Source organism: Oncorhynchus gorbuscha, linkage group LG21, assembly GCF_021184085.1.
Source record: "Oncorhynchus gorbuscha isolate QuinsamMale2020 ecotype Even-year linkage group LG21, OgorEven_v1.0, whole genome shotgun sequence".
Taxonomy (NCBI): Eukaryota; Metazoa; Chordata; class Actinopteri; order Salmoniformes; family Salmonidae; genus Oncorhynchus; species Oncorhynchus gorbuscha.
The window spans coordinates 39,838,941-39,983,119 of record NC_060193.1 but is presented as its reverse complement, the minus strand read 5'-3'; the positions used below and the strand labels follow the sequence as shown (position 1 = coordinate 39,983,119).

Below are 144,179 nucleotides of genomic sequence, written 5' to 3'. Positions count from 1 at the left end.
CCGAGCCGCTGGAGTCTCCCGTCTGTCCCGAGCCGCTGGAGTCTCCCGTCTGTCCCGAGCTGCTAGAGTCTCCCGTCTGTCCCGAGCTGCTAGAGTCTCCCGTCTGTCCCGAGCTGCTAGAGTCTCCCGTCTGTCCCGAGCTGCTAGAGTCTCCCGTCTGTCCCGAGCTACTAGAGTCTCCCGTCTGTCCCGAGCTGCTGGAGTCTCCCGTCTGTCCCGAGCTGCTGGAGTCTCCCGTCTGTCCCGAGCTGCTAGAGTCTCCCGTCTGTCCCGAGCTGCTAGAGTCTCCCGTCTGTCCCGAGCTGCTAGAGTCTCCCGTCTGTCCCGAGCTGCTAGAGTCTCCCGTCTGTCCCGAGCTGCTAGAGTCTCCCGTCTGTCCCGAGCTGCTAGAGTCTCCCGTCTGTCCCGAGCTGCTAGAGTCTCCCATCTGTCCCGAGCTGCTTGAGTCTCCTGTCTGTCCCGAGCCGTCAGTCTTCCGTCTGTCCCGAGCCGTTGGAACCGCCAGTCAGCCAGGAACCGCCAGTCACCCAGGAGCTGCCAGAGCCGTCAGCCAGCCGGAACCTGCCAGAGCCATCAGTCAGCCGGGACCTGCCAGAGCCGTCAAGTCAGCCGGGACCTGCCAGAGCCGTCAGCCAGCCGGGAGCTGCCAGAGCCATCAGCCAACCGGGAGCTGCCAGAGCCATCAGCCAGCCGGGAGCTGCCAGAGCCGTCAACCAGCCGGGAGCTGCCAGAGCCGTCAGCCAGCCGGGAGCTGCCAGAGCCGTCAGCCAGCCGGGAGCTGCCAGAGCCGTCAGCCAGCCGGGAGCTGCCAGAGCCGTCAGCCAGCCGGGAGCTGCCAGAGCCGTCAGCCAGCCGGGAGCTGCCAGAGCCGTCAGCCAGCCGGGAGCTGCCAGAGCCGTCAGCCAGCCGGGAGCTGCCAGATCCGTCAGCCAGCCGGGAGATACCAGACATGATCCAGGTGGTAGAATCAGGACTTCCCCAGTGCAGCTGTCAAAGCCCCTTACTTTTTTCAATCTTTACTAACGACATGCCACTGACTTTGAGTAAAGCCAGAGTTTCTATGTATGCGGATGACTCAACACTACTACAGCTACTACAGCAGCTACTACAGCGACTGAAATGACTGCAACACTTAACAAAGAGCTGTAGTTAATTTCAGAATGGGTGGCAAGGAAGAAGTTAGTCCTAAAATTTTCAAAAACTAGAAGCATTGTATTTGGGACAAATCATTCACTAAACCATAAACCACAACTAAATCTTGTAACAAATAATGTGGAAATTGAGCAAGTTGAAATGACTAGTAAGTAGGTATATTACTATCTATGATATACATGCCTCTGATAAATGGAGGTGAAATAATAAGACAGGGAGGTGCATGTGTATTCACACCCTTTGCTATGAAGTCCCTAAATAAGATCTGGTGCAACCAATTCACTTCAGAAGTCAAATAATAAGTTAAAAAAGTCCACCTGTGTGCAATCTAAGTGACACACACATGATCTGTCACATGATCTCAGTACATACAGTTGAAGTTGGAAGTTCACATACACTTAGGTTGGAGTCATTCAAATTTGTTTCTCAACCACTCCACGCATTTCTTGTTAACAAACTATGGTTTTGTCAAGTCGGTTAGGACATCTACTTTGTGCATGACACAAGTAATTTTTCCAACAATTGTTTACAGACAGATTATTTCAATTATCATTCACTGTATCACAATTACAGTGGGTCAGAAGTGTACATACAGTAAGTTGACAGTGCCTTTAAAAAGCTTGGAAAATTCCAGAAAATTATGTCATGGCTTTAGGCTAATTGACATAATTTGAGTCAATCGTAGTTGTACCTGTGGCTATATTTTAAGGCCTATCTTCAAACGCAGTGCCTCTTTGCTTGAAATAATGGGAAAATCAAAAGAAATCAGCCAAGACATCAGAAAAAAAATTGTCTGGTTCATCCTTGGGAACAATTTCCAAACGCCTGACGGTACCATGTTCATCTGTGAAAAACAATAGTAAGCAAGTATAAACACCATGGGACCACGCAGCCATCATACCACTCGGGAAGGAGACGTGTTCTGTCTCATAGCGATGAACATACATTGATGCGAAAAGTGCAAATCAATCCCAGAACAACAGAAAAAGATGTGAAGATGCTGGAGGAAACAGGTACAAAAGTATCTATATCCACAGTTAAAAATGAGTCCTATATCGACATAACCTGAAAGACCGCTCAGCAAGGAAGAAGCCGCTGCTCCAAAACAGCATTCAAAAAGCCAGACTACGGTTTGCAACTGCACATGGGGACAAATATCGTACTTTTTGTGGAAATGTCCTCTGGTCTGATGAAACAAAAATAGAACTGTTTGGCCACAGTGACCATTGTTATGTTTGGAGGAAAAAGGGTGAGGCTTGCAAGAACACCATCCATGAAGCACGGGTGTGGCAACATGATTTTGTGGGGGTGTTTTGCTGCCGGAAGGACTGGTGCACTTCACAAAATAGTTGGCATCATGAGGGAGGATAATTATGTGGATATATTGAAGCAACATGTCAAGGCATCAGTCAGGAGGTTAAAGCTTGGTTGTAAATGGGTCTTCCAAATGGACAATGACCCCATGCATACTTCCAAAGTTGTGGAAAATCAGTTTAAGGACAAGAAAGCCATTGTATTGGAATGGCCATTACAAAGCCCTGACCTCATTCCTATAGGAAAATTTGGAGGCCTAAAAACCTGACTCAGTTACACCAGCTCTGTCAAGAGGAATCGGCCAAAATTCACCCAACGTATTGTGGGAAGCTTGTGGAAGGCTACCCGAAACGTTTGACCCAAGTTAAACAATTTAAAGTCAATTCTACCAAATACTAATTGAGTGTATGTTAACTTCTGTCCCACTGGGAATGTGATGAAAGAAATAAAAGCTGAAATAAATCCTTCTCTCTACTATTTTTCTGACATTAGACATTCTTAAAATAAGGTGGTGATCCTAACTGAGCTAAGACCGGGAACTTTTACTCTGATTAAATGTCAGCAATTGTGAAATACTGATTTTAAATGTATTTGGCTAAGTTCTATGTAAACTTCAGACTTCAAATGTATACTCCTGTTCTGAAAGGCCCCATAGTCTTCAACACCACAAAGCAAGGGGCACCATGAAGACCAAGGAGTCTCTCCAAATAGGTCATGAACAATGTTGTGTAGAAGTACAAACCAGGGTTGGGTTCTAAAAAATATATGAAACTTTGAACAGAGCACCATTAAATCAATTATTAACAAATTGAAAGAATATGGCATCACAACAACCCTGCCAAGAGAGGGCCGCCCACCAAAACTCACAGACCATGTGTAACGGATGTGAAACGCTAGCTTAGTTAGTGGTGGTGCACGCTAAATAGTGTTTCAATCGGTGACGTCGCTTGCTCTGAGACCTTGAAGTAGTAGTTCCCCTTGCTCTGCAAGGGCCGCGACTTTTGTGGAGCGATGGGTAACGATGCTTCGTGGGTGACTGTTGTTGATGTGTGCAGAGGGTCCCTGGTTCGCGCCCGGGTATGGGCGAGGGAACGGTCTAAAGTTATACTGTTACACATGCAAGGAGCGCACTATTCAGAGAGGCAACACAGAGACCAAAGATAACCCTGAAGGAGCTGCAAAGTTCCACAGCGGAGATTGGAGTATCTGTCCATAGGACCACTTTAAGCCCACACTCCACAGAGCTCGGCTCTACGGAAGAGTGGTCCGAAAAAAAGCCATTGCTTAAAGAAAGAAATAAGCAAACATGTTTGGTGTTCACCAAAAGACATGTGGGAGACTCCCCAAACATATGGAAGAAGTTACTCTGGTCAGATGAGACTAATATTGAGCTTTTTGGCCGCCCAAGGAAAACGCCATTTCTGGCACAAACCCAACACTTCCCATCACTCCTAGAACACCATGTTTTTCATCATCAGGGACGGTTTAACCGGTAAGAATTGAATGAATGATGAATGGTGCTAAATACAGGGAAGTTTTTGAGGGAAACCTGTTTCAGTCTTCCAGAGATGTGTGACTGGGACAGAGGTTCACCTTCCAGTAGGACATTGACCCTAAGCATACTGCTAAAGCAACACTCAAGTGGTTTAAGGGGAAACATTTAAATGTATTGGAAAAGCCTAGTTAAAGCCCAGACCTCAATCCAATTGAGAATCTGTGATATGACTGATATGACTATTTCTGTACACCAGCTGTCATGCCGGTGATAGAGGACCCAAAAGCGACTTAACAGAAACAGAGTTTATTCAAGTCCAAACAGGGAATAACAGAAATCCTCTAGTCTGTAGAGGGGAATAACAAGAGAAGCGGCCACAGACTGCAGGTCGCTTCGGGTAGGCGCAGGCCGTAGTAGACAGAGACACCTGCTCACACGCAGCATCTGATGAAGGCAAAAAACACGACAGGACAGGGCGAAACACAATCACAGCATGGTGAATACTAAACAAGGAACCGACGGGACAGGAACGGAACACAAAGGAATAAATAGGGACTCCAATCAGGGGAAAGGATCGGGAACAGGTGTGGGAAGACTAAATGATGATTAGGGGAATAGGAACAGCTGGGAGCAGGAACGGAACGATAGAGAGAAGAGAGAGCGAGAGAGTGAGAGAGGGAGGGGGAGAGAGAGGGATAGAAAGAGGGAAAGAACCTAATAAGACCAGCAGAGGGAAACGAATAGAATGGGGAGCACAGGGACAAGACATGATAATAAATGACAAACATGACAGTACCCCCCACTCACCGAGCGCCTCCTGGCGCACTCGAGGAGGAATCCTGGCGGCAACGGAGGAAATCATCGATGAGTGAACGGTCCAGCACGTCCCGAGACGGAACCCAACTCCTCTCCTCAGGACCGTAACCCTCCCAATCCACTAAGTATTGGTGACCCCGTCCCCGAGAACGCATGTCCATGATCTTATGTACCTTGTAAATAGGTGCGCTCTCGACAAGGACGGGAGGGGGAGGGAAGACGAACGGGGTGCGAAGAAAGGGCTTAACACAGGAGACATGGAAGACAGGATGGACGCGACGAAGATGTCGCGGAAGAAGCAGTCGCACAGCGACAGGATTGACGACCTGGGAGACACGGAACGGACCAATGAACCGCGGAGTCAACTTACGAGAAGCTGTCGTAAGAGGAAGGTTGCGAGTGGAAAGCCACACTCTCTGGCCGCAACAATACCTTGGACTCTTAATCCTGCGTTTATTGGCGGCTCTCACCGTCTGTGCCCTGTAACGGCAAAGTGCAGACCTCACCCTCCTCCAGGTGCGCTCACAACGTTGGACAAACGCTTGAGCGGAGGGAACGCTGGACTCGGCAAGCTGGGATGAGAACAGAGGAGGCTGGTAACCCAGACTACTCTGAAACGGAGATAACCCGGTAGCAGACGAAGGAAGCGAATTGTGAGCGTATTCTGCCCAGGGGAGCTGTTCTGCCCAAGACGCAGGGTTTCTGAAAGAAAGGCTGCGTAGTATGCGACCAATCGTCTGATTGGCCCTCTCTGCTTGACCGTTAGACTGGGGATGAAACCCGGAAGAGAGACTGACGGACGCACCAATCAAACGACAGAACTCCCTCCAAAACTGTGACGTGAATTGCGGGCCTCTGTCTGAAACGGCGTCTAACGGGAGGCCATGAATTCTGAATACATTCTCAATAATGATTTGTGCCGTCTCCTTAGCGGAAGGAAGTTTAGCGAGGGGAATGAAATGTGCCGCCTTAGAGAACCTATCGACAACCGTCAGAATCACAGTCTTCCCCGCAGACAAAGGCAGACCGGTAATGAAGTCTAAGGCAATGTGAGACCATGGTCGAGAAGGAATGGGGAGCGGTCTGAGACGACCGGCAGGAGGAGAGTTACCCGACTTAGTCTGCGCGCAGTCCGAACAAGCAGCCACGAAACGGCGCGTGTCACGCTCCTGAGTCGGCCACCAAAAGCGCTGGCGAATAGACGCAAGAGTGCCTCGAACACCGGGATGACCAGCTAACTTGGCAGAGTGAGCCCACTGAAGAACAGCCAGACGAGTGGAAACAGGAACGAAAAGGAGGTTACTAGGACAAGCGCGCGGCGACGCAGTGTGCGTGAGTGCTTGCTTAACCTGTCTTTCAATTCCCCAGACTGTTAACCCGACAACACGCCCATAAGGAAGAATCCCCTCGGGATCAGTAGAAGCCACAGAAGAACTAAACAGACGGGATAAGGCATCAGGCTTGGTGTTCTTGCTACCCGGACGGTAAGAAATCACAAACTCGAAACGAGTGAAAAACAACGCCCAACGAGCTTGACGGGCATTAAGTCGTTTGGCAGAACGGATGTACTCAAGGTTCTTATGGTCTGTCCAAACGACAAAAGGAACGGTCGCCCCCTCCAACCACTGTCGCCATTCGCCTAGGGCTAAGCGGATGGCGAGCAGTTCACGGTTACCAGATACTGTGAGGGTTAAAGGTAGTGTCTCAAATCTGATACTGGGAAGATGACTACCATCTAAGGCGAACATGGGCGTAGGCTTCTCTAACTCTCTGAAAGGAATGTCATGTTTCCGAACCCATGCTTCGTCCATGAAACAACCCTCAGCCCCAGAGTCTATCAAGGCACTGCATGTAGCACCCGAACCGGTCCAGCGTAGATGGACCGACATAGTAGTACAAGATCTAGATGAAGGGACCTGAGTAGTAGCGCTCACCAGTAGCCCTCCGCTTACTGATGGGCTCTGGCCTCTTACTGGACATGAATTAACAAAATGTCCAGCAACTCCGCAATAGAGGCACAGGCGGTTGGTGATCCTCCGTTCCCTCTCCTTAGTCGAGATGCGAATCCCTCCCAGCTGCATGGGCTCAGTCTCAAAGCCAGAGGAGGGAGATGGTTGCGATGCGGAGCAGGGAAACACCGTTGATGCGAGCTCTCTTCCACGAGCCCGGTGACGAAGATCTACCCGTCGTTCTATGCGGATGGCGAGAGCAATCAAAGAGTCCACATCTGATGGAACCTCCCGGGAGAGAATCTCATCCTTAACCACTGCGTGGAGTCCCTCCAGAAAACGAGCGAGCAGCGCCGGCTCGTTCCACTCACTAGAGGCAGCAAGAGTGCGAAACTCAATAGAATAATCCGTTATGGACCGTTCACCTTGGCATAAGGAAGCCAGGGCCCTAGAAGCCTCCCTACCAAAAACTGAACGGTCAAAAACCCGAATCATCTCCTCTTTAAAGTTCTGGAACTTGTTAGAGCAATCAGCCCTTGCCTCCCAGATAGCTGTGCCCCATTCTCGAGCCCGGCCAGTAAGGAGTGAAATGACGTAAGCAACCCGAGCTCTCTCTCTAGAGTATGTGTTGGGTTGAGAGAGAACACAATCTCACACTGCGTGAGAAAGGAGCGGCACTCAGTGGGCTGCCCGGAGTAGCAAGGTGGGTTATTAACCCTAGGTTCTGGAGGCTCGGCAGGCCAGGAAGTAACAGGTGGCACGAGACGTAGACTCTGGAACTGTCCAGAGAGGTCGGAAACCTGAGCGGCCAGGTTCTCCACGGCATGGCGAGCAGCAGACAATTCCTGCTCGTGTCTGCCGAGCATGGCTCCTTGGATCTCGACGGCAGTGTAACGAGCGTCTGAAGTCGCTGGGTCCATTCCTTGGTCGGTTCCTTCTGAGATGCCGGTGATAGAGGACCCAAAAGCGACTTAACAGAAACAGAGTTTATTCAAGTCCAAACAGGGAATAACAGAAATCCTCTAGTCTGTAGAGGGGAATAACAAGAGAAGCGGCCACAGACTGCAGGTCGCTTCGGGTAGGCGCAGGCCGTAGTAGACAGAGACACCTGCTCACACGCAGCATCTGATGAAGGCAAAAAACACGACAGGACAGGGCGAAACACAATCACAGCATGGTGAATACTAAACAAGGAACCGACGGGACAGGAACGGAACACAAAGGAATAAATAGGGACTCCAATCAGGGGAAAGGATCGGGAACAGGTGTGGGAAGACTAAATGATGATTAGGGGAATAGGAACAGCTGGGAGCAGGAACGGAACGATAGAGAGAAGAGAGAGCGAGAGAGTGAGAGAGGGAGGGGGAGAGAGAGGGATAGAAAGAGGGAAAGAACCTAATAAGACCAGCAGAGGGAAACGAATAGAATGGGGAGCACAGGGACAAGACATGATAATAAATGACAAACATGACACCAGCGGGACCCATCCAATTTGAAGGAGCTGGAGTGGTTTTGCCTTGAAGAATGGGCAAAAATCCCAGTAGCTAGATGTGCCAAGTTTATAGGGACATACTCCAATAGACTTGCAGCTGTAACTGCTGCAAAAGGTGGCTCTACAAAGTATTGACTTTGGGGGGGGGTGAATAGTTATGCACACTCAAGTTCTGTTTTTGCATCTTCAAAGTGATAGGCATGTTTTGTAAATCAAATTATTCAACCCCCCAAAAAACTATTATAATTCCAGGTTGTAAGGCAACATAAAGGACAAATGCCAAGGGGGGTGAATACTTTTGCAAGCCACTGTATAGTGTTTGTTTATATTTACATTGTTTACAAACATTGGACTAAGTCAAGCTTATATTTTGTGTTCTGTTGGAGTACAGTTGACAGTTGAACTAAGCTCATGAGGCAATTATAAGGCATGTTCTTTAAAAAATCTATGGATATACAGTGCCTTTGGAAAGTATTCAGACCCCTTGATTTTTTCCACATTTTGTTAGGTTACAGCCTTATTCTAAAATTAATTCAATATTTTTGCTAATTTATTAAAAATAAAGAACTGAAATATCACATTTACATAAATATTCAGACCCTTTACTCAGTTCTTTGTTGAAGCACCTTTGGCAGCGATTACAGCCTCGAGTCTTAGGTATGACGTTACAAGCTTGGCGCACCTTTATTTGGGGAGTTTCTCCCATTATTCTCTGCAGATCCTCTCAAGCTCTGTCAGATTGGATGGGGAGCATCGCTGTACAGTTATTTTCAGGTCTCTCCAGAGATGTTAGATTGGGTTCAAGCACGGGCTCTTACTGGGCCACTCAAGGACATCCAGAGACTTGTCCCGAAGCCACCTCTGCGTTGTCTTGTCTTTGCCTCGATCCTGACTAGTCTCCCAGTCCCGGCCACTGAAAAATATCCTCACAGCATGATGCTTCCACCACCATGCTTCACTGTAGGGATGGTGCCAGGTTTCCTCCAGATGTGACTTGGCATTCAGGCCATCTTGGTTTCAACAGACAAGATAATCTTGTTTCTCATGTTCTGAGAGTCTTTAAGTGCCTTTTGGCAATCTACAAGCGGGCTGTCATCTAGCCTTTTACTGAGGAGTGACTTCCGTCTGGCCATTCTACCAGAAAAGGCCTGATTGGTGAAGTGCTGCAGAGATGGTTGTCTTTCTGGAAGGTTCTCCCATTTCCACAGGGGAACTCTAGAGCTTTGTCAGAGTGACCATTGGGTTCTTGATCACCTCCCTGACCCTTCTCCCCCGATTGCTCAGTTTGGCCGGGCTGCCAGCTCTAGGAAGAGTCTTAATGGTTCCAAACATCTTCCATTTAAGAATGATAGAGGCCACTGTGTTCCTGTGGACCTTCAATGCTGAATAAATGCTTTGGTACCCTTCCCCTGATCTGTGCCTCGACACAATCATGTCTTATAGCTCTATGGACAATTCATTCGACTTCATGGAATGATTTTTGCTATGACATGCACTGTCAACTGCGGGACCTTATTCTTAAGGCTTGGGGGCAGTATCCTGAATTTCCGGCTGACTGACTTGCCCAAAGTAAACTGCCTGGTACTCAAACCCAGAAGCTAGGACATGCATATAATTGGTAGCATTGGATAGAAACCCCTCTGAAGTTTCTAAAACTGTTAAAATAATGTCTGTGAGAATAACAGCACTCATATGGCAGGCGAAAACCAGAGGAAAATCCATCCGGAAATATATTTATTTGGAGGTCACAGGTCTTTTCAATGCAAGCCTATAGGATATACAAAGAAAATGCTTCCAGATTGCAGTTCCTATGGCTTCCACTAGATGCCAACAATCTTTATACAGGGTTTCAGGCTTGTTTCTTGAAAAACGAACAAGTAATTGTAGTTTTTCCAAGGTGTGCTCATCAGGAAAGATAGGCTTTTGGCGCGCGTGAATGATGGCGCGCTCTTCGTTATTTTCCTTTTCTATTGAACATTTCCGTCTGAAATATTATCATTTATTTACATATTAGGGTACCTGAGGATTTGATTAGAAACATTGTTTAACTTGTTTGGACAAAGTTTACCGGTAGCTTTATGGATTCCTTTGTATGCATGTTGAAGGAGTGGATTACTGAAATCAATGGCGCCAACTAAACTGACTTTTTTTGGATACTAAGAATGACTTTATCGAACAAAACAAACATTCATTGTGTAGGTGGGACCCTTGGGATTGCAAACAGAGGAAGATCTTCAAAGGTAAGTGATTTTAATTTATCACTATTTGTGATTTTTGTGAAGCCTATGCTAGTTGAAAAAGTATTTTGATGTGGGGCGCTGTCCTCAGATAATCGCATGGTATGCTTTTTCCGTAACGCCTTTGTTTTTTCCAACGCAGTTGGATTACCAAGATTCTAAGCTAAAGAATCATGTATGACACTTGTATTTTCATGAATATTTAATATTACGATTTTGTATGTAGACAGGTGTGTCCCTTTCCAAATCATGTCCAATCAATTGAATTTACCGCATGTGGACTCCAATTAGGTTGTAGAAACATCTAGAATGATCAATGGAAACAGGATGTACCTGAGCTCAATTTTGGGTGTCATGGCAAAGGGTCTGAATTCTTATGTAAACAAGGTATTTCTGTTTTCTATTTTTAATAAATTTGCACCAATTTCTACAAACCTGTTTTCGCTTTTGTCCTTATGTGTAGATTGCTGAGATAAAAAAAATCAATTTTAGAATAACGTAACAAAATGTGGAAAAACTCAATGGTCTGAATACTTCCCGAAGGCTGGATGCAACTAAGGATTTTTGAAGATGCGCTCCAGCAAACAAAAATTGTTTTCAAACCTCAAGGAGTTGGTCTGATGCTGCCCTCTGATGCCCCCCTTGCTTTCAGGAACAACAGAGGAGAACAGAAGAAGAAAGTCCCCCGCTTGTGCAATGTCATGAGGATACCTGGACCACCTATTGAGATGTGACTTTTGCTAAGTATATCAGGTGATAAATGAGCTGATAAGGAGACTGAAGTGGGACTTTAACAGTAAAAGTAAATCACACATTTCAGTTATCAGGATATTTGGTTCATAGGACTTTCGAAAGAGTTATGTAGCAGGTTTTTAGGTCCACACACTAGTTTTAGATCAGCTAAGACAGAGAGGACTTGAGCTCTAAAATCTCTACAGAGTCAACTGCCCTTCATCAGTGTATGGGTGTGCCTGAAATGGCACCCTATTCCTTATAGTGCCCTTCTTTTCACCAGGTAAAAAAGTTTGGATACACATAGATCCTACTACAGTTATTGGCCCTTTCAGCAAGGTAGCTAGAGACATGTTGTCTGTGCCATCTGTCTTGTTACCATTAACTTCCTATCTTCAGCTCTTGCCAGGGAGGAGACAGCCTCGGGGTCCAGCAAATATGGGTCTGGGACTTGCAGCGCACCTCACGGTCCAAACCCGCCACGGCACCAAAGTTGCGTATAAAACACCTGTAAAAAATGGCAAACCCAAGGAACCGCTGGACCTGCTTGAGTGAGGTGGGATGGGGCCAGTCGGCGACTGCCTCAATCATTACTGGGTCCATTTGGATGCCTTTCGGTAGAGATATTGTGACCCGGGAAGGAAACATGGGATACGTGGAACTCACACTTCTCTATCTTGACATATAGTTGACTCTGCAGGAGGCATCTCAGGACTTGGTTGATGCGCAGTATGTGTTCCGGAAGGGTCTTGGAGAGGATCAAGATGTCATCAAGGTAAACAAAGATGAACCAATTGAACATATCCCTCAGGGTGTCATTGACCAATGCTTGAAAGACTGCCGGTTAGTTTGATAATCCGAAGGGCATATCTAAATGTTAAATCAGGCTTTCACTCATCTCCCTCCCTGAGTCTCAACAGATTGCAAGTGTTGCGGAAGTCCAGTTTGGCGAAAAACTGTGTCCCTTGGACCAACTCCCATGCGGAGGACATCAGGGGTAGGGGGTAATAATTTTTGATTGTAATCTGGTTCAGCCCTCTGTAGTCGATGCAGGGACTCAGGCCTCTATCCTTCTTACCCCAGAAGAAGAAGCCTGCACCAGCAGGGGATGTAAGAGGGGCGAATGAAACCTGCCTCCAGCAACTCCTGGATGTAAATATCCATGACTGCTGCTTTAGGGGTTGAGAGGGTAGGGGTTCTATGGCACAGTCGTAAGGACGATGAGGGGGAAGGGTGGTGACCTGCCTCTTACTGAAGGCCTCCCGGAGGTCGAAGTATTCGGGAGGGAGAGCGGAAAAGTCAATGGTCTTCAAGGGACACCTACAGTGCCTTGCGAAAGTATTCGGCCCCCTTGAACTTTGCGACCTTTTGCCACATTTCAGGCTTCAAACATAAAGATATAAAACTGTGTTTTTTTGTGAAGAATCAACAACAAGTGGGACACAATCATGAAGTGGAACGACATTTATTGGATATTTCAAACTTTTTTAACAGTTCAAAACCTGAAAATTGGGCGTGCAAAATTATTCAGCCCCCTTAAGTTAATACTTTGTAGCACCACCTTTTGCTGCGATTACAGCTGTAAGTCGCTTGGGGTATGTCTCTATCAGTTTTGCACATCGAGAGACTTTTCCCATTCCTCCTTTTCCCATTCCTCCTTGCAAAACAGCTCGAGCTCAGTGAGGTTGGATGGAGAGCATTTGTGAACAGCAGTTTTCAGTTCTTTCCACAGATTCTCGATTGGATTCAGGTCTGGACTTTGACTTGGCCATTCTAACACCTGGATATGTTTATTTTTGAACCATTCCATTGTAGATTTTGCTTTATGTTTTGGATCATTGTCTTGTTGGAAGACAAATCTCCATAAAGGCCAGATTTGTGCAATATACGACTGATTGTTGTCCTATGGACAGAGTCTCCCACCTCAGCTGTAGATCTCTGCAGTTCATCCAGAGTGATCATGGGCCTCTTGGCTGCATCTCTGATCAGTCTTCTCCTTGTATGAGCTGAAAGTTTAGAGGGACGGCCAGGTCTTGGTAGATTTGCAGTGGTCTGATACTCCTTCCATTTCAATATTATCGCTTGCACAGTGCTCCTTGGGATGTTTAAAGCTTGGGAAATCTTTTTGTATCCAAATCCGGCTTTAAACTTCTTCACAACAGTATCTCGGACCTGCCTGGTGTGTTCCTTGTTCTTCATGATGCTCTCTGCGCTTTTAACGGACCTCTGAGACTATCACAGTGCAGGTGCATTTATACGGAGCCTTTATTACACACAGGTGGATTGTATTTATCATCATTAGTCATTTAGGTCAACATTGGATCATTCAGAGATCCTCACTGAACTTCTGGAGAGAGTTTTTATGACGCACATTGGAGTGGGTCACATTTTGGTGTGTACGCCACTCCCTGCAGATTGATAGAAATGACATTGCAGGCCCAGGAAATGTATTATGTTGCTCTTCTGTTTTGAATGTGATGGTCAACATGTGTGCTACAGTCTTTCCAGTATGTGATAGTACAGTAGGGTTTTAGTGCTCCAAAGTCATGGCTATATGGCATGAAAGTGACATGTTGGCTGTAATATTTTTGTGCATGGAAATTATGTAGACTATATATGTTATGCAGGTGAATGAGGACCCAAAAGCGACTTGGCGAAAACAGAGTCTTTAATCCAGTAAAGTAAATATACAATCATAAAGCACAATTCCACTCGTAATGACGAGAACAGACTGGAGACTCGATCATGAACTGCAGGTTGCCTCGGGAAGGCACTTGAACGTAGCAGACTCAGACACCTGCTCACCACGCAGCATCTGAGGGAAACACGACACGACAGGGCGATACACAGACACAGCACGGTGAACAATAGACAAGGATCCGACAGGGCAGAAACGGAAAACAAGGGGAGAAATAGGGACTCTAATCAGGGAAAAAGATAGGGAACAGGTGTGGGAAGACTAAATGATTGATTAGGGGAATAGGAACAGCTGGGAGCAGGAACGGAACGATAGAGAGAAGAGAGAGAGGAAGGGAGAGAGAAAAAGGGGAACGAACCTAAAAAGACCAGCAGGGGGAAAACGAACAGAGGGAAAAGCAAAATGACAAGACAATATAAGACAAAACATGACAATATATTGAATTGAAAGGAAGGAGTGATTTCAATTACATATTTGTTGTACCAATTGGGAGTGGAGTTAAGTCAAAATGAGATTTGTTTTTGTACTGGTTGCTTCATATGGCGGTGTTGGTTTAATGTTGACAGAAAGGGAAAGCAAATGTTTAACCTTTTACTGCAGTGGGCTAAATCAGGGTCACACATTGATTCTAGGTAGTTTTAAACAAATCTACTGTAGTGTCTTAACACTTAGTACTTATTTATGTAATAAGAAAGACTTATACAAGCAATTGAACTGGAGCTTCACATTTACTCAAACAGGTTAGTACCAGAATAACATAGAACAATACTGAGCATGACCAAGGGCGCTTCATCCTTAAAGGGTACCTCAGTAATTAACAGAACATAACATTCCTTCTCTTATACAATCAGAGTTACTTTTACCAAACCACAACTGAAACATTTCCCAGAACTTGTTGTAGTTATTTTGCATCTTTTAATTTGAACTTGAACAGTTAGTTTTTGTTTGTTTGTTTATAAGTCTAGTCTGTCTGGTGGACGGTACCTTCGTTCTGGGTAGCGCCTCAGATTGTCTGGAGGCTCCTGAACATCCTCAGTGTGTGCTTGTTCCATTATAGCGTCTGCTATAGCAGCACCTTCATCAACACGTTCCCTTCTTTCAGCCTGGGGTCTCTCTACTGCCCCACCGTCCTCTACAGTTCCTTGTGTGTCACTCTCGGGAGCTCTCTGTGCCTGTTCTCTCTCGATTGTTGTGCTGTTTTCCGTGGAATGCATTTGGTTAATGTGACGCCGCCACATTATGTCTGGGCTCACTTGAACCTGGTAAGTTCTGGGTCCCGTTTGTGTGTGTACGGTCCCTCTTGTCCTTTTCCCTCCTCTTCTGTAGTCTCGCACCATCACTTCCTGTCCTGTTTGGAGATGGCGCTCCCGGCCACCGGAGAGCATCTTGGCTTGTTTGTTCAGCACTTCATTACGCCTATTTGGCTTCATGATGTCCAGCTGTGTGCGGAGAGGCCTCCCGAACATCAATGCGGCTGGGCTTTCATTTGTTGTGGCATGTGGGGTGTTTCTGTAGGAGGCCAGGAACTTGGCCAGTTTTGTTTGCAAAGTCCCTTCGTCTCGTTTTGCTGCACGGAGTCCTTGCTTTAGAGTTTGCACAAAGCGTTCTGCCAGCCCATTGGTGGCAGGGTGGTACGGAGCTGAAGTTGAGTGTTTGATTCCATTTACTGACATGAATCTTGTAAACTCGTCACTTACAAAAGCTTGCGCATTGTCACTTACCAGCTGCAGTGGCAAACCGAAGCGTGCAAACGTTGTTCTGAGACACTCTATCGTCTGAGCTGAGGTGGAGGAGTCAGTGCAAAACACCTCTGGCCATTTGGAATGGGCATCCACTATAACCAGAAACATGTGCTTTTCAAAAGGACCAGCGTAGTCCACATGAATTCTCTGCCATGGCTCTGCGGGCCATTCCCATGGGTGGACTGGGACAGGAGCAGGCATGTGAAGGGTTTCCAAACATCCACTACAGTTCTTTGCCATATTTTCTATCTGTTGGTCCAGACCTGGCCACCAGAAGTGGCTCCTTGCGAGCAGCTTCATTTTGACAATTCCAACATGACCTTCATGTAGTTGCTGCAAGACTTGATGTTGGCATTTCTGGGGTGTCATGACTCTCATTCCCCACATCAAACATCCCTGGTACGTTGTAATTTCGTTTCTCCGCTGGAAATACGGAGTCAGCTCCTTTCTGCCAGTAGCTGGCCATCCTGACATGGTGTAGGTGTACACTTTTGACAAGGTCACATCTTTCCTTGTCTCATGTTTGATAACTGTGCTTGTGACCGGTAGTGCCTCGAGCTGAGCGGTATGGAACATGTCCACTGCATCCACCCTCCTTTGCCTTTCTCTTGTACATGGCAGTCTGGATAATCCATCTGCATTTGTGTGGAGGGATGATGGCTTAAACTCAATGTCATACATATGACTGGCAAGGAACAGGGCATATCGCTGTAACCTGGCTGCTGTCATTGCCGGAATGCCTTTCTTTGGACTGAAAATGGATAGCAACGGCTGGTGATCTGTAACCAGTGTGAAACGCTTGCCAAATAGGTATGCGTGGAATTTCTTGACGCCCCACACTAGTGCCAGTGCTTCTTTGTCAATTTGTGAGTAGTTTTTCTCTGCATCATTCAATGTTCGTGACGCAAATGCAACTGGCCTCTCTGACCCATCTTTCAGTGTGTGTGAAAGGACTGCCCCTAATCCATAAGGGGACGCATCACAAGCCAACTTCACTGGCATTTCAGGGTCGTAAAATGCATCAGGACCTGTTCAGATGTTATGAGCCGTTTTGCCTCCAGAAATGCATTTTCACATTGCTCTGTCCACCGCCATGTCCTATTCTTTTCCAGGAGCTGATTTAGAGGCTGGAGTACTGCTGAAAGGTTTGGGAGGAATCTTCTGTAGTAATTGATCAGTCCCGTGAAAGATCTCACTTCTGTGATATTTTGTGGTCGTGGTGCCTGTACCACTGCCTCGATTTTGTCCTGTGTTTTGTGCAATCCATTACAGTCAATCTCATGTCCACAGAAGACAATCTTGTCTTTGAAGAACTCACACTTCTTTAAGTTTGCCTGTAGACCATACTCTTTCAGTCTTTTCAGGACCTCTTCCAGGTTAGCCAGGTGCTCTTTGTCGGTGCGTCCTGTTATGATCATGTCATCCAGGATACACTGGGTTCCTGGGATTCCTTGCAAAATCTGGTCAATAGTTCGTTGCCAAATGGCTGGGGCTGATGCAATGCCAAACACCAGGCGGTTATACCTGTATAGCCCTTTGTGTGTGTTTATTGTCAGATACTGTTTGGAACTCTCTTCAACCGGTAGCTGCAGGTAAGCCTGTTTCAGATCGATTTTACTGAAGTGTTTCCCACCAGCTAGTGCAGCAAAGATGTCATCTAGGCGTGGTAGGGGGTATTGGTCCACATGCAACATTGGATTCACAGTTACCTTGAAGTCCCCACACATTCTAACAGACCCGTCTTTCTTCACAATAGGAACTATGGGTGTGGCCCATTCGCTTCTGTCCACTTTCGTCAGGATCCCTGTATCCTGCAAGCGATCGATTTCCGCTTCCACCTTTGGTCTCAGGGAGTATGGAACAGATCTGGCTTTGCAGAATTTTGGGGTTGCATCATCTCTTAGTACAAGTTTTGCTGTGAAGCCTTTTACTGTTCCCATCTGATCACTGAAAACTGTATTGTATTTATTCCGCAAGTGTTCCAGTGTTTGGTCTGTGCCTTTGGACTGGAACGTGTGGAGCATTTTCAAGTCACACCAATTCAGCTTTATTTTTGAAAGCCATTCCCTGCCAAATAATGGGGGGCCAGTTCCAGGCACCACATACAGCTGTAACTGCTGTGTTTGCCCCCCATAATGCACTCTGACCTGCAACGCCCCCATTGGGCTCAATCTCTCTCCTGAGTATGTCTTCAGCAACACATTTGTGTTCTTCAGCTTGATAGCCTTAAAGTGCTCATTGTAGACGGTAGTGGAAATAATAGACACTGCAGATCCTGTGTCCAGCTCCATTTTGAGGGGTTTGCCTTCGATATCTGGTGTCACCCATATTATGCTACTGCTGGGAGAAGTCACTGTGTTTAACTCCATTGTACCAATTAATCGTTCATCTGAATCACTGCCACTGTTCCCTGCTAGTGCATTCACAGACCCTTTAATTTTCTCAGTTTTCCTGTTGTGACTGAATTTGGCTTTGCATGCTCTTTGAATGTGCCCCCTTCTACTGCATTTGTGACAAATTTCGTCTTTGAAACGGCAGTCCTCTGCTCTGTGACCATCTCTGTCACACCTGTTGCATTTTTCGGCCACACGGGGGCGTTGTCGACTGCGTGAAAACTTGTGCAGGGAAATTTGTGACAGGTCGGTACTTCTTTTACTTTGCAACTCAAAAGTATCTTTATTCGCGATTTCCATAGCCACAGCAATTTCAACAGCCTTTGCAAATGTGAGCTCTGATTTTGTGAGCAAACGTTTTTGAATGTGTTCATGTTTCAGTCCACAAACAAATCTATCCCTTAATGTGTCATTTAGGTTCTCTCTCAACTGGCAATGTTCAGACAGTTTCTTCAACACTGCTACATATGTATTAACACCCTCCCCCTCATTCTGATCTCTCTTGCTGAAACGAAAACGTTCCGCGATGAGGAGTGGTTTAGGTGATAGGTGATTTTGCAATATCTCCACAATCTCTGTGAATGTTTTATTTGAGGGCTTCAGAGGGGCAGTCAGATCTCTTAGCAAACTGTATGTTTTTGGGCCAATTAAACTCAACAACGCTGGCACTCTCTTGTTATCAGCAATGTCGTTTGCAATGAAGTACTGTTCCAGTCATTCAATGTAAGTTGCCCAGTTTTCTTGCGTGTCATCAAACACATCTATTTTCCCGATGCTAGCCATTCTCTTTACCTCCGGCTCCACGGGTCTTTGATCTGCCGCCTCGTTCTCGTCAGCTCTCCCCTCGTCCTCACTGCTTGCTAGCTGTTGTGCTAAAGAGTCAAAATCTTCCTCTCTTCCTACGAACTCCATCTGTATTCGTGATGCACACTGCAGGTAATCATCCTCGTCGCCATTGTAGTGTCTTAACACTTAGTACTTATTTATGTAATAAGAAAGACTCTGAATACAAGCAATTGAACTGGAGCTTCACATTTACTCAAACAGGTTAGTACCAGAATAACATAGAACAATACTGCGCATGACCAAGGGCGCTTCATCCTTAAAGGGGACCTCAGTAATTAACAGAACATAACATCTACTTTGAAACAAAAGTATACACCTAATATATGGGCTTAAAAAAATAAGACACCTGTACCATGTTAGATAAGAGAGTTGAAATGTATTCCATTTTGAGTTTGCATCCCAATATTACACTTTATATACACACATCACAGAAGACTGAAATATAACAAAACTGTTTGACAAACACTAGATTTTCATTGTAAAAAAAAACAATTATGGAAAATATTAATAACATTAGAAGCGTTTTTGAACAGGAACACAGATACAATTGTGGTAGCAGGATAACAAGACTGTTATATATATGCACCAAATGGTTGTTTTATTGAATAGAGTAAGGTTCTTAGGACTCTCTCTCCTTTCAGAGTTAACTGAGATGAGTCTTTATGGAGCTTGGGCTGACAACTGATTAAGTGATAACTTGGTGATAAAGAAAACCCACAGCTGGCATTCCATAGATCAGATGTGGTGTGTGTCACCGAGATGGCCAGGAGGAACAGAACAAAGGCCTCCCTAGTCCTAATTATCCTGGCATCTGGGAAACAGCACGAGAGGCAGATGACCAGGGGAAAACCCAAAGTGGCTTATAGTACCTCCAATGTATATGGGAGAGGTGGAACCAAGCATTCTGGGTATCAACTATATAAACTGTGTAAAGAGTCTGTAAAGAGTAGGCTCTCAGCCCAACAGTCAAGACTTTTGTGTCGACGGTTTCAGTATTGCAATAATTGATCGATATTGACTAAAGATGATTGTTTGAAGAAATGACAAAGTCTCTCTCACTCTCTCTACATAGAATATTCCACCATACAATACTGCCTGTTGGTGATACAACAGCTAAAGGGGAAGTAATGGTGGAAGTGATGAAGTCCAAGTGTGCCTAATGAGGTGCAGGTGTACGTAATGATGGGTGCTAGGTGTGAGTAATGATAGTTTGCCAGGACTGGTGGTTAGTAGACCGGCAACGTCGAGCGCCAGAGCGGGAGTAGACGTGATAGAACCCCCACCGACGCGCGGCTCCAGCCACAGGAGGACGGCCCCGAAAGCGAGGAGCGGGACGGTAGGCAAAGGTGGAAATCTCAGATGATGTTGGGATCTAGAATGTCATCCACTGGAAGCCAACAGCACTCCTCTGGACCATACCCCTCCCAGTCCACCAGATACTGGAACTGACCCCCATGACGTTGGCAGTCCAGGAGGGATCTGACGTCATCTGACGGGCTTCCTTCGATGTCCAGGGGAGGTGGAGGGGTGTCGTGGGAGATGGCATAAGCCAGGAGACCAGAAACCCCCATGCTGATGATGGTAACATGAAAAGAGGGTGAGATAAGGTAGTTCTAGTGGGGAGCTGTAATTTGTACGTTATTTCATTGATCCTCTGGAGGAATTTGCATGGCCCCACAAACCGGGGGCTCAGCTTCCGGTAGGTCAGGCAGAGGGGGAGGTTCCTGGTGGAAGGCAGACGCAATCACCAGGATGAAACACGGGAGCCTCACCTGGGCAGTGTTCCAAACCTCCTCTGCAGGAGCTTCTGGCTCGGGGTCCATGGAGCCAGGACCGGTTGGTACCCCGGGACGCACTGGAAGGGTGACAGCCCAGTGGAGGAGTGACGAAGTGAATTCTGGGCATACTCCGCCCAGGTAAGGAACCGGGCCCACTTCCCCTGCCGGTCCTAGCAGACTCCTAAACTCAGGCATTCTGACCAACTTGAGCACAACCAAAACCACGTTTGGCGAATCATCCTTGGCACAGCATATCTCAGATACAAGGCTGCACTAAATTCATTACCACTACCCTTAATCCATGAGCAAAGAGATACATTTTGCCTGGACGTTTTCCTCTTTAAAGGTCCCTTTACAAGACAAGCTAACTGCCATCTTATCCACAGCCCAAGACAGAGATACAAGCAGTCACACATGCCTTTCTTCGGTCACCCCAACCCTAAATGTTTTTTTTTTACATAAATCAGCCTGCTCTTGTCAATGGCTTTTGTATGCAGAGGACTATACTTGTGTCCCATAAGAAAAAATACTCAGTGCAGTTATCCAATATCAGTAAATAGATTAATTAATCAATCTTTCTCTGCATCTTGGAAAAACGCAATCGATCTTATTTGGTTCCAGAGCTAAGCTTGCAAGGTCCCCTGTTTTAAGTGTCAAAGTTGGCCACTTAGAAGTTACTCTTCAGTGGGTCATATCATTGAGTGTAGTCTGGCCCTGGGTTGAGTCACTGATGTGATATTCCTGTCTGGGTTGCGCCGTGGCGGAGATCTTTGTGGGCTATACTCGGCCTGGTGGTGGTTGAAGATATCCCTCTAGTGGTGTGGGGGCTGTGCTTTGGCAAAGTGGGTGGGGTTATATCCTTCCTGTTTGGCCCTGTCCGGGGGTATCATCGGATGGGGCCAGTGTCTCCTGACCCCTCCTGTCTCAGCCTCCAGTATTTATGCTACAGTATTTGTCAGGGGCTAGGGTCAGTCTGTTATATCTGGAGTACTTCTCCTGTCTTATCCGGTGTCCTGTGTGAATTTAAGTATGCTCTCTCTAATTCTCTTTCTTTCTCTCAGAGGACCTGAGCCCTAGGACCATGCCTCAAGACTACCTGGTATGATGACTCCTTGCTGTCCCCAGTTCACCTGGCCGTGCTGCTGCCCCAGTTTCAACTGTTTTTAACTCTAGAGACAGCAGGAGTGGTAGAGATACTCTTAATGATTGGCTATGAAAAGCCAACTGACATTTTACTCCTGAGGTGCTGACTTGCTGCACACTCGACAACTACTGTGATTATTATTATTTGATTATTATTATTATTATGATCATGCTGGTCATTTATGAACATTTGAACACCTTGGCCATGTTCTGTTATCTCCACCCGGCAGTCAGAAAAGGACTGGCCACCCCTCATAGCCTGGTTCCTCTATGTTTCTTCCTAGGTTTTGGCCTTTCTAGGGAGTTTTTCCTAGCCACCGTGCTGCTATACCTGCATTGCTTGCTGTTTCGGGTTTTAGGCTCGGTGTCTGTACAGCACTTTGAGATATCAGCTGATGTACGAAGGGCTATATAAATACACTTGATTTGATAGGCTATTTGACATAATTGGAAGTCAATTGGAAGTGTACCTGTGGATGTATTTCAAGGCCTACCTTCAAACTCAGTGCCTCTTTGCTTGACATCAGGGGAAAATCAAAATAAATCAGCCAAGACCTCAGAAAATAAGTCTGGTTCATCCTTGGGAGCAATTTCCAAACGCCTGAAGGTACCACGTTCATCTCTGCAAACAATAGTACAGAAGTATAAACACCATGGGACCACGCAGCCATTATACCACTCAGGAAGGAGACTTGTTCTATCTCCGAGAGATGAACGTACTTTGGTGTGAAAATTGCAAATCATTCCCAGAACAGCAGCAAAGGACCTTGTGAAGATGCTGGAGGAAATGGGTACAAAAGTATCTATATCCACAGTAAAACGAGTCCTATAATTGACATAACCTGAAAGGCCGATCAGCAAGGAATATGCCAACCGCCATAAAAAAAGCCAGACTACGGTTTGCAACTGCACATGGGGACAAAGATTCTGCAAAATTGGGATACATGGCTGATCCTGCTTGCACGAAACCCTCTCTCAGACCTTGTCACAGGCTTAGCATACTTCATTTCCTGATAAATGGGCCATCCACTGTGGATGGGCATCCCATTGTAATAAAACTGGTTAGTTAGGTTCAAATTAAACCAGATTGACTCAACTTTGCATCCATTGAGCTACTTGGTACCATTTATACTTTTTAAACTAGAAAAGTGTTGTGCCATAGTCTGACCAAGGAATAAAGGGATACTTCAAACAATCAAAGCGGGTGGACAATGTTGATAGGACCGTTGAAAGGCACAATCACATACAATGACGCTGCAAGGTAAAAGTGGGAGGCTTGATCACTTGGGCACATTGGATACTCTGACAATAGGGGCAGTGAGTGCCAATAGTGTGGCACGCCATTATAAATATAAATGAAGTGCAGATGTACATGGGACACACCGCTAATATAACATAATACATTTAAGGCACCCGTTATGGCATGTGAGTGCTAGGCTACTTTTAGAACTACTGGCTAAAATTATATAAATATGCCATTGCATTTATTTTAAATGAACGTAAAAGAACATACAATATTAAACAAAATAAACAAGGTTTTTAACCGATAGTATTGTATGTTACATCCAGGTACATTAGTGATTCACAGGAAGAATAAACCCATCATGAAACAAATGAGCCACATCTACAAGATCAGAGAGAGCAGTTAATGTGAGTGATTGTGACCCATAGAGAGAGGACTCATCATGGATATAACCCATTTTGGCATGGACATTGCCATTGAGGGCATCCACCATGCCTCTGCCATTTCAAAGTATTAAAAGTAGCCAACTGGATGGGGATTCCTATGGGTTGTAGCATCAATGGCACTGCCCATGCTGTCAAAGACACTATAAAGTCAGAGATAAAGTTGAGTCCTCTCTCCCTTTGGTGTAACACAATATCTGAAAACAAAAACGCATAATAACTATCCAAAGGAATGTGTGTTACATCAATTACCCCCGACACAAATGGGGGGGTGAACATGCAAAAGACAAGTAAGTCTAAGGTACGGGATTCAAACCCAACAGACATCTCTTCAGACAGGGCTCACTGGGAGTGGAAGAGAATGTACAATGGTGCATTATTATTCAAGTCTTAGTTTTACAAAGGGAAAACATTAAAAACATTGTCACTTCCTCCTTTCTAAATGATGAGTACATCGCTTATTCATGATTTAAGATTCCTTCATTGTTAATCAATCGCCTTTCAGAACAGAATGTCTTCGTTCTTTATAAGCGTCTCCACCACCTGTCTCTGATAGCGGATGTCATTGAGCGCCGTCATCGCATCCAGGTCTGGGGCCCGCATGAGGGTGGGCCCAAAAACAATGCCAAGGTTTTCTGCATTCATCAGGTTGTCTTTCTCATTTTGGATTACCCTTTAAAAGAGGAACAGGAAAGGGTCACAGGGCAAGGAGAGAGAAACAGCAACAACAACTGAAATAACCCCTTTGGATGCCATTGACATGCTCGTTCAGGTCCAAATTAGTTTTCTACCATCAAACCAATTATTGGCTATTGTTAACATATAATTCCAAGTAAAAAAATATGAACTCTACAATTAATAATAATAACTTACAAAAAGGCCCGTCTTGATTGCATAAGTATTTGTCCTCTAAGATTTTCCTTAAGTCACACAATAAGCTGCTTCACAAGCATTTACACATTTTAACACTAGAACCGCCATTGGCAGACGGGCATTTGATTTTGTCATTAAAATAAGGCAGAGGCTGCGGATCCCACCCCCATGGATCCCTTTTCCCCAGAACTGTAGATCCGAATCACATCGTGCATGTGATTCTTTGGCAAGCGCTGCAGAGTTTTGGCCGCATGAGAAAAACGTGACCATTCGCACAATCATCTGAAAATCTCATAAGAAATGAGGTGATGTTATTTGTCTTACAGTATAACATACTGTACTATCATTAATGCTATCATTATGTGATATTGTAGACATTGATTCAGCTTTGATCTAACTTTATTAAACAAGTATCATTCGCCCGGGTGGCATGTTCTCTGGGCAGCTCAACGAGTAGATCAGAGACTGTGCAAAGTAGAGAACCCAGCACATGCACAGACGCTTCAGACCTTTAGCGGCCGGGAAGAGGGGTGCAGAGAGTTTTTAGGCTGTTTGCCTGTTTTTTTTAAACCTAATTGCCAAGACAAACGGCATTGGTACCAACACCTGATGTGTCTTTCCTCACTTCATGATTGAATTTGAATTAAATAAAAATAGAATGAGAAATAAGCTACTAGTTTCAATGTCTGTATAAAATAAATTGCCTCCTGATATGGTGAGATTTTGCCTTGGCTATGTTGAAACAAGGTAAAAACATGCCTCATACTATGTAGTAAAATGCTCAGGTTTCAAACAATTAATTAGCTATAGTATATGTTTTAAAAACGCATACTGCCTCCAGCTCATTGCAAAGTGGTGTGAGAATTACAAATATACATTTTTAATTGTAGCCAAAACTATTTTAAACATCCTAATGGCTGTCAAAAGGTGCTTCCACCAAAAGTAAAAGGCATGCTATCGCACAAGGTTAGCAGCTGCATTTTGCGACAGATACAGGGTTTCCGGATACTCCCGTAAAGCCCAGCTCATTGGCTATCTAGCTAGCTTTGTTTGATCCCGATTGTGCTTATTTGACAAAGTTGATCGAGTGAAGACCGCCCGCGTCGTCGGCTTGCCATGAAGGCGTCGCTCTCTGACCAAATTTGGTGTCCTATAGAATATACTACAACCCTAATGATATAGTGAGGTCTGGTTACGTTCTAGGATCTTAGAGGAATACATACGAATGTGATTTGACTGGTTGAAACAATATTTAGGGTTAGATTTTCACAGATTCTGTTCTTTGAAAATTGAACCAAGCGGAAATACAAAATCGATCGTGTATGCTAAGATATGAAAAAGGATTTTATCTAACAAAACGACACTTCATGTTATCTCTGGTACCCTTTGGATGATAAATCAGAGCAAGATTTCAGAATGTAAGTAAACATTTCACCTTCAGCGGTGAATTTATGAAACCTATCGCGGTGAAAAAAAAAGTGTTTGGTTGTTAGGGACTCAAACAATAGCATGATATTTTTTCACAGTAATAGCTACTGTAACTTGACAGTGCAGTTATATTTACAAGAATTTGCGATCTTGACACAAGGCACCGCATGATTTGCAACGCCGATCCCTAAGTTTTAATAGACTGTAAATGTAATCATTGTCTCTACTCAATGACTAGGCACTGTACACCTGTTTTACCATAATATACTACAATATCTGGTCTCACCTCTTTAAGTGGGCCATGAGATAACACAGTGATTCACAGTGTGCAGGTGGCAGCAGCTTCAGAGCTTCATGATGGGCCTCTAACCGCTTGTCTGGATCTGTAATCTCTAGAATACAAAAAAAATGGACACACAGTCAGTGTCTGCAGGATAGGAACCATAACACACACCCAATAAAAGTCCAAATACAAATATTCATTAAAAAGGCTAAAGTTAAGGACTAACTTGCTGCCTCCATGAACCTTGGGTAGGCTTCATACGTGATAAGAGGAATAGGTAAATCCCTGAAGTACAGTTTCAGTGCGCCAGTGATTATATTGATGTCTTCATACACATTCACAGAAATGTCCGCCTTTTCACCATCTATTGGGAGACAAGAGGGAGAATTTTTAAACCTATCTATAGACGGGGCAGTTAATTAAAAGATACCACAACGGTTGCACGCATCCAAAAAGAGAACTTAGAATTCTATTGTTTTGTGGCTTTGCAGCCGGTCTAGAGATTATAAACGCAGTTGGCACTCGATTGGCCTTACTTGATAACTGCCATTACCAATTAAATCAGTTTTTGTCCAACCTAGTCCCCGCAATCTTGCAGCAATATCAACAATAGTCCTTGGCCTAAGTCCAATTGATACCCACTGACTGCCCCACCCAGAAAGCAGAATGCGATACAGTGGCAAAGGAAAAAGGGCCCTGCCTCTGTCAAAAGCCAGCTTCACATCTTCAATCAGGTCACTGAAGCCTGAGATTCTGTACAGGCCCTCAGACTGAACACCTACAGTTAGAGAACGGGAGAGAAAGACAATGACAAAATTAAACAGCTTTACATTTATCAAACTAACACCAGTGCAAATTCATACCTCTCCATTACTTGTCAGGAAATGTGAACATTGTTACTGGAGGATGTCTGAAACCATAACAACCCTATAGCAACAAAACAAAACATCACAAGTTGGTCATTTTCTACCGCTCACCTCTAGACTCAATCTCTTGTATGCACATGTCCACCACCATGGGTCGCTTGGAATGGTGGGCTTTTACCAGGGTCGTAAGGTCACAACTGTATACTTTCTTGACATGTTTGAGGTCAGGCTTACAGTCGTTTGGCACCATTTTGGAACACTGTTTGTGGACATTCAAACCGCAATCTGGGCAGAAAAAGAGATTAGCAATGATACTGTATCATTTAATTGAACCTTTATTTAGGCAGGGTAGTCCTGCCTAAATAAAGTGTCCTTATCACAATTTAAAATGGCAGGCAGCACTAAACTATTCTTCTGTTACAACGCATAAACGCATCCTCAATGTTATGCCAATCTGATTGCTTTTCCAATTGGAGCTGAATTGTGTATGTTATATGTAACCTTTATTTAGGCAGGGGGTCCAATTGAGACCAGCCTCGTTTGCAAGGGAGCCCTGTACTACAAGAGCAAAAAGCAATTACATATTAGTTCGACAACGACTTCAAATCAATAGAAAAATACAATAGTAAGAACCCACTCTATCATGCACATCATTTCTTAAGGTCTGCAGTGGCGATCTCTGATCAATTTGCCCATAAAATGGCATTGAAAAATAGAGCAAATCAAATTGTATTAGTCACATGCGCCGAACACAACAAGCTTACTTACGAGTCCCTAACCAACAACGCAGTTTTTAAAAAATAAGGATAAGAATAAGAAATAAAAGTCAGAAGTAATTAAAGAGCAGCAGTAAAATAACAATAGCGAGACTATATACAGGGGGGTAAAGGTACAGAGTCGATGTGCAAGGGCACCGGTACTAAAGTGACTATGCATAGATGATAACAGAGAGTAGCAGCAGTGTAAAAGAGGGGGAGATGGGCAAAGCAAATAGTCTGGGAAGCCATTTGATTAGATGTTCAGGAGTCTTCTGGCTTGGGGGTATAGAAGCTGTTTAGAAGCCTCTTGGACCTAGACTTGGCACTCCAGTATCGTTTGCCGTGCAGTAGCAGAGAGAACAGGGTGGCTGGAGTGACAATTTTTAGGGGCTTCCTCTGACACTGCCTGGTAGAGGTCCTGGATGGCAGGAAGCTTGGCCCCAGTGATGTACTGGGCCTCGGACAGATGCCGAGCGGTGATGTAACCGGGTCAGGATGCTTCGATGGTGCAGCTGTAGAACTTTTTGAGAATCTGGGGACCTATGCCAAATACTTTCAGTCTCCTGATGGGGAAAAGGTGTTGTCGTGCACTCTTCACAACTGTCTTGGTGTGTTTGGACCATGATAGTGGTCCAAGGAACTTGAAACTCTCGACCCACTCCACTACGATGTTCACGGGGGCCTGTTCGGCCCGCCTTTTCCTGTAATCCATGATCAGATCCGTGGTCTCGCTCACATTAAGAGAGAGGTTGTTGTCCTGGCACCACACGGCCAGGTCACGGACCTCATCCCTATAGGCAGTCTCATTGTTGACAGTAAATCAGGCCTACCACTGTTGTGTCGTCAACAAAATTAAATGGTGTTGGAGTCGTGTTTGGCCACGCAGTCGTGGGCGAACAGGGAGTACAGGAGGGGACTAAGCACGCACCCAAGGGGCCCCTGTGTTGAGGATCAGCGTGGCAGATGTATTGTTGCCTACCCTTATTTAAATGTCAGTTTTTGATTTAATACATTTGCAAACATTTCTAATAACCATTTTTTTCTTTGACATTATGGGGTAAACAATTTAATCCATTTTAGAATAAGACTGTAACGTAATAAAATGTGGAAAAAGTCAAGGGGTCTGAATACTTTCCAAAAGCACTGTAGGTTTTCAAATGTTTTCCCTAAAATAATGGTTAAATTTAAAAAAAAGTCTAATAACGGCAGTCAAGCTAACTGGCTAACATTGACTAGCTACTTTAAAGACAAAAATGAGAGAACAGCTCACTGACTAATTTTACTCACCTTTGCTGAGCTGGTTAGTCTATTTTCATGTTATCAAGAGGGTTAGTGACTAACTTAATGGCAACATTTCAATTCGTTTTTTTAAGCCAATATTTACTGGCACCTGTCATATCAACAGGCACTACTTGTCTTTCTTAAATTCATCAATTATTCTTTGCTCTGACACTCTCAAACCAGAGTGCTCTGAACTCAAGTAGATTACCAGATTGAATTTACGAACGCCCTGTAGACACTGGTATGGTGCTGTATATGACATCTCCTCGAAACCTGGTTCAAACTAGCTGTGTTAAAAGACAAAACACAAAGCAGAGACCACGGTTTGCTTCTCACCCTCCCTTTACCTGCACATTTAACTCCCTGAGCGATGAGGCCCCACATGAAGTTGGCACAATATTCACACCAGTGGGGTCCCCGGAAGGTGTGCACCTGCAAGGGCGAGGAAGAGAGGATGGAAAACATGGTCACTTTTTTTACTGGATGGAAGGATAGATGGACATACTAGTCTGGATCTCCACAGCCTGCGCACATGGAAGGAGCCAATTGGGAATTATCCCTGAGAGATAAGCAGCACTAGAAATCAGACTGGCAGGCCTTAATGGGGGTTGGAGAGTGGTGGTGGTGGGAGTGTGTGTGTGTGTGTGTGTGTGTGTGTGTGTGTGTGTGTGTGTGTGTGTGTGTGTGTGTGTGTGTGTGTGTGTGTGTGTGTGTGTGTGTGTGTGTGTGTGTGTGTGTGTGTGTGTGTGTGTGTCATGGTTGACAATGCCAGGATTATCACATATCTAAAAAGGGACTACATCAAACAAATGCCTAGTTCTGCCAGGTAATGGCTAGACCAATCAGAAATGCTCAACATTTATCTGTGAAAAGCATGGTGGACTCAGGCCCCTTGTTTTAGATTGTTATTTTGGGAATGGGAACGTGGACGATAGGCATCTTGTGTAAATGACAAGACAAACAACAAAATGAGAAAACCTAAATGATTGGTGTTATAGCAGTCTGGTTATTAAAAAGAATCTCACAAAACAAAATGTATTATTTTCACATGTTCCAGTAAAATTATATCTGGCTGAGATTATTTTAGGACAAGATGGTTGCTATGTTTGGCTGGTAAGAGGTGTGGTTGGCAAGATGCAGCTGGAGGGTTCCTAAGCGTCTGGCTGGACAGAATGGGATTAAGTACTGTGTTCTGGCAGATTCTGTCTCCCTCTCCCAGTTTATATGAGCTACCCACGACAGGTCCGGTAGCCAGTCAGACTACACTATCAGTTGCTGAGGACTACTACAATCCCACCTCCTTCATGACTACTCAAAATGCTGCTCACTAGTCAGAAGCCGATCAGAATATAGATTTTTATCTTTTACAAACAGGCAATTCTCTCCACCCTGTCATTCCAAAAATGTAAAATATGCCAATCAAACAACCCCAAATGTGATATAACAACCATAAAGGCAGTGAAAAAGAAAGAGCAGAAGAGGAAAAGTAAGAAGCGCTGAGCAGGCAGGTTCAGGTCTTACCTTGAAATTGTGGACTTTCTCATACTTGGTCGCGTGGTCGTTGTCCTTCAGGGTGGCTCGGCGGACCAGTGAGGTGAGCTGTGAATAGGCAAACAGTTTGAGAGGTTGCCAGAAGGTGGCAAGGGCTTCTGGGTCCCTGACCCCATCCTCACACCCAGGGCTGTGGCCATAATGTCCTTCTGCACGCCCATCCTTCTTAACCTCGTTTACCAGAGACTTCTTCCCTTCCCTGACTATGGACAACTCCCTGGATGGTATGATGGGTGGGTAATAAAAGGGAAATTCCCCCAGTTCTCAGAACAGCTAATGTGATGCCTATGTGGAAGACTGACAAAGCTCACAGAGATCAACTTGGAGCAGCTCAGCGCAAGCCTGTCGTCAGCACCGATGCTTGTATCGTTAAAATCAACGCATCAGCTAAACCAAAACAACCCAACAAAAGCAGTAGGTAAAATCCACTAAGAATCCAAAGATCTTAAAGGGGGAAAAAAAAGAAAAAAAAAGTAGTTAAGATTATTCCTTTAAAATTACAGTGCCACAGAATTGTGTCCTTAATCCTGTGCTGATCAGGGTGTCTAAACGAGATTCCTCCTCAAAAGATCTGGCTTGACTGTGTGCGTCGATGCAGATGAGGTGTGTTGCTAAGTTTATCCTCTCCATGTCGACACTGATACGGTCACTGGTGCACAGACAAAACCCAGAGTGAAGACAGCCATGGGGGGGTAAGCAAGAGAGAGAGCGAGCGAGTGAAAGCAGGTGGAGCATTGGGTAGTCACTGATGGATTTAAATGTCACATTGAGAATAAGCCAATCAGAGAAAAGAACAGGCTCAGCTTTATCAACAGTGCTATAGTATATTCCTATTACCCCACAGGCAGAGGGAGAGAGAGCTCAATCCTACAATACAGCTCAATGTCACTGTAGCTCCAGGGTTGAGAGACTAGCTTTCAGATTAATGCTCATAAAAACACATCTACCACATACAGAAGGAAATAAAAAATCATTACAATTCCCAAAATGTTAGGATATGGTGCAATTGATTTCACTTTCAGACAACTTAGTCCTACATGGTTGTAACTTCCAGAGTAAAAAAATATATATATATAGGATCTGCATGTTTTCAAAACAGCTATTTACAAAAATTATAGTACACATTACTTGTTAAATGCAGTGCATTCAGAAAGTATTCAGACCCCTTGACTTTTTCCACATTACAACCGTATTATAAAATTGATTCAATCATGTTTTCCCCCCCTCATCAATCTACACAAAATACCACATAATGACAAAGCAAAAACAGGTTAAGACATTTTTGCAAATGCATAAAATAAACTTTTTTTTTTATAACATTTTCATAAGTATTCAGACCCTTTACTTTGTTGAAGCACCTTTGGCAGCGATTACAGCCTCAAGTCTTCTTGGGTGTGACGTTACAAGCTTGGCACACCTGTATTTGTGGAGTTACTCTCATTCTTCTCTGCAGAGCCTCTCAAGCTCTGTCAGGTTGGATGGGGAGCGTCGCTGCACAGCTATTTCCAGGTCTCTCCAGAGATCTTTGATCAAGTCCAGGCTCTGGGTAGGCCACTCAAGGACATTCAGAGACTTGTCCTGAAGCCACTCATGTGCCGTCTTGGCTGGGTGCTAAGCGTCATTGACCTGTTGGAAGGTGAACCTTTGCCCCAGTCGGAGGCCCTGAGCCCTCTTCATAAATGATCTCTGTGTTCCCCTCCGTTCATCTTTCCCTTGATCCCGACTAGTCTCCCACTACCTGCCGCTGAAAAACATCCCCACAGCATGATGCTGCCGCCACCATGCTTCACCGTAGGGTTGGTGCCTGGTTTCCTCCAGATGTGATGTTTGGCATTCAGGCCAAATAATTCAATCTTGGTTTCATCCTTTAGGTGCCTTTTGGCAAACTCTGAGCGGGCTGTCATGTTCCTTTTACTGAGGTGGTTATCTTTCTGGAAGGTTATCCCATCTCTACAGAGGCCCTTCTCCCCTGGTTGCTTAGTTTGGCCAGCCAGACAGCTCTAGGAAGAATCTTGGTCGTTCCAAACTTCTTCAATTCAAGAATAATGGAGGCCACTGTGTTTTTGGGGACCTTCAATGCTGCAGACACTTTTTGGTATCCTTCCCCAGATCTGTGCCTTGACACAATCCTTTCTTGGAGCTCGACGGAGAAGTCCTTCAAACTCATGGCTTGGTTTTTGCTCTGACATGCACGGTGAACTGTGGGACCTTATATAGACAGAAGTGCCTTTCCAAATCATGTCCAATCAATAGAATTTACCACAGGCAGACTCTAATCAAGCTGTAGAAACATCAAGGATGATGAATGGAAACAAGATGCACCTGAGCTCAATTTTGAGTCTCATAGCAAAGTGTCTGAATACTTATGTAAAAAGGTATGTTTTTAAAAATATTAACACATTTGCAAATAAATAAATAAAAACCTGTTTTTACATTTTCATATTGTGGTATTGTGTGTAGATTGATGAGGGGAAAAAATTATTTAAGCAATTTTAGAATAAGGCTGTAAAGTAACAAAATGTGGAAAAAGTCAAGGGGTCTGAATACTTTCAGAACGCACTGTACACAACCACACGCCAGCAAATCCAGGTTCCATGAATCACAAAACGACAAAGTTCCGTTCAATAGCATGAAGTGTTAAAAACTGATCTCAGGATGCATCTAAAAAAATTCTGGCTATCTTCTTTTGGTGAGCAACAAGAGCAGTGCTACCAACTTTCTGCACATTAGAATAGTAGAGCTGGAATTTCTTGACATGGAAAACATTCACTTCTGCCTGGTTTTAACATTGCATTCATTTCAGCATCTGCTCCATTTGTTTCCTTTTCCAGTACAGTAAAAGGCTGACATTTTTAGGACAGTGAGAGTGTTCCTTACCCCTTTCTCCTCGTCACCCAGCTCTCCCTGTGGCGCAGGCCCATCAGGAACCTCCTGGCACACAGGCAAGTGTTTCTTCAGCGTGGGCTCCTTGTTGAGTGTTGTGTAGCCAATGTGCTCATAGATTGGGTTGATGGTCATCTTAGCGATGTACTCTGCTGCCTTGGTCTCGATGTAGAGCGTGATCAGCCCATCTGTCACAAGGTCGTGGATGGACTCAAAGCGCTTCTCCCCAACAAAGTGTTTCCCATCACGGTAGAGGCGGAAGTTCCTGGTTTGATTTCCAAAGCTGGGTTCAGGATATAGGGGGGAAAGAGGAAAAGGGAAGGTTTCTATGGGTAGGAGAGTGTTTTTACATCGTCTCAAGTGGGGGGGAATCCTAGGATGAAGAGCCGACCTTAAAAGCATTTTTTTTTTTACTTTGCCTGCCTCTCCTTCCTCGTACCCTGGATCAGTGGAAAACCAAATTAAATCATGCTAAAAAAGCTTTTTATATCCAGTAATGACTGCTAGATCAAATCATTTCTTCCCTGCACATAGTGGTTATAAATAATGGTGGCCTTTATTAGAGCTGATCAATACATTAAGTGTATAGTGAATGCTAACAAAATTCCTCATCTCACAGGAAAAAGGCCTCTCAGATGTGCATGCTGCAAAAGCGCCAACCATTACACTCTGTACGGACAGCAAATCCAATCACTGTGCACAACATGAGCCAGAAGAATGCAAGGAATTCTTCATCATTGGGTAGATGCAAGAGACCAATATTTCAACCTCATCTGTCAATGAGAAATAAAGGGAGATAGTTGGCGAAGAGAACAAAGTGTTCCTGTGTGAAAAGAAAAACACAAACCAGCACAAATAACTCAGGAGACATCCTAAACTAACTAGCTAAGAATCCTTACTCCAATACTAACCAGATGCAAAGTTTATTACTTAACCCTTCCAAATTCAGATCCAAGGATGCCCATTGTTGGACAACCATTTTCCAGCCATCCTTACAAAGGTGATTATAGTTATAGAAAGCAATTATAGCGAAGAATTAGGAAGAAATGCAGTTTATTTGCATTTCAAAACCTCATTGCTTGTTTGGAAAACAATGAATTTTCACATGAGAATTTCAAACGCTGGCCTAGTTTTAAAAACACAAAATCAGAGCCAAAAACATTCATCACCTCTGCCGATCTGCTTTAACGAGACCAAATGAGATATGGGACAGAAAGGGTTTGAGGGAAGCCTCAGACTGGGGGATTATGAAAAAAATAAACACTTGGCAGCCCTCTCACTGGCTTCAAGGACAGAGCCCAGACCTGGGAATACACTGTGCATTAGATTTACCACGCTAACGACATCAGCGACAGAGGAAGGTATACTCCTCTGTTGCAGAGGCAAACACATAAGCGAAGCAATGCACAGAGTGGCAGATTGACACTAGAAGCACAACTTGGCTGACCTCAATAAATACAAGAAATCCACATTTACTTCACAGCAGCTTCAAGGAAAATGATCTGGATAAATAATTACATTTAGTCAGGCCCCAGTGCATAGGCAATACAGCACTTGACAGCTGAGAGAAGCTGATCCATGCTGCTCATACAACCTATGTTCCCCCAATGGAATTACATTTGAACTTTCAAGATAAAGAACACACACACTTTTTAGAACATTCTGTACTAGAAAACTCTACATCATTCAATGTTTATTTTCCTGTTGATTCATATCATCCTATGACGGTGCCATGTAAAAGTGACTGAGCTCTTAAGTAAGGCCTTTCTACTGCCAATGTTTTTCTAAGGAGATTGCATGGCTGTGTGTTCGATTTTATACACCTGCCAGCAACGGGTGAGGCGGAAATAGCCTAATCCACTAATTTGAAGGGGTGTCCACATACTTTAGTATATATGTATATATGCGTACCTAAAGGGTTCTTAAAATTCAAAATCAAGAAGATAAATGATCATCTTAAAGCAATTCCATATGTTAGCTTAGTAGAACCACTCCCAACAAATGGCTTAGATGTTGAGGTCACCAGCTGAAAGGTGTTTCTTCCTCAGACACATTGGTGTGGCTGGCTTCCGGGTTAAGCCAGCAGTGAGTGAAGAAGCAGTGCGGCTTGGTAGGATCGTGTTTCGGAGGACGCATTGCTCTCGACCTTCAACTCTCCCGAGTCCGTAGAGGAGTTGAAGCGATGGAACAAGACTAACTACCAATTGTAAATATCAAAATTGGGGGGGGGGGAAAGGGGTGTAACTACAAAAAAATCTAAACTAATCAAAAGAAGTCATGCATCACACTGTTTGGAAAATCTATCTGTAGAAATGGTGTGCGTGTGCCTAACCGTAGGGCCAGTGTGTAGGTCCCAGGCTGCCTCTGGCTCTCTCTGATGAGGTAACTCCCCTCTGCCACACTCAGCAGCTGGTCAGCCTCCTCTCTGGAGATCATCCCATGGTACCTGGGGAGAAGAAAGAACATTGGAAATACAGATGCAGACTGGATTTTAATAAAACTACAGCAATGACTAGTTTTGTATATAAATTCTACATTGAAATAATCCAACTTACTCTCTCCCATAGTATTTGGGCCGGTTATCCACCTAAAAGCAAATAGAATATTCCATTGATAAGTAAATCAAGAAAAATAGACTTCTGGTTTTCGGATTGTGAAGGTTGGAAGGTTAACCAGAGGAGAACTAAGTCACCGCAATAGTACTTTACTTGCATCAGCTATAACACTGGGATGCCTTCCGTAGGACACAACTCAACATCATGGAAGATAAAATAAAAAATTATCAACCGTATGCTACGCGACTTGACTACTGTAAAGACATATAGAAAACTTAAAATAGGATCTAATGCCCACCATCTAGGTGTTTCAGAGGAAGGTCACTGGATAAGCACCATGGTCAGAGACAATGCTAGCATGCACAGGTGTCCATCAAGGGGCTGGCCAAGCCGGAATGTAATAATACTCCGTGAGATTTTTTTTGCATCCCTTATTACACTCTTGACAGCCTTTTCTTTAATATATTCAACTGGCTATGAAGTGAAATGGTGGCATATATATATTCAACTGGCTATGAAGTGAAATGGTGGCATATGTATGTATGTATGTATATATATATATATATATACAGTGGGGCAAAAATAGTCAGCCACCAATTGTGCAATTATGGTGGAAAATAAGTATTTGGTCAATAACAAAAGTTTCTCAATACTTTGTTGTATACCCTTTGTTGGCAATGACAGAGGTCAAACGTTTTCTGTAAGTCTTCACAAGGTTCACACACGGTTGCTGGTATTTTGGCCCATTCCTCCATGCAGATCTCCTCTAGAGCAGTGATGTTTTGGGGCTGTTGCTGGGCAACACGGACTTTCAACTCCCTCCACAGATTTTCTATGGGGTTGAGATCTGGAGACTGGCTAGGCCACTCCAGGACCTTGAAGGATCTTACGAAGCCACTCCTTCATTGCCCAGGCGGTGTGTTTGGGATCATTGTCATGCGGAAAGACACAGCCACGTTTCATCTTCAATGCCCTTGCTGATGGAAGGAGGTTTTCACTCAAAATCTCACAATACATGGCCCCATTCATTCTTACCTTTACACGGATCAGTCGTCCTGGTCCCTTTGCAGAAAAACAGCCCCAAAGCATGATGTTACCACCCCCATGCTTCACAGTAGGTATGGTATACAACTCAGCATTCTTTGTCCTCCAAACACAACAAGTTCAGTTACCACCAAAAAGTTATATTTTGGTTTCATCTGACCATATGACATTCTCCCAATCTTCTGGATCATCCAAATGCTCTCTAGCAAACTTCAGAAGGGCCTGGACATGTACTGGCTTAAGCAGGGAGACACGTCTGGCATTGCAGGATTTGAGTCCCTGGTGGCGTAGTGTGTTACTGATGGTAGGCTTTGTTTCTTTGGTCCCAGCTCTCTGCAGGTCATTCACTAGGTCCCCCCGTGTGGTTCTGGTATTTTTGCTCACCGTTCTTGTGATCATTTTGACCCCACGGGGTGAGATCGTGCGTGGAGCTCCAGATCGAGGGAGATTATCAGTGGTCTTGCATATCTTCCATTTCCTAATAATTGCTCCCACAGTTGATTTCTTCAAACCAAGCTGCTTACCTATTGCAGATTCAGTCTTCCCAGCCTGGTGCAGGTCTACCATTTTGTTTCTGGTGTCCTTTGACAGCTCTTTAGTCTTGGCCATAGTGGAGTTTGGAGTGTGACTGTTTGAGGTTGTGGACAGGTGTCTTTTATACTGATAACAAGTTCAAACAGGTGCCATTAATACAGGTAACGAGTGGAGGACAGAGGAGCCTCTTAAAGAAGAAGTTACAGGTCTGTGAGAGCCAGAAATCTTACTTGTTTGTAGGTGACCAAATACCTATTTTCCACCATAATTTGCAAATAAATTCATTAAAAATCCTACAATGTGTTTTCTGGATTTTTTTCTCTCATTTTGTCTGTCAAAGTTGAAGTGTACCTATGATGAAAATTACAGGCCTCTCATCTTTTTAAGTGGGAGAACTTGCACAATTGTTGGCTGACTAAATATTTTTTTGCCCCACTGTATATATAATATATATATGCATGCATGCCGCCCCTTGTGTGCACGTTCGGTAAAACCGTATATCTTGGTATTGTACAGAAATGTTCTGAAAATAGGAATACCTCCCAACCCTAACTGCAACACAAGTAATACAGTAATACATTTTGATGTGAATTTCTAGTAGATATTTCGGGTAGTATAGGCCTGGACAACTGCACTGGATTCTCTGTGGCGTTGACCACACTGTTAGTGTTGTCACATTCCCATAGGAACGTTGAGACCCCACAGAAATATTAATTTCACTTCTTAGCCAGTTGAATATATATATATATATATATATATATATATATATATATATATATATATATATATATATGGAAAAAAGTATTTGATCTCCTGCTGATATTGTACATTTTCCCACTGACAAAGAAATTATCAGTCTATAATTTTAATGGTAGGTTTATTTGAACAGCGAGAGACAGAATAACATTAAAAAAACACATATCAAAAATGTTATAAATTGATTTGCATTTTAATGAGGGAAATAAGTATTTGACCCCCTCTCAATCAGAAAGATTTCTGGCTCCCAGGTGTCTTTTATACAGGTAACGAGCTGAGATTAGGAGCAAACTCTTAAAGGGAGTGCTCCTAATCTCAGTTTGTTACCTGTATAAAATACACCTGTCCACAGCAGCAATCAATCAGATTCCAAACTCTCCACCATGGCCAAGACCAAAGAGCTCTCTAAGGATGTCAGGGACAAGATTGTAGACCTACACAAGGCTGGAATGGGCTACAAGACCATTGCCAAGCAGCTTGGTGAGAAGGTGACAACAGTTGGAACACAAATGAACTGTCAATCTCCCTCGGCCTGGGGCTCCATGCAAGATCTCACCTCGTGGAGTTGCAATGATCATGAGAACGGTGAGGAATCAGCCCAGAACGACACAGGAGGATCTTGTCAATGATCTCAAGGCAGCTGGGACCATAGTCACCAAAACTATTGGTAACACACTACACCGTGAAGGACTGAAATCCTGCCGCAAGGTCCCCCTGCTCAAGAAAGCACATATACATGCCCGTCTGAAGTTTGCCAATGAACATCTGAATGATTCAAAGGACAACTGGGTGAAAGTGTTGTGGTCAGATGAGACCAAAATGGAGCTCTTTGACATCAACTCAACGTGTTTGGAGGAAGAGGAATGATGCCTATGACGCCAAGAAGACCATCCCCACTGTCAAACATGGAGGTGGAAACATTATGCTTTGGGGGTGTTTTTCTGCTAAGGGGACAGGACAACTTCACTGCATCAAAGGGACAATGGACGGGGCCATGTACCGTCAAATCTTGGGTGAGAACCTCCTTCCCTCAGCCAGGGCATTGAAAATGGGTCGTCGATAGGTATTCCAGCATGACAATAAACCAAAACACACGGCCAAGGAAACAAAGGAGTGGCACAAGAAGAAGCACAGTCCTGGAGTGGCAAAGCCAGTCTCCAGACCTTAATCCCATAGAAGATCTGTGGAGGGAGCTGAAGGTTTGAGTTGCCAAACATCAGCCTCGAAACCTTAATGACTTGGAGAAGATCTGCACAGAGGAGTGGGACAAAATCCCTCCTGAGATGTGTGCAAACCTGGTGGCCAACTGCAAGAAACGTCTGACCTCTGTGATTGCCAACAAGGGTTTTGCCAACAAGTACTAAGTCATGTTTTGCAGAGGGGTCAAATACTTATTTCCCTCATTAAAATGCAAATCAATTTCCAACATTTTTGACATGCGTTTTTCTGGATTTTTTTGTTGTTATTCTGTCTCTCACTGTTCCAATCAAACCTACGAATAGGAATCAGTAAATCAGCAGGGGATCAAATACTTATCCCCCTCACTGTGTGTGTGTGTGTGTGTGTGTGTGTGTGTGTGTGTGTGTGTGTGTGTGTGTGTGTGTGTGTGTGTGTGTGTGTGTGTGTGTGTGTGTGTGTGTGTGTGTGTGTGTGTGTGTGTGTGTGTGTGTGTGTGTGTGTGTGTGTGTGTGTGTGTGTGTGTGTGTATATATATATATAGTTGAAGTCTGACGTTTACATACACTTAGGTTGGAGTCATTAAAACTTGTTCAACCACTCCACAAATTTCTTGTTAGCAAACTATAGTTTTGGCAAGTCGGCTAGAACATCTACTTTGTGCATGACACAAGTAATTTTTCCAACAATTGTTTACGGACTGATTATTTCACTATATCACAATTCCAGTGGGTCAGAAGTTTACATACACTTAAGTTGACTGTGCCTTTAAACAGCTTGGAAAATTCCAGAAAAGGATGTCATGGCTTTAGAAGCCTTTGACAGGCTAATTGACCTAATTTGAGTCAATTGGAAGTGTACCTGTGGATGTATTTCAAGGCCTACCTTCAGACTCGGTGCCTCTTTGCTTGACATCATGGGAAAATCAAAAGAAATCAGCCAAGACCTCAGAAAAAAAATTGTAGTCCTCCACAAGTCTGGTTCATCCTTGGGAGCAATTTCCAAACGCCTGAAGGTACCACGTTCATCTGTGCAAACAATTGTACACAAGTATAAACACCATGGGACCACGCAGCCGTCATACCGCTCAGGAAGGAAACGCGTTCTGTCTCCTAGAGATGAGCGTACTTTGGTGAGAAAAGTGCAAATCAATCCCAGAACAACAGCAAAGGACCTTGTGAAGATGCTGGAGGACACAGATACAAAAATATCCATGTCCACAGTACTATATCGACATAACCTGAAAGGCCACTCAGCAAGGAAGAAGCCACTGCTCCAAAACCTCCATAAAAAAGCAAGACTACGGTTTGCAACTGCACATGGGGACAGAGATTGTACTTTTTGGAGAAATGTCCTCTGGAATGATGAAACAAAAATAGAACTGTTTGGCCATAATGACCATCGTTATGTTTGGAGGAAAAAGGGTGAGGCTTGGAAGCTGAAGAACACCATCCCAACCGTGAAGCATGGGGGTGGCAGCATCATGTTGTGGGGGTGCTTTGCTGCAGGAGGGACTGGTGCATTTCACAAAATAGATGGCATCATGAGGTGGAAAATGATGTGGATATTTTGAAGCAACATCTCAGGACATCAGTCAGGAAGTTAAAAGCTTGGTTGCAAATAAATGGTTTCTTCCAAATGGACAATGACCCCAAGCATATTTCCAAAGTTGTGGCAAAATGGCTTAAGGACAACAAAGTCACGGTATTGGAGTGGCAAACACAAAGCCCTGACCTCAATCCTATAGAAAATGTATGGGCAGAACTGAAAAAGTGTTTGCGAGCAAGGAGGCCTACAAAGCTCATTCAGTTACACCAGCTCTGTCAGGAGGAATGGGCCAAAATTCACCCAACATATTTAGCATCTAAAGCTGTAAGATGTAACTTTTTGGTGACCCGAACAAATTCACATAGAAATGTGAGTTATAGATCTGTTATTCTCTTTGAAAGCAAGTCAATTATTGAAAGCAAGTCAATTACCTCAGAGGTGCAGGTCAGTCGCCGTGGATGTGGTGCCTCCTGCTGGAGCTGATACACTTGTGCAAAAACAGAACACAGTCAGTAAAACATGATTACATTGCTCCCTACAATATTTTCATCTTTAGAATACATTTATACTCACGGTAAGATTTCCACACTGGCGGCCTGTATTCATCATGGTCTGAGGAAAGAAGAACATAATTTCAAGTCTTAAAAAACTTTAACGTTGACACACTATCAAAAATCTTTGTTTCCTTGATTGACAGTGCCTCCAGGTGGTCATTCTAACACACTACTCTTAAACTGTGTTGATTAAGCCACCCTGACAAATTAGATTTTCTACAGATTCAGTAACAGACAAGATATTTTTGAACCCAAACAAATGATTACATTAGAGGGCCTTCAGCACATCTGAATTGCCTTGAAGCATAATATAGGGTCACTCATTTTAGGCTAGACGCAAGATACTATGCAACTACAACTACAACAACGTGCCCGCTTGACCCTATCCCCTCCTCTCTTCTCCAGACCATTTCCGGAGACCTTCTCCCTTACCTCACCTCGCTCATCAACTCATCCCTGACCGCTGGCTACGTCCCTTCCGTCTTCAAGAGAGCGAGAGTTGCACCCCTTCTACACTCGATCCCTCCGATGTCAACAACTACAGACCAGTATCCCTTCTTTCTTTTCTCTCCAAAACTCTTGAACGTGCCGTCCTTGGCCAGCTCTCCCGCTATCTCTCTCTGAATGACCTTCTTGATCCAAATCAGTCAGGTTTCAAGACTAGTCATTCAACTGAGACTGCTCTCCTCTGTATCACGGAGGCGCTCCGCACTGCTAAAGCTAACTCTCTCTCCTCTGCTCTCATCCTTCTAGATCAGGGGTGTCAAACTCATTTCGCATCGTGGGCCACATACGGCCTAGGGAGATGTCAAGTGGGCCGGACCATTAAAATTATACCATACTCTGCTATAAATAACCAAAATATCATGTCTTTCCTTTGTTTTGGTGTAAAGAAGCACAAGAACATTAGGAAAATATTGAAATTTAATGAACTATCCTTTTACAAAACATTTCATGAAACACCTCATATTTCCTTAGACAAATGTGCAATTTACTTTTATCATTCACAAATATGCATTGCTACTGATCCCAGACCCGCCAGCAATTCGTTAATCTTATCTCTTCTCAGTTGTCCTTGCAAGCCGTCATATTTTTCGCTGTGATGAGTCTCGTAGTGGCGTCGAATATTATATTCCTTCAATACCGAAACTTGTTGCAAACACACCAAGCACAAAGGTTTTCCGTGCATCTCTGTAAATAAATAGGACGTGGTCCATTTTTCTTTGAAAATTCTACACTCCTTATCTACTTTTCTCCGTTTGGATAACGACATTTTGGCTAATGAGGGTGTAGCGGAGAGGTAGAGACCAAGGTATTAACAACGTCGTAACAAGCAGCAGATGGCGCATTGATACCGTCTGCTGTTTTCAGTCTGTCTCAGTGATGCGGCTTGTCTTCTACTCTGATGGAAAGAGTGCGCCCCTTAGCGGATAATCCATGAATTGCAGCGAATTAAAAATATTAATTCCATGTCTTTTATGCATTTTTTCCACTTTCAAATTATCCTGCGGGCCTGATCGAACCTCCTTGGGGGCCGGTTCCGGCCCGCGGGCCGTATGTTTGACACCCCTGTTCTAGATCTATCGGCTGCCTTCGATACTGTGAACCATCAGATCCTCCTCTCCACCCTCTCCGAGTTGGGCATCTCCGGCGCGGCCCACGCTTGGATTGCATCCTACCTGACAGGTCGCTCCTACAGGTGGCGTGGCGAGAATCTGTCTCCTCACCACGCGCCCTCACCACTGGTGTCCCCCAGGGCTCTGTTCTTGGCCCTCTCCTATTCTCGCTATACACCAAGTCACTTGGCTCTGTCATAACCTCACATGGTCTCTCCTATCATTGCTATGCAGACGACACACAATTAATCTTCTCCTTTCCCCCTTCTGATGACCAGGTGGCGAATCGCATCTCTGCATGTCTGGCAGACATATCAGTGTGGATGACGGATCACCACCTCAAGCTGAACCTCGGCAAGACGGAGCTGCTCTTCCTCCCGGGGAAGGACTGCCCGTTCCATGATCTCGCCATCACGGTTGACAACTCCATTGTGTCCTCCTCCCAGAGCGCCAAGAACCTTGGCGTGATCCTGGACAACACCCTGTCGTTCTCAACCAACATCAAGGCGGTGGCCCGTTCCTGTAGGTTCATGCTCTACAACATCCGCAGAGTACGACCCTGCCTCACACAGGAAGCGGCGCAGGTCCTAATCCAGGCACTTGTCATCTCCCGTCTGGATTACTGCAACTCACTGTTGGCTGGGCTCCCTGCCTGTGCCATTAAACCCCTTCAACTCATCCAGAACGCCGCAGCCCGTCTGGTGTTCAACCTTCCCAAGTTCTCTCACGTCACCCCGCTCCTCCGTTCTCTCCACTGGCTTCCAGTTGAAGCTCGCATCCGCTACAAGACCATGGTGCTTGCCTACGGAGCTGTGAGGGGAACGGCACCTCAGTACCTCCAGGCTCTGATCAGGCCCTACACCCAAACAAGGGCACTGTGTTCATCCACCTCTGGCCTGCTCGCCTCCCTACCACTGAGGAAGTACAGCTCCCGCTCAGCCCAGTCAAAACTGTTCGCTGCTCTGGCCCCCCAATGGTGGAACAAACTCCCTCACGACGCCAGGACAGCGGAGTCAATCACCACCTTCCGGAGACACCCGAAACCCCACCTCTTTAAGGAATACCTAGGATAGGATAAGTAATCCCTCTCACCCCCCCCCTTAAGATTTAGATGCACTATTGTAAAGTGACTGTTCCACTGGATGTCATAAGGTGAATGCACCAATTTGTAAGTCGCTCTGGATAAGAGCGTCTGCTAAATGACTTAAATGTAAATGTAAATGTAAAGTGACTGTTCCACTGGATGTCATAAGGTGAATGCACCAATTTGTAAGTCGCTCTGGATAAGAGCGTCTGCTAAATGACTTAAATGTAATGTAAATGTAACTAGCCTAATCAACAATACCAAACTAATGCTGTGGGAAAATTAGCATTTTATGCAAATTCAGAATACATCTAACATTGTTATTAGCTTAGGCTTATTGTACTTGAGAAGTAAGTTCATCAATACATTAAAACATTATGGTGCCAAGCCAAATTGTTTTATGAGGACTTTACTTTTCACACATCCGCCATGGTTGGTATGGTCGCTCTGTCTCCACTCGTAGCAACATATCCTTACAAAAAAAAATACCACTGTTCTATACTAAACCATACCACTACCGTAGCACATGCAGTTTGGGTCGACACCATTATGTAGGATAGCTTTAAAAAGAGCTACTACTTAATACTGACAAAGATTTCATTTAGGCTACTACAAGGATGTTCTGACCCTCAAATAGCTATTGCACTACATAGGACTGCAGACTGTGCTTTCAATCACACCATGAAAGGACTATGGCATGTGTGTTCTGACAGAATACACTGGATATCTGTCCCAAAGCAGGGCTTCCAGTCTCATCCCCCACAGCCTGGAAGTTAGCTCGATCTTAAACTTGAAATGCACGTAATTTCCAGCCCCCTAACCGTTCTGTATGTATTTTCTCTCCCTCTCCTAGTTCAAAAGTTACAGATATGTCAATGTCCTTTGTTTAATGCAAAAAAAGGCAATAGACTGTAGTCTACTATTCCACCTCATGAAAATTCTTGTGATACCCTTTGGTGATGAAGGGGTTTTAACATGGCTTAAAACGCTATAATACATGAACGTTGACAATGACTTATATAAACTTAAATAAACTGTTAGTTAGCTAGCGTTAGCTATCGAACATCGTATCTACAAATCTGATGACGCAAAATACGGTGTTTCTATACCGTGCGAAAAAAACTCTACAGGCCTCCTGACAAGGCCAAAAAGAATGCTGGCTAGATGGACAAACACAGATCACATTTCTATAGCAAAACATTTGCATATCTGTCACATGCATTACTAGGAAGCTGGCGTTAGAGGTGGTATTGGAACTAGCGAGGTATCAAACTGACAGAAAGGAACAGTTAGCTTGCTAACGTTAGTTAACTTACCAAAGACATTTAGAGCCATTCTTGGTGCGATAACTGATGCGCAATATGACTATTTCCACCGCCGTTAGAAAGCTGATAAGGGGAATACAGTGAATAAATATTATTTTGCGAGAAAACATTCAGCAACTAGGAAAAATGTTGAAAACTGTAAAGTGTTTATACTAATTATACTACAATAACAGAGCCAGTCCAGGCTAGATAGCGTTGGCCACTTAAATTAACGCGTTTGCTCACACTGTGAGTCACCGCTAGTAGTACCGCCGACTTCATGACAAAAATAAACAAACCTAAGGAATGGGAACAGGCGTAGATGCAAACATGCATTTATCTACAGTGAGGATAAAGCCAATATGTAATCTATCCGGTTGCATATGCATGCAAATAGCTAATATAATTGATCCCAATAAACACCGTATCTATATTCTATAACGAAGTCGCCATCTTGTGATATCACGTGACCATCAGCCTCAATTTTAGACCGTAGTTTTACCATGGTTACCATGTGAAGCTGCCCAGAAAAGGATGGGGCAGGGTTGGTGCTATCTGGGATCCTTAGGATGTCCCTACCCGTAACTATTTAAAATTTCAATTTGGGAAGTCCCAAGGATCCCGGAAAGCATGGACCGGTGCAGCAGCAATCCAGTTAAATCACCATGTTAGAAGGATGAGAGAATCCATACATCTGATTAGATTAATATACCGTTGAGATGTCCTTGTAATTTCGTGGTCGTTTTTTTGGGACATCCTAAACGGAAATCTTAACTGCAAATTCGGCTCTGCAAGTAGGCATAGTACAGGCAATGTTTGAGCTAACGATTTATAAATCCTACAGTCCAAAGGTAAGACCACTACTTGTGCCACCAGTCATACACACGCATTGGTCAGAATCAGACAGGTCCAAAGCCATTAGAAGCACACTGCACTGTCCACTCACATACAACCAGTTGCATTATTCCCTCTCCCCCTCTTAAAGCATCCTCCTCGCATTAGCACCAAATCAACTATGCTCCAACAAAGGCTATCCCACTATTACAAAGCAATGCATAGTGTGAGAAATGGAGGGTCAATTCAAAAGCCCAGGCACTGCACAGGATCCAAACTCCATGTTTTGTATTCAATATAGAAAGTGAAATTCAATGGACCCAAACAGTTTCAATTTACATTTACATTTAAGTCATTTAGCAGACGCTCTTATCCAGAGCGACTTACAAATTGCATGCAGATTAAATTAAACAGCCAATGTTAGATCATCTCTGCTATGAATGTTTTAACTACCGGTATCCATAAATAATATCTGCTCATGACAACCAAAATGTTTACTTAGCGCTATGAAGTTTATAATCTCAAAATGCAAGAGATTGGAAGTGTCTATTCAATTGTAATCCAACAGCTGAACTAAATCTCACCCCAATTCTAAAATATATTCAAGATCAAGTGAAATGTATGGCTTTGGGGTGAAGTTTGCCCTAGGTTAAAGAGCTCAGATCAGCTTCCCCAATCCTAACGCAAAACTGACCCAATATCAGCATCTATTGGCAACTTTAACATATATTAAATGGCTGTTCTAAAAAATAAATGCAAAGCAGAGTCAAGTTGATCATTTTTCATGGAATAGCAAAAGAGGACATTGTATTACACCAGTGAAAGATGACTTCAGTATTTATTACAATTAAGAAAAGCATATGATAACCAAAAGTACAGTAAAAATTTACTTAAACTCACTTGATTGCAATCAACCTGCAGTTAACATACCTATATGCTTTGTTTTGAGCTGAAGGGCACACACTAGAGAAATGCATTTGTTAATCCAAAATCTGGTGTTCCTTTGAAAATGTTTTGCAGGGAAGTGGGGCTACACACAAAATAACTAAACCATTTTAAAGTGAAATACATGCATTTAATTCTGTAATTGGTTACATTTTTACAATACATGCCTTTTCTTTTGTCAGCCTTCAACAAAAACTTGGAAAATGTACAATTCTATGACCAACACTGAACAATGTGGGTTGCTCGAGTAAAATAGGTAGCCACAGCTGTGGTTTCAAAATCATGATCACCAGCTGCAGTAGACCTATTTACATGGCAAACAGGATCAGGAAAGCAACCATCAAGCAGAACAGACCCATGGCTTCAGACAGGGCAAATCCCAGGATAGCATAGGAGAAAAGCTGCTGCTTTAGGGAAGGGTTCCTGGGGAGAAAAAAATATAATTGCTAGTGCCATGAATCAAAACTGTGGGAGACTTGCAGCCATAGCGATTGTTAACCATTTTCACAAACATTATTTAAAACATTGACAAAAATCAACAAAGATTCACATAAAGGGCAGAAAGTAGGGCACCATATTGATAAAAAAAATATATACAATTTTTTTTACCTTTATTTAACTAGGCAAGTCAGTTTAGAACAAATTCTTATTTTCAATGACTGCCTTGGAACAGTGGGTTAACTTAACTGCCTGTTCAGGTTGCAGAACGACAGATTTGTACCTTGTCAGCTCGGGGATTTGAACCTTCCGGTTACTAGTCCAACGTGCTAACCACTAGGCTACCCTGCCGCCCCAATATCTACTAATGGCAATATTTACCTTGCATAGCCGATGATAAGGCTGCCGAACACAGTCCCGATTCCAGCACCAGAACCAGCCACTCCAACTGTGGCAGCTCCAGCGCCGATGAACTTGGCTGCTGTGTCAATGTCTCTGCTCACAGCACTAGTCTGGAAACCCCGCAGTGCTACCTGAGAAAAGGCACTCTGTGGCACAAAGTCAGTGCTAGCCTGGGAGCAACAAATAAAAAGTCACAAAAAAATTATGAACCAATTGATCATAAAAACAGCTTGAAGATAAATATTACAATCATTTATGATTAAGACAACAGTTAAATCATTGCAGAGGGGCCCAATAAAATTTGGAAGAAAACAGAGGGCTGTTTCCTTATCATTTATATCAGCAACATTTTACCTAAGGGAAAAAATCTAGACTAAAAGGTAGCATCAGTTGATGTTGTTCCTCAGGGTAAGGGCGCTAAGGGGTAAAAGGGGCAGGTAGACACTCACCTCTCCAGTTCTGACATCCGGCCGGGAAAGCACAGACGCAGAGAGAGGTCTGTATAATGCCCTGGATCCAGCACGGACCTGCACATTTTTTAAAAATGGTATACGTTAAGTGATGCAACTTCCATAACATTATTGTAACTTGATTATAAACACACCACTACAAAAATAAATAACATTTGTTAATAGTCGCAAGGGGACACATTGCCAAATCATATGTACATCACCACTGACCAACTGTACAAGTCAGATGTGGGCAGTACAACAAGTAACTAGTAGCTTGCTACATACTACTAGCAAGCTACTGAGGAGAATGTGCTGTTAAACATGACAAATGCATGGAAGCACTGCAGTGTTTAGTTCCAAATATCTGCCTCTACTGAACCAGCCCTTGCAGATGTCCTAGACGACCAACTCAGAGGGCATTATGGAGTGGATCAATATGTAATGCCATGGTCCAAAATACCCAAACGCCAAACTGGCAAAGGGCACAACTAGGATTGACATTATCAGTAGCAAATGCACATAGCCAAATGAAAGCAGTCTATGCTGCTTTATTTCTGCATGACCTTGAAATTACAAAGTCTCATTGGCTCATTCGAAAGCTAACGAGCGATGGTTAGCAACCTAACGTAAGCATAGCTAAAGCTGGCAACCTAGCTTAGGTGACAAGAGGTAACGTTATTTTCTAAGAGCAGGTTTAACAATTATTATAATTATTTTTAAAGGTTAAAGGTTAGCTAGCTACGTTGATTTCAATTACATTTCAAGCAAAGTTACTTACAATTCAGTGTGCACAATTGCATGCAGTTCCTAAGTCACAAATAAGTATAAATTCAGCAGGCCCATCTAACTTGCCTAGTTAACATTATGCTATGACAACTTATATGCATCATTAATTTCACAACTCACCAGTGCAGGCGTAGAGACGAACTTCGCACAGGCGTACATATTAGTTTAATGTGTTGACTGATAAAATCAACTAGACGAGTCACCTGGTTGTCTCAACAACAAAAAGAGAGAGAGAACAGTCGCTAAGGTCAATGATAATTTCACTACAAATTCAAAGATACAGCAAATCCATGAAAACGATTAACGTTATGTGCAAAACAACTGTATTCACATAAATTATGTGTCGGTGTGGGATCAAAAAGACTTTAAATAGAAGATGAAAATGGATTGTTAAAATGTTTCAGCGTAGATCCCCATTTGCCTCCCCTTCACTTACCGGCTGCAGAGGTCGAAGCACTGAGGAACAACTGCGCATGCCCGAAACCGTATTTAATCATATTCCCGGATGACGGGATTTACGACATCAGACCTCATTCCTGAGCTAGCACCTTTGTTAGAATATTGGAAAGAAAAATAGTACAATCACAGCGTATTAAATATTGTTCCTATCAACCATCTATGTTTCTATTTATCAATCAAATATCTATTGTATTCGTTTCAATGACAATGTGACATATTTTAATCATGCTACTAGTGATAATAAACTCATAAACGCAGGGTGATAGTAGGGCACACTCAAAAGGGTTTCTTTCTACTTGTTTGAGTGCCACACTGTTCACCAATGATGTTGAACTGCTATTTTTAAATTCTCTGTGAATCTATGTATCAGTTTTACCCCAGATATTTGTTTTAACCCCAAAATAATTTTGAATTCTAGTTTTCCTGTTCTTTAGCCTTTTGTTGTATTCATATATGGACAGTGTCATCCTTTTCAAAAGTTCTCTTGTCTATTACATTTTTTAAAAATATATAAAACCATTATTTATTGAGTTTGGTTTTGCACTATAGCAGATCATATACAACATGATCCATCTCCAGCAGAGGGGGATGTGGTGTAAACCTGTGTGATGTAGTGGCAGCTAGGCAAGGTATCATTACAGCTATACTGACCCAATCCCAATGTCAAACCTCAACCTTAACGCCCTGTGCACTTCAGTGATCTGAGAAGGTTTGACAGGTGTTAGCAATATGGCATTAAATCCAATTAGCCTATCTGAAGCCTAGGTGGAGCTATTACCATACCTATGCCACGTCCTTTCAGATCTCCAATCTCCACAGGGAGTAGGGCAGTGGTAGCAATGCATAGTATTCAACTCTTACACTACGAGGTCCGGAGCCTGCTTGTTTTCTGTTATACCTGATAATTAATTGCACACACCTAGTGTCCCAGGTCTACATCAGTCCCTGATTAGAGGGGAACAATGGAAAAATGCAGTCAAACTGGCTTTGAGGTCCAGAGTTGATTTTAAAGGCCGTAAGGTCTTATGATTAAAATTGAGATTATGCCACTGTGTAGACACACACACATGCACACACACACACACACACACACACACACACACACACACACACACACACACACACACACACACACACACACACACACACACACACACACACACACACACACACATACTGTACATACACAAAAACATATGACCAGCTTAAAAAAAGAGTTGGATTAACATTCCTTGTCCATTAAATTAATGGTATTTTAGAGATGAGAGCAAAATAATGATGAACTACTATTTTCATGCCCTACCTCCCTAAAGATCTGTCTTTGTGTGTTTTTCTGGGTATGTGAGGGAATGACAGGGGCGAACAGACATGCAATGATTGGTTCATAGACAGGGTCTCTACCTATGTCTTCAATGACATGTAGATGTAGCCTAGCTAAATTCCCAATCTGACCCTCATACCATCATGGCCACCTAATCATCCCCAGCTTCCAATTGGCTCATTCGTCCCCCTCCTCTCCCCTGTAACTGTTCCCTAGGTCATTGCTGTAAATCAGAATGTGTTCTCAGTCAATTTACCAGGTAAAATAATGGTTGAGTGAAACATTTAAATAAATATATTATACTGCATCGCCAAGGTTCTTAAATAACGGAAGTCTGAAGCTGATTAAAAGGCTTGGAGAGATGTATCATTAATGTATTTTGCTTGACCTTTTCTTCACATCAATATGACATTTAAATATCTAAACACATGCTTGGAAATTCACAAATGTGGACAATATACAGTAATTGTATTTGCATTTATTATGGGTCCCCATTCATTTTCCTGGGGTCCTTCAAAATTAAGGCAGTGATACAATTTTAAAAACATTACTCTACATTAATTACAGAATTCACAACACAATAAGTGTGTGCCCTCAGGCCCCTACTCCAATACCACATATCTAAATGACTTAAATGTAAATGTAAATGTACAACGCAAAATCCATGTGTACATGTGTGTATAGTGCGTATGTTATCATGTGTGTGTATGCATGTGTCTGTGCCTATGTTTGTGTTGCTTCACAGTCCCCACTCTTCCATAAGGTGTATTTTTACCTGCTTTTTAACTCTGATTCTACTGCTTGCATCAGTTACCTGGTGTGGAATAGAGTTCAATGTAGTCATGGCTCTATGTAGTACTGTGAGCCTCCCATAGTTTGTTCTGGACTTTGGAACTGTGAAGAGACCACTGGTGGCATGTCTTGATGGGCATGCATGGGTGTCCAAGCTGTGTGCTAGTATTTTAAACAGACAGCTCAGTATATTCAGCTTGTCAACACCTCTTACAAAAACAAGTAATGATGAAGTCAATCTCTCTTCCACTTTGAGCCATGAGAGATTGACATGCATGGCATTACTGTTAGCTCTCCGTGTACTTTTAAGGGCCAGCCGTGCTGCCCTGTTCTGAGCCAACCGTAATTTTCCCAAGTCCCTCTTTGTGGCACTTGACCACACGACTGAACAGTAGTCTAGGTGTGACAAAATTAGGACCTGTAGGACCTGCCTAGTTGATAGTGTTGTTAAGAAGGCAGAGCAACACTTTATTATGGACAGACTTCACCCCATCTTAGCTACTGTTGTATCAATATGTTTTGACCATGATAGTTTACAATCCAGGGTTACTCCAGGCAGTTTAGTCACCTCAACTTGCTCAATTTCCACATTATTCATTACGAGATGTAGTTGAGGTTTAGGGTTTACTTTAGTGAATGATTTGTCCCAAATACAATGCTTTTAGTTTTGGAAATATTTAGGACTAACTTATTCTTTGCTACCTATCCCGAAACTAACTGCAGCTCTTTGTTAAGTGTTGCAGACATTTCAGTCGCTGTAGTAGCTGACGTGTATAGTGTTGAGTTATCTGCATACATAGACACACTGGCCTTGCTCAAAGACAGTGAAATGTCATTAGTAAACATTGAAAAAAGCAAGGGGCCTAAACAGCTACCCAGGGGAATTCCTGATTCTACCTGGTTTATGTTTGAGATGCTTCCATTAAAGAACACCCTCTGAGTTCTGTTAGACAAGTAACTCTTTATCCATTTTGATAGACAACAATCATTGTTTCACCTCTTCCACACTGACTTTACAGAATTCATAACTACAATTCTTGTCTTTCATAATTTGGTCAGATACACTTGGATGTGTAGTGTCAGCGTTTGTTGCTGGCATGTCATCCCTAAATTTGCTAAACTTGCCAATGAAAAAGTAATTAAAGTAGCTGGCAATATCAATTTGTTTTGTGACAAATGAGCCATCATCTGATTCAATGAATGATGGAGCCGATATGGCATTTTTCCCAAAATGTCATTTAAGGTGCGCCAAAGCTCTTTACTATCATTCTTTATATAATTTATCCTTGTTTCATAGTATAGTTTCTTTTTGTTTTTATTTAGCTTAGTCACATGATTTCTTAATTTGCAGTACATTTGCAAATCAATTGGTCTGCCAGATTTATGTGCCATACCTTTTGCCTCATCCCTCTCAATCATACAATTTTTCAATTTCTCATCAACCCAAGGGGATTTAACAGTTTTTACAGTAATGTTCTTAATGGGTGAGTGCTTATTAGTAACTGGAATAAGCAATTTCATAAGTGAGTCAAGTGTAGCGTCTGGTTGCTCCTCATTACACACCACAGACTAGCAAATACTATTTACATATGAATCACTACAAAACGTATTGTATGACCTCTTATACACTATATTAGGCCCAACCCTTGGAAGCTAGGTTTTCCTAGATATGGCAATTATATTGTGATCACTACATCCAATGGATTTGGAGAATGCTTTAAAGCTAATTTCTGCAGCATTAGTAAAGATGTGATCAATACATATTGATGATTTCCTTCCTGTGCTGTTTGTAACTACCCTGGTTGATCTAAAACCTGAACCAGGTTGCAGATACTGGTTACAGTTTGACATTTTTTTTCTTGAGTGGGCAGCTTGATGAGAGCCAGTCAATATTTAAATCACCCAGAAAAGATACTTCGCTGTTGATATCACATACATGATCAAGCATTTCATACATATTATCCAGATACTGACTGTTAGCACTTGGTGGTCTATAGCAGCTTCCCAAAAGAAGGGGCTTTAGGTGAGGCAGATTAATCTGTAGCCATATTACCTAAATAGTATTTAACATTATATCGTCTCTAAGCTTTAAAGGAATGTGGTTCTTTATATAAACCATTTTTGCCATGTATAACCATGTATTGCTACCACTGTATCAGCAAAGGTATTATCTAAGTGAATTTCAAAGATTGTCAGAATATGAAAGTAATCTGTTACAAGCAAGTTATTGACTTCATGGACTTTGTTTCTCAGGCTGCATATGTTAATATGGTCTATTTTAGCAGTTTTCCGGGACTCTTGATTGTTTTTAATGCTTTACTGGGAAGCTTATCAGAAGTAGACTTGCTCATGCTATTTATATTGGAGCTGATAGTGCAGGGTGAAATGCACAAAGTGCTCTTCCTACTAGGGCACGCCACCTCATTGCTAATGGTGTAACTCTGATTCATACGCTCCTGATTACTGCATACAATAGGAGCAGGATCAACAGAGTTATTCAGGGCAATTAGGGAGACATAAATTACATAGTGTCCGCAAACGCCACAAGGAAAATGTACATTTGATGCAGCATTATTACAACTCACTGTAGATCATAGTCTGCTGCTGGAAAAACGTACTTGTTATGGATTTACACCCCCTGCTATAATGTGGATAAAGAGTTACTTGTCTAACAGAACACAGAGGGTGGAAGCCTATCAAATATAATCCAGTTAAAATTAAGAAATCCCTAGGTAGCTATTTAGGCCCCTTGCTTTTAAAATGTTTTATGAACGACATGGCTTTGAGTACAGCGTGAGTGTCTACAGTTGGAGTCGGAAGTTTACATAGACTTAGGTTGGAGTCATTAAAACTCATTTTTCAACAACTCCACAACTTTCTTGTTAACAAACTATAGTTTTGGCAAGTCAGTTAGGACATTTACTTTGTGCATGACACAAGTAATTTTTCCAACAGTTGTTTGCAGACAGATTATTTCACATATAATTCACTGTATCACAATTCCAGTGGTCCAGAAGTTTACATACACTAAGTTGACTGTGCTTTAAACAGCTTGGAAAGATCCAGAAAAATTATGTCATGGCTTTAGAAGCTTCTGATAGGCTAATTGACATAATTTGAGTCAATTGGAGGTGTACCTGTGGATGTATTTCAAGGCCTACCTTCAAACTCAGTGCCTATTTGCTTGACATCATAGGAAAATCAAAAGAAATCAGCCAAGAAAAAAATTGTATACCTCCACAAATCTGGTTCATCATTGGGAGCAATTTCCAAACGCCTGAAGGTCATCTATACAAACAATAGTACGCAAGTATAAACACCATGGGACCACGCAGCCATCATACCGCTCAGGAAGGAGACGTGTTCTGTCTCCTAGAGATGAACATCCTTTGGTGCGAGAAGTGTAATTCAATCCAAAACAACAGCTGGAGGCTCCGGACTGCATACCGTTGCTGGAGACTCCGGAACGCCGACCTTCGCTGGAAGCTCCGGACCGCGGTCCCTCTCAGGATGTTCCTGGACCGCCGACCGTCGCTGGAGGCTCCGGACCGCGGACCGTCAATGGAGGCTCCAGACCGTCTCAGGAGGTTCCGGACCGCGGACCTTCTCAGGAGCATCCAGACCGTCTCAGGAGGTTTCGGACTGCGGACCGTCTCAGGAGGTTCCGGAGTGCAGACCGCCTCAGGAGGTTCCGGAACGCGGACCATCTCAGGAGGTTCTGGACCGCGGACCGTCATTGGAGGTTCGGGACTGTGAAATCGCCGGAATCTCTGGACTGTGGAGGCATACTGGAGGCCTGATGCGTGGGACCGGTACAGGTGGTACCGGGCTGATGACATGCACCTCAGAAGGAGTGCTGGGAGGAGTCACAGGACGTACTGGACTGTGGAGACGCACTGGAGGCCTTATGCGTGGGACCGGAACAGGTGGCACCGGGCTGATGACACGCACCTCAGGGCGAGTGTGGGGAGTAGGCACAGGACGCACTGGGCTGTGAAGGCGCAATGGAGACACAGTATGCATGGCCGGCGCAGGATATACTGGGCCGTGGAGGCGCACTGGAGGTCTGGAGCGTAGAGCTGGCACAACGCGTCCCGGCAAGTGCGGGGCGCTGGCACAGGACGTACTGGGCTGTGAAGGCGCACTGGCGACACATTGCGTAGAGCCGGCACAGGATATCCTGGACCGAGGAGGCGTACTGGAGACCAGTAACGCTGAGACGGCACCACCGATCCTGGCTGGATGCTCACTTTTGCAAGGCAAGTGCGAGGAGCTGGCACAGAATGCACCGGGCTGTGGATGCGCACTGGAGACACATTGCGTATCTCCCCAAAACACGGTGCTGGTCCCACGCTCCTCACGGCGACTGTCTTGCTCCAGATACCAAAACATCCACTCTACCTCATCACTCCCCTCAACTCTCTCACAATACTCCTCGCTCAGTCTATCCCAATATTCCTCTTCGCTTTCAGACTCGCACCTCGGCTTCGCCGACCAACCCGTGTGCTCCCTCCCAAAAACATTCTGGGGTTGCCTCTCAGGCTTCCGTCGTGGTCGTGAACTTCGGAGTCGCGGTTGATCCTCCTTTGCTGCCTCCTGCATCTGCTTCCATGAAAGGCTTTCGTCTCCTGCCAATATCTCCTCCCATGTCCAGGATGTTTTCTCCTCCTGGCCACGCTGCTTGGTCCGTTTGTGGTGGGATCTTCTGTCACGCTCGTTGAAATGAGTGGACCAAGATGCAGCGTGGTATGTTTCCATCCTTTTACTTAGAAGAGAAACTTAAAGCACAAAAACAGTAAAGCGAATAAACAAAACGTGAAGCTACATGCAGTGCAAGCAACTACACACAAACATAGTCAAGATTCCACAAAGCACAAAAAGGGGAAATGGCTGCCTAAATATGATCCCCAATCAGAGACAACGATAAACAGCTGCCTCTGATTGGGAATCATTCCAGGCCAACATAGATATATAATTACCTAGATGACCCACCCTAGTCACACTCCGACCTAACCAACATAGAGAATAACAGGCTCTCTATGGTCAGGGCATGACATCTCCCTACTATTATTAATATTAGACCCCTCCTGTCTCAGCCTCCAGTATTTATGCTGCAGTAGTTTATGTGTCGGGGGGCTAGGGTCAGTTTCTTATATCTGGTGTACTTCTCTTGTCCTATCCGGTGTCCTGTGTGAATTTAAGTATGCTCTCTCTAATTCTCTCTCTCTTTCTCTCTTTCTTTCTCTCTCTCGGAGGACCTGAGCCCTAGGACGATGCCTCAGGACTACCTGACATGATGACTCCTTGCTGTCCCCAGTCCACCTGGCCATGCTGCTGCTCCAGTTTCAACTGTTCTGCCTGTGATTATTATTATTTGACCATGCTGGTCATTTATGAACATTTTAACATTTTGACCATGTTCTGTTATAATCTCCACCCGGCACAGCCAGAAGAGGACTGGCCACCCCACATAGCCTGGTTCCTCTCTAGGTTTCTTCCTAGGTTTGGGCCTTTCTAGGGAGTTTTTCCTAGCCACCGTGCTTCTACACCTACATTGCTTGCTGTTTGGGGTTTTAGGCTTGTTTGCTGTACAGCACTTTGAGATATCAGCTAATGTACGAAGGGCTATATAAATAAAGTGGTGATCCTAACTGACCTGAGACAGGGAATTTTTACGAGGATTAAATGTCAGGAATTGTGAAAAACTGTGTTTAAATGTGTTGGTCTAAGGTGTATGGAAACTTCCAACTTCAACTGTATGTATGCGGTTAAATGTGTTTGTCTAAGGTGTATGGAAACTTCCAACTTCAACTGTATGTATGCAGATGACTCAACACTATACAAGTCAGCTACTACTGCGACAAATGCCTGCAACACTCAACAAGGAGCTGCAGTTAGTTTCAGAATGGGTGGCAAGGAATAAGTTAGCCCTAAATATTTCTAAAACTAAAAACATTGTATTTTGAACAAAACACCCACTAAAACCTTTAACATCAACTAAATCTTGTAATAAATCATGTGTAAATTGAGCATGTTGAGATGACTAAACTACTTGGAGTAACCCTAGATTGTAAACTGTCATGGTCAAAACATATTGATGCAGTAGTAGCTGAGATGGGAAGAAGTCTGTCTATTATAAAGCGATGCTCTGCCTTCTTAACAACATTATCAACAAGGCAGGTCCTACAGGCCTTAGTTTTGGCTCACCTTGACTACTGTTCATTCGTGTCGATGCCATAAAAAAAAGGAAAATTGCAATTGGCTCAGAACAGGGCAGCACGGCTGGCCCTTGGATGTACACAGAGCTAATATTAATAATATGCATGTCAATCTCTCCTGGCTGATAGTCAGAGATTGACTTCATCACTACTTTTATTTATGAGAGGTATTGACATATTTAATGCACCGAGCTGTCTAAACTACTGGCAGACAGCTCAGACACCCACGCATACCCCAAAAGACATGCCACCAGAGGTCTCTTCACAGTTCCCAAGTCCAGAACAGACTATGGGAGGCACACAGTACTACATAGAGCCATAACTACATGGACATCAAGTAACCGACACAAGCAGTAAAATTTGGTTTAAAAAACATTTTAAAAACACCTTATGGAACAGCGGGGACTGTGAAGAAACACAAACATTGGCACAGACACACACACACACACACACACACACACACACACACACACACACACACACACACACACACACACACACACACACACACACACACACACACACACACACACACACACACACACACACACACACACACACACACACAATAACATATGAGGTAAAGGGTGGCTACTTTGAAGGATATAAAATATATTTGGATTTGTTTCACACTTCTTTGGTTACTACATGATTCCATTTGTGTTATTTCATAGTTTTGATGTCATCACTATTATTCTACAATGTAGAAATTTGTAAACAAATAAATAAAGAAAAAACCCTTGAATGAGTAAGTGTGTCCAAACTTTTGACTGGTATTGCACATATTTCATAAACAGACAGATGGGGAGGTGCCAACGTCTGTTTGGAGATAAACTGTAAATGGGAGGATTTAGGACCTTCATCATACTCTACGATGATTTGTAAGGAATCAATAACAGTGATTTGATAAATCGTTAATTTCATTTTGTACATTCATGGAAATGAGGTTGCTTGGTTTTTAAACATGTATTATATTTGTCTTATGTGACAGTGATTGGAATTAGATGCTTTTACTGGTTCAGTCTGCAGCTACGTCCTAAGTCTGACTCAGAGGAGAGCAATAAAGTCACACTGACGGAGGTCCTGTGGGCTGCAGTATGTCTGCACCAGCAAATTCCAGAAAGTTACATTTGTAGATAGAACATAATTTTGCAGGAATACTTTACATTTTTCGTTTTTGATAAAAAAGGCATTCTTACATAAATTGCTTTTCAATCAACACAGCCTATCCAAACAAAATAAAATAAAATTGTATTTGTCACATGCACCAAATGCAATAAGTGTAGACTTTACTGTGAAACGCTTACTTACGATCCCTTTCCCAATAACGCAGTTAAAAAGTAACAAAATTAACAAATAGATAAAAAATAAAATAGTAACACAATAAAATAACAATAATGAGTACAGTGTACTGGGGTACAAGGTAGTTGGGGTGATTGATTAAGGTAATATTTACATGTAGGTTTGGTTAGGTGATTGATTGTTTTTATTGATCTATACCATATATACTTCAAAGGCTATTAAAATACAAAACATTTTAGTAGTATAATGTATGTCTCAGTTTTATGCAATTGGTGTTACCACCTTAAAAATAACTGATTACAAAGCCATACAAGGACCTTGAGCATTCTCCCCAGTGGGAAACTTATCGAGGGAGGGGTCTATATTAAAGAAAATTATTAGCTAATCTCACCCTTTTAGTATGTCGTACATTTGAGGATTCCATTAATAGTTTGGTGAGTCTAAATCCAAAGTATCACAAGGTTTTATTCAGTTTAAATGAAGGGAAATAACATTGTGAAAAAATGATTACACATAATTTACTACAGTGATATTATTAAAGATTTGATTTGAGCATTTGTGGCCTCAATAATTTTGCAGATTTAAGATACGTTAAGTCACAGTGTTGTTTGCTAGCCTACAGCTCTACTGTAAGTTTGGATTAGTGAGAAATGTTGTATGTACCCCTTACGTTCTATTTTCTATCAGTATGGTTACCATTGCTACATGCATTTATAGAATACCACTAGGCCTACTCCTGATTAGGCCATAACCAAACAAGAAAATGCTCATCCAGAGCCGGGAACTTCAATGCAGGGAAACATAAGCCTACCAGATGAACTAAATGACTTCTATGCGCGCATCGAGGCAAGTAACACTGAAGTATGCATGAGAGCACCAGCTGTTCCTGACGGCTGTGTAATCACGCTCTCCATAGCTGATGTGAGTATGACCTTTAAAACAGGTCAACATTCACATAGCCGCAGGGCCAGTCAGATTACCAGTACACCAAGTATGCGCTGACCAACGAGCAAGTGTCTTCACTGACATTTTCAACCTCTCCCTGACCGAGTCTGTAATATCAACATGTTTCAAGCAGACCACCATAGTCCCTGTGCCCAAGAACAGCTAGGTAACCTGCCTAAATGCCAAGAACTCACGTCTGTAACCATGAAGAGCTTTGAAAGGATGGTCATGGCTCACATCAACACCATTATCCCAGAAACCCTAGACCCACTTGCATACCGCCCCAACAGATCCACAGATGACGCAATCTCTATTGCACTCCACACTGCCCTTTCCCAACTGGACAAAAGGAACACCTACGTGACAATGCTATTCGTTGCCTACAGCTCAGCGTTTAACACCATAGTGCCCTCAAAGTTCATCACGAAGCTAAGGACCCTGGGACTAAACACTGCAAATGGATCATGGACATCCTGACGGGCCGCCCCAGGTGGTAGGGGTAGGTAACAACACATCTGCCACACTGATCCTCAACACGGGGTCCCTCAGGCGTGCATGCTCAGTCCCCTCCTGTACTCCCTGTTCACCCATGACTGCATGGCCAAGCACAACTTTAACACCATCATTAATAAATCTTCTTAGGGATTGGCGTCCCATCAACTGGACAGTTGTAAATCATGCAGTGCCTTGTGTCAAGATCGCAGATTGTAGAGAAACAACAAATGTCGGTACATATATGTGTTTTTTATCGGCTGAAAGTACAAAATGTCTATAGTATCTTAAACACAGACTGTGTTGGCTGGGGGCCACTGAGAGATTTGGGAGAGGGCAGGGAGTATTTCTCACGGCATCCCTAATCTTGGGGGAGGACAGGGAGTGCTTCTCACTTCTACCCCAGCCAAACCTGGATGACGCATAGCCAGTTGTGTGTCGCCCTGAATTCGAACCAGGGATGTAGTAAATGCTCTTGCACCGAGATGCAGTGCCATAGACCCCTGTGCCACTTGGGAGCCATGACCAAATATATATATATATACAGTTGAAGTCGGAAGTTTACATACATACATTTAAACTCAGTTTTTCACAATTCCTGACATATAATCCAAGTACAATTTCCCTGTCTTAGAATAATAGTAGAGAGAATTAATTATTTCAGCTTTTATGTCTTTCATCACATTCCCAGTGTGTCAGAAGTTTACATACACTCAATTAGTATTTGGTAGCATTGCCTTTAAATTGTTTAACTTGGGTCAAACATTTTGGGTAGCCTTCCACAAGCTTCCCACAATAAATTGGGTGAATTATGGCCTATTCCTCAGGACAGAGCTGGTGTAACTAAGTCAGGTTTCTAGGCCTCCTTGCTCGCACATGCTTTTTTAGTTCTGCTTGCAAAAGGGCTTTGTGATGGCCACTCTAATACCTTGACTTTGTTGTCCTTAAGCCATTTTGCCACAACTTTGGAAGTATGCTTAGGGTCATTGTTAATTTGGAAGGCGCATTTGCGACCAAGCTTTAACTTCCTGATTGATGTCTTGAGATGTAGCTTCAATATATCCATCTAATTTTCCATCCTCACGGTTCCATCTATTTTCTGAAGTGCACCAGTCCCTCCTGCAGCAAAGTACCCCCACAACATCATGCTGCCACCCCCATGCTTCATGGTTGGGATGGTGTTCCTCGGCTTGCAAGCCTTCCCCCTTTTTCCTCCAAACATAACGATGGTCATTATTGCCAAACAGTTCTATTTTCGTTTCATCAGACCAGAAGACATTTCTCCAAAAAATACGATATTTGTCCCCATGTGCAGTTGCAAACTTGAGTCTGGCTTTTTTTATGTCGGTTTTGGAGCAGGGGCTTCCTCCTTGTTGAGAGGTGTTAAGGGATTTTTATCAATAATGACTAAATGATGTATACATTTGAATCAGAACTATGACTAAACAGAATACTACTACGTTACTGTATGAATGTATGAATCTTATTATAATCATAATACTGAATATAATGTGTGTAATTATAATCAAGAATTAGAACAAAGACGGTCTGTTCCTTGGTAGAAACGAATGAAGCTATCGTCAGACTGGATAGAATGCTGTGTTCCATACGGGACATCTTATCTACACCGGGAGAGGAGATACCTTGGGCTGGTAGTAAATTATCTAACAGGTGGTGGACGATGTGGGAAGTCTTTGTGAACTATAGTGCCATTGTATCGGAGTGGAGGAGTGTTAGAGGAAAATGTAGTTTAGATGATCAATTATGTATACATTAATGATTAGAACCATTTATGCTAATACTATTATGTTATGATTTGAAAAGTATGGGTTCTTAATTGTACTGTTACTGAAAATGTAAGCAGAAATGAATTGTGTCTGTGTCTCCTGGGAATGTTTAAGGAGGAGGGATGCTGTGGCTTTTCAGACAGATAAGAAATGCCTGGGAAATGTTCCATTCCTAAAACAATAGGTTCTTGTGAGAACCCTTTCTTGCGGGAAACTGATGATGTCATGTTCAGTTTATAACCTGTGGAAATGTGTGTAAGCATTTAGTACTCATCAAGAATAAATGCTGAACTTGTTTTTAAGACTGGTCTCTTGCTAATTCATGCAAATGATAAACTTACAACTTATCATGAATTAGAAATGAGTGTGAATTGAATTGATTTTGGCAATAAAACATAAAGGGATTAAGAATTCCTCTATCAAGGAGGGACAGTTTAAAACCTATGACGTTATTTTTAGTTTATAACCTCTTGTAAATTGTACCATGATCACTACTCTCGAGAATAAACGCTATTGATTGATTTTGAGACTGGTCTCTGTCCATTTTATGCAAATAAGTATTGTAACGGTTTTCATGGTGTGGTGAAGGAGAGTCGGACCAAACTACAGCGTGTATATTGCGATCCATGTTTAATCAAACAAACGTAACACGAATCAATACAAAAATACTACAAAACAATAAACGTAACGAAAACCGGAAACAGCCTATACTGGTGTCAACTAACACAGAACAAGGCAATCAGGACACTAAGGACAATCACCCATGACAAACTCAAAGAATATGGCTGCCTAAATATGGTTCCCAATCAGAGACAACAATAAGCACCTGCCTCTGATTGAGAACCACTCCAGACAGCCATAGACTTTGCTAGATAACCCCAGTAGCTACAATCCCAAATACATACACACCAAAACCCCAAGACAAAACACACCACAATACAAAAACTCCATGCCACACCCTGGCATGACCCAATACATGAAGAACAACACAAACTACTTAGACCAGGGCGTGACAGAACCCCCCCCCCTAAGGTGCAGACTCCCGAACGCACCTCAAAAGTCCTTAGTCCCCTCTCCTCGCGTCCCTGGATAGACCACCCTCGCCGCCGACCATGGCCTAGTAGTCCTCACCCAGAACCCCACTGGACTGAGGAGCAGATCGGTACTGAAGGACAGCTCGGGACTGAGGCAGCTCGGGAGTGAGAGAAAGCTCAGGAGTGAGAGGAAGCTCAGGAGTGAGAGGAAGCTCAGGAGTGAGAGGAAGCTCAGGAGTGAGAGGAAGCTCAGGCAGGTTGATGGATATACCAGATCCTGGCTGGCTGGTGGTTCCGGCAGATCCTGGCTGACTGGCGGATCCTGGCTGACTGGTGGATCCTGGCTGACTGGCGGATCCTGGCCGACTGGCGGATCCTGGCCGACTGGCGGATCCTGGCCGACTGGCACTTCTGGCGGATCCTGGCCGACTGGCAGATCTGGCGGATCCTGGCCGACTGGCGGATCCTGGCCGACTGGCGGATCCTGGCCGACTGGCGGATCCTGGCCGACTGGCGGATCCTGGCCGACTGGCACTTCTGGCGGATCCTGGCTGACTGGTGGATCTAACTGATCCTGACAGACTGGCGACGCTGGGCAGACTGGCGGCGCTGGGCAGACTGGCGGCGCTGGGCAGACTGGCGGCGCTGGGCAGACTGGTGGCGCTGGGCAGACTGGCGGCGCTGGGCAGACTGGCAGCACTGGCAGCGCTGGGCAGACTGGGGGCACTGGCAGCGCTGGGCAGACTGGGGGCACTGGCAGCGCTGGGCAGACTGGGGGCACTGGCTGCTCCATGCAGGTTGGCAGCTCTGGCTGCGCTGAACAGGCGGGAGACTCCGGCAGCGCAGGAGAGGAGAAAGGATCTGGCTGCGCTAAACAGGCGGGAGGCTCCGGCAGCGCTGTAGAGGAGAAAAGCTCTGGCTGCGCTGAACAGGCGGGAGACTCCGGCAGCGCTGTATAGGAGGAAAGCTCTGGCTGCACTAAACAGGCGAGGCGCACTGAAGGCCTGGTGCGTGGTGCTGGAACTGGTGGTACTGGGCCGAGTCCACGCACAGGAAGCCTGGTGCGGGGAGCTGCTACCGGAGGGCTGGTGTGTGGAGGTGGCACAGGATGGGCTAGACCGTGAAGGCGTACTGGAGATCTTGAGAGCAGTGTTGGCACAGGACGTGCAAGGCTAGGGATGTGCACAGGAGGCCTGGTGCGTGAGGCTGGCACCAACTTCACCAGCCGACTAACACGCACCTCAGGACGAGTATTGAGCGCTGACCCAGGTGCCATCAAATCCCAGACACGTTCCGTCGGGCGAATTCCATGCAAAAAGCACCAACACAGCAACTCCCTTATTTCTCTCTCCTCCAATTTCCCCATTAACTCCTTCACAGTCTCTGTTTCGCTCACCTCCAACACCGGCTCTGGTTCTGGTCTCCTCCTTGGCTCCTCACGATAAACAAGGAGAGTTGGCTCAGGTCTGACTCCTGACTCTGCCACACTCTCCCTGAGCCCCCCCCCCCCAAGAAATTTTTGGGGCTGATTCTCAGGCTTCCATCCACTACGCCGTGCTGCCTCCTCATATCTGCACCTCTCAGCTATTGCCGCCTCCAGTTCTTCCTTGGGGTGGCGATATTCTCCAGGCTGAGCCCAGGGTCCTTTACCGTCCAATTCTTCCTCCCATGTCCATTTCTCCAGGTGGTGCAGCCTCTCCCACTGCAGCTGCTGCTGCTCCTGCTGCTGCTGCCTCTGTTGCCTCTCCTGTGGCTCCTGCCTGTTAACACACTGCTTGGTCCGTTGGTGGTGGGTGATTCTGTAACGGTTTTCATGGTGTGGTGAAGGAGAGTCGGACCAAACTGCAGCGTGTATATTGTGATCCATGTTTAATCAAACAAACGTAACACGAATCAATACAAAAATACTACAAAACAATAAACGTAACGAAAACCGGAAACAGCCTATACTTGTGTCAACTAACACAGAACAAGGCAATCAGGACACCAAGGACAATCACCCACGACAAACTCAAAGAATATGGCTGCCTAAATATGGTTCCCAATCAGAGACAACAATAAGCACCTGCCTCTGATTGAGAACCACTCCAGACAGCCATAGACTTTGCTAGATAACCCCAGTAGCTACAATCCCAAATACATACACACCAAAACCCCAAGACAAAACACACCACAATACAAAAACTCCATGCCACACCCTGGCATGACCCAATACATGAAGAACAACACAAACTACTTAGACCAGGACGTGACAAGTATCAGTGAAATACATCCAGTGTATTACTTGAATTGGTTAATAAACATATAGGAATCAAATTCCTTTAACAAGCTGCCTTTAAGTGTATGTTGATATAGGACTCGTTTTATTGTGGATATAGATACTTTTGTACCTGTTTCCTCCAGCATCTTCACACGGTTCTTTGCTGTTGTTCTGGGATTGATTTGCACTTTTCGCACCAAAGTACGTTCATCTCTAGGAGACAAAACACGTCTCCTTCCTGAACGGTATGATGGCTGCGTGGTCCCATGGTGTTTATACTTGCGTACTTTTGTTTGTACAGATGAACGTGGTCAGAAGCTTCTAAAGCCATGACAACATTTTCTGGAATTTTCCAAGCTTTTTAAAGGCACATTCAACTTAGTGTATGTAAACTTCTGACCAATTTTGAATTGTGATACAGTGAATTCTAAGTTAAATAATCTGTCTGTAAACAATTGTTGGAAAAATTACTTGTGTCATGCACAAAATAGGTGTCCTAACAGGCTTGCCAAAACTATAGTTTGTTAACAAGACATTTGTGGAGTGGTTGAAAAACAAGTTTTAATGACTCCAACCTAAGTGTATGTAAACGTCCGACTCCAACTGTATATATTGTTTTTTCAGAATATCAACCGTGTGTAGGTAGATACGTGTGTAGCTAGATGTGGAAAGATAGATACAAATTATTTTTTGGATATAAAACATTTAGGTACATAGACGTGTTTTATATCGGTTGAAGCTTAAATTCTTGTTAATCTAACTGCACTGTCTGATTTACAGTAGCCAATACAGCAAAAGCATGCCAATGCGATTTTTTGAGGACGGCGCCCAACATCAAAATATTTTTCCACTGGCACAGGTTTCATAAATTCACAAGTAGCAATTAAATATTCACTTACTTTTTGAAAATCTTCCTCTGATTTGTCATCCAAAGGGTCCCAGCTATAATATGTAGTGCGGTTTTTTATATAAAATCCTTCTATATATTCCAAAAAGTCTGTTTAGTTGGCGCCATCGATTTGAGTAATCCACTCGTTCAACAGGCAGAGAAAGGAATATCTTTGTTTGATAAAACCCAAAGAGCATTCCAGAGCATGAGTTAATGTTTCTATTCTGTACCGTACCAGGGAGAGATGGTTCCAGTTTGGAGTCAGAGGGCCCAAAACTGGTCTCTATACAATGAAAACTGTTGACCCAGCAGATACTGTCTGCCATGTATTATAGGTATCTTTCATACGAATCATAACCTTGTGACCAATTCTATATATCTGTTCTTCATCATGTATGTTGAAAGGGGTGTATCTTGGCTATAAAATACCTTTGTACTTTTGTCTCGGGGCGAATTCTGTAATTTGTCGACCAGCCATTGCTATTGCAAAGTGCTCACTAATAAAGATTCTGTTTAAGTATAACTCTGACTTGTGTGATAAGTTTGTCTCTCCTCATTTGATAATACAGAAATGAACCACCACAGTATGTAAACTTCCGACTTCAACTGAAAGATTAGTGGAATCTGTGTGGGTTGCTGGACAGGTAGGATGACTGACAGTGAAGGTGAACAGGTGGTCACGTGTCAGGTGACAGAGGAATGTATGAGACTGAGGCAGGAATTCCTTTAACCATAAAGTGGTATATTTACTGGTAGTCTGTGGTGGATTCATGGACGCACAGAACTTCTGGATCAGATGGATTTAGGGAAGAGAAAGCAGCGAGATCAGGCGATGGCAATTTCCTCCTTTTATGGAGTTGAGATCTGTAGGACATTTCCACCTGACCTAATTAAAGCGCCCCTGGCCCAGCTGAGTAAATGGCAATGAATTAAAGGAGTATTCCACCAACTCCATGGGCCTTTTCTACAGCCACCCCGGAAATTTGTTAATTTCCACATTCCTCAAAAAGGCTCATTGCTCCCCGTCCTCTGTCATCTCAGGGAGAGGAATCAGTCGGGCAACTGGCCGGATATATGTCCGGTTCTTCACCTGGATTTCCACTGATCTAACACGACCATTGGTCCCAGGCATGGTCTTAGTTATACGGCCCACCGGCCAGGAGGCTCGAGGCAGCTGAGGGTCCACCATCATTACTACTTGGCCAGTTTCCAGGCTGGCCATTTCTCTCCGCCATTTCCCTCTGTGCTGTAGACTTGGTAGGTAATCCCGAATGAATCGGGCCCAAAAATGGTCAGCTAAGATTTGGCTGTGTCGCCACCGGCGTCTGCCTACGAGGTTGATATCAGCATACATGGCTTGAGGAAGTGACGCATCTCGGCGTCCCATCAAGAGCATATTCGGTGTAACCGGATCGGGGTCAGCGATGTCTGCAGAGAGATATCCCAAGGGTTTGGAGTTCAGAATCCCTTCCACCTCTATCAGGACAGTCCTCAAGACCGTTTCAGTGACAGTTTGGTCCCCTAGTACGACTCGTAAGGCCGTCTTTACAGATTTGATCTCTCGCTCCCATGTTCCTCCAAAATGAGGAGCGCCTGGAGGGTTAAATTTGAATGAGATTTGTTGGTCCATCAGCTGATCCTGAAGGCTGGGTTCCATGGCTTGGAAGGCTTCCTCCAACCTGGCTTCTCCTGCCTTGAAGTTCGTACCTCTGTCAGCCAGGATCTCGTAGGGTTTCCCCCATCGGGAGATAAACCGCCGTAGGGCCATGAGGAAGGCTTCCGTATCCAAACTCTCCAGTAGGTCCAGGTGGACACATCTGGTTGTCATACACTTGAATAGAATGCCCCAGCGCTTTTCCACACGACGACCTAACTTGATCATCAAGGGGCCGAAGCAATCTACTCCTGTTGACCAGAAGGGTGGTTTAAGGAGGCGCAAGCGAGCAGGGGGTAAATCTGCCATTTTGGGCACCGTAGCTCCGGCCCGCCATCTCTGACATTCTACGCAGGCATATTGGTGCTTACGAATGGCTCCTCGTCCTCCAATTATCCAGTACTTCCGCCTTGGGGTCAGGGATTGGACAGCCAGGGAGAATTCTTGGAAGGCAGCATGGTCTCCCATTTTAATTGGAGACGTGTTCAGGATGTTGTTTAGTTCATTCTGGACTAGCTGACGTGGCTCACCATATCTCGCCTTCAGGGCCTGGAGAGCTGCAGTGTATGGTGTTGCGGAGTGCATAAAGGATTGGGCCAGCCTGTATGCACTGGGAAACCGCAAATGATCCATTAGTACTTGGTATTTGTAGCGTTCTGACAGATGACCGTGAATACCCAGTAGGCTCTCCAATGCCATTTCCAAAAGGACAAATTCACTCTCCTTTCCGTTTTCAAAGTATGGCAGTTTGGGTCTGGGAATTCCATAGGCTGAGGCTACTAGAAGTTTCATAATGTTGGCTCCCTCTTCTGGTTGCGTGAAGGATAAACCCGGGACTTCTGATGAGCCCACTGTGGCCTCATTGGGCCGGTCACCTACTGTCCCAGACCCACCATTTGTGGCAGCCGGAATTGGGCGAGAGCCCTCCGACCTGTTGTTTGAGGACTGGCCTGGCCCTGGATGAAAGGAACGATTTGCCTTGGTTGGTAATTGGCGGAAAGGCGAAGGAGTGATGCTTTGTCCAGATGGAGGAATGCTAACTTGTGTCACTGGCATAGAGGGCGTTGGCGGAGCGGCCCGTCTCCCGTGCTCCGTGTTGGCTGTTGACCCCGGAGCCTCCGAGGACTGTGTGCCATGCTGTACCAGAGGGGCAGATTGGGAAAGAAAGGCAGACAGTTCAGGTCCATGTGGAGGGGTGGTCAGGTCAACTCCCTGTTCGTTCCTCTCCAGGAAGGATGAGACCATCCGTGCCTCTTCTAATTCCCTTCTGGCTTGACGGTGCCGTCGCTGCTGTGCCAGGTCCTTGGCAATGAATTCCCTTTCCTGTAGAGCTCTACGGGCCTGCACATCCAATTGGTGACATCGTTCGTCAGCCTGTCGTTCCTCCTCAATCTGACGCTCAATTTCCTCCAAAGCTAATAGTTTCATCCTCTCTTGTAGGACAGCGTTCTGTGAATTGCTGAGGGCTAGTGAATGGCGGCTGCCATGGCCACTTCCAAAGGGGTATCCACTGGTCGAACTCCCACTCCGTCTAGAGTGCTTCGACGATTTCCCATTAGTTAAGGGGTGAGCGGAGCCTGCCTCTGGAAGCTGGTCGACCTGTGCAGTGGGAGTTACCTCCTCCATAGGTTCCTCACGTAGACCACTTTCCTGCTCCAAAGCAGTTTCCGGTCCTTGGTGTCATGTTTGTCATTTATTATCATGTCTTGTCCCTGTGCTCCCCATTCTATTCGTTTCCCTCTGCTGGTCTTATTTGGTTCTTTCCCTCTTTCTATCCCTCTCTCTCCCCCTCCCTCTCTCACTCTCTCGCTCTCTCTTCTCTCTATCGTTCCGTTCCTGCTCCCAGCTGTTCCTATTCCCCTAATCATCATTTAGTCTTCCCACACCTGTTCCCGATCCTTTCCCCTGATTAGAGTCCCTATTTATTCCTTTGTGTTCCGTTCCTGTCCCGTCGGTTCCTTGTTTAGTATTCACCATGCTGTGATTGCGTTTCGCCCTGTCCTGTCGTGTTTTTGCTGTGATTGTGTATCGCCCTGTCCTGTCGTGTTTTTTGCCTTCATCAGATGCTGCATGTGAGCAGGTGTCTCTGTCAACTACGGCCTGCGCCTACCCGAAGCGACCTGCAGTCTGTGGCCGCTTCTCCTGTTATTCCCCTCTACAGACTAGAGGATTTCTGTTATTCCCTGTTTGGACTTGAATAAACTCTGTTTCTGTTAAGTCGCTTTTGGGTCCTCTTTCACCCGCATGACAGAAGGAACCGACCAAGGAATGGACCCAGCGACTTCAGACGCTCGTTACACTGCCGTCAAGATCCAAGGAGCCATGCTCGGCAGACACGAGCAGGAATTGTCTGCTGCTCGCCATGCCGTGGAGAACCTGGCCGCTCAGGTTTCCGACCTCTCTGGACAGTTCCAGAGTCTACGTCTCGTGCCACCTGTTACTTCCTGGCCTGCCGAGCCTCCAGAACCTAGGGTTAATAACCCACCTTGCTACTCCGGGCAGCCCACTGAGTGCCGCTCCTTTCTCACGCAGTGTGAGATTGTGTTCTCTCTCCAACCCAACACATACTCTAGAGAGAGAGCTCGGGTTGCTTACGTCATTTCACTCCTTACTGGCCGGGCTCGAGAATGGGGCACAGCTATCTGGGAGGCAAGGGCTGATTGCTCTAACAAGTTCCAGAACTTTAAAGAGGAGATGATTCGGGTTTTTGACCGTTCAGTTTTTGGTAGGGAGGCTTCTAGGGCCCTGGCTTCCTTATGCCAAGGTGAACGGTCCATAACGGATTATTCTATTGAGTTTCGCACTCTTGCTGCCTCTAGTGAGTGGAACGAGCCGGCGCTGCTCGCTCGTTTTCTGGAGGACTCCACGCAGTGGTTAAGGATGAGATTCTCTCCCGGGAGGTTCCTTCAGATGTGGACTCTTTGATTGCTCTCGCCATCCGCATAGAACGACGGGTAGATCTTCGTCACCGGGCTCGTGGAAGAGAGCTCGCATCAACGGTGTTTCCCTGCTCCGCATCGCAACCATCTCCCTCCTCTGGCTTTGAGACTGAGCCCATGCAGCTGGGAGGGATTCGCATCTCGACTAAGGAGAGGGAACGGAGGATCACCAACCGCCTGTGCCTCTATTGCGGAGTTGCTGGACATTTTGTTAATTCATGTCCAGTAAGAGGCCAGAGCCCATCAGTAAGCGGAGGGCTACTGGTGAGCGCTACTACTCAGGTCTCTTCATCTAGATCTTGTACTACTATGACGGTCCATCTACGCTGGACCGGTTCGGGTGCTACATGCAGTGCCTTGATTGACTCTGGGGCTGAGGGTTGTTTCATGGACGAAGCATGGGTTCGGAAACATAACATTCCTTTCAGACCGTTAGACAAGCCTACGCCCATGTTTGCCTTAGATGGTAGTCATCTTCCCAGTATCAAATTTGAGACACTACCTTTAACTCTCACAGTATCTGGTAACCACCGTGAGACTATTTCTTTTTTGATTTTCCGTTCACCGTTTACACCTGTTGTTTTGGGTCATCCCTGGCTAGTATGTCATAATCCTTCTATTAATTGGTCTAGTAATTCTATCCTATCCTGGAACGTTTCTTGTCATGTGAAGTGTTTAATGTCTGCCATCCCTCCCGTTTCTTCTGTCCCTACTTCTCAGGAGGAACCTGGCGATTTGACAGGAGTGCCGGAGGAATATCATGATCTGCGCACGGTCTTCAGTCGGTCCCGAGCCAACTCCCTTCCTCCTCACCGGTCGTATGATTGTAGTATTGATCTCCTTCCGGGGACCACTCCTCCTCGAGGTAGACTATACTCTCTGTCGGCTCCCGAACGTAAGGCTCTCGAGGATTATTTGTCTGTGTCTCTTGACGCCGGTACCATAGTGCCTTCTTCTTCTCCGGCCGGGGCGGGGTTCTTTTTGTTAAGAAGAAGGACGGTACTCTGCGCCCTGCGTGGATTATCGAGGGCTGAATGACATAACGGTTAAGAATCGTTATCCGCTTCCCCTTATGTCATCAGCCTTCGAGATTCTGCAGGGAGCCAGGTGCTTTACTAAGTTGGACCTTCGTAACGCTTACCATCTCGTGCGCATCAGAGAGGGGGACGAGTGGAAAACGGCGTTTAACACTCCGTTAGGGCATTTTGAGTACCGGGTTCTGCCGTTCGGTCTCGCCAATGCGCCAGCTGTTTTTCAGGCATTAGTTAATGATGTTCTGAGAGACATGCTGAACATCTTTGTTTTTGTCTATCTTGACGATATCCTGATTTTTTCTCCGTCACTCGAGATTCATGTTCAGCACGTTCGACGTGTTCTACAGCGCCTTTTAGAGAATTGTCTCTACGTAAAGGCTGAGAAGTGCTCTTTTCATGTCTCCTCCGGTACTTTTCTCGGTTCCGTTATTTCCGCTGAAGGCATTCAGATGGATTCCGCTAAGGTCCAAGCTGTCAGTGATTGGCCCGTTCCAAGGTCACGTGTCGAGTTGCAGCGCTTTTTAGGTTTCGCTAATTTCTATCGGCGTTTCATTCGTAATTTCGGTCAAGTTGCTGCCCCTCTCACAGCTCTTACTTCTGTCAAGACGTGTTTTAAGTGGTCCGGTTCCGCCCAGGGAGCTTTTGATCTTCTAAAAGAACGTTTTACGTCCGCTCCTATCCTCGTTACTCCTGACGTCACTAGACAATTCATTGTCGAGGTTGACGCTTCAGAGGTAGGCGTGGGAGCCATTCTATCCCAGCGCTTCCAGTCTGACGATAAGGTTCATCCTTGCGCTTATTTTTCTCATCGCCTGTCGCCATCTGAGCGCAACTATGATGTGGGTAACCGTGAACTGCTCGCCATCCGCTTAGCCCTAGGCGAATGGCGACAGTGGTTGGAGGGGGCGACCGTTCCTTTTGTCGTTTGGACAGACCATAAGAACCTTGAGTACATCCGTTCTGCCAAACGACTTAATGCCCGTCAAGCTCGTTGGGCGTTGTTTTTCGCTCGTTTCGAGTTTGTGATTTCTTACCGTCCGGGTAGCAAGAACACTAAGCCTGATGCCTTATCCCGTCTGTTTAGTTCTTCTGTGGCTTCTACTGATCCCGAGGGGATTCTTCCTTATGGGCGTGTTGTCGGGTTAACAGTCTGGGGAATTGAAAGACAGGTTAAGCAAGCACTCACGCACACTGCGTCGCCGCGCGCTTGTCCTAGTAACCTCCTTTTCGTTCCTGTTTCCACTCGTCTGGCTGTTCTTCAGTGGGCTCACTCTGCCAAGTTAGCTGGTCATCCCGGTGTTCGAGGCACTCTTGCGTCTATCCGCCAGCGCTTTTGGTGGCCGACTCAGGAGCGTGACACGCGCCGTTTCGTGGCTGCTTGTTCGGACTGCGCGCAGACTAAGTCGGGTAACTCTCCTCCTGCCGGTCGTCTCAGACCGCTCCCCATTCCTTCTCGACCATGGTCTCACATCGCCTTAGACTTCATTACCGGTCTGCCTTTGTCTGCGGGGAAGACTGTGATTCTTACGGTTGTCGATAGGTTCTCTAAGGCGGCACATTTCATTCCCCTCGCTAAACTTCCTTCCGCTAAGGAGACGGCACAAATCATTATTGAGAATGTATTCAGAATTCATGGCCTCCCGTTAGACGCCGTTTCAGACAGAGGCCCGCAATTCACGTCACAGTTTTGGAGGGAGTTCTGTCGTTTGATTGGTGCGTCCGTCAGTCTCTCTTCCGGGTTTCATCCCCAGTCTAACGGTCAAGCAGAGAGGGCCAATCAGACGATTGGTCGCATACTACGCAGCCTTTCTTTCAGAAACCCTGCGTCTTGGGCAGAACAGCTCCCCTGGGCAGAATACGCTCACAATTCGCTTCCTTCGTCTGCTACCGGGTTATCTCCGTTTCAGAGTAGTCTGGGTTACCAGCCTCCTCTGTTCTCATCCCAGCTTGCCGAGTCCAGCGTTCCCTCCGCTCAAGCGTTTGTCCAACGTTGTGAGCGCACCTGGAGGAGGGTGAGGTCTGCACTTTGCCGTTACAGGGCACAGACGGTGAGAGCCGCCAATAAACGCAGGATTAAGAGTCCAAGGTATTGTTGCGGCCAGAGAGTGTGGCTTTCCACTCGCAACCTTCCTCTTACGACAGCTTCTCGTAAGTTGACTCCGCGGTTCATTGGTCCGTTCCGTGTCTCCCAGGTCGTCAATCCTGTCGCTGTGCGACTGCTTCTTCCGCGACATCTTCGTCGCGTCCATCCTGTCTTCCATGTCTCCTGTGTTAAGCCCTTTCTTCGCACCCCCGTTCGTCTTCCCTCCCCCCTCCCGTCCTTGTCGAGAGCGCACCTATTTACAAGGTACATAAGATCATGGACATGCGTTCTCGGGACGGGGTCACCAATACTTAGTGGATTGGGAGGGTTACGGTCCTGAGGAGAGGAGTTGGGTTCCGTCTCGGGACGTGCTGGACCGTTCACTCATCGATGATTTCCTCCGTTGCCGCCAGGATTCCTCCTCGAGTGCGCCAGGAGGCGCTCGGTGAGTGGGGGGTACTGTCATGTTTGTCATTTATTATCATGTCTTGTCCCTGTGCTCCCCATTCTATTCGTTTCCCTCTGCTGGTCTTATTTGGTTCTTTCCCTCTTTCTATCCCCTCTCTCCCCCTCCCTCTCTCACTCTCTCGCTCTCTCTTCTCTCTATCGTTCCGTTCCTGCTCCCAGCTGTTCCTATTCCCCTAATCATCATTTAGTCTTCCCACACCTGTTCCCGATCCTTTCCCCTGATTAGAGTCCCTATTTATTCCTTTGTGTTCCGTTCCTGTCCCGTCGGTTCCTTGTTTAGTATTCACCATGCTGTGATTGCGTTTCGCCCTGTCCTGTCGTGTTTTTGCTGTGATTGTGTATCGCCCTGTCCTGTCGTGTTTTTTGCCTTCATCAGATGCTGCATGTGAGCAGGTGTCTCTGTCAACTACGGCCTGCGCCTACCCGAAGCGACCTGCAGTCTGTGGCCGCTTCTCCTGTTATTCCCCTCTACAGACTAGAGGATTTCTGTTATTCCCTGTTTGGACTTGAATAAACTCTGTTTCTGTTAAGTCGCTTTTGGGTCCTCTTTCACCCGCATGACACTTGGCTCAGAGGGGATGGTTGATGGCTGAAACATATAGTTGATCCATCAACTCTTTGAGCTCTGGTGGGCTTGCCCTTTGATGTCGGAACCTCGACCACATAGTCCTTAAGATAACCAGGTGCTTGCCTGGTTCTTCTGGTGCTCCTGGTAGTTGAGGATGAAGCCTTTGTTGCTTTAGGCTTAGCTCCTGGATATTTCCTTTGTTCCAAGACCTTTCCCTCAGCTGCTCTCTCCTCCTCTCTTCTTCCTTCCAGTGGAGACAATTCTTCCCTCTCCGCCTCCATTTCCTTTTCACCTGTCTTTGGTTCAGTCATCATCCAGCTCAAAGGACCATTGAAAGATTAGTGGAATCTGTGTGGGTTGCTGGACAGGTAGGATGACTGACAGTGAAGGTGAACAGGTGGTCACGTGTCAGGTGACAGAGGAATGTATGAGACTGAGGCAGGAATTCCTTTAACCATAAAGTGGTATATTTACTGGTAGTCTGTGGTGGATTCATGGACGCACAGAACTTCTGGATCAGATGGATTTAGGGAAGAGAAAGCAGCGAGATCAGGCGATGGCAATTTCCTCCTTTTATGGAGTTGAGATCTGTAGGACATTTCCACCTGACCTAATTAAAGCGCCCCTGGCCCAGCTGAGTAAATGGCAATGAATTAAAGGAGTATTCCACCAACTCCATGGGCCTTTTCTACATCAACTGTATGTACATGTAGGTAGAGTTATTAAAGTGACTATGAATAGATGATAACAACACATAGTAGCAGAGGTGTAAAAGAAGGGACCTGGGTAGCCATTTGATTAGTAATAAGGACAAAAGAAGGACAGAAGAAAAAGGAAAAGAAAGAGGACAACAAAGTGAAACAGTCAGCACTTCTATTGCAACTTCGTATTTCGTCGTCCTAACGTAGTCTACACTGCTATCTGCCCAGCAGCTAGCCAGCTAGCAAACGTCCACCGTCTACCGAATAGCAGCACTGTAGAAACTATTACACTCAACTGAACGACTTGATTAGTGTAGTGTTAGCTAGCTACATAGTTGTCTTTGCTGTCTTCGTATCCAAGATAATTGTGTAGTTTAGAGCGTGTAGTCTTAGAGTGATTATCTTAATTTACCGAGGTTAGCTAGCCAGCTATTTGTCGTCCTTAACGTAGGAGACTCTGCTAGCTAGCCAACAGCTAGCCAACGTCTACTGAATAGAACTTCCGCACTCAACAACCCGGTCGCATTCCGCTTCGCTCCACAGGTAGTATCACATTTTTCATTTCATTTCTTTACAGCACAACGGTTTGATTTGTTTGATCGTAGCTAGCTACATAGCTAGCTACATAGCCGTCTGTGTATCAAAGATAATTGTGTAGTCTAGAGCGATTTTCTAGGTTAGCTAGCCAGCTATTGTCGTTCTTTTAACGCAACGTAACGTAATCAACACTACTAGCTAGCCAGCTAGCCCCCGAATAGCAGCACTGTAGAAACTATTACACTCAACGAAACGACTTGATTAGTGTAGTGTCAACAACGCAGCCACTGCCAGCTAGCCTACAAAGTCAACAACGCAGCCACTGCCAGCTAGCCTACTTCAGCAGTACTGTATCATTTGAATCATTTTAGTCAATAAGATTCTTGCTACGTAAGCTTAACTTTCTGAACATTCGAGACGTGTAGTCCACTTGTCATTCCAATCTCCTTGCATTAGCGTAGCCTCTTCTGTAGCCTGTCAACTATGTGTCTGTCTATCCCTGTTCTCTCCTCTCTGCACAGACCATACAAACGCTCCACACCGCGTGGCCGCTGCCACCCTAATCTGGTGGTCCCAGCGCGCACGACCCACGTGGAGTTCCAGGTCTCCGGTAGCCTCTGGAACTGCCGATCTGCGGCCAACAAGGCAGAGTTCATCTCAGCCTATGCCTCCCTCCAGTCCCTCGACTTCTTGGCACTGACAGAAACATGGATCACCACAGATAACACTGCTACTCCTACTGCTCTCTCTTCGTCCGCCCACGTGTTCTCGCACACCCCGAGAGCTTCTGGTCAGCGGGGTGGTGGCATCGGGATCCTTATCTCTCCCAAGTGGTCATTCTCTCTTTCTCCCCTTACCCATCTGTCTATCGCCTCCTTTGAATTTCATGCTGTCACAGTTACCAGCCCTTTCAAGCTTAACATCCTTATCATTTATCGCCCTCCAGGTCCCCTCGGAGAGTTCATCAATGAGCTTGATGCATTGATAAGCTCCTTTCCTGAGGACGGCTCACCTCTCACAGTTCTGGGCGACTTTAACCTCCCCACATCTACCTTTGACTCATTCCTCTCTGCCTCCTTCTTTCCACTCCTCTCCTCTTTTGACCTCACCCTCTCACCTTCCCCCCCTACTCACAAGGCAGGCAATACGCTCGACCTCATCTTTACTAGATGCTGTTCTTCCACTAACCTCATTGCAACTCCCCTCCAAGTCTCCGACCACTACCTTGTATCCTTTTCCCTCTCGCTCTCATCCAACACTTCCCACACTGCCCCTACTCGGATGGTATCGCGCCGTCCCAACCTTCGCTCTCTCTCCCCCGCTACTCTCTCCTCTTCCATCCTATCATCTCTTCCCTCTGCTCAAACCTTCTCCAACCTATCTCCTGATTCTGCCTCCTCAACGCTCCTCTCCTCCCTTTCTGCATCCTTTGACTCTCTATGTCCCCTATCTTCCAGGCCGGCTCGGTCCTCCCCTCCCGCTCCGTGGCTTGACGACTCATTGCGAGCTCACAGAACAGGGCTCCGGGCAGCCGAGCGGAAATGGAGGAAAACTCGCCTCCCTGCGGACCTGGCATCCTTTCGCTCCCTCCTCTCTACATTTTCCTCCTCTGTCTCTGCTGCTAAAACCACTTTCTACCACTCTAAATTTCAAGCATCTGCCTCTAACCCTAGGAAGCTCTTTGCCACCTTCTCCTCTCTCCTGAATCCTCCTCCCCTACCCCCCCCTCCTCCCTCTCTGCAGATGACTTCGTCAACCATTTTGAAAAGAAGGTCGACGACATCCGATCCTCGTTTGCTAAGTCAAACGACACTGCTGGTTCTGCTCACACTGCCCTACCCTGTGCTCTGACCTCTTTCTCCCCTCTCTCTCCAGATGAAATCTCGCGTCTTGTGACGGCCGGCCGCCCAACAACCTGCCCGCTCGACCCTATCCCCTCCTCTCTTCTCCAGACCATTTCCGGAGACCTTCTCCCTTACCTCACCTCGCTCATCAACTTATCCCTGACCGCTGGCTACGTCCCTTCCGTCTTCAAGAGAGCGAGAGTTGCACCCCTTCTGAAAAAACCTACAATCGATCCCTCCGATGTTAACAACTACAGACCAGTATCCCTTCTTTCTTTTCTCTCCAAAACTCTTGAACGTGCCGTCCTTGGTCAGCTCTCCCGCTATCTCTCTCAGAATGACCTTCTTGATCCAAATCAGTCAGGTTTCAAGACTAGTCATTCAACTGAGACTGCTCTTCTCTGTATCACGGAGGCGCTCCGCACCGCTAAAGCTAACTCTCTCTCCTCTGCTCTCATCCTTCTAGACCTATCGGCTGCCTTCGATACTGTGAACCATCAGATCCTCCTCTCCACCCTCTCCGAGTTGGGCATCTCTGGCGCGGCCCACGCTTGGATTGCGTCCTACCTGACAGGTCGCTCCTAACAGGTGGCGTGGCGAGAATCTGTCTCCTCACCACGCGCTCTCACCACTGGTGTCCCCCAGGGCTCTGTTCTAGGCCCTCTCCTATTCTCGCTATACACCAAGTCACTTGGCTCTGTCATAACCTCACATGGTCTCTCCTATCATTGCTATGCAGACGACACACAATTAATCTTCTCCTTTCCCCTTCTGATGACCAGGTGGCGAATCGCATCTCTGCATGTCTAGCAGACATATCAGTGTGGATGACGGATCACCATCTCAAGCTGAACTTCGGCAAGACGGAGCTGCTCTTCCTCCCGGGGAAGGACTGCCCGTTCCATGATCTCGCCATCACGGTTGACAACTCCATTGTGTCCTCCTCCCAGAGTGCTAAGAACCTTGGCGTGATCCTGGACAACACCCTGTCGTTCTCAACTAACATCAAGGCGGTGGCCCGTTCCTGTAGGTTCATGCTCTACAACATCCGCAGAGTACGACCTTGCCTCACACAGGAAGCGGCGCAGGTCCTAATCCAGGCACTTGTCATCTCCCGTCTGGATTACTGCAACTCGCTGTTGGCTGGGCTCCCTGCCTGTGCCATTAAACCCCTACAACTCATCCAGAACGCCGCAGCCCGTCTAGTGTTCAACCTTCCCAAGTTCTCTCACGTCACCCCGCTCCTCCGCTATCTCCACTGGCTTCCAGTTGAAGCTCGCATCCGCTACAAGACCATGGTGCTTGCCTACGGAGCTGTGAGGGGAACGGCACCTCAGTACCTCCAGGCTCTGATCAGGCCCTACACCCAAATAAGGGCACTGCGTTCATCCACCTCTGGCCTGCTCGTCTCCCTACCACTGAGGAAGTACAGTTCCCGCTCAGCCCAGTCAAAACTGTTCGCTGCTCTGGCTCCCCAATGGTGGAACAAACTCCCTCACGACGCCAGGACAGCGGAGTCAATCACCACCTTCCGGAGACACCTGAAACCCCACCTCTTTAAGGAATACTTAGGATAGGATAAAGTAATCCTTCTCACCCCCCTCCCCCTTAAAATATTTAGATGCACTATTGTAAAGTGGCTGTTCCACTGGATGTCATAAGGTGAATGCACCAATTTGTAAGTCGCTCTGGATAAGAGCGTCTGCTAAATGACTTAAATGTAAATGTAAATTAGGTTTTCAGGACTCTTATGGCTTGAGGGTAGATGCTGTTTAGAAGCCTCTTGAACTTAGACTTGGAGCTCCGGTATCAAATCAAATGTATTTATATAGCCCTTCGTACATCAGCTGATATCTCAAAGTGCTGCACAGAAACCCAGCCTAAAACCCCAAACAGCAAGCAATGCAGGTGTAGAAGCACAGTGACTAGGAAAAACTCCCTAGAAAGCCCAAAACCTAGGAAGAAACCTAGAGAGGAACCAGGCTATGAGGGGTGGCCAGTCCTCTTCTGGCTGTGCTGGGTGGAGATTACAGAAAAACATGGCCAAGATGTTCAAATGTTCATGAATGCATAAATGCAGCATGGTCAAATAATAATAATCACAGGCAGAACAGTTGAAACAGGAGCAGCAGCACGGACAGGTGGACTGGGGACAGCAAGGAGTCATCATGCCAGGTAGTCCTGAGGCATGGTCCTAGGGCTCAGGTCCTCCAAGAGAGAGAAAGATAGAATTAGAGAGATACTTAAATTCACACAGGACACTGGATAAGAGAGGAGAAGTACTCCAGATATAACAAACTGATCCTAGCCCCCCGACACATAAACTACTGCAGCATAAATACTGGAGGCCGAGACAGGAGGGGTCAGGAGACACTGTGGCCCCATCCGATGATACCTACGGACAGGGCCAAACAGGAAGGATATAACCTCACCCACTTTGCCAAAGCACAGCCCCCACACCACTAGAGGGATATCTTCAACCACCAACTTACCATCCTGAGACAAGGCCGAGTATAACCCACAAAGATCTCCGCCACGGCACAACCCAAGGGGGGTGCGCCAACCCAGACAGGAAGATCACATCAGTGACTCAACCCACTTAAGTGACGCACCCCTCCTAGGGACGGCATGAAAGAGCACCAGTAAACCAGTGACTCAGCCCCTGTAATAGAGTTAGAGGCAGAGAATTCCAGTGGAAAGAGGGGAACCGGCCAGGCAGAGACAGCAAGGGTGTTTCGTTGCTCCAGAGCCTTTCCGTTCACCTTTCCGTTTCCAATCTCTCCAAAAGAATGTGGTGATCGATGGTATCAGAAGCAGCACTAAGGTGTAGGAGCACGAGGACAGATGCAAAGCCTTGGTCTGACGCCATTAAAAGGTAATGTACCACCTTTACAAGTGCAGTCTCAGTGCTATGATGGGGTCTAAAACCAGATTGAAGCATTCCGTATACATTGTTTGTCTTCAGGAAGACAGTGAGTTGCTGCACAACAGCCTTTTCTAACATTTTTGAGACGAATGGATGATTCGATATAGGCCGATAGTTTTTTATATTTTCTGGGTCAAGGTTTGGCTTTTTCAAGAGAGGCTTTATTACTGCCACTTTTAGTGAGTTTGGTACACATCCGGTGGATAGAGAGCCATTTATTATGTTCAACATAGGAGGGCCAAGCACAGAAAGCAGCTCTTTCAGGCATTTTGTTGGAATAGGGTCAAGTATGCAGCTTGAAGGTTTAGAGGCCATGATTATTTGTGTCAAGAGATATAGTACTAAAACACTTGAGTGTCTCTCTTGATCCTAGGTCCTGGCAAAGTTGTGCAGACTCAAGACAAATGAGCTTTGAAGGAATACGCAGATTTAACGACTCCATAATTTTCTTTCTAATAATCATGATCTTTTCCTCAAAGAAGTTCATGAATTTATTGCCGCTGAAGTGAAGTGAAAGCCATCCTCTCTTGGGGAATGCTGCTTTTTAGTTAGCTTTGCGACAGTATCAAAAATACATTTTGGGTTGTTCTTATTTTCCTCAATTTAAGTTGGAAAAATAGGATGATCGAGCAGCAGTAAGTGTTACGATTTCTATGAATGGTGAGTGGAGGAGTCAAGCGCAGAGAGAAGGTAATTCCGTACATGGATATTTTATTCCAAAGACAATAGAGACACGGACATGCGAAACACAAGGGTACATGAAACAACCCGTCCAAAAATACAAAGGACTAAAACTGTCCAATAAATACACCAAATAACAGAGAAGAAGCCCGCACAAATACCCAGCGGGCCTAGTGCCCTTAAATAGCCTACAAACAAACACTAACTCAAAACAGGTGTACCCAATTACCCAATAAACAGAAACAAACGGAAAGGGAATCGATGGCAGCTAATAGGCCGGCTACGACGACCGCCGAGCGCCGCCCGAACAGGAAGAAGCACCATCTCCGGCGAGATTCGTGACAGTAAGGGCTCTTCGATACTGCACGGTACTGTCTTTCCAAGCTAGTCAGAAGACTTCCAGTTTGGTGTGGCGCCATTTCCGTTCCAATTTTCTGGAAGCTTGCTTCAGAGCTCGGGTATTTTCTGTATACCGGGGTGCTAGTTTCTTATTAGAAATGTTTTTAGGGGTGAAACTGCATCTAGGGTATTGCGCAAGGTTAAATTGAGTTCCTCAGTTAGGTGGTTAACTGTTTTTTTCCTCTGACGTCCTTGGGTAGACAGGGATTCTGGAAGGACATCAAGGAATCTTTATGTTGTCTGTGAATTTATAGCATGACTTGTGATGTTCCTTGGTTGGGGTCTGAGCCGATAGTGGTCCGATAGTCCAGGATTATGAGGAAAAACATTAAGATCCACAACATTTATTCCATGGGACCAAACTAGGTCCAGAATATGACTGTGACAGTGAGTAGGTCCAGAGACATGTTGGACAAAACCCACTGACTCGATGATGGCTCCGAAAGCCTTTTGGAGTGGGTCTGTGGACTTTTCCATGTGAATATTAAAGTCACCAAACATGGGAATATTATCTGCTATGACTACAAGGTCCGATAGGAATTCAGGGAACTCAATAAGGAACGCTGTATATGGCACAGGAGGCCTGTAAACAGTAGCTATAAAAAGTGATTGAGTAGGCTGCATAGATTTCATGACTAGAAGCTCAAAATTGAAATTTGCTATCGTAAATGTTAGCAACACCTCCGCCTTTGCGGGATGCATGGGGGATATGGTCACTAGTGTAGCCAGGAGGTGAGGCCCCATTTTAACACAGTAAATTCATCAGGCTTAAGCCAAGTTTCAGTCAGGCCAATTATATCAAGATTATGATCAGTTCATTGACTATAATTGCCTTTGAAGTAAGAGATCTAACATTAAGTAGCCCTATTTTGAGATGTGTGGTACCCTAGTCAGTTTCTGTTGGAAAGCAGATTGAACCAGGTTTTCCTCTAGGATTTTGCCTGTGCTTTGCTCTATTCCATTTCTTTCTATCCTAAAAAAAACTCCCTAGTCCTTGCCGATGACAAGTATGCCTATAATATGATTCAGCCACCACCATGATAGAAAATATGAAGAGTGGTACTCAGTGATGCGTTGGATTTGCCCAAACATAATGCTTTGTATTCAGGCCATAAAGTACATTTATTTGCCACATTTCTGTCAGTTTTACTTTAGTGCCTTTTGCAAACAGGATGCATGTTTTGGAATATTTGATTCTGTACAGCCTTCCTTTTCAATCCGTCAGGTTCGTGTTTTGAGGTAGCTGCAATGTTGTTGATCTATCCTCACTTTTCTCCTAACACAGCCATTAAACTCTAAATGTTTTAAAGTCACCATTCGCCTCTCCAGCAACTGAGTTAGGATGGACGCCTGTATTTTTTTAGTGACTGGGTGTATTTACACACCATCTAAAGTGTAATTAATAGCTTCACCATGCTCACAGGGATATTCACCCAATTTTTACCCATCTACCAATGGTGCCTTTCTTTGCGAGGATTTGTAAAACCTTCCTAGTCTTTGTGGTTGAAATTCACTGCTCGACTGAGGGACCTTGCAATTAAATTGTATGTGTGGTCAACAGAGTTGAGATTGTCATTCAAAAATCATGTTTATGAGAGCAAAATTACAAATTGTTATAAATGCTGTTATTGCATCAAATGGTTGTTTTATGCAATAGAATAGGGGGTTCTTAGAATTATATTGTCTGTGTGAACTTAGATTGAGCCTCTAGAGGCTTAATGCCGACAGAAGATTTACAATTCCTTCGGTGATAAACCTAACAAGACTGCATTCCATAGCATGAGTTGGTGTTTGTGTGCTGGGAGGTACCAGAATGGAGATGGCTCCGGTATGGATAATGATGAGAGGAACTTTGTTTTGGGGGCCAGACCCTGGTTTCTACACAATGAGAACAGTCTTTACAGCAGATAGTCTATTGCAGAGTCCATGCAACTTATGACTTAAGCACAATTTTACTCATCTTTGTAGTGTCTTAAGGCCTGGGTAAGGCCTAAATGTCACAAATTCCCCAACTTATTAGTTCTCAATAAACATTTTGCATAAGTCAAAAGGTATGCCAAAAATCCTTCCCACGAATTTCACGTCAGTAAGAACCAAAACATAATAAATATATTTGGGCCAATTTTGTATGGAATTGCCCACTATGACGCTGCCTGCACGGCACTGCAGTCTAACCTGGAGTATTATGAAATAGAAGCACCCTTTGTCTTGTTACAATAGTCTACCACGTCTTTTATTTTATTTAAAAAAAACATTATTTGGCGTGCCATCTACATACTAATAAAAACAGGCATTTGCAAAGATTTGGTGTGCCGAAAACCTGACATACAAATTAAGCTCCAACACAAAATATATATTATTTTATTTACTTCATGGCTGAACAGAACACAGGCTTGAAAGAAATATGTGGAACTGCTTCTTGGCCAGAATAAATAATATCTCAATTCATTCTAATTTCACTCTGTAAACAAAAGTTTTGCCCAACTAGGCTTACAATTGAACAAGTTTAAATATTTCCAGAACTGCTGTAAATAATTGTAAAACATGTCTTAACTATTTATTGTGAACCTAATGAATAACACAATCAGAGCAAATCATGAAAGACAGACCGGACCAGTGCATTTGGCAAATGTATCTTTTCAAAAGAAAAAGTGGATTTGGCAAGTATGTAATCAAAGTCAATGTAAGAAATGCTCTTTCACACCTGCCAAGTTATGGTTTAAGTGAGAAAAAAAGTGGTAAATTCTAGATTACTTTACTTCCAAAGAATATTGTGCATTTCAAGCATCTTGTGTAAATCCAGGAGCTGGGTACCACATGATTTTTAAACAAACACTGCACCATGTCAGCTGATATACAGAGGGGAGGGTAGGAATTCAAAGTTTTCTACTCTGTTTCCAATTGGGGGACTTCTTGCTTTTCTCCTGGTCTCTCAGGCTCCTCTTCTGTGTGTACCGTCTCTGCGGACTCTGGGTTCTCTACGTTGACGTCTGGGGTCTCCTCTGTAGACTGGGCCTTTTCAACTTCAGGTTCCACTTCATCAGAAGGGGCCTCCAGCTCCTTCTCATCTACAACCAGAAGACAGACATTTATAAAGCTTACATTAACCATACAGATCTACCACTTGCTTGTTTCTGATAACAGGACTCGCTCGCTCTGCCTCTGAGCCACTTTGTACAAATCACACATTCATAAGCCACTATAATATATTTACTGTAGAGTATTACTGTCAAACTGTCAGAGCAGCCTATTATCAAACATTCACAAAAATATCAGAGAAAGAGGGGGGGGGTGAGTGAGTGACAGGGTTAAATCATTTGTAACAGTCAAACCATTAAATCACTAACTTTGTGTAATTACACTACAATAATAATTTGCAGCATGCCCAGCCTGCTAATATTATATACAATGACTTTATCTGTGAACACTGAAGCTTTACATTACTCCAGAATTAAGTTAATTATCAACAACTTTCAGGGTCAAAAGAGTGGGATCAGTACAATGGACATTTGATGGTCCAACGTGAAATAATGCATCAACATCATTGTGTAATGCCATGCAATAGCTTGTGTAGCTGTGATATCAGACAGATGGGTAAAACGGAAATTTCAGTTCAATTCCTGAATTAAAAATAAATTGACCCCAAATCTGATTGTTAGTTGCTTAATCATATCACAATCTTAATATGATCATGGGGCCAGATGCCACAAGAAGTCAATTTAAATAGCCTTTAATCAGGGTACGTGATTGGTGGGACTAAAATCATTATTTGTAAGGGGCTGCAAAGCACCAGGCTGTGGTAAGATGGGACCTTTGTGGTGATGGTGGACAATGGCGAAACTGTGCACTGAACTCCATGAAGCAGTTGCTAAAGATACAGTGGGCGCCCTGGTAGCCACATGACTGGGACCACTGTCTTCACTTTGATCAGCTATTCAAAGACAAAGTATAAAGCAATGGTAAATATTAGGATAAAACATGCACAAAACGACGACAATGCTAAATTGATCATTGACTTTGTTATAGCAGCAAACACTATGCTACATTTACCATGTGGTTTTAATGACCTGAAGATGTATGAATTCATGACTAACCAAGTTGGTCACTGTCATTTAGGTTAGTATTGTGGAGTAACTAGAATGTTGTTGACCCATCCTCAGGAGTTCTCCCATCACAGCCATTCAAGTCTGTAACCATTTTAAAATTACCACTGGACTCCCTGAACAGTTTCCTTCCTCCCTGGCAAATGAGTTTAGGAAGGATGCCTATATCTTTGTAGTAACTGGGTGTATTGATAAAGCATCCAAAATGCAATTAACAACTTCACCATGCTCAAAGGCATATTCAATGTTTGCTTTTTTTTACCAATAGGTGCCCTTCTTTGAGAGACATGGTCTTTGCTCCCTGGTCTTTGTGGTTTAATCTGTGTTTGAAATTCCCTGCTTGACAGAGGAACCTTATATACTTGTATGTGTGGGGTACAGAGATGAGGTAGTCATTCAAAAATCATGTTAAAACACTTATTGCATACAGAGTGAGTCCATGCAATGTATTATGTCTAAGGATATTTTACTCCTGAAAAAAAATTTAGGCTCTGGATGAGCATCTGATAAATAACAATGTTTTACAGAGATGTAAAAATAGCAAAATAGTGCTATTACATGTCAAAACCTAATATTACTCAAATGACTTTTTACAATGACAGGAACAGTGGGGCAAAAAAGTATTTAGTCAGCCACCAATTGTGCAAATTCTCCCACTTAAAAAGATGAGAGGCCTGTAATTTTCACCATAGGTACACTTCAACTATGACAGACAAAATGAGGGGGAAAAAAATCCATAAAATCACATTGTAGGATTTCTTATGAATTTATTTGCAAATTATGGTGGAAAATGAGTATTTGGTCAATAACAAACAAGCAAGATTTCTGGCTCACAGACCTGTAACTTCTTTAAGAGGCTCCTCTGTCCTCCACTCGTTACCTGTATTAATGGCACCTATTTGAACTTGTTATCAGTATAAAAGACACCTGTCCATAACCTCAAACACTCACACTCCAAACTCCACTATGACCAAGACCAAACAGCTGTCAAAGGACACCAGAAACAAAATTGTAGACCTGCACCAGGCTGGAAAGACTGAATCTGCAACAGGTAAGCAGCTTGGTTTGAGGAAATCAACTGTGAAGACATACAAGACCACTGATAATCTCCCTCGATCTGGGGCTCCACGCAAGACTTCACCCCGTGGGGTCAAAATGATCACAAGAACGGTGAGCAAAAATCCCAGAACTACACGGGGGGACCTAGTGAATGACCTGCAGAGAGCTGGTATCAAAGTAACAAAGCCTACTATCAGTAACACACTACGCCGCCAGGGACTCAAATCCTGCAGTGCCAGACGTGTCCCCCTGCTTAAGCCAGTACATGTCCAGGCCCATCTCAAGTTTGCTAGAGAGCATATGGATGATCCAGAAGAAGATTGGGAGAATGTTATTTGGTCAGATCAAACCAAAATATAACTTTTTGGTAAAAACTCAACTCGTCGTGTTTGGAGGACAAAGAATGCCATACCTACTGTGACGCATGGGGGTGGAAACATCATGCTTTGGGGCTGTTTTTCTGCAAAGGGACCAGGACGACTGATCCGTGTAAAGGAAAGAATGAATGGGGCCATGTATCGTGAGATTTTGAGTGAAAACCTCCTTCCATCAGAAGAGTGATTGTTGTGGTAGTTGTATTCTCTGTAATGTCTCCATAGAATATTATGACGTGTGGGTGCATCACATTTGACTTCATGAATGTTTTCACATGAAACGTGGCTGGGTCTTTCAGCATGACAATGATCCCAAACACACCGCCCGGGCAACGAAGGAGTGGCTTCGTAAGAAGCATTTCAAGGTCCTCGAGTGGCCTAGCCAGTCTCCAGAGCTCAGGGAGAATGTTATTTGGTCAGATCAAACCAAAATATAACTTTTTGGTAAAAACTCAACTCGTCGTGTTTGGAGGACAAAGAATGCCATACCTACTGTGACGCATGGGGGTGGAAACATCATGCTTTGGGGCTGTTTTTCTGCAAAGGGACCAGGACGACTGATCCGTGTAAAGGAAAGAATGAATGGGGCCATGTATCGTGAGATTTTGAGTGAAAACCTCCTTCCATCAGAAGAGTGATTGTTGTGGTAGTTGTATTCTCTGTAATGTCTCCATAGAATATTATGACGTGTGGGTGCATCACATTTGACTTCATGAATGTTTTCACATGAAACGTGGCTGGGTCTTTCAGCATGACAATGATCCCAAACACACCGCCCGGGCAACGAAGGAGTGGCTTCGTAAGAAGCATTTCAAGGTCCTCGAGTGGCCTAGCCAGTCTCCAGATCTCAACCCCATAGAAAATCTGTGGAGGGAGTTGAAAGTCAGTGTTGCCCAGAAACAGCCCCAAAACATCACTGCTCTAGAGGAGATCTGCATGGAGGAATGGGCCAAAATACCAGCAACAGTGTGTGAGAACCTTGTGAAGACTTACAGAAAACGTTTGACCTCGGTCATTGCCAACAAAGGGTATATAACAAAGTATTGAGATAAACTTTTGTTATTGACCAAATACTTATTTTCCACCATAATTTGCAAATAAATTCATTAAAAATCCTACAATGTGATTTTCTGGATTTCTTTTCTCATTTTGTCTGTCATAGTTGAAGTGTACCTATGGTGAAAATTACAGGCCTCATCTTTTTAAGTGGGAGAATTTGCACAATTGGTGGCTGACTAAACTTTTTTGCCCCACTGTATTTTTATCAACAGGGTTACATGAGTTTCTGGGGCACAACATGTGCTTCATAAGTTGCTAGAATTCATGAAGGATATATCTCAATCGATAAAAATGTTTTTTTTTTTATTCTGGTTCCTCTTAAATTTAAACAACATTTTTAAAGTTGGGAGCACCAGTGCTGTTAATTTACAACCTGTTCATTTAGAGCCCTGAATAAAATAAACAACTTTTTTATTTTATTTATTTTTTATAAACCTTAATGTCAACACTGATACATTTGGATACACTTCTCCTCTGATCTTTTGACCCTTGGATTTGGCCAAGTGCTACATATATGCTTAGTTCATTTTCAAAGGTAACTCTAGTTACTATACCTCCAGAGGGGGGTACACTCTCATCAGTGGCCTCTGATGCTGCAGATTTTTCTGGGGTGGGTGATTCCGAGCGCATTCTCCGCTCAAAGCTAAATTCTGGGAGTCTTGGAGCTTGAGGTCGGGTCTTCCTTGCATGGTTCAGGACGTAACAGTAAGCACACCTGAAAGCTAAAAGGTCATAATGTAAGTAACATTATTTCAAAGGCAAGGTGCCATGTGCTTCAACAATTGCCCCACAACATTTTTTTAAGAAATGTTGAAGATGCATAACTGCATCTGCTCAATGGATTAACCTTATTTCGATGTCATAGCTTAAGCTACTTTGGTTACAAAAGGTTGGTTGCACAAGCATATTCGAAAAAAACGTAACACATGGACATTCAACAAGCACAGCACTTTCACAAATTGCTGATGATTGGCTGAGAAAAATTATGAAAAGTTTGTGGGGGCTATTTTATTAGACTTCAGTGCAACTTTTGACATTATTGATCATAGTCTACTGCTGGAAAAACACATGTGTTATGGCTTTACATCCCTGCTATATTGTGGATAAAGAGTTACCTGTCTAACAGAACACAGAGGGTGTTCTTAAATGGATGCCTCTCCAACATAATCCAGGTAGAATCAGGAATTCCACAAGGCAGCTGTCTAGACCCCTTTAATTCAATCTTTACTAACTACATGCCACTGGTTTTGAGTAAAGCCATTGTCATGCGGATGACTCAACACTATACATGTCAGCTACTACAGCGACTGAAATGGCTGCAATACTTAACATGGGTGGCAAGGAATAAGTTAATCCTAAATATTTCAAAAACTAAAAGCATTACATTTGGGACAAATCATTCACTAAACCACAACTAAATCTTGTAATAACTCATGTGGAAATTGAGCAAGTTCAGATGACGAAGCTGCAATCCAGTAACTGTGGATTGTAAACTGCCATGGTCAAAACATATTGATACAACAGTAGCTAGGATGGGAAGAAGTCTGTCCATAAAAAAGCACTAGCCTTGTTAACAGCACTAACAACAAGGAAGGTCCTACAGGCTCTCGTTAAACGCAGCTTGACTACTGTTCACTCGTGTGGTCAGGTGCCATGAAGAGGGACTTTGCAATTGGCTCAGAACAGGGCAGTGCGGATGTACAGAGAGCTAAAATTAATCATATGCATTTCAAACTCTCCTGGCTTAAAATGGAGATCTGGACTTGTTTTTGTGAGAGGTATTGATATGTTGAAAGCACTGAGCTGTCTGTTTAAACTAGCAAACAACTCAGACACCCATGCATACCCCACAAGACATGCCACCAGAGGTCTCTTCACAGTCCAAGTCCAGAACAGACTATGGGAGGCGCACAGTACTACATTGAGCCATGACTACATGGAACTGTATTCCACATCAGGTAAATAATGCAAGCAGTAGAATCAGATTTTTTTAAATGATAAAGCTACACATTATGGAACAGCAGGGACTGTGAAGCAACAAAGACAGGCATACACACACATGATAACATACGCACTATACACACACGTACACATGGATTTTGTGTTGTAGATATGTGGTAGTGGAGTAGGGGCCTGAGGGCACAAAGTGTGTTGTGAAATATGTTATGAATGTATTGTAATGTTTTTTTAAATTGTATAACTGCCTCAATTTTGCCGGACTCCAGGAAGAGTACCTGCTGCCTTGTCTGCAGCTAATGGAGATACATAATAAATACTAAATACAAAGCTGGCAGCCAAGCACCGAAGGGCAAAGTTAATGCATTGTTTGAAGGGTAGTGACAGGAAGCAGTATTTCTCAAAATCTTACCAATATATTCAAATTCCTCTTTTAATGCCATACCATTATGGGAGAAGCACTGCTGGCATATAAGGGCATATCTGGGGATAAAAGAGCATACATAACAGTGAGAAGAGATCAACCTTGAAGTTGCCTAGATGCAAAACTGTTAAAAGAAGAACTCCAGTAAAGGTCTACCATTTAAAGCTGTATGTTACAGTGACTGTCACAACTGATGAGCACAAAATAGTGATGCCAAACAGAGAATACGATCCTCTGCTCACTGTAGGCATAGTACTCTACGAAGCACATCAGTAATGAGGTCATTGGAAATGCTTTGGACGGAAGTACAGACCTGTTCTGAGGGCCATCTCCCACAAGGTATTCGATGACTCTGTCCACAGCACCTCGGTCTCGAGGTAAGACAGGTCTAGCCAGGGGTGGGCCTGGGGGCTGCATACCTAACATTATAGCACATCATAGGAACACAGTGAAAATTAGTGCTTAGTTTAGTTTCTACACATTTTAATACTACAGCCTTAAAAAAAATCTACACAGGCTAGTTTTTAACAGGTTTCTATTGAAAGGTAAGAATATAAGTCACCCTTGTTTAGTGCATAATATGGCATTTAGATTTGGGATACATAAAAGTATAGGCCATAGAAAATAAGGTCAAGTATTTTAATAATCTACACTGGAATCCATTAACAACCCATAAGCAACTTAGAGGGCTACATACAGTGCTAATTGAAAGTCTACATATCTCTTGCAGTTTTCACATTTAGCTGTATTCAAATAAAAACATTTGAAAAAGGATTACATTTATCAGCTGTAAATCATTTTGAATAAGATTCTACCAAGTTTGTACAACTCTTAAGGTAACCATTGATGTACAGCGATATTCAAACCTTGTCTCTGATTATCAAGCAGATTTAAGACAAGACTGAGACTGGACCACTCATGAACCCTCAACACCTCTTGGAAAGCCATTCTGGTGTGTCTGTGGCATTACAATTTTTGCAATTGTTCCACTGAAAGATAAAACTCTATCCCAGGGTAAGGTATTCAGAGGACTGAGGCATGTTTTCCTCCAACTTTTTACCCGGGCTTTGCTACTTTAATATTTCATTTGATCCTGACAAACCAAGTCCCTGCCAGTGACAAGCATACCCATAACATCCAGGCTGTATCACAACCGGTCGTGATTGGGAGTCCCATAGGGCGGCGCACAATTGGCCCAGCATCGTCCTGGTTTGGCCGGTGTAGGCCTTCATTGCAAATAAAAATAGTTTATAACCGACTCCCCTAGTTAAAGGTTAAATGTAAAAAAATAAAAAATAATTTTAAACATGATTCTGCCACCACAATACAGGAAAATACAAAGGGTTTCACTCAGTGATGTGTTGTACTGGATTTGACCCAAACCTGAAGATGTTAATATAGGCCAAAAAGTTCATTTGTGTAATTCTGCAAGACAACATGGCAAACAGTCTTGCAGTAACAACGTTGTCGCAATTATTATTTTGACCTCCCCTGATCTATGCCGGTCTGAAAATGTATCCCAGACATGCTTTAAAAGCAGCTCTTATTCAGAGCGACTTACAGGACCAATTAGGGTTAAGTACCTTGCTCAATCGGCTCGTGATTCAAACCACCAACCTTTTCAGTTAGTGGCCCAACGCTCTTAACCGTTAAGCTACCTAGTGGTTAAGTTGTTCTTAATTCATGAGAACCACTACTTTTGCAAACAAATGGACCTCATCTCCCAACATTTTTGATTTTGTATGAACATATTACATTCTGAACATATTTAGATGTGCCACAGCAAGGAGTTTAAAGACCTTCACCATCAAGACTTCTTTATGATATATCTAGCACGCACTCCAGCAGATATATCTCACTGGTCACCCCCAAAGCCAATTCCTCCTTTGGTCGTCTTTCCTTGCAGTTCTCTGCTGCCCATGACTGGAACGAATTGCAAAGATCTCTGAAGCTTGAGACTCATATCTCCCTCCCTAGCTTTAAGCACCAGCTGTCAGTGCAGCTTACAGATCACTGCACCTGTACATAGCCCATCTGTAAACAGCCCATCTACCTACCGCATCGCCATACTGGTATTTATTTATTTTGCTCCTTTGCACCCCAGTATCTCTACCAGCACATTCATCTTCTGCCAATCTTCCATTCCAGTGTTTATTTGCTATATTGTAATTACTTCGCCACCATGGCCTATTTATTTCCTTAACTTACCTCATTTGCATTCACTGTATATAGACTTTTTGTTTTTTGTTTATGTTTTGTTTATTCCATGTGTAACTACGTGTTGTTGTATGTGTCGAATTGCTACGCTTGATCTTTGCCAGGTCGCCGTTGCAAATGAGAACTTGTTCTCAACTAGCCTACCTGGTTAAATAAAGTTGAAATTATGGTTTCATTTAAATTAATCTATATTTGCAGTCATTTAGCCGATGCTCTTATCCAGAGCGACTTACAGTTAGTGCATTCATCTTAAGATAGCTAAGTGGGACTAGGGCTGTTATGGTGACCGTATTACCGCCACCCTGGCGGTCATGAGTCACGACGGCAGTCAAATTCCATGTGACTGTTTAGCCACGGTAATTAGGCTTATTTCAGCTCTGATGCGGCTGATAATCATTAGCAGCCTACCAAACTTGCTAATTGCCTGGTACTCAGCACTCTATTGTCCCTCTAAATCACTCTGACATCAATGCAAATGTAGAACCTATGAGCTCATGTTGCAAAACATTTCTATAGGCTATGCAATTGCTTGAGAAAAGAGTGATGGCCTCTATTAAAAAGAGGTTCCCATCAGCTTCCTATAGGCTAGGTCTACTATATTTATTCCTCAACTTTCCACATATTAAGCACATTGCTTCTCTTTACAACAGCATTATTGCCTACCGCGTTGGAATTGGATAAGGACGCGCACAGTTGCGTCCCCTGTGTATCTACCTTCACATGTAGCCTGTGAGAAAGCTTTCAGTCACGTGATTGGGTCTATGTGAGAGGTGCTTCAGAGTACACAGCCGGGGGAAGGGAATTATAACTAGTATATTCAGCCAAGGGGAATAACGGCCATTATCAAGTGGTTAAGAGTGATGAAGTGTTTGCAGCTTGAGCAATAAACAAAGCAGAGCTCATGCCTTCCATGCAATTTTTTTCAAATCATCAGTAGTCACATCATGCAACCGTAGTATGTATTAAAATAAAAAAATATGTTTGTATCACAACTAAAGTTACATAAATAATTATAAATTAAGCATATAGGAGTACCTGTTTCTATAGCCGCATGTGCGCACTCCCTCAAATCGCTTGGAGAAAATATACTTTCAATTTTATTCAGCTACAGTGCATTCGGAAAGTATTCAGACCCCTTGACTTTTTCCAAATCCCCGACCAAGGCCCTTTGCCCCAAATTGCTTGGTTTGGCCAGGCAGCCAGCTCTAGGAAGATTATTGGTGGTTCCAAACTTCTTCCATTTAAGAATGATGGAATGCTTTGTGTTCTTGGGGAGCTTCAATGCAGCTGAAATGTTTTGGTACCCTTCCCCAAATCTGTGCCTCGACACAATCCTGTCTCGGAGCTCTACGGACAATACCTTCGACCCAATGGCTTGGTTTTTGCTCTGACATCCGTGGGACCTTATATAGAAAGGTGTGTGCCTTGTCTAATCAATTATATTTACTACAGGTGGACTCCAAGTTGAAGAAACATCTCAAGGATGGTCAATGGAAACAGGATGCACATGAGCTCAATTTCAAGTCTCATAGCAAAGGGTCTGAATTCTTATGTAAATAAGCCAGAGCCCGGACTTGAACCCGACCGAAAATCTCTGGAGAGACGTGAAGATAGCTGCGCAGAGACGCTCCACATCCAACCTGACAGAGCTTGAGTGGATCTGCAGAGAAGAATGAGAGAAACTCCCCAAATACAGGTGTTCCAAGCTTATAGCGTCATACTCAAGAAGACTCGAGGCTGGAATCGTTGCCAAAGGTGCTTCAACAAGGTACTGAGTAAAAGGTCTGAATACTTACGTAAATGTGATTAGTTTATTTGTAATAAATTTGCTAAAATGTCTAATATCCTGTTTTATGTGGTATGTGGTATTGTGTGTAGATTGATGATTTCGTTTGTATTTTTTTTAATCCATGTTAGAATAAGGCTGTAACGTAACAAAATGTGGACAAAGTGAAGCTGTTTGAAAACTTTCCTAATGCATGAATGTTCAATTGTCTTCTTCACACTATAAAATAATGCCACAGAATTCTAAGCAAATCTTGTCTGCTAAATTAACTACTGTAGCCCACAGCCAGATCAGGGCCTAACAGAAGAACAGTTGTCCTTATGAAATAGATTACTTTTTTTCATATAATGTTTCTTTAGACCTGTCTAAAATAAATAATGGATTTGTGATGGTATATTACACTTCTTAAAATGTAGATGTTCCAAAAGGTCTGCATCAGATGCTTGTAGGCTATGCGTTGAAGCCAGAAGATGCTAAATGTGTTTGTTAATTAACAGTCAATTATCGTGAGACCGGCAGATATTTGCTAGACAATCACTGGCTGACAAAATATAATGACCGCCATAGACCTCGTTGGGATGACCATATACCACATATCAAGTACATTTTTCTCATCAGCAAAGTCAGACTTAGTAAGGGATGAAAAAAGTCAAGTGCGAGTGTTCACGAAAGGCCTTTTTTGGGGGGGGCGCTGTGGGATTATTTAAGATACTCTTCAAAGAGATAGCCATCCTGTTGTTTTCGGAAGATGGGCAGGGTCTCTGGTGCCCTAGTTTCAGGGGGAAGCTGGTTCCACCATTGGGGTACCAGGACAGAGAAGAGTGGACTTGGCTGAGGGATAGGAGGACCAAGAGACCAGAGGCAGCAGGACGGACTATCCGGATTGGGGTGTAAGATTTAAGAATAGCCCCCTCTTGCTGCTCCGTAGGCAAGTACCATGGTTTTGTAGTGGATGCGTTCTTCGATTGGAAACCAGTGGAGTATGGGGAGGAGTGGGGTGACATGGAAGATTGGTTGAACACCAGGAGGGCTGCAGTGTTCTGGATAAGTTGCAGGGGTTTGATGGCGCAAGCGGGGAGCTCGGCCAACAGCGAGTTGCAGTCGTTCAGACGAGAGATAACAAGCGCCTGGATTAGGACCTGCTGTGCTTCCTGTGTGAGGTAGGGTCATACTCTACAGATGTTGTAAAACAAACCTGCTGGAGCGAGTCACTGATTTGAACGACAGGTGTTGTCCAGGGTCACGTCAAGATTCTTTACACTCTGGGAGGGGGACACAGTGGAGTTGTCAACCATGATGGAGAGGTCTTGGAGCGGACAGGCCTTCCCCAGGAGAAAGAGCAGCTTTGTCTTATTGAGGTTGAGCTTGAGGTGGTGGGCCAGCATTAAAGCTGAGAAATCTGCCAGACACACAGAGATGGGTGTCACCACCTTGGTGTCAGAAGGGGTAGTTTAGTGTCACCCGCATAGCAATAACAGGAGATTCCATGGGAGGATATGACAGAGTGACTTAATGTACAGAGAGAAGAGGAGAGGGCCTAGAACTGAGATAAGATAAAATAGGAGAATAGGAGAGAGTAGTGAAGACTGCAACATGACCATCTGGGAGGGGCTGAGTGGATAGGGTTGGAGGAGAGACAAGACAGTAAAGGAAACAAACAGCCTCTAGTAAAGATGTGGTCAAGAGTATTGCCTGCCTTGTGAGGGGAGGGGACTTAGAAAGGGTGAGGTTAAAAGATGGAAAGAAACAGTTGGAAAGAAACAAATTCAGACATCGGGAGGTTGAAGTCACCGAGTACAAGGAGTGGTGAGCCATCGTCAGGAAATGAGCTCATCAAGGTGTCAAGCTCATTGAGGAAGTTTCACTTGGAAAATGTTGAGTAGGTTGTGTAGATCAGTTGAATCCCTTTTTAGATGGAAAGTAGTGTGGAAGGGCCACCAGAGGGCAGGCTGGGCTCACAGATAGTAGCCCAACAAGGCATGTGACACAAGGTAACCAAAGGCAATTAAGCACAGCTGACGGTACTAATGACATTCACTTTCCCCTATAAGAGAGAGGATGGAACCAGCAGACAGAGGGAAGATAAATTATCTCTGTAGAACGACTACCAAGAGAGGGGAGCTATCCAAGAAGATCAATTAAGACGGTGACAAATCTGTGATTGTTGTTATAGTTTAATTAAAGATAGTCGTCTTGTGTTCCTGTGTGATCTCAAGAAGATGTTAGTTGTTCCTTGGGAGATTCTCATTGATTGTGTTTGTATTGTCAGAAATCTCTCAATAGAGAACTGTGTTCAATCAAGAAAACCTACTCCTGACTCGTTTATTCCACCTTTCCGCTTTAGAGTGACACCAAATTACTTGGTCCACTCATTAGACAATAGACAAATCTTTCCTAGCAATGATTGTTATTTTCTACATATAGGATCATACAATTATTGCCTGATGATCTTCCCTGATGATTCCATCAGATTGAAATACTGTCAGACTGAACTTTATTTGATTACATTGCCTTTTTCACATGGTGTGGTCACCTAGAAGTTGCTGATATCAAAATAGGGTCGTGGGCCACAAGAGTTTGGTAAACCCAGATATAGGGGGACCAGAAAGCGCTAAAGAACTTTTGTACAATTCTGTTAACTGTGAAATTATTATTTCTCATTCAAAACAGCCCAAATAACTATCCTATTAGATCTTTACTCACCCATGCCTGGGATAGGGGTGCAGGGTGTCATAGGGGGTCTCCTCATCATGGTTTGCTGGGCGACTGCGGCAGACAGGCCTCTATCTGGGGGTCCTCCTGGGGGCCCACCTGGGGCTGAGCGAGGAAGGGGACCCGTAGGGGTGGTTCCAGCACCCATGACAGGGGGCCTCAAGGCTATGTTGCGTTGACGGAGTTCTGAAGAAGAGGGATATGTAGAAAAGGTATTCTTTCTCAAAATGAGGACACTACACAAATGGTTCTGAGTTTAAGGCATTCTGTTTAATTTTCATATCTACGGTAATGTGGGTTGAAGTACAGGGACATTTTCTTGCCATGCTCAAGGGCACAACGGCAGGAGATGGCATCTAGGATTTGACACCAGCAACCCTTGGTTGCCGACTCACATCATGAAGGATTTTTCCTGTCTGATTAGGGGTTCAAAACGCCAACATTCCGATTGCTGGCCCACATCTGTAATAGCACATTTCCATGCAAAATTTACCGCAGTGTTTTACCCAGAAAGTTCATGCTCTTCTGTTTCCATCTACGAAGGCCGGCACCCGTGTCTCGCTGGGCTATTGGCTCCTGCGGACCTGCTCTCACTTGGGGCCAAAGTGGGGCTACTGGTACTTTTCAGCCAGCATTTGCATATCAATGTCTAACTAAACGTCTCCACCTTCTCACAAAGATTTTTATTATACAAAGGTGGTTGACTCTCACTGTCAGCTCTAGCTATGGAAATGCAATTTCCCAGTATAACATAAGGGTGTATACACTAGTGCAGGGGTGGGCAGACTTTTTGGCTCGAGGGCCAAATCGGGATTTTGAAATTCAGAGACGAAAAATGTCTCTGTTGTTGACCTGATTTGTTTGTCAAAATCTATTTCTGTGCCAGAAAAAGTGCAGTTATTTAACCTTTTATTTTACGTCAGACCATTATCATTTCTACATACTTTCTATTACGTTTTAGACATTCAAGAGAGGCCTGGACATATTTTTAACCCTTAATAAAGCCCCCCCCCCACCCTGAAAAAAAACAGGGTTGGGCTCGTAGTTTGCCCAACCTTGCAGCATAAAAGACTACCTGCCACCCCCATTCATTGAACGGAAGTCCTCAAGGGGCATTGAATAAACAATTCCCACAAGCGCTCACTCAATTATGGTCAACCTATTTGTTCATTGACTAAACGTAGAGAAAGAAGTGTGTGACTGCTCTCCTGAATGTAATCAATTATACAGGACTGACAGCTCAGGCTCACACTGTGAGCACATGAACAGATCAATTCTATGTAACCTAGTCAACCACATAAATTATGTGGTAGCAATCAAAAGGTAAGTAAGGCATTTATAGTTTTACTATCTTTGGCTTTATGCTTGAATACAAAAACAACTAATGTATAAAGGATGCCTTCACCTTGGCCCGGTCCAGGAGTCATCTGACCTGGCCTGGTTGGCGTGAATTCCATTTCCTTTCAAAATAAAATAAGAATCTCAGATCAATTCATAATTTAAATAAATATCAGATTAAGTCATTCGTTCGTTTAAAAAACATACTGTACTTACCACTTTCTTATTTGCTTCAGGATCAAATCTCTCAAGAATTAACTTGGCATTTTTGTATGTTTCAGTCTCCATCACCTCTTCCAACTGAAAAAGAAAATCAGTTAAGGAACTGTCTGCACAACATAAGAATACAAAGGGAGGGTATATTACCAGTAAACAAACATTTTGGTAGCTTTCAAGTTAAAATACATATATACTGGAAAAATATATACATGCAACATGTAAAGTGTTGGTCCCATGTTTCATGAGCTGAAATAGAAGATCCCAGAAATGTTCCATACACAAAAAAAGCTTTTCTCTCCAATGTTGTGCACAAATTAGTTTACATCCCTGTTGGGGAGCATTCCTCCTTTGCCAAGATAATCCATCCACTTGACAGGTGTGGCATATCAAGAAGCTGATTAAACAGCATGATCATTACACAAGTGCACCTTGTGCTGGGGACAATAAAAGGCTACTCTAAAATGTGCAGTTTGAGGGAGTGTGCGATTCGCTTGCTGAATGCAGAAATTTCCACCACAGCTGTTGCCAGAGAATTGAATGTTCATTTCTCTACCATAAGCCACCTCCAACGTCATTTTAGAGAATTTAGTAGTACATCCAACCGGCCTCACAACCACAGACCACATGTAACCACGCCAGACAGGTCATCTGGCTTCTTCACCTGTGGGATTGTCTGAGACCAGCCACCTGGACAGCTGATGAAACTGGTTTTGCAAAACCGAAGAATTTCCGCAACAATTGTCAGAAACCTTCTAAGGGAAGCTCATCTACGTGCTCATCGTCCTCACTAAGTAGGAGTGGCAAACCTCAACTATATCTTGTAATAAATCATGTGGAAATTGAGCAAGTTGAGTTGACAAAACTGCTTGGAGTAACACCAAATTGTAAACGGTCATGGTCAAAACATATTGATGCAGTAGTAGCTAAGACAGGGAGAAGTCTGTCTATAATAAAGCGATGCTATGTCTTCTTAACAACACTATCAACAAGGCAGGTCCTACAGGCCCTAGTTTTGTTGCACCTTGACTACTGTTCAGTCATGTAGTCAGGTGTCACACCTGAGCTACTTTGGTTACAAAAAGTTGGTTGCACCAGCATATTAGAAAAAAACATAACCCAAGGACATTCAACAAGCACAGCACTTACAAATTACTGATGATTGGCTGAGAGAAATAATAAAAAGCTTGTGGGGGCTACTTTATTAGACTTCAGTGCAACTTTTGACATTATTGATCCGAGTCTACTGCTGGAAAAACATGTGTTATGACTTTACATCCCTGCTATATTGTGGATAAAGAGTTACCTGTCTAACAGAACACAGAGGGTGTTCTTTAATGGATGCCTCTCCAACATAATCCAGGTAGATTCAGGAATTCCACAAGGCAGCTTTTTTTTCTAGACCCCTTTTTTCAATCTTTACTAACGACATGCCACTGGTTTTGAGTAAAGCCATTGTGTCTATGTATGCGGATGACTCAACACTATACATGTCAGCTACTACAGCGACTGAAATGGCTGCAATACTTAACATGGGTGGCAAGGAATACGTTTATCCTAAATATTTAAAAAACTAAAAGCATTACATTTGGGACAAATCATTCACTAAACCCCAACTAAATATTGTAATAAGTCATGTGGAAATTGAGCAAGTTGAGATGACGAAGCTGCAATCCAGTAGCTGTGGATTGTAAACTGCCATGGTCAAAACATATTGATACAACAGTAGCTAGGATGGGAAGAAGTCTGTCCATAAAAAAGCACTACCCTTGTTAACAGCACTAACAACAAGGCAGGTCCTACAGGCTCTAGTTAATCGCATCTGGACTACTGTTCACTCGTGTGGTCAGGTGCCACAAAGAGAGACTTTGCAATTAGCTCAGAACAGGGCAGCACGGCTGGTCCTTGGAGGTACACAGAGAGCTAATATTAATAATATGTGTGTCAATCTCTCCTGGCTGAAAGTGGAGGAGAGATTGACTTCGTCACTACTTTTATTTATGAGAGGTATTGACATATTTAATGCACCGAGCTGTCTGTCTAAACTACTGGCAGACAGCTCAGACACCCACGCATACCCCAAAAGACATGCCACAAGAGGTCTCTTCACAGTCCCATGTACAGAAGAGACTATGGGAGGCACACAGTACTACATAGAGCCATGACTACATGGAACTCTATTCCACATCAAGTAACTGACGCAAGCAGTGAAATTAGATTTAAAAAACACCTTATGGAACAGCGGGGACTGAAGCAACACAAACATTGGCATAGACACATGTGCGCGTACACACAATAACATACGCACTATACATACACATGGATTTAGTACTGTAGATATGTGGTAGTGGTGGAGTAGGGACCTGAGGGCACAAAGTGTGTTGTGAAATCTGTGAATGTATTGTAAATGTTGTAAATGTTTAAAACTGTATAAACTGCCTTAATTTTGCTGGACCCAAGGAAGAGTAGCTACTGCTTTGGCAGCAGCTAATGGGGTTCCATAATAAATACAAATACAATAACATGATAAACACTAATAGTAAATCATAGTGTCTATGTATACCTTACAACAGGATTTAAAATAATTTTACGCTTATAACATTATCCTAATTTGTTGTAACTGAAAATGTGTACTCAGTGGCAGAAAAAACTGGGGCTGAGTGAGGAAGGGGACCCGTCGGTGTGAACACCAAAACTGCTATGTAAGGAAATTCTGATTTTGTTTGCAATTCAACACCAAACATTGTTAATTGTTAGCTAGCAGAAGATAAATAATAACATGCACCAAAATCAGTAATGGGGTGTGAAAATCCATCAGCCACAATTATTGGAAGTTATTAGACATGACAGAAAATGACATCCTCTCCATGCTTACTGCTATACATTTACAGAGAATCGTTAAGGGAGCGCTTTATGGAACACAGTCTCTTTGCCAATTAGCCTGCATTGATTTTAGATGATTTCTTAGCACTGGCAATTAGTTCACTGCAAAGTGCTCTAAGAGCTCAATAAAGGCTTCCTAAGAAGGCAGGAGACTTCCATTGTAAGCTTGAGGCACCTGTACTCAATGCCTGCCTGCTGTAGCAAAGAGCCTCCCTCTACTAAGGGAAAGGGGTAGGAGATGGGGGGGTGCAAAATTCTAAAAAGGGGTGTAATATGCATAGATCAGCACAAATTACATCAATGTGATTCAAAGGTTAGAGTGCATGCGAGTTGTGCAAGGAGCTCCTGACACGATTAAACATTTAGGGTATTAAAAGGGCAATCAGGGAAAGAGGCATTGTGTCATTAAGATATCAGCTCTGGATCAATAACACGCTTACTTCAAAACACTAAAGGGCTGGTTTCTCCATTGAGCGTGTTTTTTAGGCCAGGACTAGGATTAATTTGTGTCCACGAAACCAGCTCTGCCCTGAATTATATACAATTATTGGAAGAAATAAGATATAAAAATCTACACTTACAATTTTTCTTTTTTCAACTTTTAAATCTTCTAGTTTGTCATCTGAAACAAAAGTGACGAGGAATGCGTTGAGTATTTGTCATGAAACACATGCATTTTCAAACATCTGCATTTTAAGAGACATTTATATTGCTAAATATTTTTAGTATTCATTCTTTTTCAACAATTGGACATTTACAATTGGACAGACTTGCAATTCAAAACAAGATAAGATAAACTTAATGTAAAGAAGAGAATCCTACGTGTGTAAAAACAAAAATATAGAACAAAGTTACTTTTGTCCTCCAAAGAAGGGGGTGGTTGATGGGCCAAAAAAAATGGAATAAAAATAAGAGAAGCCTTACTGTTTCTTTCCGTTCGCTTTGAGAAAAGGAATAACAGCAGCTTCCTCATAAACCACACTCTGAAAAGCAATCAGGAATATTAGAATGCAGCAGAAACAGTCTTCCATTGTTGAATAGTTACTCAGAAAAGCAGATCAGAGAGAGCATCACTTTCTGTGGTAAAGCATTTTGTGATCAATGGAACAAAACAGAAGATTCTTCACTTTGAAGATTATGTGGTGGAAATTTTACATGGCAGGACATGACCTGAAAGAGTAGTATAGGCCTACATTTTGAAAAGTAACTTTGGCATTAGATGCACAAAACCAGTACAGTTGTGGAATAAGAAAAACTATTGATTTAAACAAATATAAAAATCTATGTCTGTGCGTGGAAGATTTCATGTGAATGAAAAAATGTAGATGCTCGGCATCTTCTCTGACTTATGTGCCAGGGGTACTTTTGAACTGCCAACAAACATCTTTACAAAGGAGGCTGCAGGCACATAATAGTATACATACTTAAAGGGGTAATCAGGGATTGGTGCATACATTGTTTTATAATTTTAAATAAAGGATATATAGCCATTGATTCTTGAAGAATACAACTTTCTTATCAGAAACCAAAATATAAGCTTGTTATACACCGATGTTTGTAAATAATGTAATTTCAAACAAACACAGTATAGCTATAGAACATTAATCCCATGTTTACCAACAACAACAAAAAAGAGCACCACTTCATTGTTGTTTGAATCCCAGATTGCCTCTTTAAGGTTATGTGTGGCAGTGGACAGAGTAGGCTATACTTACAATATAGGAAATAGAAATAAGGGCAAAGTCATCACGATGCGTCCTGTCCATTGTTCGGGGAGATAGCAGAAGTAAACACTTATGCAAGTAATAAGATAAAGCACAGATGAATACAGAAGCAGTCTTCCCACCCACAACTTCTCCAATCTCTGATTCTTCGCTCTAAATTCCTCAAGGTCCTTAATATCCTGAAAAGACAACAAAATGCCATGACAAGTATTTTATAACAGATAACAGGTAATACTTGGATTATAAGAATTATGGAATGCTTGGGTAATGCTAGAGTATTTCCTAGCCTTATGCTACAATTAAAAAGGGTTTAATGTAGCGTTCTAATTCTTCTCTAAAAAGTATAACCTAGTATCTAGTATCTGACAGCCAATGTGCTGGCCAAAGTCAGAGTTGTGGACATCTGTACCGGTCACTAAAAGATCAAAACAGATCACTGCCTGACTGATAATTACAGACAGATACAAGATGAAGCTCATGGACAGGACTGTGGGAGAAGCTTGGTGCTGCAAACAATTTTTTGAATACTAGTAGCCTATATAATGTTGAAAAGTAGGGCTTATAGCAACATTTAACCTAATTACTTACCTTGTCAATGCCTTCTAGAAGTTCCACCGTCATTGGTTTAGCCTGTTTGAAGATTAGATACAATTTACTTCTGAATCACTCAAAACAAATGGCTACGACCAGATGTGTGTGCAACGCTTTTTCTCTCTGAATAATAAAAAAGGTAATTAATAGATATGATGAACATTAACTTCAACACATCATGCATGCCCTCAAACGCCAAAAACATTGCCTCAATTCCATTCTGACACTAGCCAGACAGTACAGTTCAGTTGACTAGTCAGTGATGTAGGCTACTTGATTACGTTAATTTAAACTGAAACCTTGAAATGCTAAGGGAGCATTGGGTTGGTAGCTAGCTAGTTAGACAGTGGAGTAGTCGGTTTCTCCAGATTTATTCAACCCTGTTTTATAAGCGCAGAGATCGACTCTACCACTTGAGCATGCTTTTGTTGCACAATCAATGGCGTGCTGGGCTTCAGGCAAGAAGGTTGATGGCTCAAGACGCACTTCCTGCTTGTTTCATTACATTGGTGTCCGAAGTGGGATCGGAGCTCGCATCCACTAGTGTGTGTGCTTGACTGGTGAGCGCGTTCCTGTAAGACGGCGTCCTACGAGGTCTAACGCAAGGACATGCTCTTTGAGAGGGAGTTATCTTGTTTTGCACACTTTGTACAAAATAATAAAATACAGTACTACAGGATATTTCTTAACGTAGCTCTTTATTAGCTAGCTATAACTGGCATGTTCACATGTCGCCAACCAGGATCAAACTGCCCATGACCTAACCATTTGGGTGGTGTTAACCAATCATAACACAGTATGGTATGGTGGTAAAATGCATCCAATTACAATTCAGTATGTTTTCACATATGAATATTAGAGGAGTTGTGTAGGGACCCTGGTTTATAAGCTTGGATAACGACTGTGCCACTTAAGCATGCTTTTGTTGCACAGTCGATGGAGCTCGGCTTCAACCCAGAAGGTTTGGGGTTCCCGCTTCTGACACCAATGTAATGAAACAGGCAGGGAGTGTAGCTATAAACCTCAACCTAATGCCAAAAAGCATACCTAAGTGGCAGAGTCGATATCTGCGTTTATAAACCAGGGTTGCTAGAATACATTGGATTATTATAGCTAAACTAGTTTACGTTACTGTTACGGACTTTAACGTTTAACGTGCATATAGTTACCTTCCACCGGGAAACAACAGCGCCCATCTCTGTAGAATGTATGGTGTGTCCCGCTCCTCGTCCACTCTTTCCTTTACGTTAGCTAGCTGCCTAAAAGTGTTGAAAAGGAAAAGGTAAGACATAGCTTGCTACCTAAACAATAGCTCAGATGGCTAGCTAGGTAAGGTTACAGAATGGAAAGTGCAAACGATAGCTAGCCCATTCAGATGGTTGTTACTGGCTATGAAGTAAAAATGCACGAATAAAAAAAATGTGCTCTTTGGTCTTACTTTATGGTTAGGCATACGGTTAGCATTGTGGTTAAGGTTAGGTTTAAACTCTGATTTTAAGAAGAAGCATTTTAGAAATAGTCCGTGTACACTTTAGCAAGATTTATGACTTTGTGGCTGTGGTAACTAGTGCAACCCCCCCATTGACAGACAAAAAGTCGAAGCTAACGCTAAACAGCCCTGACATGTTCCATTGAAGCACCTGAAGGAAAATGCTCAGTGTTGGGCATGACTGACACGGTTTTGTAATCCTGAGTCACTCAACAGAATTGTATAGACTAACGTAACACTGTAGATTGATGCTTGTGACAGCTCGCTAGCTGACATAAATTGGCTAGCTAGCTAGCAGAATATTACTAGCAGCATACGCTAGCACGTAACGTTAGCCTAACGTTAGTGTGTTAAACAGACAGGCCTAATGTTAATCATTCTTAGGCCTAATAGAAATACATCAAAGTCTGGTACTTACGGTTGCTTGATAGCTATTTCATGTTAGATAGGTTCGTGTCATGCAAGAAAGAGTCAATAACAATACGGGGGTTCGGGTTCTTCCTCGTCTTTTTCTCCTTCTATGGTAGAATGGTCCGCGAACAAACGTTTAGGGTCCATGCCGCCACCTACTGTGCGTGGTAATGATGGTTTACTACACTACATACAGTAGTAGCGCTGGCTACATCAGTATAAAAGAAAATAAACACAAAACACCTAAACCCTCCTACCTAATTATGTTCCCGCGTAACGCAGCGCTAGAGTGCTAGAGGTGTCACTACAGACCCTGGTTCAATCCCGGGCTGTATCACAACAGACCGTGATCTGGAGTCCCATAGGGCGGCGCACAATTGGCCCAGCGTCGTCTTGGTTAGGGGAGGAATTGGCTCAAATGCATTAAGAAGTCAATCAATTCCACAAATTAACGTTTAACAAGGCACACCTAATTGAAATACATTCCAGGTGACCACCTCATGAAGTTGGTTGAGAGAATGCCAAGTGTGTGCAAAGCGGTTTTAAAGCAAAAGGATAGCTACTTTGAAACATCTAAAATATATTGTTAAACCCTTCTTTTTGCTGGCGCTTGGGCCCCCCACGGGCTTGGGCTCAGGGGCTTCAACTCCGGTAATGTCACACCCTGATCTGTTTCACCTGTCTTTGTGATTGTCTCCACCCCCCTCCAGGTGTGGCCCATCTTCCCAATTATCCCCTGTGTATTTATACTTGTATTCTCTGTTTTTATGTTGCCAGTTCATCTTGTTTGGTCAAGTCAACCAGTGGTTTGTGTCTCAAGCTCCTGGTGTTGAACCTTGCATGTCCTGACTCCGAGCCCATCTGCCTGACCCTGAGCCTGAGCCTGAGCCTGCCTGCTGACCTGTACCTTTGCCCACCTCTGGATTACTGACCTCTGCTCTAGCCTGAGCCTGCCTGCCACCCAGTACCGTTGCCCTACCTTTGGTTTTCTGACCATTGTCTGCCTTGACCTGTCAATTGCCTGCCCCTGTTGGAATATTAAACTCTTGTTCATTCAATGAGGTCTGCATCTGGGTCTTACCTTCATACCTGATAGATAAGGCCCTGCATTAATCCAGCCCTGGTGTTATGAGTTACTCATATTATTCTCCCACCTTTGATTTACATTAGGGCTTGTGTAGTTGTCTAATATTTGAGGGGCAATTACTACTTCCTCAGTCTCAACTTACAACGTGAAAAATACATTCTAGACTTTTTAATGCATAATGGAAAGATGTTTAACTTCACTGTTTCTATTTTTTTCACCTTTATTTAACCAGGTAGGCCAGTTGAGAACAAGTTCTCACTTACAACTGCGACCTGGCCAAGATAAAGCAAAGTAGTGCGACCAAAAACAACCACACAGTGTAGATGTGCAGATGATGATGTGCAATTAGAGATACTGGGGTGCAAAGGTGCAAGAGGTTAAGTAATAATATGGGGATGAGGTAGTTGGGTGTGCTATTTACAGATTGGCTGTGTACAGGTACAGTGATCGGTAAGCTGCTCTGACAGCTGATGCTTAAAGTTAGAGAGGGCGATATAAGACTCCAGCTTCAGAGATTTTTGCAATTCGTTCCAGTCATTGGCAACAGAGAACTGGAAGGAAAGGCGGCCAAAGGAAGTGTTGGCTTTGGGGATTGACCAGTGCAATATACCTGCTGGAGCGTGTGCTACAGGTGGGTGTTTCTATGGTGACCAGTGATGGTTCGAACGCAGGTAACTTATTGCAGGCTCTGTCTGTAAGCCCCACACTGTGTCACTTCACATTGACTGTGTTTGCGTGTGAGTACAGAAAATCACAGTAAATCACGTAGAGCTCCGAAACCCACGTAATCGGATTCGCCTTAACAAATCCGCAACTGAATCTAACTTTAAATAAAAAATAAAACAATTGTTTAACCATCATCAAGCAGACATTGTACTATTTTTCGTAAATTACTATAGATAAATGGCTGGCTCTATTTTTCCTTACACCGTAGGTTGATGTACTTTAATGTGAAGCGGTCAAATTAGCGCTGTATTACCATGTTCTACCTTTAATCCCAGAAAACAGGCATTAACGCAGAGCATTGAGGCCTCGACGCCATCTTGTTTCTGGGCTAAAAGTACATTTGGCCAAGCCTGTGCTCACCGAGTTTCGTCTTCTGAGTCTTTTCCTGTTTACGAGAAACGGCCATCTTGCCGATTTTAGGTTTATCATCTTTGTTGATCAGCAAAAGTGAGTAGTACTGCAGACTTTACAGAGGCATACAAGCAACAAATGAAGGTGAGTACATTACTTGATACATACTTTGTTGACATGTCAATAGGCTATTTAAGACAATGACAATGGTATATGGTCCTAACCCTATTAGAGGGGCTGAGTCACTGGCTTACTGGTGCTCTTTCATGCCGTCCATAGGAGGGGTGAGTCACTTGAGTGGGTTGATGATCACTGATGTGGTGTGGGGGCTGTGCTTTGGCAAAGTGGGTGGGGTTATATCCTTCCTGTTTGGCCCTGTCCGGGGGTGTCATCGGATGGGGCCACAGTGTCCCCTGACCCCTCCTGTCTCAGCCTCCAGTATTTATGCTGCAGTAGTTTATGTTTCGGGGGGCTAGGGTCAGTTTGTTATATCTGGAGTACTTCTCCTGTCCTATCTGGTGTCCTGTGTGAATTTAAGTATGTTCTCTCTAATTCTCTCTTTCTTCCTCTCTCTCGGAGGACCTGAGCCCTAGGACCATGCCTCAGGACTACCTGACATGATGACTCCTTGCTGTCCCCAGTCCACCTGGCTGTGCTGCTGCTCCAGTTTCAACTGTTCTGCCTGTGATGATTATTATTTGACCATGCTGGTCATTTATGAACATTTGAACATCGTGGCCATGTTCTGTTATAATCTCTGCAGTAGTTTATGTGTCGGGGGGCTAGGGTCAGTTTGTTATATCTGGAGTACTTCTCCTGTCTTATCCGGTGTCCTGTGTGAATTTAAGTATTCTCTCTCTAATTCTCTCTTTCTTTCTTTCTCTCTCTCAGAGGACCATGCCTCAGGACTACCTGGCATGATGACTCCTTGCTGTTCCCAGCCCACCTGGCCATGCTGCTGCTCCAGTTTCAACTGTTCTGCCTGCGGCTATGGAATCCTGACCTGTTCACCGGACGTGCTACCTGTCCCAGAACTATTATTTGACCATGCTGGTCATTGAACATTTGAACATCTTGGCCATGTTCTGTTATAATCTCCACCCGGCACAGCCAGAAGAGGACTGGCCACCCCTCATAGCCTGGTTCCTCTCTAGGTTTCTTCCTAGGTTTTGGCCTTTCTAGGGAGTTTTTCCAAGCCAACGTGCTTCAACACCTGCATTGCTTGCTGTTTGGAGTTTTAGGCTGGGTTTCTGTACAGCATTTTTAGATATCAGCTAATGTGGAAGGGCTTTATAAATAGATTTAATTTGTATATTCGTCTGAACCTTGTTCTCTCTGACAGTGCAGACAGTCACTCAGAGATGTGTAGATTTCAAGCATGCAGCAATATCATGAGAAAAGTAGATACTTGTCAAAATGTTGGAAAACCCCAAAACAGGGGGGCTAAGATGCAAATATGTAAAGGTTTTTAGGGACGTCTCTGCTTAACCAGTTATATGATGGAGGAACCCACACATAATAGGCTAACACATTTTTTTGTCTAGATCAAAAATATCCTGTTTAATTCTTCAGATGTTGTCCCTCTTTTTTTTTTTAGGAAATACGAACCAAACCTGTAACATATCACATTATATACGACAACAAAGATCACGTTACATGATCTCTGATTGTTCTGGCAATTCTCACATAGAAATGAATTGTGAGGAAGGATATTTAACATGCTTTTTTGCATTTGTATCACACGACACAGTTAAAAAAAAATCGTGATACATAAAAAAAGGTGGTAGCTTGTACAATTTTATTGAGACCATTTTTGGAAGTAAGCAGGTAAATGATAATTGCAGGCATATTTGGTTAGTATCTTGACATAACGGGAGCAGAGCTGGTGAATGGTAGCTTTCTGGGCAGAGAGGAGATCTTGTCCTATTCATCGTATCCTTTCCCCTGATACTTGGCCTGCATTCCTACTCTGAGTGTGGCTATGGGCTCAGGTCAGAGCGACGTGTTGGCGGAACGATAGTGATTGAACTAAATTTGGAGCAGGAAGAACAGGCGCGTCGTACCCCTGCGTCTGACGTCACCTTTATTACTCTACGCTAAGCGTGCCCTTAACCTTGTTTGCAACATTTTATTTTACACCATTCTGGGTTGAATTTCTGTCCGATTTCATCATGTCTCTTGCTGCAGAGGCATTCGTCTCCCAGATAGCAGGTAATGTGTGTAGTCTGTGTTCTGCAACATAAAGCTAACGTCATTAGCATTCGTTTTGTCGTTAGTTAGCATCAGATGCTAGCCACTAGCTAGCCGTGCAAATATTCATTTTTGTCTGCGGCTTCGCTGACAAATGAGGTAACTAGCTTTCCATATCAAACTAACGTAAACTCACTCACTTTTGTACATCGCATTGGTCCGTACAATTTACCTTATTTTAGCGCCCCAAAAACGTAATACTTCCAGATCAACTGTAATGTCAATACCATTGTAAAGCACAATTTCTCCCCTTTCCAACAGAATGACCCCACGCTACCCTTTTTTCTGCATGATTCAAGAAGGCAATGAGCCCCGTCAGGTCTTTAAAAAAAATGACTGGTGGGGAAGCGAAACTAATGCGTGATAGTGAGCAGGAGAGATGTTGAGAATAGCTTTTTTTTCACTCGATCTGTCCAACCTATCACCTTATCGCCTCTAAAATGTAAATAAGACACTATAAAGAGTTTATATAATGTGTCATTACATACCTATTTGAAGGTTTGTGTCGAATTTGAATCGGGTTTTTAGGGTGGTGCTAAAGTGATCTTGGAAGTAAACAGCAGCTTTGAGATTGATGATCGCATGCAATGATGACGCAGAAAATGACTATGTATCCCCCTTTACCCCCGTCACTGTCCATTTCTTGTTTTGAAAGGATGAGAGAAGTGCTACACCTGGTGGAGAGAGATTATAAAACAGGAATAGTTGCTTTATGCATGTGTAACAGAATAATTTTAAACCGTCCCTTCGCCCATACCCGGGCGCGAACCAGGGACCTTCTGCACACATCAACAACAGTCACCCACGAAGCATCGTTACCCATCGCTCCACAAAAGCCGCGGCCCTTGCAGAGCAGGGGGAACTACTACTTCAAGGTCTCAGAGCATGTGACGTAACCGATTGAAACGCTATTTAGCGCGCACCGCTAGCTAAGCTAGCCGTTTCACATCCGTTACACATGCAGGACATTACGGCATGACGCGTCACGATGTAACGGAGGGTCCGTTTTTTTCAACTTTTCTCCAATACTATAGAGCCATTACCATGTCGATCAACGCTTGAATAGAAACGTAGTTCACACCCCCGATTTTGAAGTCAACACAGTCACTGTAGTCCCATGAGTTTTCTTTGTAGCCTCGTTTGAATGTTGCGGTTGCGCACATTTGTACGGAATGGGGTGAGTTTACGTTACACTACACGAAAATATAAACGCAACATGTAAAGTGAGTTGAATGAAATCTCCCATACATTTTCCATACCCACAAAAAGCATATTTCTCTCTGATTTTGTGCACAAATTTGTTTACCTGACAGGTGTGGCATATCAAGAAGCTGACTAAACAGCATCATCATTTCACAGGTGCAACTTGTGCTGGGGACAATAAAAGGCCACTCAAAAATGTGCAGTTATGTCACACATGTCTCAAGTTGAGGGAGAGTGCAATTGGTATGCTGACTGCAGGAATGTCCACCAGAGCTGTTGACAGACTGCTAATTTCACGCAGTCGGGGCTTGAACCCGGGAATATAGGAGGAGACTATAGATGCACCCTTGGGGGCCCTTTTGAAAAATGTATTTTTATGTTTAAACTTTTTATTTAACTAGGCAAGTCAGTTAAAGGCCTAGGAATAGTGGGTTAACTGCCTTGTTCAGGGGCAGAACGACAGATTTGTACCTTGTCAGCTCGGGGATTCGATCTTGCAACCTTTCGGATACTAGGCTACGCTGCCGCCCTTGTGTTGAGGATCAGCGTGACAGATGTGTTGTCGCATCTTCATGAACCCTTTATACTTCTATCTTCCATTTTTAATGCTCTGGTACACAGGGAGGAGGCGGGGATGCTCCAGTACAGTAGGTGGCGTTAATGTTAGATGCCAACCACCAATAAACCCCACAGAAGAAGTAGAACGAGAACACTGGTAGAAAGTGTCTTTTGCCCCCGCCTGTCGGGCACTGCTTTCCTGCAGTTATTTTAACGACGGCGATGGAAGGTATTAGCGAAGAACACTGGGTGCTAGTGTAATAGTAAAGACTTTAGTCTGTCCCCTCGACCCGGGCGCGAACCAGGGACGCTCTGCACACATAAACAGTCACCCTCGAAGCATCGTTACCCATCGCTCCACAAAAGCCGCGGCCCTTGCAGAGCAAGGGGAACCACTACTTCAAGGTCTCGGGGCAAGTGACGTCACCGATTTGAAACGCCACTAGCGCGCACCACTGCTAACTAGCTAGCCATTTCACATCGACTACACTCGCTAGGACTCCGATGCATAGCAGGCGGGATATGGAGCTAGCGCCTGTTGGGCACTGCTTTCCCGACAGTTCTGTTAACGACTACAAAGGCAGACTTCAGTGAAAGACATGATTGCAGGTTTTGGCTCCGATTCCGGTAGGCAGGAGACTGTGGCGACACCGGTAGCCAACTAGCTTTGCCCTCATGTCGGGCACTGATTTCCCCCAGTACCATTAATGACGACAAGGGCAGATGTTCAGCAGGCGGGAGCAAAGGACACTGTGCTAACTGGGAGGCGGGGGCAACACTGGTAGCTAGCTAGCTAGCTAGCCAGGCGATTAAATTATATAATGTATCAACTTTGCTCGCTCTGTGCGCTGCTCCAAATGTAACAACCGAAGACTTATCAGGGTCTGCATCCCAGCTCGCCATTACGGCTAAATTATATTTTAAAAACTGATGGAGGCACAGGAAAAGTGGGATGGAGAGAAGCAGGTGTTTTTAAAACGTAACCTTTTATTAAACTAGGCAAGTCGGTCAAGAACAAATTCTTATTTACAATGGCGGCCCACCGGGGAACAGTGGGTTAACTTCCTTGTTCAGGGGCAGAACGACAGATTATTACCTTGTCAGTTCGGGATTCGATCGAGCAATTGGTTACTGGCCCAAAGCTCTAACCACTAGACTACCTGCGGCCCCCAGCTAATCGCTGGAAGGGGATGCAGCTGGCTGATCACAGCTGCCACAGATGAGATGTGCGTGAAAGTGAAGTTGACATTATTGGACTGGTGCATACAAGCAACTAGTTGCTGAATTTGTATTTTGTATTTTTTACTGCATAGATTTATTATTATAAAGTATGTTTAAAATCAAACAGGTGTCAGCTGGTTCTTTAGCTCGGTAGGGCCGATGCTTAAGGTGCATTACCAGCGCTTTGAAAAGTTGATTTAATAATACTTTACTGTGGATATATTGTCTAAAATTTGTGGCCACGTAAGGACCAACCACGCAGACAATCGGTAATGTAATAATTTTATTCAATATTCTAGGTTGTAGAGGACCTGAGAGGACCATTTCCAGAATCAAACAGTGTAATGTCCCAGACGTTGGTGGTCTGATCCCCAGGCAATGTTATACTAGGCCTCTGAAATTCAATCATCCTCACAGGAACATTTTATGATGCTGCCTCTCAGATTGGCTCAAGCTCGAAATTCATCATGTCACAACAGTGTCACTGTTCTGCAACCTGACAAACTCCTCAATGTGACCTTTTGCCAATGCTCTCCTGAATATTTTGTCCCACAGCTGCGGAGCCATGGCCTGAAAATGCCACCTTGTATCAGCCTCTGAGAGGTAAGTCATTCACTCACTTTAGAGACAAAACTGTTCAAATTCCTACTTCTGCATTTACAATGTTAAACATGTGTTGGATAATGCGAAAGTTATTTACTTTATTAATTAAGTTTAGTTTAGTTTTTAGTTTAGGCTTAAGCCCTGAACCCTACAATGTTGTGGACTATTAGTGCACTGCTAAACATACCCAATTAAAGTTATTTGATGTAATGTTGAGGAAAATTATGCTAATCAATTAGAGAGGAATATAGGTTTTAAGAATTTTAATAACTGTTTGAGCCATATTTATCAGTGTATCTTGTCACTTTATAATGTGCAAATGCATGTCTGTCTGTTGCCTGTTTGTTTTTTCAGAGGATCAGATACTACTATCAGATTGTGCATCATCACTTGCTGTACAGGTAAGATAATGTTTATGTCTTTGCCATAGCCAAATAGGATGTGAAACTAAGACAGTTGGCTCGTTGGCATTAGCCGTTACACAAATGTTGTGGTATAGGCTAGGCCTCCTTAAAAGACCATACAGTACACAGGGCCCGTAAAGCTAGTCCTCCGATCAAACATGGCCAAATGTGTTGATAGGGTTTGTCATATTTTATAAAACTTTTCATAAGACACCTGTTTTCATTAAAATCCAACAACTTTGTGGATGTCATTGTTATATGGAAGAAACAATTAGAGGGTGGAGACCCCTGTGCAGATGATGGCTGCTTGTCGTTGGTGGCTCTATTGTAGCTATCTGGTATACAACTGTGCATGCCTGTGTCATGGACAGGATCTGAACTTGGGTCTCCAGGGGAGAAACAAACATGTTAAACCAACAGGAAATTCCCACATCACAAGACCATGAGCTGGACTCATGTCTGCTACATTCACCCGCCTTTGACCTCCTCACCAAAAAGAGCCTTGCCCCACAGTTGGGAGCCATTGTCACCAGCGGGGTCTGAAACCAACATCTTGACAATTTGTCGTCGCAGACTCCGGTGACAATAGATTTCATGTGCCTTGGGGAGTTAGGTCTTAGCACAACGTCTGCGGTGGGTGTGAAGTCCACTCTTGAGAGGCAGACTCGGCCATAGTTGTCACAGTTGTAGACTGCCCTGCTGTTGCAGATCAGGTGTCCCCAATTACATTCAGCCGTGGGCCGATTTATTTATTTCCCTGAGCGGAGGGTCGGGGGGCTGGAACAAAGTTATTAATAATTTGTACACTGCAAGATCCCAAACATATAGTATTTGACAAAAATTGAATAATTTCAAACCTTGATTATATTGGGATATGATCACATATGCCTCTTTATCTGTGGGAATACTTGGGGAAAAGATTTCCTGAATTTAAATCACTGAGCTGATTTCTTGGTGATTTTATAATCTTATATCCAACAATGAATACAACTAAATATGTATTTATACATTTTTTGCTCAGAAGACTTGGGGGGACAAATAAAATCACCCGCGAGCTTGATTATGCCTTCCGGCTGCTTATTGGGCAAGCTGTTGTAGATGTTGCGGCGGTGTCCTGATCTTCTTTCATTTTTGCTCTTTACTACTTAGTGTTGCGCCAGGGTGGATTTGCTGGTTAGCAGCCCGCTGCGAAGTGCCCGCTGTTAGTGAAGATAGTCCTGGGCGCCATCTTCTCAGGTGTCGGTGTTGATGCCAAAGGACTTGAGGTCTTGCTTGCAGAAATATCTGTGGTCTCTTTCCAGAGGATAATTTGGTTTGTCAGTTGGTGTTTAGCGGTACACAAGTAGCGTTCAATCGGTGACTTCACCTGCTCTGACACTGCTTTTGTGGAGTGACTGGTAAATAATGCCTTATGGCTGACAGTTGTCGATGTTTTCAGAGGGTCTCTGACTGAACCCAGGATGGAGCAAGGAGAGGGATGGAAGCCACAGTTACATTAGCACGGTGGCTAAGTGTGAAATGTTTTCCTATGGGAAATGCTAACTGTTTCCCATCCCAAATATTAACCTTTAGACTACTGAAATGGAATTTAGTCAAAATACTGTCTTTTTTTCACAAGTGGGATGACGAGATAGTACTTTATGTAGCCTTTTATTTCTAAAATATAATGCAGAGACCCTCAAATAAAATGTGATATTCTTTACCTTCACCTAATATCCATATGTAATTTGACTGCAAAAATAACGAGAAAGAAAACACTAGATTTAACATATGCATTCAACCCCTTGAGACAATACATGAGTCTTTCTGGTTAAGTCTGTAAGAGCTTTGCACACCTAGATTGTACAATATTTACATTTACATTTACATTTAAGTCATTTAGCAGACGCTCTTATCCATATTTGTACATGGTTCTTTAAAAATGTCTTTAAGGTCTCTCGAGTTGGTTGTTGATCATCGCTAGACTGCCATTTTCAAGTCTTGCCATAGATTTTCAAGCTGATTTTAAGTCAACTGTAACTAGGCCACTCAGGAACATTCAATGTCATCTTGGTAAGCATCTCCAGTGTCTATTGAGCCTTGTGCTTTAGGTTATTATCCTGCGGAAAGGTGAATTTGTCTCCCAGTGTCTGTTGAAAACCTGGTTCAGTCTGCTTTCCATCTAGGATTTTGCCAGTGCTTAGCTCTAAATTTATTTTTAGCTTAAAAAAATACTGCTTAGGCCTTGCCGATGAAGGCATACCCATAACATGATGCAGCCACTATCATGCTTGAAAATATGAAGTGGTACTCAGTGACGTGTTGTTGGATTTTCCCCAAACATAAGCCCTGGTCTGTGTGGTTGAATCTGTGTTTGAAATGAACTGCTCGACTGAGGGACCTTACAGATAATTGTATTTGTGGGGTACAGAGATGAGGTGGTCATTCAAAAATCATGTTAAACACTATTGTTGCACACAGTGAGTCCGTGCAACTTATAAGGTGACTTGTTAAGCAAATTTCTACTGCTGAACAGATTTAGGCTTGCCATAACAAAGGGGTTGAATACTTATGAACATAAGACATTTGATCTTTTCATTTTTAGTTAAATTGAATCCATTCAGGCTGCAACACAACATTTGGAAACCAAGGGGTGTGAATACTTTTTCAAGGCACTATACCTGAGACGGAGAAGAATACTGATTCAGCAATGGAAAAAAAGGATCCACATTTTTGTATTTTATTAGGATCCCCATTAGCTATTGCGAAAACAGCAGCTACTCTTCCTAGGGCCCGCATCAAACATAAACATGACATTAGAGGTCGACCGATTAATCGGAATGGCCGATTAATTAGGGCCGATTTCAAATTTTCAGAACAATCGGAAATCGTTATTTTTGGACACAGATTTGTCCGATTTTGATTTAATTACATTTTTTACACCTTTTATTTAACTAGGCAAGTCGTTTAAGAACTCCTTCTTATTTTCAATGACGGCCTAGGAACGGTGGGTTAACTGCTTTGTTCAGGGGCAGAACGACAGATATTTACATTGTTAGCTCGGGGGATCCAATATTGCAACCTTACGGTTAACTAGTCCAACGCTCTAACCACCTGCCTCTCATTGCACTCCATGAGGAGCAAACCTGTTACGCGAATGCAGTAAAAAGCCAAGGTAAGTTGCTAGCTAGCATTAAACTTATCTTATAAAAAAACAATCATTCAATCAATCAATAATAATCACGAGTTATCTACACGTGGTTGATATTACTAGTTTATCTATCATTTCCTGTATTGCATATAATCGATGCGGTGTGCATTTGCGGAAAAAGGACTGTCGTTGCTCCAACATGTACCTAACCAGAAACACCAATGCCTTTCTTAAAATCAATACACAGAAGTATATATTTTTAAACCTGCATATTTAGCTAAAAGGAATCCAGGTTAGCAGGCAATATTAACCAGGTGAAATTGTCACTTCTCTTGCGTTCATTGCACGCAGAGTCAGGGTATATGCGATAATAATGAACGTTTTGTTTTCGAAATTATAGTTTCCAGATTCAACCATATTAATGACCAAAGGCTCGTATTTCTGTGTGTTATGTTATAATTATGACTTCAAGCCTATCAACTCCCGAGATTAGGCTGGTGTAACCGATGTGAAATGGCTAGCTAGTTAGCGGGGTTCGCGCTAATAGCGTTTCAAACGTCACTCGCTCTGAGACTTGGAGTAGTTGTTCCCCTTACTCTGCAAGGGCCACGGATTTTGTGGAGCGATGGGTAACGATGCTTCGAGGGTGGCTGTTGTCGATGTGTTTCTGGTTCGAGCCCAGGTAGGAGCGAGGAGAGGGACGGAAGCTATACTGTTACACTGGCAATACTAAAGTGCCTACAAGAACATCCAATAGTCAAAAGTATATGGAATACAAATGGTATAGAGAGAAATAGTCCTATAAATACTATATTAACTACAACCTAAAACCTCTTACCTTGGAATATTGAAGTCTCATGATAAAAGGAACCACCAGCTTTCATATGTTCTCATGTTCTGAGCAAGGAACTTAAACGTTAGCTTTTTTACATGGCACATATTGCACTTGTACTTTCTTCTCCAACATTTTGTTTTTGCATTATTTAAACCAAATTGAACAGGTTTCATTATTTATTAGAGGCTAAATTTATTTTATTGATGTGTTAAAATAAGTGTACATTCAGTATTGTTGTAATTGTCAATATTACAAATACATTTCAAAAATTGTCCGATTTGATCGGTATCTGCTTTTTTGGTCCTCCATTAATCGGTTTCGGCGTTGAAAAATCATAATCGGCCGACCTCTACATGGCATAATACAGAACATTAATAAACAAGGACAGAACGACATACATTTAATAATGGCACACAGCCGACATATACTTACTTACACACAAAATATTTAGGTACGCCAAGGAACTCTCCACCTTCTCCACTACTGTCCCGTCGATGTGGATAGGGGGGTGCTCCCTCGGCTGTTTCCTGAAGTTTTCCTGACACCACACTCCGAGGGCCCTCACCCTCCTCCCTGTAGGTCGTCTCGTCGTTGTTGGTAATCAAGCACACCACTGTAGTGTCGTCTGCAAACTTGATGATTTGAGTTTGAGGCGTGCATGGCCACGCAGTCATGGGTGAACGGCCACGCAGTCATGGGTGAACAGGGAGTACAGGAGAGGGCTGAGAAAGAACCCTTGTGGGGCCCCAGTGTTGAGGATCAGCAGGGTGGAGATGTGGTTTCCTACCTTCACCACCTGGGGGTGGCCCATCAAAGTCCAGGACCCAGTTGCACAGGTTGGGGTCGTTGAGTTCGGTTACTTTGTTCCTGTTCCAAAGAAAGCTAATGGTGGCCCTCTTGAAGCATGTGGGAACAGCAGACTGGGATAGGGATTGATTGAGTATGTCTGTAAACACACCGCCAGCTGGTCTGCGCATGCTCTGAGAACACGGCGAGGGATGCCGTCTGGGCCGGCAGCCTTGCGAGGGTTAACCCGTTTTAAACGTTTTACTCACGTTGGCTGCGGTGAAGGAGAGTCCGCCGGTTTTGGTAACGGGCTGTGTCGGTGGCACTGAATTGTCCTCAAAGCGAGCAAAGAAGTTGTTTAGTTTGTCAGGGAGCAAGACATGTGGGTCTGCGACAGGGCTGGTTTTCTTTTTGTTGTCCGTGATTGACTAGACCTCTCGTGTATGAGCCATTGAATTGCTTCTCTACTCTGTCTCTATACTGACGCTTAGCTTGTTAGATTGCCTTGCGGAGGAAATAGCTGCACTGTTTGTATTTGGTCATGTTTCCAGCCGCCTTGCCCTGATTTTAAAAGTAGTGGTTCGCGCTTTTAGGTTTGTGTGAATGCTGCCTTCAATCCACGGTTTTGGGTTGGGGAAGGTTTTAATTGTCGCCGTGGGTACAATATCACCGATGCACTTGCTAATAAACTCGCTCGCAGACTCTGCATATACATCAATGTTGTTGTTCGACGCTATCCGGAACATATCCCAATCCACATGATCGAAGCAATCTTGAAGCGTGGAATCAGCGTTGAACAGACTTGAGCACGGGCGTTTCCTGTTTTAGTTCCTGTCTATAGGCTGGGAGCAACAAAATGGAGTCCTGGTCAGATTTGCTGAAAGGAGGGCGAGGGTGAGCTTTGTTTGTGTTGCGGAAGTCAGAGTAACAATGATCCAGAATATTTCCAGCCCGGGTCGCTCACACGATATGCTGATCAAATTTAGGGAGCCTTGTTTTCAGATTAGCCTTGTTAAAAATCCCAGCGACAATAAATGCAGCCTCAGGATATGTGGTTTCCAGTTTACATAGAGTCCAATGAAGTTCTTTCAGGACCGTCGAGGTGTCTGCTTGGGGGGATGTACACGACTATAAATGAAGAGAATTCTCTTGGTAGATAATGCGGTCGGCATTTTTTTTCCTGTATGTTATGATCACACCATGACTCGTTAATCATAAGGCATACTCCCCCGCCCTTCTACTTACAAGAGACATGTATGTTTCTGTCGGTGTGATGAGTGAAGGAACCAGGTGGCTGTACCGGCTCTGATAACATATCTCGAGTGAGCCATGTTTCCGTGAAACAGAGAATGTTGCAATCTCTGATGTCTCTCTGGAAGGCCTTGCTCGGATTTCCCTTGTTCGGATTTCGTCTACTTTGTTGTCAAGATACTGGACATTGGCTAGTAGTATACTCGGGAGCGATGGGCGATGTGCCCGTCTACGGAGCCTGGCGAGAAGACCTCTGCGGCACCGTTGTTTTGGGTCGCCTACTGGGATCCAATCCATTGTCCTGGGTGGTGGACCAAACAGAGGATCCGCTTTGGGAAATTCGTATTCCTGGTCGTAATGTTGTTAAGTTGACATTGCTCCTATAGCCAATAGTTCCTCCCGGCTGTATGTAATAAGACTTAAGAATTCCTGGGGCAACAGTGAAAGAAATAATACATTTAAAAAAACAAAATACTGCATAGTTTCCTAAGAATGCGAAGCGAGGCGGCGTCTGTGTTGTCGGCGTCTGTGTTGCTTTATCTGTTGTTTTTTTAAACCAGGTGTCCTCTTCATTTGAGCAATATGAGATAGAAGGGTGTTCCTTGCAATAATGGCTCTAATACTGTAGGTTTCTTGGAATTTATTCTGGATTTGGGGACTGTGAAAAGACATCTGGTGGTGGTAAGGGTGTGTGTCAGAGCTGTGTGTAAGTTGACTCTGCTAACTATTTAGAACTTAACACATTCTTGTTTCTTATAAAAAGAGCGATGCAGTCAGTCTCTCAACTCTTAGCCAAGAGACTGGTATGTATATTAGCCCTCTGATTAGCCCATCTTTATTTGCAGCACTTGACCACATTGCAGGACAATAATGACAATGAGACTAAACTAGAGCCTGTAGGACTTGCTTTTTGGAGTGTTTTGTCAAAAAAAGCACAGCATCTCTTTATTATGAACATGCCTCTCCTCGTCTTTACAACCATTGACTCTATGTTTTGACCATGACCGATTTTGCAATCTAAGGCAACACCAAGTAATTTAGTCCCCTAAATTTGTTCAACAGCCACACCATTCATTACCAGATTCTGCTGAGATCTAGAGCTTAGGGAATGATTTGTATCAACTAAAAATGCTCTTAGTTTTAGAGATGTTCAGGACCAGTTTATTACTGGCCACCCATTCCAAAACGAACTGCAACTCCTTGTTAAGGGTTTCAGCTGTGGTTACTGACACGTGTATATGGAGTCATCAGTATACATGGACACACAGGCTTTAATGCCAGTGGCAGGTCATTGGTCAAATTCGAAAAGAGTAGAGGACCTAAAGAGCTGCATTAAAGTAAACCTTCTCATTTCTATTAGATGGATTGACATATCATGGATTCAGAGCTGAGGTTGAAATGTTTTATGGCTTAAGTTCTCAACAACAGGTTATGGTCAATAATATCAAAGGCTGCACTGATCTAACAGGACAGCTCCCACAATCATTTTATTATGAATTTCTTTCAACCAATCAGTCATTTGTGTCAGTTAAGTACGTGTTTAGTGCCCTTCAATATAAGCATGCTGAAAGTGTCAATTTGTTTACAGAGAAATAGCGTTGTATTTGGTCAAACAATATTGTTTTCTACAGTTTGCTAAGAGCTGGGCGCAAGCTGATAGGTCTGCTGTTAGAACCAGTAAAGGCCACTTTACTACTCTTGGGTAGCAGAATAACTTTGGCTTCCCTCCAGGCCTGAGGACAAACACCTTCCTCTAGACTCATATTAAAGATATGACAGATAGGAGTGGCCATAGTCAGCTACCATCCTCAGTAGCTTACCATCAATGTTGTCAGTGCAAGGTTTGTCATTATTGATTGCTAACAATTTTTCCACCACTCCCACTAACTTTACAACATTAAAACTTTGTTTTTCTTTCATTATTTGTTTTATGTATGAATACAATGTCTTACTGTTCATTATTGGCATTTCCTGCCTAATTTTGCCAACTTTGCCATTAAAGTAATCATAAAAATAATTGGCAACCTCAATTGGTTTTGTGATGAGTAAAGCCATCTGATTCAATTAAAGGGGGAGTTGAATTTATACTTTAAATTAAATTATGGGCAGAAATACTTTTTTTCTCCATCATTGATCTTGGCTTCATAGTTTCTTCTTCTTTCTGTTGAGTTTTGTCACACAATTAATCAATTTGCAGTAAGTCAGCCAGTCGGATGTGCAGCCAGACTTATTAGCCACTCCTTTCCCCCCACAATCTCTTTCAACATGACCGTTTTTCAATTCCTCAACCCATGGAGCCTTAACGGTCAGTTTAACAGGTGCATGTTTATAAATGATTTTATAGCCAACAATAAAATATGATATTTACACTGATTGATTGGAGGAAGAAAAAAACAAACATCCACCATCTTGTATGAAACTATTAAAATGTAATATTCCTCTCCAGAAATGATCCCAATAACATATTGATAACTTCTATCTTTTAGGTCCATATTAACATGGTCTATATTATCAGGCAGGTGTGCTACTATGGATTAACTGGCCCGGAGGGTTTCAAGGGGGTCCCCGGGCAGGTGTAAATGTCGAGCCCTTGTGGTACAGTGAATAGCCTAGGCTATATGTGTTCAGGCTGAATGGTTCTAGCATGACTGGTAGTGCTGCTCGGGTAGTCAAAAGCAGTGGAGCCATATTGTTTTTCTTCTACACAACAGTGCTATAATTGTTCTGGGAACCAATGTCGGTGTGCTTGACAAAATAATGATAGTGGTGCTGTGTCCATGCTAGAACACAACCTTCTGAATGAATTAGTCTCCCCTGAATTAATTGAATAAACCAAATTATTCTATTTTGTTCTTGAAATATTGATTTACCTTGAATGTCATTTGAAGTAAGAAAACAACCACAGTCATGAATACTAAGCATATTCTGTTTGATTTCTGTTCATATGTGTTGCTATTTGATCTACTGATTACTGCATCTGGATTGTTAACTAGCTGTGTTGCTGGTGTAGTTCATATGAAATGCTGTTTTTTGTCACAGGCTTATCTGAGGATGTGCAATCTGCCTGTTCATGTGTCCTGTCGGTCAAATGCAGAGTACATGTCCCCATCTGGTGAGTTCCCCATGATATTGAAAAAGTGTGTATTCCCTCCCTCCCTCAGGTCTATGCATGTGCTTTTGTATAACTTGACCAGCTGTTTATACGTCCCATATGTGTACATGGCCAAGAGAACCTTTCCTGTTACATGCTGACTAGACCGGGCGTGCGTGTATACCATCGTGCGCATGTGGATTTTTGTCCATCCACACCAGACGTGATCAGGACCCAAATTTTGAAATATCAAAACAAACTGAACCAACTATATTAATTTGGGGACAGGTCGAAAGGCATTAAACATTCATGGCAATTTAGCTAGCTGAGATTATAAGCAGTGGGTTGTTATTTTACCTGAAACGCACTCTGACAATTAATCCACAGATAAAAGGGTAAACCGAGTTTGTTTCTAGTCATTTCGCCTCCTTCCGGCTACTTCTTCTTTGGACTTTAAATGGCGGTTGGCAGCCAACTTGTAAGGTCCATTACCACCACCGACTGGAATGTGGATCTCAATTCATCTTTCAATTACCCACGTGGGCATATGCTCCTAAAAACCAATGAGGAGATGGGAGAGGTAGGATTTGCAGCGCATCAAGCGCGACAAATAGAACCAAGTTCTATTTTAGTGCCTGGCTACGCAGACGCTCATTGACACAATGATTGAAATATATGTATGTGTAAGTTTATTTTGAAACACTCGTGCACATAATGCGAGCGGTGTGGTCCGCATGTTGGGTATGTGTAAATCTTTATCCCCTGGATGTGGACAGGCCTTTTGTCGGAGCATCACACGTTACATTGCAGCTGGTAGACCGATAAAGGATGACTATAAAACCATGACTAGGGTTGCTGCTCTCAGATAAATTTGAATCATGCTATAAATTATTCTCTCAATTACTGAATTTAGCATCTGAAAAATACTGGAGAACTTCTAATGAATTTAGGAATCATACATTTTAGACTGTTTTTAACTGAAGAACCTCAATGTTTTTAATCACTGCATTTACATTGAATTATGCCAGTTGGAGATTACATTTATTTTATGGGAGTGTGAATCCTATGTTTCCTTTTCCAGCCTCCTCTCATAACTCACCATCTTGCAGAGAATGATGCAAAAAAAACTGTCAGATTCAATTAAAGGACAAAATTAATTTCCATACAATTCATAGGAATTGTTGGCTCAAAATGGATGAACATAACACCATAGCCTACCTGGGATTTGGATAATCCAATACAGTGTAATGTAGCCTGGTGTTTGATTTAGGATGTGATTTGCAAATGTAATTCAGTATTACCACAATTTTCGTGTAACGTTTTCTTGAAAGGGATTCAAGGTAAGCTCAACACTCAAAACCAACACATAAGAGACTCGAGCTTCATCATTGATTTTTGCCCACTCAAACACTTTACTAAATGTCATGAATTTGATTAGCTCTGTACTCAGTGCAGCCTGCTGGGTAGTTTTGAGTAACGACATTGGAGATCAGATTCTTATTTACAGAGGAGAGTTTAAAATATGCATTCTATAATCTCTCTTCTTTCCCTTTGTCACTAGAAATGAACTTTTATATGGTTTATTCCTCTCCCTTCAGGTAAAGTCCCCTTTGTCCATGTGGGAAATCAGGTTGTGTCTGAGCTGGGGCCCATAGTCCAGTTTACCAAGGCAAAGGTAAGTGAGCCTTATGAATGAGAAGCAGGACCCTTGTCCTCTTTAAGATCAGTCATCAATCACTCCCTACTACTCTCTCACATACAGGCATTTTGTTGTGTTACAGCCTGATTACATTTACATTTTGTCGCTGGCCTAGACACAATACCCTATTAAAACAAATCCACTTTGGCATTAGACATTTATTTATTTATTAATTAAATAAAACGTGTAATCAAACGTCTTGAGTCAAGTATTCAACACATTTGTGGTGATTCTAACATGTATTGACTCAGGGGTGTGAATACTTATGTAAATGAGATTATGACGTATTTCATTTTTTGTAAATTTGCTAACATTTCTAAACACCTTTTCACTGTCACTATGGGGTTATTGTGTGTAGATGGGTGAGAAATTATTTGATCCATTTTGAATTCAGGCTGTAACAACAAAATGTGGAATAAGTCAAGGGGTGTGATTTCTGAATTTCTGAAAGCTTTACTGTTATGACTGCTTGCTTATCTAAGCATCCTGCTATGCTACACCCTCGTATGCACACACACACACACACACACACACACACACACACACACACACACACACACACACACACACACACACACACACACACACACACACACACACACACACACACACACACACACACACACGTATGTCTCACACACTCATCACTGCTTATCTCTCGCTCTCTAGGGTCACTCTCTCAGTGATGGTCTGGATGACGTTCAGAGGGCTGAAATGAAAGCTTACATGGAGCTGGTCAACAACATGCTGCTCACCGCTGAGGTACAGTAGAGAAACTCCTCAACAGGAAGGAAAACTCCCATTACATACTGAATGTGTGGGTATTTATGCTGATGAAGCCCTCTTATATTCCTGTCAGAGAAAGGAAGTGCTTGGCAAGGGACTCGTGTGGTTACAACAAGAAGTTGTTTGAAATGTCATGAGCATATCCTTGATATGATCTTGTTTCATGATTTGTGTATGTTTGATTATCTACATGTGATTTTAGTATTCATTGAAATCCTTTGCTCCTTAAGTAATGTTCAGTAAAATCAAGCAATGACACCATGTATTCTGTGAGAAATGTTCTTCCCCCTAGATCCTTTATCCTTCACTGCTCGCCACTACTTTTCCTCCCTTTGTTTATTTTCAAATTTTGCCCATCTCAAATACCCCTGTAGACCCCCCCCCCCTTCTCTCGTATTTTCTTCTCTTCATGCCTCTTGTCTTATATCTTTCCCTCCTTCCTTCCCCTCTATGTTTTGTGTTCATCCTTTGTATCCCTCTTTCCTCTATGCAGTTGTATATCCAGTGGTGTGATGATACCACGGCGACTGAGGTGAGTGCTCTCCCTGGGCATTCATCTTCATTAGGCTGCAGCCTCGGCCCCCCTCTCATAAATGAGCCATGCTTTTTACTCAGCTTCCATTTAGTAGGCCCACACACACACCGCTGAGTCCCACTCATTGCCCTCTGCATAGCCCTTTTATTGCCGCCCTCAGCTGTGACTTTTGTGTTTAATTTACGACGATTTTTAGAAACGTTCTCCCCCGGTTGACATTCATTCATCTTCAATGTTAGGGATGGGCATTTGAAATGTTTTCATTACTCTTAATATGTCATAAGTTTCTCTTTCATTCCTTGACTAATCAAACTGACAAATACAGAGGCAGACAGGTTTCGGCTAACCTAAAAACAACTGAACACTATCAGAGAACACTAACAGCAACAGTGAAAGAGAAGTCTTGATGTTCGCCATGATAGAACTGATTCTGTTTTTTATTTTTTATTTATGGTGAGTGTTTTTGCATTAATCTGTGAAAAGGTATTGTGGAACCTGTTAGGTGTGCACCTGTAATAGCTCATTGAAATGGGTGAAATAGCATAGGCTATTTTGTCAGGTCTGACTGGAGGGCTAAGTGTGCTTTGAAAGTAAAATGTCCTATCTAAATGTTATATCTATAGGCTACATTAAGGTTATTCTTTCATCATTTTAGGCTATCTGGTGCGTAAGCTTTAGGGCCTAACTGTACGTACACCAAATAGCCTACACTCTAATTGGCAAATTAGGTTTACGGTCAACGGAAGGCAAAAAGGAATATCAGAGTTTAATTCAATAAGAGAAAAGCTGCAAAATAGAGAGTTGAAAATAGAGGTAAGGGCCAGTAAAGTGAAGTTTAGGAAATATTTGGTGAAGTGGTAAGAGCTGGCACTGCCATCATCCTATCTTATGTGTGATGATTGAGGTGCTATACAAATTACACGGTCACAAGACGGGGACATCAAATTAGCCTATAGCACATCAAGGGAACTGTAGCCAACTGTTCAGATGTGTTAAATGGAAACTGAAATCTGAACACTGACTGTAGGTCTTTAACCTCTCACATAGCCTTATATTAACTCCAGCAGAATTTAAGCATTTCTTGCAGTAAAATGTTACACCAACTGTAGTTAAAATTTACTCGGGAACAGGAGTGGAGAAATACATTTATTTTTTTCAGCATCTTATGCAAATGCACTGTTAGGTACCGACTGTAGAGATGCTATCTTTATCAGCATCATAAAACCTGATAGTATTTCAACCACAAACTAAGCATGTATCCAACTGAAATCTTATCAGAAACATGTTGGGTTGTTTTCACAGCGCTTTTTTTAATCATTTCCTTACAACTGGCCCCTAAACGTCTTTGCTCCGCAGAAGAAGCCGAGATGACAGAACTTTATTGATGTCACCTAGATTGAGCCACTCATTCTATAGATTTATGACATTTTGGTGAGCAAGGGTTTATTTAGCCTTCTAGGGAAACATATGACCGAAGAGAAGCTGCATGTCCTCTATCTCTACACACAATACCCCATCATGACAAAGCAAACAGATTATTTTTTTAAATGTTCGCAAATCTAATCTTATTTGCATAAGTATGCAGACCCTTTACTATGAGACTCAAAATTGAGCTCAGTTGCATCCTGTTTCCATTGATCATCCTTGATGTTTCGACAACTTGATTGGGGTCCACCTGTGGTAAATTCATTTGATTGGACATGATTTGGAAAGGCACACACCTGTCTAGATAAGGTCCCACAGTTGACCATGCACTAAGCCATGAGAGCAAAGGAATTGTCTGTAGAGCTCAGAGAAAGGATTGTGTCGATGCACAGATCTGGGGAAGGGTACCAAAACATCTCTGCAGCGTTGAAGGTCCCCAAGAACACAGTGGCTTCCATCATTCTTAAATGGAAGAAGTTTGGAAGCACCAAGACTCTTCCTAGGGCTGGCCACCAGGCCAAATTGAGCAATCGGGGGAGAAAGGCCTTGGCAAGAACCTGATGGTCAATCTGACAGAGTTCTCCTCTGTGGAGATGGGAAAATCATCTCTGCAGCACTCCACCAATCAGGAAATACAATAATATTTTAACCTGGGTCTATCTATAAAGCTATTAAAATATTTATCTTTGGCAGTGGCGAGATTGCGTTTAAAGTATATTTTAGTGTTTGTCTTTTGTTTACAAGAACCACCCAACTTAAGCCAGACAATGTTCAAAATGTGGAAACTTTTTTAATCTCACCTCAGCCTCATGTCTGTAGATCTCCAGGCCGAGATACAGCAGCCCATACTCCTGGCCCCTCAACCAAATCCTGGCCTATCAGAAGCAATGGGAGGTCCGTCGTAAGATGAATGCCATTGGCTGGGCAGGGAAGAGCCTGGAGCAGGTCAGTGCCCTGTGTTCTCGGAAGCCCAGAACTAAAATCTCATGTAATTTTGTCAGATACTCCATAAGGTTTTGGGGGGAGATGTATGAGAAAAGATATTAGAACAAGTAGTGAAAGTCTACGGGCCAAGTTTTCCCTCAATCCTATTTATTTACAAAGCCATTTTTTTACATCAGCAGATGTCAAAGTGCTTATATGGATTCCCAGCCTTAAACCCCAAAGAGAAAACAATGCAGATGTAGAAGCATGGTGGCAAGGAAAAACTCCAGAGAAAGACAGGAACCTAGGAACTAACCTAGAGAGGAACCGGGCTCTGCAGTCCTCTTCTGGCTGTGCCGGGTGGAGATTAACAGTACTTGGCCATTAAGGCCAGGTTGTTCTTCAAGATGTTCAAATGTTCATAAATGACCAGCAGGGTCAAATAATAATCACTTGTTGCAGAGGGTGCAGCACCTCAGGATTAAATGTGAGTGTGCGATATTATACCAGCGACTGAGACGGGGTTGGGGGACTTACGAAGCCGAGGGGGCGCAAAACCTGACACAAAGATCCCCGTCAGTGACTCAACCCACTGAACTCGAGTATAGTGAACTTCAAAAGAAACACTCACCCGCTAAATTGCGATTGGTTCAAATAATCAGTGATGAAACTGTTGCTTGTTCGTGTTGCATCCCACAGTCTTTTGACAGACCTTAGGATACAATTTGTAACAGTCTGTCCACCAGAGATTAGCGCCCTGAGATGCCAACCTCAGCTGAAAAAGAACACCATATTACCTGAACTACAATCAGTTCAGCTATTTTACAGATGTATTATTTGTTTCCTTGAAAGCAGTCTATAAACAAAGAATTACTGCAATCCACACTTAGGTTTTGTTTAACCTAGTCACTGCCAATTAATGCTAACGTCAGCATTCTCTGTTCAAAACCTTGTGTATATATATATATCAATGTCCCACGTTTAGCATGTTTTTTAAATGTCATGCCAAAATCTCCTCAAAATAATTGTAAACCAATGAATTGAGCAACACAATCCGTTAGGCATGACATTTAAAACTTGCTAAACAGGGGAGATTGACTTGCATGGGGTTTTGGTCCGAAATGCTAATATTAGCATTTGCTGTCAGTGTCTAGTTTAACAAAACCAAAGTGTGGCTGGATTTCTCATCTCATGCAATGTTTCCACATAGTTGTAATATTATTGTTATATTGTAACTGTTTCCACGCTTCTCCAGGTTTATGAAGATGTTAGCCAATGCTGTCAAGCTCTTTCCCAGAGGCTGGGCACACAGCCATACTTCTTCAATAAGCAGTAGGTTTCTACAATTGTCTTTGCATACTTTTTTATTTATTCTGATAGACAAATAACAATATATTGGTTGATGCTTACATCTGTCCTATTTCACACGTGTAAATTAAATGCATTTTTTTGCATATCCTACTCTTGAGACACCATCGGAGAGTGGAATAATGGCCAGGGATCTGCCATTATTGAGGGGGACCATGGAGCATTTTGGGTTAAGTGCCTTGCTCAAGGGCATATCAGATTTTTCACCTGATTGGCTCAGAGATTTGAACCAGCAACCTTTTGGTTACTGTCCCAACACTCCTAACCGCTATGCTATCTGCCGGCCCTTGAAAAGAAAACGAATGAGAGAAGTGGTACATTGAATTGGAGACATACAAAGGAGCAGTGGGATTCATACTCACTGTAACGCCATAATGAATGTGCTGCAAGTGGTGGCATTACCCGCTGGAGGCCACAAATGGTCTATACCCGGGGTGTCAAACATAAGGATCCGGCCCACGACTAAAATGACTAAACCAGATGAAAGCTGTAGAAATGATAATGGATACAAAGTTTTTTTTGGACTGTGTCCAGCTCGCTAAAAATCATCTAAATGAAAGTTACACAGTCAGGGAGCATTAAATTCCAAAAACAATGGAGACTATTAGCCAATTTTTACAGCGTAGAAATAAATAAATTCAGTGCTGCCTTCCGGACCCCGTTGAAGACCGAATGCGGACCCCTTGGAAAAAATGTGTTTGACACCCCTGGTCTATACCATGTTAGACCTATTATTTCATTGTATTTGCCTGTTGTGCTAACATTTTGTCCTTTTACTTTATCAGTCCTTTCAATGTATTCAATGAATCCTATTATATTACATTAGTCGCATTAAAGTGCTGAGCTTAAGGTCTCAAAACAGGTTGTTTTCCTGCTACTCTAAAAGAAGAAAAGAGGTTAGGGGGAGCCTTGTACTTACACACCCTTTGTCAATCCAATGCTTTTAAATCCATGACAGGAACTTTGGGAGAAGTGTGGCGAATTGGGATGCAGACTGTTTTGGGTCAGACTTGGGCCTATACAGTACCTCTTAGATAGCCAGGGCTTTGACTACCATTTGTTTTCACTGGGTTTAGTTTACACATAGTGCTGAAGGATAACACTGCTGAATCTGTGAACCCAGCGCTACCCTTTCTCCCATTGTCTGAGCTTTCTCCCCCCCTGAACCTGCGGGGGGAGGGACCTCTAATTAATCTGGTAATGACATCCTGGCCTTGTCATATGCTACAAGAGAGGACAATAACTGGCTGTAATAAAAATTAAGATTGCCAGTATGGGTGAAATCTTAAACGCCATTACAAAGCTGCCTGAGTGTGATGTTGTATAATTGACTGACTGCCTGTGCTGACCTTGGCTAGAGCAGAGAAAGAGAGTAGTCAACATAATACATTGTTGTGCATAGAATAAATATGTAAGGTCTTTGTGAATCCATCAATGGAATGGCATGTTGCCTTTTAAATGGTAATGTCTCCCACACATGGACATGGTGACAAATGACAGCCTTATTTGCTGTATGATTTGGATCTAGTGCTGTCAAAGTATTCCTACCCCTTGACTTAATTCCATATTTTGTTACAGGCTGAATTCAAAATTGATTACTTTTTTTCCTAATCCATCTACACACACTACTCCGTAATGACAGTGAACATGATTTTGATTTTATATGAAATGCAGAAATATCTAATTTACATAAGTATTCACAACCTTGAGTGAATACGTGTTAGAGCTGTGAGCCTTTCTGGGTTAGTCTAAGAGCTTTGCACACTTGGATTGTATAATACCTGCCCATTGTATTATTTTCAAAATTCTTCAAGCTCTGTCGAATTGGTTGTTGATCATTGCTAGACAACCATTTAAATCAAATCAAATCAAATTTATTTATATAGCCCTTCGTACATCAGCTGATATCTCAAAGTGCTGTACAGAAACCCAGCCTAAAACCCCAAACAGCAAACAATGCAGGTGTAAAAGCACGGTGGCTAGGAAAAACTCCCTAGAAAGGCCAAAACCTAGGAAGAAACCTAGAGAGGAACCGGGCTATGTGGGGTGGCCAGTCCTCTTCTGGCTGTGCCGGGTAGAGATTATAACAGAACATGACCAAGATGTTCAAATGTTCATAAATGACCAGCATGGTCAAATAATAATAAGGCAGAACAGTTGAAACTGGAGCAGCAGCACAGTCAGGTGGACTGGGGACAGCAAGGAGCCATCATGTCAGGTAGTCCTGGGGCACGGTCCTAGGGCTCAGGTCCTCCGAGAGAGAGAAAGAAAGAGAGAATTAGAGAGAGCATATGTGGGGTGGCCAGTCCTCTTCTGGCTGTGCCGGGTGGAGATTATAACAGAACGTGGCCAAGATGTTCAAATGTTCATAAATGACCAGCATGGTTGAATAATAGTAAGGCAGAACAGTTGAAACTGGAGCAGGAGCATGGCCAGGTGGACTGGGGACAGCAAGGAGTCCTCATGTCAGGTAGTCCTGGGACATGGTCCTAGGGCCCAGGCCAGTTGAAACTGGAGCAGCAGCATGGCCAGGTGGACTGGGGACAGCAAGGAGTCATCATGTCAGGTAGTCCTGGGGCATGGTTCTAGGGCTCAGGTCCTCCGAGAGAGAGAAAGAAAGAGAGAAGGAGAGAATTAGAGAACGCACACTTAGATTTACACAGGACACCGAATAGGACAGGATAAGTACTCCAGATAAACAAACTGACCCTAGCCCCCGACACATAAACTACTGCAGCATAAATACTGGAGGCTGAGACAGGAGGGGTCAGGAGACACTGTGGCCCCATCCGAGGACACCCCGGACAGGGCCAAACAGGAAGGATATAACCCCACCCACTTTGCCAAAGCACAGCCCCCACACCACTAGAGGGAAATCTTCAACCACCAACTTACCATCCTGAGACAAGGCCGAGTATAGCCCACAAAGATCTCCGACACGGTACAACCCAAGGGGGGACCCAGACAGGCCGACCACAACAGTGAATCAACCCACCCAGGTGACGCATCCCCCCAGGGACGGCACGAGAGAGCCCCAGCAAGCCAGTGACTCAGCCCCCGTAACAGGGTTAGAGGCAGAGAATCCCAGTGGAAAAAGGGGAACCGGCCAGGCAGAGACAGCAAGGGCGGTTCGTTGCTCCAGAGCCTTTCCGTTCACCTTCCCACTCCTGGGCCAGACTACACTCAATCATATGACCCACTGAAGAGATGAGTCTTCAGTAAAGACTTAAAGGTTGAGACCGAGTTTGCGTCTCTGACATGGGTAGGCAGACCGTTCCATAAAAATGGAGCTCTATAGGAGAAAGCCCTGCCTCCAGCTGTTTGCTTAGAAATTCTAGGGACAATTAGGAGGCCTGCGTCTTGTGACCGTAGCGTACGTATAGGTATGTACGGCAGGACCAAATCAGAGAGGTAGGTAGGAGCAAGCCCATGTAATGCTTTGTAGGTTAGCAGTAAAACCTTGAAATCAGCCCTTGCTTTGACAGGAAGCCAGTGTAGAGAGGCTAGCACTGGAGTAATATGATCAAATTTTTTGGTTCTAGTCAGGATTCTAGCAGCCGTATTTAGCACTAACTGAAGTTTATTTAGTGCTTTATCCGGGTAGCCGGAAAATAGAGCATTGCAGTAGTCTAACCTAGAAGTGACAAAAGCATGGATTAATTTTTCTGCATCATTTTTGGACAGAAAGTTTCTGATTTTTGCAATGTTACGTAGATGGAAAAAAGCTGTCCTCGAAATGGTCTTGATATGTTCTTCAAAAGAGAGATCAGGGTCCAGAGTAACGCCGAGGTCCTTCACAGTTCTATTTGAGACGACTGTACAACCATTAAGATTAATTGTCAGATTCAACAGAAGATCTCTTTGTTTCTTGGGACCTAGAACAAGCATCTCTGTTTTGTCCGAGTTTAATAGTAGAAAGTTTGCAGCCATCCACTTCCTTATGTCTGAAACACATGCTTCTAGCGAGGGCAATTTTGGTGCTTCACCATGTTTCATTGAAATGTACAGCTGTGTGTCATCCGCATAGCAGTGAAAGTTTACATTATGTTTTCGAATAACATCCCCAAGAGGTAAAATATATAGTGAAAACAATAGTGGTCCTAAAACAGAACCTTGAGGAACACCGAAATGTACAGTTGATTTGTCAGAGGACAAACCATTCACAGAGACAAACTGATATCTTTCCGACAGATAAGACCTAAACCAGGCCAGAACATGTCCGTGTAGACCAATTTGGGTTTCCAATCTCTCCAAAAGAATGTGGTGATCGATGGTATCAAAAGCAGCACTAAGGTCTAGGAGCACGAGGACAGATGCAGAGCCTCGGTCCGATGCCATCAAAATGTCATTTACCACCTTCACAAGTGCCGTCTCAGTGCTATGATGGGGTCTAAAACCAGACTGAAGCATTTCGTATACATTGTTTGTCTTCAGGAAGGCAGTGAGTTGCTGCGCAACAGCCTTCTCTAAAATCTTTGAGAGGAATGGAAGATTCGATATAGGCCGATAGTTTTTTATATTTTCTGGGTCAAGGTTTGGCTTTTTCAAGAGAGGCTTTATTACTGCCACTTTTAGTGAGTTTGGTACACATCCAGTGGATAGAGAGCCGTTTATTATGTTCAACATAGGAGGGCCAAGCACAGGAAGTCAAAACAGTAACTACACCACTCAAGAACATTCTCGGATAAGCAACTCCAGTGTGTATTTGGACTTGTGTTTTACGTTATTGTCTTCCTGAAAAGTTTATAAATATCCCAGTGTCCCATGTAAAGCAGACTGAACACATTTTGGATTTCAGGATGCATGTTTGTGGAATATTTTTATACAGTTGATTTTATTAGGCTTGCCATAACAAAGAGGTTGAATCCTTGACGTGACATTTCAGCTTTTCATTTCATTAATTGGTCAAAATTTCGAGAAACAGAATTCTACCACACTTTGGTTTTGTTTAACTAATCAGTGCCAATTATTGTTAATGTTAGCATTTTCTGTAAAAACCTCATGTAAATCGATGTCCCCATGTTTAGCATGTTTTGCGCCCAAATCTTCAAAAGAATTAAACAAATTAATTGAGCAAAACATGCTAAACAGGGGAGATTGACTTACATGGGGTTTCCTTCTGTAGCTCAGTTGGTAGAGCATGGCGCTTGTAACGCCAGGGTAGTGGGTTCGATCCCCGGGACCACCCATACATAGAATATATGCACACATGACTGTAAGTCGCTTTGGATAAAAGCGTCTGCTAAATAGCATATATTATTATTATTATTATTATTATATTGTTTTGGTCCAAAAATGATATTAGGATTTGTTAGTGGCTTAGTTTAACAAAAGCAAAGTGTGGCTGTATTTCTCACCTCTCAGGCCAGTGTTTCCACATAGTTGTAATAGTAACTGTTTCCACGCTTCTTCTTCTCCAAGTTAATGAAGATGTTAGCCTATGCTGTCAAGCTCGTTCCCAGAGGCTGGGCGTACAGCCATACTTCTTCAATAATTGTGTGTCATCCCGTAACAGAAACTCAATCTATTTTAAATTTGAGCTTTAACCGAAAATGTGGACAAAAATCTAGGGGTGTGAATACAGTACTTTCTGAAGGCACTGTAATAATATGCCATTTAGCAGACACTTTTATCCAAAGTGACTTAGTCATGTGCGCACACATTTTACGTATGTGTGGTCCCAGAAAACTAGCCTACAAACTGAGCCATACAAGCCACGAATATTGGAACTAGGCCATGACTACGGGACGTAAAAAGCCCTGTCTCAGCCACTCTGTGCTTATATACCATTTATCCCCCTCTATACTTTTCGTATCTTAAAAATACACATATGAAATTGGATTGGTGAATCTGATCTCCTTTTAAAAAAAATGTAAAAGTATGTTTGTGTCAAGAATCATGCTCAAACTTTTATGGGTTATAAAAGATTCCCTTTGTCCTCAGACCCACTGAGCTGGATGCGCTGGTGTTCGGCCACCTCTTCACCATCCTGACCACACGACTCACCAGCGACGAGCTGGGCGAGAAGATCAAGAGCTACAGCAACCTGCTGGCCTTCTGCCGCCGCATCGAGCAGAGCTATTTCGAGGACAGCCAAGCTGGCTCCTCGTCCAGAGGCTATTCGAAAGGCCCCTCCCTCTTTTGATGCCCATCACCTGAAGCCCAACAGTCCCATTCCATCTCCATCCCATCCTATCCTACCCCATTCCCAGTCTTTCTTTCTCCACTTGCTTGCCTGTGAATGCCATGAACTGGAAGTATGACTTTCTTGAAAATGTAGTGGTGATTCTTTGATGTAGAAACTAAATGAAAAGCAATTGTGATTTATTTTTTCCAGATTGTGCAGTTTTTTTCTGGTTTGATATTTGAATGGAAAGTGCCTACAAAAATACAATTCCACACACAACTCTTATTCTTCACAATTTATGGTTTCTATTTAGAATATTTAGAAGTGTGAGCTTAGTATTAAAACAAGTTAAGTATGAAATTCACAGATGTACCATGTTATTGTCATGCTTGTGGAAAACCTTGAAGCACTTTCAAGAATTACAAATAAAAAATGAAAGTACCATTTAATGTTGTTTGGGTAATATGCTGTAGGTTATACTAGTTTATTAACATTGACGGTCCGAGGCCTGGGAGATAAGATGCATTAAACCAGTAATCCCAAAGTGGGTTAGGGCTTTCAACTGGTGTATCCAGTTATAACAGCCAACAAATCCCCTTAATAGCAGTCACACATTCTGTGTTATTGAGCTATTCAGTATATACAGTTGAAGTCGGAAGTTCACATACACTTAGGTTAGAGTCATTAAAACTTGTTTCTCAACCACTCCACAAATGTCTTGTTAACAAACTATAGTTTTGGCAAGTCGCTTAGGATGTCGACTGCATGACAAGTAATTGTCCCAATAATTGTTTACTGAGATTTTCACTTATAATTCACTGTATCACAATTCCAGTGGGTCAGAAGTTTACATACACTAAGTTGACTGTGCTTTAAACAGCTTGGAAAATTTGAGTCAATTGGAGGTGTACCTGTGGATGTATTTCAAGGCCTACCTTCAAACTCAGTGCCTCTGCTTGACATCATGGGAAAATCAAAAGAAATCAGCGAAGACCTCAGAAAAAAATTGTAGACCTGCACAAGTCTGATTCCTCCTTGGGAGCAATTTCCAAACACCTGAAGGTACCACGTTCATCTGTACAAACAATAGTACGCAAGTATAAAAAGGCAAGCAGCTTGGTGAGAAGGCAACAACTGTTGGCAGAATGATTAGAAAAGGGAAAAAGTTCAAGATGACGGTCAATCACCCTCGGTCTGGGGCTCCATGCAAGAGCTCACCTCGTGGGGCATCAATGATCATGAGGAAGGTGAGGGAACAGCCCAGAACTACACGACAGGACCTGGTCAATGATCTGAAGAGAGCTGGGTCCACAGTCCCAAAGAAAACCCCTAGTAACACAATACGCCGTCATGGATTAAAATCCTGCAGCGCACGCAAGGTCCCCCTGCTCAAGGCAGCGCATGTCCAGGACTGTCAGAAGTTTGCCAATGACCATCTGGATGATCCAGAGGAGGAATGGGATAGGGTCATGTAGTCTGATGAGACAATAATAGAGCTTTTGGGTCTAAACTCCACTCGCCGCGTTTGGAGGAAGAAGAAGGATGACTGCACAGGACGACTGCACCGTATTGAGGGGAGGATGGATGGGGCCATGTATAGCGAGTTCCTGGCCAACAACCTCCTTCCCACAGTAAGAGTATTGAAGATGGGTGGTGGCTGGGTGACATGACAACGACCCGAAAACACACAGCCAGGGCAACTAAGGAGAGGCTCCGTAAGAAGGATCTCAAGGTCCTGGAGTGGCCTAGCCAGTCTCCAGACCTGAACCCAATAGAAAATCTGGGAGCTGAAAGTCTGTATTGCCCAGCGACAGCCCCGAAACCTGAAGGATCTGGAGAAGGTCTGTATGGAGGAGTGGACCAAAATCCCTGCTGCATTGTGTGCAAACCTGGTCAATAACTACAGGAAACGTATGATCTCTGTAATTGCAAACAAACGTTTCTGTACCAAATATAAAGTTCTGCTTTTCTGATGTATCAAATACTTATGTCATGCAATAAAATGCAAATTAATTACTTAAAAATCATAATGTGATTTTCTGGATTTTTGTTTTAGATTCCGTCTCTCACAGTTGAAGTGTACCTATGATAAAAATGACATGCTTTGTAAGTTGGAAAATCTGCAAAATCGGCAGTGTATCAAATACTTGTTCTCCCCACTGTATAGTGTATGTGATAATAGCACATTTCTACTTGTTTACAATGCATCAACCAATAAGCATGCAATGCCTTCTCATAATCAGTTTAAATCACATGATGCACACCGATGTCATTGGAAAAACTTATCTTCCTATCTTTTCCACAAAACCTAGAAACGTGCCATTTTCACATATGGATGTTAGGGTTAAGTTGAATTTATTAGGATCCGCATTAGCTACTGCACATGCAGAAGATACTCTTCCTGAGGTCCACATAAAACATACAAATACTGTACATGACAAAGTACAGAACAGTAATAGACAAGAACAAATTCAAATAAAAAATAAGTTTTATATATATATAGGAAAGAAAAAACTAATATTTTCATATTCATATATGCAGTAAAGTTAAAGTAGATCTTTAGAAAGAGGCGCTATGATGCAAGATCCTTTATCAGTTTGTTTTAGCTAAACTTGCTTTTCGTCTGAGTAACCTATGGTGAGAAACGAAGTAAATCTGTTTTTGGTTTGGGTACCGTAAAGAAACCCATAGTGGCGTGTCTGCTGGTCTATGTATCTGTTTGAAGTGTATCAAATAGATTATACGTGGTTATGCATTTTCAACACACAAATGTTTCTTAAAGATGAGATGTAGTCAATTTCTCCTCAACCATGAAAGACTCAAGCATGTTGTTACTTCAGTGTGTGCAGTTAAGGGCAAGGCGTGCTGCTTTGTTTTGAGCCAGCTGCAACTTTGCTATGTCTTTCTTTGCTGCACCAGACCATATTACCAGTCAGTAATCAATATGGGACAAGAGCAAAGCCCGAACAACTAGTACAGTTTATCTTTGTGTCAAAAACATATATTTTATAACAGACCTGCCTCTCCCCATCTTCACAACAACTTTGTCAATATGACTTCACCATGACTGACTATCCAATGTTACTCATAGGAGTTCAGTTTTTCAATTTCAACAACAAAGGTCACACTTTATGCACAACTCCAGTTGAGGTCTTGTTACGTTCCCCTGCAAGAAAACCAATAATGTTACTCAAACAGAAGGGGAAACTAACAAAGAGTAACTGACAACTAAAACAAAACAGGTTGGGTTTTAGAAGGGGTTTCGAAAGACACCATGGGTATGTCCACTGAAAGTAGCATAACAACAACTGGGACCTAAGACACCCACCATGAGCACCCACTACATTTACCCAATAAGAGGCAAACAAAAGAAAAACCTACACTAAACGTAAAGACAGGAAGCAAACCAAAAAGTGTAGCAAAACTAAAACAGGGATGATCAGATTAAGGATTGTCTGTCTTGAAATCAAATAGGTATAGCCAACTGAAGGAGTTTGTATTTTATTAGAGATACCCATGAGCGGCTTCCCTGACTCCTTTAGTTGGCCAAGGCAGTAGCTACTCTTCCTGTGGTCCAAACACATCAATATACTTACATTACACATAAAACAGTACATCATATAACATCGCTACACCACAGACATATCCACAATGTACATGTCTGTGTCCCTTCACAGTCCACATTGTTCCTTAAGGTGTTTTAACCCTCCACATCTCTCAAGACAACTGGAGCACTGGGCCAGCCACTCTTAAATATGGTGAAACAACTTCCAACTAACAAGCCAGCACAGATGCTACACATAGTGACTTACAAGGTGACACCAATCGTTGCACCCCACGTGCTAATGTCCAACCTCTAAATTATGAATGAAAAAAACAGAGCCTGTAACAGTCTAAGAGAATGCTTTAAACCAAATATGCTTTTGGTTTTAGATGCATTTAAGACCAGTTTATTGTTAATTAATTTCCCATTCTGTCACTGACTGTAATTCCGTGGTAAGTCTCAGTGAGCTCACTGACTGTAGGTGCTGATGTGTAGAGTGTGAAATCATTAGCAGACATAGTCATTTTAGCTTCTTGTAAGACAAGTACCAAATCATTTTTGAAAATAGAGAAGAGTAAGGCCCATGTCAACTGCCCTCAGGGATACTGCACTGTGCATACTGTATCTCATGTTAAAGAAGCTTCCATTGAAGAATACTCTTGAGTTCTATTGGATACGTAACTCTTCAACCATGTGATGGCAGGTGATGTAAGCCTTTGTGATCCATATCATCAAAGGCTTAAATCTAACAATACAGCTCCAACTATCATCTTATTATCCTTTTATTTTAGCCAATCATCAGTCATCTGAGTCATTGCAGTACAAGTTGAGTGTCGTTCCCTATATGCATGCTGAAAGTCAGTAGTTAACTTGTTCTTTACAAAGGTGTATTTTCAATTCTCTCTGTCAGTTTTCTACTGTAAGAACAGGCAGCAAACTGATTGGGCGGTTGTTAGAGCCAGCAAAGGGGGCTTTACTATTTTTAGGTAGTGGAATTACTTTAACTTCCTTCCACACCTGTGGACACACTCATTGGTGGCAGTACAGTCTGCTACCATTCTCAATAGTTTCCCATCTAGGTTTTCTATACCTGGTGGCTTATCATTATTGATGGATAACAACAGTTTTCCCACCTTTCATTATGAGATCTTAAATATGATGGTGATGGTTCAAATAATTATGATGGTTCATTTTTCAGTGTTGTCATTTCACTTCTCAGTTTGTCCACTTTCCCCGTGAAATAGTCATTGAAATGATTGGCTATAGGTTAAAAGGTTTTGTTATAAATGACCAATCAACTTCAATTAAGGAAGATTCATTGGATTTTCTGCCCATAATATAATTGAAGGTGTTCCAAAGTCTTTTCCCATTGTTTTTTATGTCATGTGTCTTGTTTTGATATAGTACCAATCAAAAGTTTGGACACATACTCATTCAATAGTTGTTCTATATTTTATACATTGTAGAACAATAGTGAATACATCAAAATGATTTAAAAAACACATATGGAATCATGTAGTAACCAAGACTTCTGCCGAAGTCGTTGCCTCTCCTTGTTCGGGCGGTGCTCGGCGGTCGACGTCACCGGTCTTCTAGCCATCATTGATCCCTTTTTAATTTTCCATTGGTTTTGTCTTGTCTTCCCATTATTCGCCTACCTCCTCATGCCTTTTGCACGCAATGTATATAGACTCCCTTTTTTTCTACTGTGTTATTGACTTGTTAATTGTTTACTCCATGTATAACTCTGTGTTGTCTGTTCACACTGCTATGCTTTATCTTGGCCAGGTCGCAGTTGCAAATGAGAACTTGTTCTCAACTAGCCTACCTGGTTAAATAAAGGTGAAATTTAAAAAATGTAGAAAAAAAACACACCTGGTTTCAATCCCATTCATTACCTGTTGTGTATTTAACCCTCTGTTTCCCCTCATGTCTTTGTCAGAGATTGTTTTATGTCAGTGATGTTTTATGGTTGTATTGGTGCGCGACGGGTCCTCGTACTCATGTTTATTTATGTATGTACATATTAGTGTTTGGAGCTTGGGCAATTATTAAAAGACTCCATTTACACTCCGTTTGACTCTCCTGTGCCTGACTTCCCTGCCACCTATACACACGACTCTGACAATATTTGAGATTCTTCAAAGGAACCACCCTTTGCCTTGAAGACAGCTTTGCAAACTCTTGGCATTCTCTCAACCAGCTTCATCTGGAATGCTCTTTCAACCTTCTTGAAGGAGTTCCCACATATTGTACGCACTTGTTGGTTGCTTTTCCTTCACTCTGTGTTCCAACTCATCCCAAACAATCTCAATTGGGTTGATGTCAGGTGATTGTGTAAGCTAGGTCATCGTATGTAGCACTCCATCACTCTCCTTCTTGGTCAAATAGCCCTTACACAACCTGGAGGTGTGTTGGGTTATTGTCCTGTTGAAAAACAAATGATAGTCCCACTAAGCGCAAACCAGATGGGATGGCGTATCGCTGCAGTTTGCTGTGGTAGCCATGCTGGTCAAGTGTGCCTTGATTTCTAAATAAATCACTGATAGTGTAACCAGCAAAGCACCCCCACACCATCATATGTCCTCCACCACACATACTGAGATCATCCGTTCACCTACTCTGCGTCTCACAAAGACAAGGTCGTTGTAACCAAAAATCGCAAATTTGGATTCATCAGATCAAAGGACAGATTTCCACCGGTATAATGTCCAAGCAAGTCTCTTGTTATCCTTTAGTAGTTGTTTCTTTGCAGCAATTAGACCATGATAGCCTGACACACAGTCTCCTCTGAACAGTTGATGTTGAGATGTATCTGTTACTTTAACTCTGGGAGGCATTTATTTGGGCTGCAATTTCTGAGGCTGGTAACTCTAATGAACTTATTCTCTGCAGCAGAGGTAACTCTGGGTCTTCCTTTCCTGTGGCGGTCCTCTTGAGAGCCAGTTTCATCATTGCGCTTGATGGTTTTTGCGATTGCACTTGAAGAAACTTTCGAAGTTCTTGAAATGTTCCGTATTGACTGACTATCATATCTTAAAGTAATGATGGACTGTCGTTTCTCTTTGCTTATTTGAGCAGTTCTTGCCATAATATGGACTTGGTATTTAACCAAATAGGGCTATCTTCTGTATATCACTCCTACTTTGTTGCAACACAACTGATTGGCTCAAAGG

General features: G+C 43.4%; 4 protein-coding genes across 10 annotated transcripts; 1 reads left to right on the top strand and 3 right to left on the bottom strand.

The window, feature by feature from the left end:
• Nucleotides 1-23,252: 23,252 nt before the first annotated feature.
• LOC124008422 (N-chimaerin-like) lies at nt 23,253-46,035 on the bottom strand. Of its 2 annotated transcripts, none has more exons than XM_046319687.1 (14): nt 45,814-46,035; nt 45,580-45,651; nt 41,583-41,621; nt 41,441-41,496; nt 35,952-35,983; nt 35,729-35,842; nt 33,391-33,679; nt 30,484-30,561; nt 29,310-29,394; nt 27,035-27,208; nt 26,758-26,835; nt 26,284-26,421; nt 26,061-26,166; nt 23,253-24,146 (listed from the first exon to the last, which is right to left on the bottom strand). In XM_046319687.1, exons 2-14 carry the CDS (start codon nt 45,596-45,598, stop codon nt 23,975-23,977), a joined length of 1,380 nt encoding a protein of 459 aa, XP_046175643.1. In that variant the 5' UTR covers nt 45,599-45,651; nt 45,814-46,035; the 3' UTR covers nt 23,253-23,974. The 2 variants fall into 2 exon arrangements, with proteins under 2 accessions (XP_046175643.1, XP_046175642.1); XM_046319686.1 differs by having other exon boundaries at nt 45,867-46,035.
• A 1,185-nt stretch (nt 46,036-47,220) lies between these two features.
• On the bottom strand, nt 47,221-49,922 carry atp5mc3b (ATP synthase membrane subunit c locus 3b). 3 transcript variants are annotated; one of them, XM_046320083.1, is made up of 5 exons: nt 49,861-49,922; nt 49,545-49,627; nt 48,636-48,713; nt 48,166-48,356; nt 47,221-47,769 (listed from the first exon to the last, which is right to left on the bottom strand). In XM_046320083.1, the coding sequence occupies exons 2-5, from the start codon at nt 49,581-49,583 to the stop codon at nt 47,655-47,657; spliced, it is 423 nt and encodes a 140-aa protein (XP_046176039.1). In that variant the 5' UTR covers nt 49,584-49,627; nt 49,861-49,922; the 3' UTR covers nt 47,221-47,654. The 3 variants fall into 3 exon arrangements, with proteins under 3 accessions (XP_046176039.1, XP_046176041.1, XP_046176040.1); XM_046320085.1 differs by having other exon boundaries at nt 49,545-49,635; nt 49,861-49,885; XM_046320084.1 differs by lacking the exon at nt 49,861-49,922 and adding an exon at nt 49,756-49,840.
• Nucleotides 49,923-84,959: 35,037 nt separating this feature from the next.
• Nucleotides 84,960-112,104, bottom strand: lnpk (lunapark, ER junction formation factor). Of its 4 annotated transcripts, XM_046320176.1 has the most exons (15): nt 107,357-107,495; nt 107,107-107,257; nt 106,369-106,458; nt 105,197-105,238; nt 104,600-104,787; nt 103,809-103,867; nt 103,466-103,506; nt 100,002-100,085; nt 99,853-99,907; nt 98,439-98,633; nt 92,046-92,151; nt 91,721-91,791; nt 89,907-90,074; nt 86,569-86,688; nt 84,960-85,825 (listed from the first exon to the last, which is right to left on the bottom strand). In XM_046320176.1, exons 3-15 carry the CDS (start codon nt 106,393-106,395, stop codon nt 85,644-85,646), a joined length of 1,338 nt encoding a protein of 445 aa, XP_046176132.1. In that variant the 5' UTR covers nt 106,396-106,458; nt 107,107-107,257; nt 107,357-107,495; the 3' UTR covers nt 84,960-85,643. The 4 variants fall into 4 exon arrangements, with proteins under 4 accessions (XP_046176132.1, XP_046176133.1, XP_046176131.1 ...); XM_046320177.1 differs by lacking the exons at nt 107,107-107,257; nt 107,357-107,495 and adding an exon at nt 112,002-112,104; XM_046320175.1 differs by having other exon boundaries at nt 107,107-107,487.
• Nucleotides 111,315-137,908, top strand: mtx2 (metaxin 2). The gene is made up of 10 exons (XM_046320179.1): nt 111,315-111,474; nt 115,051-115,098; nt 115,453-115,499; nt 124,544-124,616; nt 126,194-126,270; nt 126,964-127,056; nt 127,574-127,612; nt 129,860-129,985; nt 131,220-131,296; nt 137,276-137,908. The coding sequence occupies exons 1-10, from the start codon at nt 111,435-111,437 to the stop codon at nt 137,475-137,477; spliced, it is 822 nt and encodes a 273-aa protein (XP_046176135.1). The 5' UTR covers nt 111,315-111,434; the 3' UTR covers nt 137,478-137,908.
• The last annotated feature ends 6,271 nt before the right edge of the window (nt 137,909-144,179 follow it).

Bases quoted from the DNA above. Each gene is read 5' to 3' on its own strand.
- LOC124008422 (XM_046319687.1), bottom strand. The intron at 41,497-41,582 runs GTGAGTATAAAT...TTTTTGCACAAG, and splicing joins GCCAGTGTGGAAATCTTACC to TGTATCAGCTCCAGCAGGAG. The intron at 33,680-35,728 runs GTTAGGCACACG...TCCTGAACCCAG, and splicing joins ACCTACACACTGGCCCTACG to CTTTGGAAATCAAACCAGGA.
- atp5mc3b (XM_046320083.1), bottom strand. From the start codon at position 49,583: ATGTACGCCTGTGCGAAGTTCGTCTCTACGCCTGCACTG. The intron at 48,714-49,544 runs GTGAGTTGTGAA...AAAAATGTGCAG, and splicing joins TCGTCTCTACGCCTGCACTG to GTCCGTGCTGGATCCAGGGC. The intron at 48,357-48,635 runs GTGAGTGTCTAC...TGTTGCTCCCAG, and splicing joins CGGATGTCAGAACTGGAGAG to GCTAGCACTGACTTTGTGCC.
- lnpk (XM_046320177.1), bottom strand. From the start codon at position 106,395: ATGGGCGCTGTTGTTTCCCGGTGGAAG. The intron at 105,239-106,368 runs GTAACTATATGC...ATCTTCAAACAG, and splicing joins CTGTTGTTTCCCGGTGGAAG to GCTAAACCAATGACGGTGGA. The intron at 92,152-98,438 runs GTGAGTAAAGAT...CTATAATGTTAG, and splicing joins CACCCCTATCCCAGGCATGG to GTATGCAGCCCCCAGGCCCA.
- mtx2 (XM_046320179.1), top strand. From the start codon at position 111,435: ATGTCTCTTGCTGCAGAGGCATTCGTCTCCCAGATAGCAG. The intron at 126,271-126,963 runs GTAAGTGAGCCT...CTCGCTCTCTAG, and splicing joins TCCAGTTTACCAAGGCAAAG to GGTCACTCTCTCAGTGATGG. The intron at 129,986-131,219 runs GTCAGTGCCCTG...ACGCTTCTCCAG, and splicing joins CAGGGAAGAGCCTGGAGCAG to GTTTATGAAGATGTTAGCCA.